At 38.3% G+C, this 136,804-nt stretch overlaps 3 protein-coding genes across 6 annotated transcripts; 1 reads left to right on the top strand and 2 right to left on the bottom strand.

Annotated features, from left to right (window-relative positions):
- Nucleotides 1–45,764: 45,764 nt before the first annotated feature.
- On the bottom strand, nt 45,765–104,493 carry CDKL3 (cyclin dependent kinase like 3). Of its 2 annotated transcripts, XM_072728588.1 has the most exons (13): nt 104,405–104,493; nt 100,303–100,485; nt 94,553–94,747; nt 80,943–81,121; nt 67,853–67,965; nt 65,943–66,082; nt 59,000–59,088; nt 56,058–56,211; nt 55,422–55,753; nt 53,889–53,982; nt 51,776–51,938; nt 50,889–50,986; nt 45,765–48,200 (listed from the first exon to the last, which is right to left on the bottom strand). In XM_072728588.1, the coding sequence occupies exons 1-13, from the start codon at nt 104,405–104,407 to the stop codon at nt 48,141–48,143; spliced, it is 1,803 nt and encodes a 600-aa protein (XP_072584689.1). In that variant the 5' UTR covers nt 104,408–104,493; the 3' UTR covers nt 45,765–48,140. The 2 variants fall into 2 exon arrangements, with proteins under 2 accessions (XP_072584689.1, XP_025850686.1); XM_025994901.2 differs by lacking the exon at nt 104,405–104,493 and having other exon boundaries at nt 100,303–101,127.
- Nucleotides 103,374–119,944, top strand: UBE2B (ubiquitin conjugating enzyme E2 B). 2 transcript variants are annotated; one of them, XM_025994900.2, is made up of 6 exons: nt 103,374–103,576; nt 105,612–105,692; nt 107,593–107,618; nt 112,103–112,192; nt 116,846–116,934; nt 118,601–119,944. In XM_025994900.2, the coding sequence occupies exons 1-6, from the start codon at nt 103,533–103,535 to the stop codon at nt 118,727–118,729; spliced, it is 459 nt and encodes a 152-aa protein (XP_025850685.1). In that variant the 5' UTR covers nt 103,374–103,532; the 3' UTR covers nt 118,730–119,944. The 2 variants fall into 2 exon arrangements, with proteins under 2 accessions (XP_025850685.1, XP_072584690.1); XM_072728589.1 differs by lacking the exon at nt 112,103–112,192 and having other exon boundaries at nt 103,377–103,576.
- An 8,471-nt stretch (nt 119,945–128,415) lies between these two features.
- On the bottom strand, nt 128,416–135,706 carry CDKN2AIPNL (CDKN2A interacting protein N-terminal like). 2 transcript variants are annotated; one of them, XM_025994858.2, is made up of 3 exons: nt 135,403–135,702; nt 133,797–133,896; nt 128,416–128,783 (listed from the first exon to the last, which is right to left on the bottom strand). In XM_025994858.2, the coding sequence occupies exons 1-3, from the start codon at nt 135,639–135,641 to the stop codon at nt 128,772–128,774; spliced, it is 351 nt and encodes a 116-aa protein (XP_025850643.2). In that variant the 5' UTR covers nt 135,642–135,702; the 3' UTR covers nt 128,416–128,771. The 2 variants fall into 2 exon arrangements, with proteins under 2 accessions (XP_025850643.2, XP_072584691.1); XM_072728590.1 differs by lacking the exon at nt 133,797–133,896 and having other exon boundaries at nt 135,403–135,706.
- Between the last annotated feature and the right edge of the window lie 1,098 nt (nt 135,707–136,804).

Raw genomic sequence — 136,804 nt, 5'->3', positions numbered from 1 at the left:
ATAAAATTATTTCTGGTTGTAAAAGAGTGATCACTGCAGAAAATCTGTGAACTACTGACAAGTTTGAGGAAGAAACAATCACAATATCCAGAAATGAGAGCTATGATCATTTTGATGTATAGTCTTCTCAACTTTTCTTGATTGACATATGTATACTGTGGGAAATAAAAAACGAAGTTCATGTTGTATGTCTGTTCTGTAATCTGTTTTTTTTCTGTAATCTGTTTTATTCAACTTATATATTATAACCTTTTCCTCATACAGTTAAATACTCTTAGAAAATATTTTTAAAAGATTAGCTTGTTTTCAAGTATATCAATGTAACCCAATTTATGTAATTAATCCTTTAGTTCGGTAATTAGATTGTTCCTTCTTTTTTAAAAAGATTTTATTTATTTATTCATGAGACAGAGAGAGGCAGAGACATAGGCCAAGGGAGAAGCAGGCTTCCTGTGGGGAGCCTGATGCAGGACTCAATCCCAGGACCCTGGGGTCATGCCCTGAGTCAAAGGCCGACACTCAACCACTGAGCCACCCAGGCGTCTCTGTTTTATTTTATTTTTTTTTTAACTGACAGGCATATAGAATTGGATTAACCATAATCCTTTTTTCTGATACTCTCAAAATTGGTATGGATGTCCTGATTTTGTTAATTTAGGTAATAAATTCATTAATTTTACTAATGTAGTCAGTATCTGTCAATCCACAACCCAAAAGTTAGGACCTCAAAAATAACCAATATTGAAGCATAAGGCTTTACATCCCATCCTATCCAAGGGAACCATTCCAAATCATATGTTCATTTCCTTTTCTTTGTGTAGGATTTTGCTGTATCTTTATATATTCCTAAAAAGTAATTTCTTAGAACTGTCCTTAGCTTTATAAAAATGACATTAAGCTGTAGGTAATGTTTGGGGACTTGTTTTTTTCTATTTACTGTGCTAAAACTCATCCACATCATTGCATTCCACTGTAGTCATTTTGCCTGGTATAAAAAAATCCCCCAATGTGTAAACATACCATGGTTTATCATCCACTCTCCCACTGATGGGCAAGTACATTGTTTCTAGGATTTAGCTCTTACTCACACTGCTGCTATGAACATTATACTGTAAATGTTCCTGTTGTGTATGTACAAGAATTTGTCTAGGGAATCAATTTGCACTCCCACCAGCTATAAATGAGAGAGCTTCTGGATCCACATTCTCTGGTATACTGTGGATCTGTGTCCTCAGGTTGTTCTCCAGGTGGCTAGCTCAGTCTACCTCCCTCCAGCAGAATGCCAATTTCTAGAAATGCTTTCCAACCCTAGGGATCTTTTTTTTTTTTTTTTTTTTTTTTTTGCCATTTGACAAGGAAAAGATACATCTCCCTTCTGTGTAACTTTGTTGCAAGGTACTGACTCCTCTAAAAGCCAAGAGAGAAAGGGTTTGTCTCAGAGAATTTTTCCAGTCTGATAATTTCAGTTACATTTCTGGGACTTACTCCCCAGTAGCTCAGCTGCTTTCCCATGTCCTAAAAGAGGTGATATGGTTGGAAGGCGGGAATGAGGGCAGCCAAGATGGGAAAGAAGCCCAGCTCACCACAGTGGAAGCTTGTTTCCTGGTCCCAGCCCCTGCCAGTGTCAGATCACTCCTTCTTGATGAAGCAGGCATTATCTCTTCCCTACCCCCAACCCGAGAAAAGCCAGTATAATGCTAGCCTTTGTTATTTGAATTGATAAATTTAAACCTCTTTCCCTGTTCTACAGTAAAAGAACTTTCTATTTTGGGCTCAGTGACATAGCCCAAACCAAGCAGAGAGCAGCAGGCTGCAGCATGAGTTAATAGTCTTTCTTCAAAGGGAAGAGAACCTACAGGCAAACAGAAGGACCTTCCAAAGTACATCATCTGCATAGCAACGTGCAGCCCATTTGCTTGTCTTTCTGCTGACAGATACATTTCAAAGTGCAAAATTGAACAATCCCTAATTTTTTAATAGTAAACTGACGAGTAAATCCTGAACAATTTCTGAAATCAGTTCACCAGGAAATTCATGGATGTCCACTTGTGTACCTATCGCTGGACTACATATTGTCAGAAAAGAGAATTCTATCTTCAAGGGGAATTCTTGCCACTCAAAATTATACTGATTTGAGGAGTGCCTAAAACATTTGCCTAAGAATATGCTTTCCCTAGTCCTTTTCTCCTCCTGAAATCTCACATTGCTTTAGGGTCCTGGGTCTCAAGAAGCCTCCAGGAGTACACAGAGGTCATGCTTGTATGAGGAGCAATCTATTTAAACCATTGGAACCTGTTAGCACATTAACCACAGCCTGGAAGAATGGGACAGAGGACAAGTAAGTTCCTCCTACCCTCACTTTGGCAAACTTTTTCTTTTTATTTTTTTGGCAAACTTTTTCTTATGAGAAGTTTCAAATATGCACAAAAGTAGACATCATACCTGTTACCTGGCTTTGAAAATTATTAAAATATGGCAATCTTATCTGTACCCCAATTCTTCCCTCATTTCCATTTTAAGTCCAATTTAAAGCAAATTAGATATTTTCATAAATACTTCTGTAGGTATCTAACAAATAAGGACTCTTTTTCAATAACCACTTTAATCACATATTTAAAATTAACAGTAATTCTTTAATATTATCTAGTATACAGTCAGAGGTCAAATTGCTCTCATTTTCTTAAGTGTCTTTCTTTAATGGTTTATTCTCATCAGGAGTCAAACACTGTCATTTGTATTTGTTGATATAGCTCATCTATATATATGATTTAAAATTTTTAAAGCAGTTTATAACTCTTTAATTTTTAAATTTTAAATTATAACAGTTTCTTCTCCTTTTTTATTGCTCTTCTCAGTGTTACTGAGGATAATGGGTCTTTTAGTTACTCTTGGTCTGTAACATAAAACAGGCACCAATTTATTGTGCTATGGATTTCATGTGTCAGAAATTCAGAAAGGCCACAGTTGGGATAGCTTCTCTCTGCTTCAAGCTATCTGGGGCCTCAGCTGGGGAGATTCAGAATCTGGTGACGACTTCATAAAGGGGAGCTAGAAGCATCTAAGGTTTGTTTACTCACATATCTGGCATCTGAACCTGGAGCACTCAAAACCCAGGACTGCTGACCAGAGCACTTACAGCCTCACCATGTGGCATGACTTCCTTACAGCTTGGTAGTCTGAGGATAGTCAGACTTCTTACAGGGTAGCTTAGGGCTCCAAGTCCAAAAGCTCACCCAGACTCAAAAAGAGTAGAATCAGACTCCACTCCACCTTTACAGAGGCAAGGGGGCAAAGTTGCAGAAGAGCATGGTAGGATGGAGATGTTACTGTGCTACTTGGGGATAGGATGGTCAATCAAGCCTGCCTTTCTGACACCAACCAGAAAAATGTTGCAAATCATGGAAACCTGGCGGAAGAGAGAAAAGTAGGGGAGCTTATTTGTTTGCAGGGCCACATCCTACAGTTGTGTAGATAATACCCTTCATAACCAAGGAGGTGACTGGGCTGAGACTTCAACTCCATTTGCTATATGTGTGCCTGACTCTGGGACTGTGTCACCATGAAGAAGAGGCACCTACTGTAAAACATGTAAGATACCGTAGGGGAGGAGGTGTCCTTGGATGGATAGTAAAAGGTCATTCAGTCTAACTTACACTTATTAGATACCTATTAAACACATGCTACTTTGAAGAATATTATGTCTTTTTATTTTTATTTTTGTTTTTTGGTTTAAGCAGCACAGAGTTGACCAAGAAATATCCCAAAAATGGTACTGGATTTACTCATGTGTTTGTTAAATGGTGCAAGTTTCTACCTATCAGGTACTTTTTGATTACATTGTTCTAGAACATTCCAGATGTATCTTGAAAGAAGCTTACATACTGTGTCCCAATAAACCCAATCTGGTCCACCTGCTGCAAGCCTTGGCTGAATGCAAGTTGATACAGGATGTAGAGGAAACCAGGGCTTTCTTTTCTTCTTTGCAGTCCCTATTCTTCATTAACATCGCTTTTATAGTTTGATTAAATCCCCCAGGGAAGTAAATGCTTTCATTTCTGTTTATGGCTTATCAAGAAAATAAAATAATATAAAGGCAAGGTAAATTCAAAGGATTTTATGGACCAGGATAGCAGTAGCCTCCCTGAGTTTGATAAAGACAGGTATGTTACAAGGAAGCTCACAGAAGTCCAGACAGAAGTGTCTGTTGATGAGATTATTAAAAAGCTGTGACCATGTTGATCTAGCCATGCTGCTGGTCAACAGCTGCATTGAGGAAAGCCTCATATGGCAAGGCCCAGGGCACCTTAAAAAAAACAACAACAACTTTGGCCTCAAGTGTCAAGTGTTAAGTTAATCACACTTTCCAGTTCAGGGCACATTATCTTAGTCGGTGCATACAAGGCAACTCTTTTAAGTATGTATGCTTGTATTTTCTCTTCTTGCTCCTCACTCCTTCCCCCCTGCAAGCAACCATTCTAATCCACTTAATTCTGTTTTTTTGGCTTGTATGTGTTCATGTAGTTGTGTGTTACTGTCTCATTTGCATGTATTTTAATTTACACAATAGCATTGTGTTACAGATCTCACTCTGTGTTTTACTGTTTCCACTCCATACTTTAAGACCTATCCACGTTGCTATGCACACATCCAGGCCATCATTCCTGACTGCTGCAGAATACTCCAGTAATGGGGACCCCCAGTGCCTCAGACTTCTCACCACCCAAAACAAAATGCTGCCACGAGCAGCAGCCTCATATGTCACCAATTTGGGACCTGTATATCAACCTCCTAAGACAACATCTCACCCATAGGTGTCCTTAAGTGCATTAGAAAAGACACCTCTTCCTCTTGGAGAAAACTGCCCAGAGTAAAATACAAGGCTTGGCAAGGTGAGGCTCAGGCTGGGTTTCTTTTTTTTTTTTTTTTTTTTCAGGCTGGGTTTCAGCCCCAACTCATCCCCTCAGTTGGAGTCTTGTTCAGGGTACAACTGTAGGAGGTGGCCCTGCCAACAAACATTCCCCAGTTCTTACTTCTACTAGGTTTCAACTGTTTTGCAACATCACTCCTGGTTGGTACATGGGAGGGTGTCACTTGACCACAGAAATCTCATTATAGGATCTGTGTATACTTAATTTGATCAAGCAGGGCTATATTCCTTGGGGACTTTATACTTGGGTTGATATAGTGTATGGGAGCACCATGGCTAGTTTATGAGCTCTATAGGAACTGGGGAATCAAGCATGGCTACATACATACACAGGGGTAGTGCAGATACACCTGCCTGAGGACAAGGCAAAAGGCCCAAGTACTTCACTCCCTCACTGTCTTGGAGATGGCAGAGAAACATCTCTCTTAATACTGTTGTCACAGGACATAGGTGAAGTGGTTGGCCTCATGTTCACAAGGCAGCTTTGCTACAAATGGTGGACATCTGGCCCTGAGCCATCCTGCCTTTGCCCCTTGGTGAATATCCTGTGGCCTACACAAATAAGAACTGATGGTCCTTAGGTCCCTACTCAAGGTCACCTTGACAAGCCAGAATTAAACCATCCAGGACAACTCCTTTAAATAGGTCAGATTTCAAGTCCCTCAGAAGTTCTTAGTGACCATTCAGATATATCTAAATCTTCTTAAAATAACTGTGTGGAGGTCAATGAAACACCTAAGTTATACAAAAAGCTGTCATTTTCATGCTGTTTTTTTCAGCTGTCAAATGAAGATAAACACAATGAGAACTTCTAGAAGACAGAAGTCTTAATTTACAATTTTTAAGGAAAGAATCATGGGAATTTTCAGATTTCTGGAAGAAAAGCAACCCCCAAAATCAAACTAATTACTCTATTTCTGAATTATGCTTGTGAATTTAGAACTATGCTTCAGTATTAATAAGAAGCCTGGGGACACCTGGGTAGCTCAGGGGTTAAACATCTGCCTTCAGCCCAGGTCGTGATCCCAGAGTTCCAGAATGGAGTCTCACATCGGGCTCCCTGTAGGGAGCCTGCTTCTCTCTCTGCCTATGTCTCTGACTCTCTCTCTCTGTGTCTCATGAATAAATAAATAAAATATTTTTTTTTAAAAAGCCTGGATAACAGTCAATCATGCAAGGATGTGAGTCACACTGAATACCACGGGCATTACTGTTACTGTATGCAGTTGTTAATAGCAAGAGGTGGGCTCTGAAACAATGCAAAAGAACAAAAGTATAAAACAGTTGTATGGATTAACAAACATTAGGGTCTGGAAAATACTGATCACTAAGTGGGCCTGTGACAGAAAAAAATGTAATAGAAGCTTCACATTTAAAAAGAGCAGCACAGGTTAAAACTTAGAGATGGCTGCCATGAGACAAGAAAGATCCAGAGATTCACAACTGGCCTGGCTGCTTCACACAAGACAAGGCATCCACCATCCACAGAGACCAGACTTACCCTTCTCAAATGGTTCTAGCATAACTTCATCCCTTTCCGTACCTCGCACCAGAAATACATGGCCCTGTCAGGGTCCTAGAGCTTACCTGTACCCACAGGATCTCTTGGTTAGATCCCATCCTTATATTCTGGAGTCACTAACTGACATCATTGGCTTGTTAATGTTTTAGGACCTTTAAAAAGGTCTGGGGTGCCTTCTACACCATATGAATCCAAAGTCAACATTTTTCCCTGCATTGTCAGCCTTGGCCCCTGCTTTTTATCATTAAGAACGACAGACAGAGGCACATGGGTGTCTCAGTCAGTTAAGCATCTGCCTTCAGCTCAGGTCATGATCCCAGGGCCCTGGGATCAAGCCCTGCATTGGGCTCCCTGCAGTGGCAAATCTGCTTCTCCCTCTCCCTTTGCCTCCCCCCTGCTTGTGCTGTCAAATAAATAAATAAAATCTTAAAAAAAAAAAAATGACAGAGACTACAGGTAGATTTCAGATGCTCTCACCACAAAAAGAAATGGTAAATATGTGCTGTGGTGCAGGTATTAGCTAAAGCTGTAGTGGTTATTTTGTAATATAGAAGTGTATCAAATAACACATTGTACACCTGAAACTTAAACAACTTTCTATGTCAACTGTATCTCAGGAAAGCTGAAAAAGGAAGGAGGGAAGGAGGGAAGGAGGGAAGGAAGGAAGGAAGGAAGGAAGGAAGGAAGGAAGGAAGGAAGGAAGGAAAAAATGGAGATCAGAGATGGCTCCTGGTAGCTCACCACAAGGTCTCAGATTGGATTTGGATTCTGAGGCTTCCTTTGCCACCCTCTCCTATTTAGTTCCGAGTCTAAGATATGCCATATTAGTTTATTTATAATTTGTTTATTGTATTTAAAAGTGTCTTTCTTCTGGGTGGGAGGATGAATGAAATAGGTCATGTGGGTAAAGGAGTGTGCTTGCTGTGATGAGCACTGGGTGATGTGAGAAGTGTTGAAGCACTATATTGTACACCTGAAACTAATACAACACTGTATGTTAACTAACTGGAATTTAAATAAAAACTTAAAAAAACAAATAAAAATATCTTTATTCTGAGAAGCTCAAGATCATAAGCAAATTTTAAAAAGGATGTTTGGCTGGATCAGTTGATGGATCATATGACTCTTGATCTTGGGGTCTTGAGTTCGAGCCCCATATTGGGCATAAAGATTACTTAATAAAAAATAAATAACAAATAACCTTTTAAAACAATTTCAAGGAATAGCAGCTTTTTTTTTTTTTTGGAATAGCAGCTTAATAAAGATCAAGAAATTATTGTGTCACGAGATGATTAATCAAAAAGAAATGAGCCCATGGGCGCCTGGGTGGCTCAGCCGGTTAAGTGTCTGCCTTTCACTCAGGTCATGATTCTGGGGTCCTGGGATCAAGTCCAATATTGGGCTCCTTGGTCACCAGAAAGCCTGCTGCTCCCCCTACTTGTACTCTCTCACTCTCTCTCGTTCTGTCAAGTCAATAAAATGTTTTTTAAAAAGTAGAAGAAGAAATGAGCCCAAATTAAAGCAAAGGAATCTGAGTTGGTTCCTGATGAATCATTGGACAAGAGAGGAAAATCCAGGCTGGAGTAGGCCACGGGCAGGAGGATGGGACTCTATCTCATTCCACAGCCCTTCAAGGAACAGAGCAGGAGACTTTACATAGGTCTGGACTCAAGGTATGTCTGCTTGCAAGCAGGAAAAGGCCAAAGTTCTTTATAGATCTGGTAACACTTCAGAAGAATGACTAGAATGTTTTATTCCTAACAACTGAACAAGAACTTATTTCTAGAGGAAAAAAGAGTGCTGAGAGCCTAAGATTCCAAGAGATAACCTTCTATGTCTGCCCTCCCCAGCCCCTGGAGAATGGATGTGTTCACTACTGATTTTCTAAACCACTTTTAAGAAGCCAAGGGAAGGGGAATCTTAAATGTTAATGTCCATTTTGTGGGCAGCCTGAGTGGCTCAGCGGTTTAGCACCACCTTCAGCCCGGGGCGTGATCCTGGAAACCCAGGATCCAGTCCACATTGGGCTCCCTACATGGAGCCTGCTTCTCCCTCTGCCTGTGTCTTTGCCTCTGTGTGTGTGTGTGTGTGTGTGTGTGTGTGTGTGTGTGTCTCATGAATGAATAAATAAAATCTTTTAAAAAAATAATGTCCATTTTGTGGCCGAAACTTTCAAATAATCACATAAATCTTACCCGTTATATCAAAGCTACATTTGGCTATTACCCATGCAGAAGTAGGATAAAAGATTTCTCCTAAAGCAAACTTCCTGGAGGAATTGAGCAATGCCAGAGAAGGCATGAGATTGCTGCAATTCCCAGGGAGCTCCTCAGAGCACACAGGTGAATGGGTCCATTCCAAACAGCTGGCAGCTCCCTGGCTCTTCTCAGTTGGGGCCTAGCATGTGCATGAGAAAGTTTCCCTCTGTTGCCTCAACCAACAGCTAGAGAATCAAGAATTCTAGGTTAGCATACCAGGCTACTTAGGCAATGACGAATCTGCTTTACTTCCTCCTTTGTTTCCTAACCGAGAGTGTATTCCAGTTTCAGTGTGGAGGCCAGAGACGGCTGACGACATCACCACTTCCCCACAGTGGTTCACTCATTCATCTCTGCAGGTAAGCCTACACTTCCCTTTGATGGCCAAACTAGAGATTACAGTTTCTAAACAAGGCACTCAACATATCTCTTGATCCTAACAACAGACTAAAATTTTCAGAACACACCTCCAGGAGGTAGAGAATTGGCCAATAGTACGAAGACCTGGTTTGTGCTCTGGACCCTGCTGCCTAATTGTATGATGTGGTTCGAGTCTGTGCACATTCAGGGCCTTTGGAAAACCTCTAAAGTGATGCTTTGATCTTTCCCAGCAATAAGACTTTTTACAACTCTCGGCTAAAAGAAGAAAAAGGGAGCACCTGGGTAGCTCAGTGGTTGAGCATCTGCCTTTGGCTCAGGTCCTGATCCCAGGGTCATGGGATCATGGCATCAAGTCCCACCATCAGGCTTCCCACAGGGGGCCTGCTTCTCCCTCTGTGTCTCTGCCTCTCTCTCTGTGTCTCTCCTGAATAAATACAATCTTTTAAAAAATAAATAAAAGAGGAAAAGGGGCTGCAGTCACTGCAGAAGACTTCTAGTGATAATTTCACCTACCTGGAAGAATAAGAGCCATGTTAGAGCCACACCAGTAAGACACAGGCCCAGGGATGCGAGCATAGCCACCCGGGGACAAGTGCATGTTCCCTACCATTTGGGAGTGAATTTTGAAATAACCATGGCTACCATTCTCACCTGTATCCTTCCTTTATCCCTCCTTTCTTTTTGCTACCCTGAGGCCAGATTCTCATTTACAAGAAGAAAAAGTATGATGTGTTCCCCTAGCTTTAGGGAGAATCAGTGTTGTTACTGAATTGAACTCATGTTCCTGACACATATACTGACATTTAGATAATCACCATCCCCTGTTGCAAACCTTTTGAAAAATACTGGCTTACACTATTTGATCTACTCTCTTATCTTTAACATTTTATTTTATCATCCTTGAAAAATCAGAGTACTGCACGGATGAAGAGCTGGTTACATGGAAAGTCTTTCCATGATGAGATAACTGATCTAATGGAAGAGACAAGCCAGAGGAGAAACAAGCATGGGTCAAGGCATAGGAAACTAATCACAGCTCTACAGAGTTAATGAAATCTTGGAGACAGGGAACAAACTGACTTGTATACTATGTACTGAGAAGAGAAATGACTGGACATGCAATGTTTTTCTAGAAACAATTCATTAATATTTCTTTTCCATTGCAGTACTTGGCCCAAAATCTAAAGGGTGATCATTTAAAATTTATGTATAATTTCAAACATACACATGAGTAGAACTTTTGTAAAGATAATTATTATTCACTAAATTAATATACTGAGTATTTTAATGATCCCCCATGCACTCATTATCCAGCCTCAGCAATCACCAACTCGTACCCATTATACTCATTAATATTTTATCTGCACCCCCACCAACTTCCTCCATCCAGTGTTATTTTGAGGCAACTCCTAGGCATCATAACATTTCATGAATAAGTATTCAACATGTATCTCTAAAAATATAAAAACTCATTGTAAACTTAATCACTCCCACACTTGAAATTAATAATTCTGTAATATCCAGGTGATTATGTTTTAGTCAGCATATAAAAAGTGTTGACTAGTGGAGAGGCGTGAAATATTGCTATTCCTACACACTGTACAATAAAATGGGACATATTCCTAGATTTGCCTATAAAACCTCAAAAGGTGGGTGATAAATTCTCATAGTCAATCCAATACTTATTGTCTATTCCGCACTTCAGGGTGGAGAATCATGGGATGGAGTCCCCCTGAAGGGAAAATTAGAGAGCCTGCCTCCTCGTGAGCAACTCCCTTCGAACAAGAGGAGACTCCGTGTAATTAGGCAATGTCATGGTGTCACATGTTGCCTCAGAGCTATACACATAACTCGGGCATGTGAGCGAGCTCCGTGGGCAAGGGAATCACTTGTATATCCAGAGCACAGTCCAGAAGCAACAGTCTATGAGGGTTTTCCAATGCCTAATTCTACTAATTTGTTTCTTTGGAAATATTTTAGGAATGTATTGGACCTGTAATAACATTTAGTGTCATTCACAAGGGTTAGAAGAGAAAGTAGAGTCATGTAAAAAAAAAAAAAAAAGAGGGGGGTGGTTGTAAGGGATATATAATATTCCCTATATTTCTTTGTACTAATCAACAAATTTTCCTTTAAGAATGTTACATAAACACAAAGGTTAGTTCATGCAGTTCCCAAAGATTTATGTACAAAATATTCTCTATGTCAAATCCTATTTTTAAAGTTTTCAAATAGAGCATATTTTATAAGGCCAATTCATGTTCTCTAATTCATATTGTTTGTGAGACTAGATTTTTGAACATTTTCTTAAAATAAAACAATCCCAGTGAGGCTTGCAGGAGGAAATCACATACTCTTGGGGCTGTGCAGGCCTTTTCACTCCTGCACCATTACTGCAATAGCCACCAAACTGGTTTGTATGCCTCTGTTCCTCCCCTCTCACACTGAGTTGTCTTCCTAAAGCACTTATCTAGTCCTGTGACTTCACTAATATGCATTTAATGTTTCTATTACCTTCCAAAAATCCCTAATTCTTTAGGATAGCATTCCAAGTACTGAGATTTGTCCCTGACTTACTGGAACAACCTTATTCCTCATTGCTTTGTACTCTCCACATTCCTTATTCTCCAGCCACATCAACTAGTAAATGTTTTCAGAACATAGGCCATATTTTATCAAACAATGAGACACTTAATTCACTTCTTACAATAAGGGACAGTATAGTCCAGTGTTCAAGGGCATAACCACCTTCATGTCACACTGGTTTGGATTCTGGCTCTGTCACCTACCAGCTGTGTGATTTTGATAAAATCAGTTAATCTGTCTGAGCCACAAGTTTCTTCAACTCTAAAATGGGAATGATGAAACTACCTTTCCCATAGAATTGCTGGGAAGATTTGGTTGGATTAAGCAGGCAAAATACTTAGCACACTGCCTGGCACATAGTAAACAGCCAATAGATAACAGCTCTTATGTTAGTCTATTAAGGTCCATCTATCTGTCATGAGACGCCACTCCTTAAAGTCTTTCTGATTTCCCCAGCTGACAGTCACATCTCCTCTAGGATCCTACAAATCACTCATACCTCTTTCTCAGCACTACTTTCTGCCTTGTGTTATTATTATTCTGATACACATCTTTTCTGTTCAATTTCGCTGAATCCCTGCCATGTACTAAGTGCCACAGGGAATAAAAGATGAAGAACACTTGGCTCTTTGCCATGCAAGTAGTGCTTAGAATATAGTTAGCAAACAGACATGGGCAATTCAAATACAACTTACCAATGTTTGTTTAATAAAGTTGTGGATCGTTGTCATTATTATGATATTGTATGAGCTAGATTTTAATACAGGGACCATTTCCCTACTAAACAGAATTTACCTCTGGAAAGCAAATGCAGTAAAATACAATTGACCATAGCTGAGTTTAGGGAACTGTCAAGGGCAAACTATTATCAGTGATGTTTTGAGACTGAAATGATAAAATCAAACTAATGACTTCCTCTGCTCCTAAAGCTTTTGCCAAAATAAATACACAAAGTGTTAGACCTAAAATGTGGCACAGAGCTAGAAACACTTCTAGCCACCTTCTCCTGGGGATGCAACTGTGAGGTACATTCTTGGTGTATCTGTAATTCAAGGGAAGAGGAGATGGTGAAGGCTGCACAACTATACTGCATTGTCTAACTCTGCCTGTAGATAGTCAAAACCATGAGATCAGTGACTACAACTGGGTCTCAGCTGCAGAAAACCAGCAGTCCTAATTGCTGAACAAGTCCTCTACCTTGTACTAAATAATGTTTTAAGTCAGCACCAAGTTCTCAATGTCAACAAGACTTCAAGTGAGACTGCTCAGGTTCCTGCCTCACCCAAATACCAGAAGATGACACCTACAATGCCTATTAAAACTGGAAACAATGCAGCTGGACAGCATAGTTTGACCATGTGACTGGGCATATGTCATCAAGATGGCTCCTCATGAAATAATTGCTCTGGGCTGCTAATGAAAAGAGGAATGGTTTATTCTCCTAGATAGAGCTCACCACTCCCTTTCTCCTGCTGCCCTCCACTGCAGGCTGGCTGAGCAGTACAACCTTATGGCAGAGCTAGGCTGGTTTCCTCAGTCTATCTCCGTAATTCTAGTTCTGTGGGTACCCGTGAGATAGGAAACGTTACTCGACTCTGGGCAGTTTTGTGTTTCTAAAAACAGATCCAAATGTCAAATGTATGATCAAATAACGGGTTAAGGACCATTCTTGCCAGAAAGCTAAACACATTATAAAATCCTTAATTATATCTTGTATTTTAATTATAGTATTAAATAATACATTTCCAGCATTGGTAGATATTTATACTTTCTTTCCCCCTTTTCTTCATAACTGAATATGTCATCTGGCATGTGACTAAGAGGCCAGATGGGACTAAAGATTTATGCTTTTGTACCGCTCAGGAGCTCATCTTTGTCTTAATGGTATCAAATTCGGAAAGTGATGTTTCTAATCACTATTATCAGTAGCCTCATGTTTCCATTCCTAATAATTTCTATTTTTACCTCCCCAAACATTCAAATTGTCACATAAGAACCACTGTGCCAACAATTAGACTTCATGATGGATGTGGCAGAGGATGCCAGACTACATCAGCATGGATGGATGGATGAGAGTCTGATGTTACATCGATGGACTGAGGCAAAGCTGTAAGGACTGTGAATACAGAAGTAAAACGTGAGAGATGATGCTGTTCATTGTGTTAAAACTACCTTTGTATAACACCTCATGGGTTATAATTTACTTCCACGTATATTACATTTGGTCATCACCTCACTCTTTCATCTCATGCCACACCCTTCTTCAGTTTCAAGAAAGAACCAAAATGGTAAGATGACAAAATCAGCATTTGCTTAGCATGAATTAGTAGTAAACAAAGAAGTATTATGTTTCTATCTTACTTGATGCTAAATATTGAGTAATCACACAACCATCTGATGAAGTGTTAAGAATAAAGATATGTCACAAGCGTTCTTTACACAGGCTCTACAAATTGACCAAAAACAACATTATCACAGAGTTACATGATTACCAGTGATGTACAAACCAAGTATCTGCGGAAATGGCTGCCAGTTTCCACAAACCACCTGAAGAAGTCTAGATTCTCAGCCCAACAATGGAGTGAACTGCCCTCCACTCAGTGGGTTCTTCAGCCCAACACATGTTCAATAGAACTTCTCTCAATGCCTTGTGCAGAGCAGCCCATCAGGAATTTAAAAAAAAATTAAAACAGAGGCTTGACTCAAACAGAATGCAAAAATATGAGAAATATGGAAATTTGAACACTGAATAGTTGATATTAACCAAGTGTTAATAACTGTTATAAAAAATAACTGTTATAAAGACCTATAATTATGTCTTTCTAAGAAGTCCTAGCTTTGAGAGAGAGATATTGAAATGTGTAGGAGAGAATTATACGATATCGTGAATTTGCTCCAGAATCATGTAAGAGGGGAGGAAATGAGTGGGGAAACAGATGAAACCAAACTGACCACATCTTAATAACTGTTAAATCTCGATGATGAGTACATGGGGGACCATTATGATTCTCTGCCTATCCTTGCATATATTTCAAACTTTCCATAACAAAAAGTTTTTTTTTATTTTGAAGCATTATAAACACAAATTAAAACTGGATACAAAGAATCCTGCCAGGAGTACCTGTCTTGCTCAGTTGGTAGACTTTGCAACTACTGATCTCAGGATCATTCATTTGAGACCTACACTGGGTGTAGAGATTACTTGAATACATAAACTTAAAAAAAAAAAAAAAGAATCCCACCATATATCAACATGGATCAACAAAAAAAGGTTGGGGGAAAACTGTTGCAGAAGAATATGTCTTATATAATGCCATTTAAGGACGCCTGGGTGTCTCAGCGGTTGAGCATCTGCCTTTGGCGCAGGGTGTGATCCTGGAGTCCTGGGATCAAGTCCCACATTGGACTCCCTGCAAGGAGCCTGCTTCTCCCTCTGCTTGTGTCTCTGCCTCTCTCTGTGTGTCTCTCATGAATTAGTAAATAAAATCTTTTAAAAAAATAATAAATGTGCCATTTATATAAAATGCCAAACATGTCAAGCAATACAATACAAACTCTCAAGGATATATGAATAAAATTAGGAAGACAAGTATGAGAATAACAAATATAAACTTCAGAACCATGGTTATTGGGGTGCAGGAAGAGGAATGTAATTGGGGAGGGTTACATGGGGGCTTCAACTATCTTTGTGACATTTTACATAAGGTCATAAACACATATGTGATTAGTCTATTATCCTCTATGTGCTTTTGTACTTGTAAAATATTCCACAATAAAAGGACACATATAAATTAAAATTAAAAAATGAAACAGAAAGTGGATAATCACCTGTGGGAATGTTCTGGAAGAGTCCTGCACTTCTTGTATTGATTTCTAAGAACAATACCCATTGGCACCCCAACCCTCAACTTGTAAGAACTGCTTCTTTTTCTGTTAAAATGTTTTATTATTACTAAAAAATCATACTGACAAAAATATAATTAACATACTTTAATAATAGTAATAGAACAAACTCCCTTGAACTATGACTCAAAAAATCTGACAGCACTAGTATCACTGAAGTTCCTTGGTATACTCTCTCTGTTCACATTCACAGTAGATAGAGCTGCTATCCTGAATTTTGTGTTTATTATTATAATTTAATGATACTTTATTTAAGATAGAGTTTTGCATATTTTTAACTTGTACATGTGGAATCATACCTTGACTTGCCTTTTTCATGAGAGATATTACGAGATTCATTGCTGTTGATGCGTGTGTTGCAGCTCACTCTTTTTCACTGTGTGTGTATTAAATTACTATTTATTTATCCAATTCTATTGCTGACGGACTTTTGGGTTGTTTCCAGTTTTTTTTTTTCCAGTTTTTGCTATAACAAACAATAACACCCCAATAACCATGGTTCTGAAGTTTATATTTGTCATTCTCCTACTTGTCTTCCTAACTTTATTCATATATCCTTGAGAGTTTGTATTGTATTACTTGAACTTTACTAGAGAATAACAGATTTCCCACAGTCATTTGCCTCAATGTACACTCCCACCAGCAGTATATGAGAGATCCCAGTGCTCTGTATCCTTACCAACACTTGGTACTGACAGTTTTGCCTAATGAGTGAGAATGAGAACTGGAATCTGAGGTTTTAATTTCCATTTCCCTGCTTATTAATGAAGCTGAGGCTCTTGCCATGTTAGTGTTCATTCACCTTCCTGCTTTTGTGAATATCTGATTCTGTCTGTCGCTCATTTGGGGGGTAGGAATGTTGTCTTTCTCATATTGATTTTTAGAGGAATTTGCTATACATTTTAGATATAATAATGCAAGTTATGTAATTTCCCAATTCTGACCTGCCTTGACTTGTCTAAAATAAACATGTTCCTCCAAACCTCTTTAATCTGTTAGAGTGGAGACTACAGTAATAGATTTCCCAATCAATCTTGTATTCTGAGACAAATACAACTTTGTTGTCATACAAATATCACTTTTCTATATTCTGAATTTTGCTTGCTAATATTGTGTTTAGGATTTTCACAGCTGTATGTAAATGATAATGGTCAGCTATCATCTTTGTTTTATTGAACTTCCCTGGTTTTAGTTTCAAGATTATTCCATATGTTCATTCACTGATCAAAAATTTTTTGAATTGGGATGCCTGGGTGGCTCATTGGTTGAGCATCTGCCTTCAGCTCAGGGTGTGATCTCAGGGTCCTGGGAGTGAGTCCTGCATCAGGCACCCCATAGGGAGCCTGCTTCTTCCTCTGCCTATGTCTCTGCCTCTCTCTGTGTCTCTCATAAATAAATACAATCTTTAAAAAAATTTTTTGAATGCCCACTATACACAAGGCACTACTCTAGGCACTTGGACATATCATGAACAAAAGAGAAAAATATCTCTATCTTGGTGGAGATTACATTCTAGCCTCATAGGATGAGTTGGGCTATGTCCCCCTTTTTCTATTCTCTGGAGGAGCTGTACAATTTGGGAATTATCTCATCCTTAAATGTTTGAAGAACGTACTTTATTGTTTTTTGGTTTTGTTAATTTTCAAGCCCTGTGTCCAACATGGGTTTGAACTTAGGACCCTTAGACAAAGAGTAGCATGCTCTACTGAAAGAACACATTTTTTTTTAAACACTCTGGGCCTGGTGTTTTAACAATTGGTTATTTTTCTTGATTGGTTATAGGATCATTTAGGCTTTCTATTTTTTAGTCTTATTTATTTATTTATTATTTTGTTTATTTATTCATGAGAGACAGAGAGAGAGAGAGAGAGAGAGAGAGAGAGGCAGAGACACAGGCAGAGGGAGAAGCAGGCTCCATGCAGGGAACTCGATCCGGGGACTCTGGGCTCACATCCTGAGCCAACAGCAGACAACCAACCGCTGAGCCACCCAGGCATCCCTCACCTTCACGTTTCTTACCTTACCTGCCTCTTCTCCATTTTCTTGAACCATTTCACGACAGGCTTGTCAATTTTACTAATCTTATAAAAAGATTATAAAAAATCAACTTGTGGCTTTGTTCTCTATTGTATTATATTCTCTATTATTTCTCTATTTTTTCATTTCATTAATTTCTGTTATCTCATTATCTCATTCCTTTTATTTTGGTTTTGTTTTGTTCTTTAAAAAATTTCTTCAGGGATCTCTGGGTGGCGCAGCGGTTTGGCGCCTGCCTTTGGCCCAGGGCGCGATCCTGGAGACCTGGGATCGAATCCCACGTCGGGTTCCCGGTGCATGGAGCCTGCTTCTCCCTCTGCCTGTGTCTCTGCCTCTCTCTCTCTCTCTCTGTGACTATCTTAAATAAAAAAAAATAATAATAATAATAAATAAAAAAAATAAAAAATTTCTTCAGATCAGGGTGCCTGGGTGGTTGAGCGTCTGCCTTTGGCTCAGGCCATGATTCCAGGGTCCTGGGATTGAGTCCCAGATGGGGCTCCCTGCAGGGAGCCTGCTTCTCCCTCTGCCTGTGTTTCTGCCTCTCTCTGTGTGTCGCTCATGAATAAATAAAATCTTTTAAAAAAACATAATGCACATACAAAAATGCACAAATCTTAAGAGTTCTATGATTCATCACAAAGTGAAGAGAACACATGTGACTCCTATGCAAGTCAAGAAATAGAACAGTACTATACATTTGAAGCCTCTAGTGCCTCTCCCAGTTATAGTCTCCTGCTTTCTGGGAGGTAACCACCATCATGATATCTGTCACTATAGATCAGTTTTACCTGCTTTGAACTTTATGAAAACAGAATATAGAATGTATTTTTTTTATATTTGGCTTCATTTGTCCAATATTATGAGATATGTATAAGTTGTTGCACATGGCTATACTTTGTTCATTTTGTTGCTTTATATAATATTTTACCATAAGAATATACTAGAATTCATTTATCCATTGTACTGTTGATGAACATTTGTGCGGTTTCCAGTTTGGGGCTAATGCAAATAATGCTGATGTGAACATTGTTTTCTTTTGAAATAATTTCAAACTTGTAAACAAAGTCACAAAAATCGTACAAAGAACATTTTTTCCTGAGCCATTTGAGACTAAATTGCTGGTATGATGCCCCAAATAACTTAGAATTTATATGTAAAAAAAAAAAAAAGTAAAAAAAAAAAAAAAAAAAAAAAAAAAAGAATTTATATGTAATTGCTGTGAACGATAGTATTGTCTTACTTAACCCCAATACAACAATCAAAAGCAGGTAATTAAAATTAATACATTATTATCATTGAATCCACACATTTCATTCAGGTTATTCCAATTGTCCCAGTATGTCTTTCATAGCAAAACACTCCAGTCAGAGATCACGTGTTTTATTTGGCTTTCAGATGTCTTTCTCTTTCAGTTTAGAGCAGTTCTTCAGTCTTTCCTTGACTTTAAAGGCCTTGACTCTTTTGAATATTACAGACCAGTTGTTTTGTATAGTGCCCCAAATTTTAGTTTTTCTGATATTTCCTCATGTTTAGATTCAGGTCATGTGTTTTTGGTAGGAATATCAGGGAAATACTGTTATTTTCATTGCATCCTGTCAGGTGGCAAATAGGTCAATTTGTCCCATTACTAAGAATATTCACTTTGACCAATTTACTAAGGTGTTTTCTAACAAGTTTCTCCTCTGCAAAATTACTCTTTTCCCTTTGTAATTAATAAATATCCTGTGAGAGACACTTTAACACTATGCAAATATCCTATTTAGTTTTAGCATCCATGAATGATTCTTGTCTGCAATAATTATTAGTGTGATGACAAATTATTTTTTCCATCATTTCTTTTACATTCATTAAATGGAATTCTGCTATAAGAAAGAGCTGTGTCTTCTCTCCTTACTTTCTAATTTTTTTTCAATTATTTGTTTATATATATATGGACTCCCACTCATTTTTATTTATATGTTATACTCCATTGCTATGATGGTTTGTTTTCTTGCTCCCATTGTTTCACAGTTGACCATTAAAAACTCCATCTAGCTGGTATCTGTGTCCTTTCAAAAATATTTTTAAAGGACTTCCTTATATTCTGGCACAACAATGTGCCAGATATTCCAAGGCTCATCATTTATTTTCCCTATCCCAGCCCTGGAATCAGCCCTTTCTCTGAGGAGCTTAGTCATCTTTTACTGAAGAATAATATTTAGAAGTCAAGATCTAGGCACTAGATGCACTCATTGCTAGAGATGTGTCAGCAGGAAAAACTAAGAAAAATACAAAAGTATATAGCTATAAACACATATATACATCTCTATCTCATAAAAACCATGAGTTCATTTCACAATATACTTATTTGCTCAACCCCAGAAAATACATAAAATACATAAAAGTTTCAGAATTGCTAACACATGCTTCTGTGAAACATGAATTTACTAACAAGAGTATGACATTTATATATATTGTTTTTCTCCTTTTACTTTACAGTATATAGACAAAATACTCTTTTCTAAAGTTACTTAGGTTAGTTCTTTTTTTTTTTTTTGATTTATGATAGTCACAGAGAGAGAGAGAGAGAGAGAGAGAGGCAGAGACACAGGCAGAGGGAGAAGCAGGCTCCATGCACCGGGAGCCCGACGTGGGACTCGATCCCGGGTCTCCAGGATCGCGCCCCGGGGCAAAGGCGGGCGCCAAACCGCTGCACCACCCAGGGATCCCTCATTTGTTACTATTTGTATTCAATTTTGGGTTCCATCCCCAACACACACACACACACACACACACACACACACACACACACAGGTTTTTTTGTTTTTGTTTTTGTTTTTTACTACACACAGGTTTCAAATCAGTTAAATGGGTGAGGAGAGGAAAAGTATTTATTTTTATTTTATTATTATTATTTTTGAATTTTTAAAAAGATTTTATTTATTCATGAGAGACACAGAGAGAGAGAGACAGGCAGAGGGAGAAGCAGACTCCACGCAGGGAGCCTGACACGGAACTCGATCCCAAGACTCCAGGACCACGCCCCGGGCCAAGGGCAGGCACTAAACTTGAGCCACCCAGGGATGCCCCAAGAAACAGTATCTTTGAATTTACATCAACATTAGACCAGATGGATATAACATATATCAGGAAAAGCAGTTCTAAGAGGAAAATATATAGTAACAAGGTCCTATCTCAAGGAACAAGAAAAAAAGCTCAAATAAGCAATTTAACCTTACATCTAAGGGAACTAGAAAAAGGAGAACAAAGCCCAAGAAAGGGAGGAAATAATAATGGCCAGACCAGAAATAAATGACTAAAACAGAGACTAAAAATAAATAAGTAGATATAAAAAATAATTAATGAAACCAAGAGTTGTATCTTCGAAAAGATAAACAAAATTAGTCTTTAGCCAGATTCATCAAGAACAAAAGAAAAAACCCAAATAAACAGTGACATCACAGAAATACAAAGGATTATAAGATAACACTACAAAAAAAATTATATGCCAGTAAACTGAACCTAGAAGAAGTGGATAAATTCCTATAAACATACAATCTTCCAAAATGGAATCAGGAAGAACTAGAAAATCTGAACAGACCAATTACTAGTAACAGAATGGAATCAGTAATCAAATAACTATCCAAAAAATATGGGGTGCCTGGGTGGCTCAGTTGGTTGACCATCTGCCTTCAGCTCAGGTCATGACCTCAGGGTCCTGGAATTGAGCCCAAAGTTGGGCTCCCTGATCAGCGGAGCCCTGCTCTGCTTCTCCCTCTGCCCCTCATCCCCGTTTATGCTTTCTCTCTTTCTCTCTATCTCAAATAAATAAAATTTTAAATATAAAAATAACTATAAAAAAACACCCCCAAACCAGATAAAGTCACAGGTGAATTCTACCAAAAATTTTTTTTTAATTTTTAAGAGCTGATGTGGAGACCACATTCTCTCTCTTTTTTTTTTTAATTTTTTATTTATTTATGATAGGCACACAGTGAGAGAGAGAGAGGCAGAGACACAGGCAGAGGGAGAAGCAGGCTCCATGCACCGGGAGCCCGACGTGGGATTCGATCCCGGATCTCCAGATCGCGCCCTGGGCCAAAGGCAGGCACTAAACCACTGAGCCACCGAGGGATCCCCTAGACTAGTTTTAACACCATATTCAAAAACTCAAAATGGATGAAAGACCTAAAAATGAGTCCTGAAACCATAACAATCCTAGAAGAGAATGCAGGCAATAATTTCTTGGACATCGGTTGCAGCAACATTTTTCTCCTTATGTCTACTGAGGCAAGGGAAACAAAAACAAAAATAAACTATTGGGATTACATCAAAATAAAAAGCTTTCTCACAGTGAAGAAAGCCATCAACAAAGCAAAACAGCAATCTACCAAAAGGGAGAAGATATTTGCAAATGTTATATCCGATAAAGGATTCAATATGCAAAATACTACACAACTCAACACTAAAACAACAAACCAATCCAAATAAAAAAAGGGCAGAGGACCTCAAAAGACATTTTTCCAGAGAAGACATACTGATGTCCAACAGACACATGAAAAAATGCTCAACATCACTCATCATCAGAGAAATGCAAATCAAAACCATAATGAATTATCACCTTATACCTGTCAGAATGGCTAAAATAAAAATAAGAAATAACAAGTGTTGACAAAAATGTGGAGAAAAGGAAAGCTTGTGCACTGTTCGTGGGAATGTAAACTGGTACGACCACTGTGGAAAAGAGTATGGAGTTTCCTCAAAAAATTAAAAATAAAAATATCATGTGATTCAATCATTCCGCTACTGGGTATTTACCCAAAGAAAACTAAAACATTAATTTCAAAAAATATCTGTACCACTATGTTTACTGCAGTATTATTTACAATAGCCAAGGTATGGAAGCAGCCTCAGGGTTCTCCAAGTGGATAAAAAGTTGTGGTATATATATATATATACACACACACATATATACACAAACACAGTAGAGTATTATGCAACCATATTATTACAGTGAGATCATGTCATTTGCGACAACATGGATGAAGCTAGAGGATATTATGGTAAGTAAAGTAAGTCAGACCGAAAAACACAAGTACCATGTGATTTCACTCATATGTGGAATCTAAGAAAAAAAAAAGCAGAATCAGACCTGTAGATACAGAGAACAAACTACTGATTGCCAGAGGGTGGTGAAGGGGAGTAGAAAACACAGTCTTCCAGTTATGGACTGATTAAGTCACAGGAATAAAAGGCACAGCATAAGGAATATATTCAGTGCCTTTGTAATAGTGATGGTGACAGATGGTAGCTATACTTGTGAATGAAACATAATGTAGAAACTTGTCAAATCACTATGATGTACCTCAAACTAATGTAACACTGTGTGTCAATTATACTCAAATAAAAAATGTTTTTAAAAAATCTGTGAGCAGGGTGCCTGAGTGGCTCAGTCAGTTAAGCATCCACCTTTGGCTTAGGTCATGATTCTGGGTCCTGGAATTGAGCCCATCAGGCTCTCTGCTCAGTGGGAGTCTCCTTTCCCCTCTCCCTCTGCTCTTCCCTCACCCCGCTCATGCTCGCTTCCTCACTCTCTCAAATAAATATTTTTAAATTAAAATTAAAAAATCTGTAAGCAGTCCAAATTGTATCAATGGAGAATGGATAAAGAAGTTACCCATGTGAAGGATGGATAAAGAAACATATTGGAACACCTGGCTGGATCAGTTGGTAGAACATGTGACTCAGGGTCCTGAGTTCAAGCCCCATGTTGGGTATAGAGCTTACTTAAGTAAATAATAGTTTGGGGTGCTTGACTGGTTTAGTGGGTAGAGTGTGTGACTTTTGATCTTGGGGTCATGAGTTTGAGCCCCATGTTGGGCAGAGATTATCTTAAAAAAAAAGTAACTGTGGCATAGTCATACAAGAGACTACTATTCAGCAATTAAAAAGGACTGAACTACTTTAAATGGACAAATTTTAAGATATATTAGATATATCTCAGTAAGGTTATAAAAAAAGAAAGAATTGAATATACATGTACAATTTTGATGAATCTCAAAAACACTGTCAAAAAAAGTACAAAAGAATATATGCTATATGGTTCATTTACATATATACTATATGATTCCATTTATACAATGTTCAAACATGAATAATACTAATCTGTGGTAACAGAAGTCAGATAGTGGTTGCCTCTGATAGGAGGTATTAACTGAAAAAAGGATACGGTGGGATATAATTGTTCTATATTTTGTTTTGAGTTGTTGTTACATAAGTGTATTTGTCACAATGTATAAAGCTAAACACAATCTGTGCATTTTATTTTATGTAAACTATACCTTAAAAAGAAGATATCATTAAGAAAACGAATAGACATATCACACATTGGGAAATAATATTTATAATGCATATGTGTGACAAAAGACTTATATCCAGAATATATCAAGACCTCTAAAAACTATCAATAGAAAAGCAAACATTCCAATTAATAATGTGCAAAAAATGTGCAGAATATTTGAACAATTAACAAAAAAGATAGGATGTCCAACAAGCATGTGAAAAGATGTTTAACATCATTATTTACTAGGGAAATGTAAATTAAAACCTCAATGAGATACTATTATACATCCACTAAAATGGATAAAATGAAAATGACTTATAATATCAAAAGTTTATAAGATGTGCTACAACTGGAACTCTCATCCATTGCTGGTGGGTGTGTAAACAGTTCTCTCATTTTAGAGAATTGTTTGGTAGTTTCTTAAAATTTTAAATATATACCTACCTACCCTATGACCCAGGAATTCCACTTCTAAGTATTTTCCCAGGAAAAATGGAGGTTTATTTTTTTAAAGATTTTGTTCATTTATTTGACACAGAGAAAGTACAAGCAAAGGGAGTGGTAGGCAGAGTGAGAGGAAGAAGCAGCACTCCCCTCCTCCCCAAGCAGGAAGCCTGATGCAGGGCTCAATATCAGGACCAGGGGATCATGAACCAAGCTAAAGGCAGATGCCCAACCAAATGAGCCACTCAAAACGGAGGTTTTTATCTACAAAAAAAAAAAAAAAAAAAAGGCTTGTACAAGAAAACTCATAGCATCCTTAATCATCATCATCATTAAAACAACTCAAATATGCATCAACAGGAGAATGGATAAAGAAATTGTTTTATATCCATACACTAGAACACTACATAGCCATAAAAAGTAACAAATAACTGACACCTGCAAACCATGAATGAATCTCAAAAACATCACACCAAAGTATATATACTGTATTCTATTTATATGATTCAAATTTCATGAAGTCTAAAGATGGGCAAAACTAATCTATGGTGTTAGAACTGCCTGCTTCTCCCTCTGCCTATGTCTCTGCCCCTCTCTGTCTCTCATGAATAAATATTTTTCTAAAAAATCCAAAATTCATTCAACTGAAGTCTTAAAATCAACTCAAAAAGCCCTAAAATAAAGATGAAATACAGATACTTTCAGAAAAACATAAATATGTGGATTTATCACCAACAGGTCTGTGCTAAAGGAAATATGAAAGGGTAGTTTTCAAGCAGAGAAAAATGATCCCAGATGTAAGCCTGGAGATTCAGGGAGGAAAATAGCAAAAAAATATTAAGTATTGACCATCTAAAATAGTAATAGTAAAAAAAAAAAATAGTAATAGTATAGGGGCATCTGGGCTGCTGACTCTTAATTTTGGCTCAGGTCATTATCTCAGGGTTGTGGGATCCAGCCTCACTTTGGGCTCCTCACTCAGCGCAGAGTCTGCTTGGGATTCTCTCTCACCCTGTGCCTCCACCCACCCTCCATTTGCACTAGCTCTCTGTCTCTAAAATAAATAAATATTTTTAAAAATAAAAAATTAAACAGTAGTGAACTAAAATATACAAAACTAAAATACGTGACAAAAATGGCACATAAGTTAGGAGAGAAGTAAAAGGAGTTAAAATATTTTCAGGTCCTTTCATTGACCAAAAAAAAGTAAAAGTACTAATTTTATTATTAAACTCTAGTAAGTCAAAGGTGCATGCAGTAATCTACAGAGATTTGTGAAAGAATATATAATTATTAACAAATGAATAAAGGGGAAATACTAAATAATAAAAAACTCAATAAATCCAAAGAAAGCAATAAAAGGAAGAAAAATAAAAAGAATAAATGGAAAGTAAATAGTAAGCTAATAAATTTAAAACCAAACATATCAATAACTACATTAAATATAAATGGCTCCAAATAAAATGTTTCAAATAAAAGATATAAACAGTCAAACTAGATTAAGAACAATTAAGCTCAACCATATACTGCCTGTAAAAGAACCATTTAGGTCAAATATAAATATATAGGAATATTCAAAGTCAAAAAAAATTAAAATGTACCACATAAAATCTAAAAAGAAAAAGCTGGTATATAGAAATACTTCATAATGAACAAACACAATATTTCATAATTAAAAAAGGTATAACTCAGCAGGAAAATGTAATAAATCTGTATTTTATGCACCTAAAAACACAGCGTTAAATGTACATTTAAAAAAAAGCTGATAGAATTACAAGGAGAAATAGACAACTCCATAATCTTAGTCAGAAATTTTAACACATACCATCAAAAAAAAAAAAAAAAACCACATACCATCAATACCTGTTAGAAGAGGCACAGGCCAAAGAATCAGAAATGATTTATTTTTTTTATTTATTTATGATAGAGAGAGAGGCAGAGACACAGGCAGAGGGAGAAGCAGGCTCCATGCACCGGGAGCCCGACGTGGGATTCGATCCCGGGTCTCCAGGATCGCACCCTGGGCCAAAGGCAGGCGCCAAACCGCTGTGCCACCCAGGGATCTCCCTCAGAAATGATTTAAAGATCTGAATAACACAATTCACACTCTTGAGCTGATGCCTGTGACACTGTACCCAACAACTAGAGAATACACAATATTTTAAAGTTCAAAAATGTACTATATACTGGCACATAAAACAAATCAATACATTTCAAAGGACTGAAATAACACAGACTGTATTCTCTGATCACACTCTAATTAAACTAAATATCAATTTCAAAGATTTTCACGTTTGTATACTAAGAATGTCTCGGTAGCTTATGGGTCAAAACAGATATTACAAGAGAAATTAGAAAATATCTTTTACTGAAAAATAATGAAAATACTACATATAGAAACTTGTGTGACACAGTTAAAGTGGTGTTTAGAGATAAATATATAGCTTTAAAATGCTTATTATAAAAAGAACAATGGCTGATAACAATTTAAGTTAGAAAATGAACACAGAATTTATGCCAAGATAGAAGGAAAAAAAATAACAAGGATAAAAGTGGACCTTAATGACATAGAAAGCAAACAGAGAAAGGATCAACTTCATTGAAAACTTTGAAACTGATAAGCCTCTGTCAAAACTCACCAGGAAAAATTGAGAGAAAATAGAAATTACCACCAGCAAAAATGAAAAAGAGGACTTCATTACAAATCCCACAGACTTTTATAAGATAATGAGAATATTATGAACAATTTTATCCCAATAAATTAAAAAATTTAGGTGAAATGGACAAATTCCTTAAAAAAAAACATAGCAAACAAGCAGCAGCAGCAGAAAAAAGAAAATCTTAATAGGCTCTAACATTCAAATAAAATGAGATCATCATTTAAAACTTTCCCACACATTGCTGCTGTTGTCAACATCATACAGCCTCTTGGATTCTAATGAAGTCAGGTGACACTCTGGAATGAGAGACAAGCCAATTTAAGGGAAATGTGGATCCAGCCTTATCTATAATTATCATTAAATATTTAATAACAAGAAACCCATCTAGATGCAGAACGTATATATCTTTTTAAGATTTTTAAATTTATTTATTCATGAGAGACACAGAGAGAGAGGCCGAGACATAGGCAGAGGGAGAAGCAGGCTCCCTATGGGAAGCCCAATGCAGAACTCGATCCCAGGATCCCAGATCATACCCTGAGCTGAAGGCAGACACTCAACCACTGAGCCACCCAGGAGTCCCCAGATGCAGGATATCTTGATGCATTTTGCCAATGTGAGAAGGATAGCAGTGCCTGGGGAATGATGAACTCATGGAGAAGAGTTCTAGATTTTCATTTTAGAAAATCTAGCATAGTACCATAGCACAAGACCTCTAGCCTGTACCAAATAACTACATCCTCAGTACAAGCCCAATGTAAACCCCAACCTTTCTTTTTTTAAGATTTTATCTATTATTTATTCATGATAGACATAGAGAGAGAGAGAGAGAGAGAGAGAGAGGCAGAGACACAGGCAGAAGGAGAAACAGGCTCCATGCAGGGAGCCAGACGTGGAACTCGATCCTGGGACTCCAGGATTGCGCCCTGGGCCAAAGGCAGGCACCAAACTGCCGAGCCACCCAGGGATCCCCCCAACCTTTTTTTTTTTTAAGATTTTATTTGTTTATTCATTTTTTTTTAATTTTTTTTTTTTTTTTTTTATGATAGTCACAGAGAGAGAGAGAGAAAGGCAGAGACACAGGCAGAGGGAGAAGCAGGCTCCATGCACCGGGAGCCCGACGTGGGACTCGATCCCGGGTCTCCAGGATCGCACCCTGGGCCAAAGGCAGGCGCTAAACTGCTGCGCCACCCAGGGATCCCTTGTTTATTCATTTTTAAAAGATTTTATATATTTATTCATGAAAGACACAGAGAGAGAGGCAGAGACATAGGAAGAGAAAGAAGCAGGGTCCATGCAGGGAGCCCGATGTGGGACTCAATCCTGGGACTCCAAGATCATGCCCTGGGCTGAAGGCAGGTGCTCAACCGCTGAGCCATCCAGGCATCCCAAGATCTGATTTATTTATTTGAAGGAGAGAGCACAAGCTGGGTGGAGGGGCACAGGGAGATCCCCAACACAGGGCTCAATCCTAGGACCCTGAGAACATGACGAGAGCCGAAGGGAGACACTTAGTCAACTGAGTGCCCCCTAACCCAGGCACCCTATAAACCTCATCTTTTTATTGAAGTACATTACTGATGTTTAGCTTTGCACCAATCACACATTCAGATTTGTCCTCTACAATTTAGGCTGATCTCTCAGCCATGTGACCACACTATTTCCTCCTCCCTCTTCTTCCTAATATGATTCACAGTCCCCTAGATACTCCAAAAATCGTGCACAAATAAGTAGGGCTATAGTAATAGTGATGCTGTTGTGTTATTGCCATTGAAGAGTCATATGGTGTATGTGGATTACAGTTTTTTTTATCTGACATAAGTTTGTGTGATACCAGCACAACCTGTAGAAAGAGTACATAATGGACTTAAAAAAAAATCTATAGACAAGTAGGGCAGCTGGCTGGCTCAGTCAGTAGAGCACATGACTCTTGATCTTGGAGTTGTAAGTTCAAGCCCCACAATGGGCGTAGAGCCTATTCAAAAAAAAAAAAAATCAGAGCTCCTAGGTGGCACACTTAAGTGGCTAACTCTTGGTTTTGGCTCAGGTTGTGAACTTGGCCTCTGCGCTCAGCTCAGTCGGCTAGGTATTCTCTGACCCTCTCCTAATGTCCCTCCCACTCATGCTCTCTCCCTCTCTCTCTCAAATAAAAATAAATTTACAAAAAAATCTACTGACAAGTTTCTTTAATAACAAAAAAGTTAAATAGCTAATTCAAAGTCCAGATAGTAATTTGTTCAAATGTATGAATGCTTCCTTATAAAACAAAACCATGAAAACAAAATGAAAGAAAAGAGCCCGAGGAGAGGGCTGAGGGAAGGAGATTAGGAAGATACTCCCACGAAGAGAACTTCAGGCCCAGATGGCTTCACTGATAAATTTTTTCATGTTAATAAGAAAAAAATCTAATCTTATACAAAATCTTTCAGAAAATAGTTAAATTTTGTTCTCTAACCCTGTAGAAACAAATAATCCCTAAGTCTCAGTGGCGCAAAACAAAAGAGGTTTCTTTCTCATGATACATGTCAGATGTGAATTTGCTACAGCTCTCTTCCAAGCTGTGGGGATACTATGGTGTTCATCCCTGTGTCTTTTTTGTTCAGGATCCACGTTGAAGGAACAACCGTATTTGGGACTGACTGTTCTCATCAACTAATGTCAGAAGATAAAGAGCAAGAGCTGGCACAAAGACTTAATGGCTCCTATCAGACATGGTGTATGGCCTATCAATTTAAATGCCATTTGCCAAAGCAAGTCACATGTTCAATCTCTATTTCATGGGTCAAGAAATATACTTCTTTCATAGGAGGCACCACTATAAACCACATAGTAGTAAGCAAGGATGTATAATCTTTTTAGAGAAAAGGGGAGTGAATATTTGAAGAGCAATACATAGCACACTTTCCAACCAGTTTTATTAAATCAGCATGACTTGATCCAAAATCTGACAAACACATTTTAAGAAAGGAAAAATTATAGTTCAGCTTTACTCATGACATAGATGTGGAAGTCCTAAACAAAATACTAGCATACTGACTTTGGCAATATGCAAAAGTATGAGAAAGCTTTTAATAACCTATTTTTTGTCTGTGTAGTTTCTCTGTTCCAGACATTTCATATGAATGGAATCAAATAATATGTGGACTTTTGTGACTGGCTCCTTTCACTGAGCAAAATATTCACAAGGGTCATCCATGATGTACCATGCATTGTACTTTATTCTTTTGGTGACCATAAAATATTCCACTGTATGGAAATGCCACATTTAGTTTATCCATTCACCAGTTGATGGACATTTGGGTTGTTTCCACTTTTTGACTATTGTTAATAATGCTATTATTATAAACATTTGTGTACAAATTCCAGTGTGTAGAAATATGTTTTCACTTCTCTTGGGTACATACCTGGGAATAGAATTGCTGGGTCATAAGGTAATTCTATGTTTAGTTATTTGAGAAACTGCCAGACTATTCTTCCAGAGTCTCTGCACCATTTTATATTTCCAGTACCTGAAATGAAGGTAACAGTTTTTCCGTATCCTCACCAACATTTGCTATTATCAGACTTTTGGATTCTAATTATCCTAATGGATGTGGAGTGGTATGTCCCTGGGGGTTTCATTTGCATATTACTGATGATTAATGATGTTAAGCATATTTTCAAGTGCTTATATGGGCCATTTTCTATAGTCCTTGGAGCAGATCCTGTCTTAGCTCAGGCTACCAAAATAAAATCCACAGACGGGGTGGCTTAAACAATAGAAATTTATTTTCTCACAATTCTGGAGGCTGGAAGTCCAAGATCAGGGCATCAGCATGGTTGGGCTGTACTGAAGTCTCTCTTTCTGGCTTAAGACCCCACCTTCTCACTGTGCCCTTACAAGGCCTTTCTTCAGGGCATGCACATGAGGGTTGGAAGAAATGGAAAGAGAAAGAGAGATAGATCTCTGGTGTCTCTTGTAAAAAGGACACTCGTTTATTAAGTCATGACTCAACCTTTATGATCTTATTAACCTTATTTCTATAAAGGCCCTATCTCCAATACAGTCACAGTGGGTGTTAGGACTTCAACATATGAATTCTGTGGGAGAACACAATTCAGTCTATAGCAGGTCCTTTGCCTATCCCAAACTTTGGGTTGACTTAGGGCACTTAGGGCACCATGGTGGCCCAGTTGGTTAAATGTCTAATTCTTAATTTCAGCTCAGGTAATGATCTCGAGGTCATAGGATTGAGCACCGAATTGGGCTCCACACTCATCGAGGAAACTGCTTGAAATTCTCTCCCTCTCCCTCTGCACCTCCCCCTGCTCACCACCCCCTAAATAAATAAATAAATAAATAAATAAATAAATAAATAAATAAATAAAATCTTTTAAAAAATTGGGTTGGCTTGTATTAAGGAGTTTTAAGAGTTCTTTATATATCATAGATACTAGTACCTTATCACATATGTGATTTGCAAATATTTTTTGCCATTCTGTGGATTGTGTTCCTCTGCTTTTAAGTTTTCTCCATATCCTTGCATATTAATCATATATTTTTACTTTCTGTATTTTTGATGCTTTGTCATCTTGAGATCTTGCTGACCCTGGAGGAACCTCCCCTCCTAAGGCTAGCCAATTCACAGAGAAAGTAAAGAACTCCGCTGTAAGCATGCCTTTTATATGCACTATCTCCCCTGACTACCCTCTTCATGAGACTGTTACACTATAGGTCACCACCATTCCTTTGCTCTCATCACCTCAGGGCCCGGTACAAGACAATTATGGACAGCTTCTCCACCCCAGAACCTGCTGAAATTGTTCAAATTAGCCAATCTTAAAACTGCTTACCCTGACTTATATATTCCTTCCCATAGAAACCAAAATAAAGGCTCTTCCTCATTCCCTCTGCCTCCTGACCAACATTGCTGATTCCCCTGTGGCGTGAAGTGATCCCTTTCCTCTTGAAATCTATGAATATAGCAAACTTATGTTTTCACTGGGAGTCTCCTGATCTGTTCACCTCACCCTATCTGAATAGTTTATAAACCTTTGGGTTTTTTTTTTTAAGATTTTATTTACTTATTCATGAGAGACAAATAGAGGGAGAAGCAGCTCCACGCACGGAGCCCAACGTGGGACTCAATCCCAGTCTCTAAGATCATGCCCTGGGCCGAAGGCAGCGCTAAACCACTGAGCCACCCAGGCTGCCCTAAACCTCTGTTTTAATACATCCTGGTTTTTTAGCAATTTATTATGTGCCTTGCTGGAATTTTCTTTGTATTTATCCCGTTTGGGGTTCATTGACCTACCTGGATCTAAGGATTTATAGCTTTTATCACATTTGGGGAAAAAAAATTTCAGCTCCTCTTTTTTCAAATATCTTTTCTGCCCTTTCTTCCCTCTCCTCTGTTTCTGAGAATACATATGTTAGAAGAACTAATATTGTCCCACAGTCATTTTGGTTTTATTTCAGTTTTGTCTCATTTTATTTCAATTTTCCTCTATGTTTCAATTTGGATGGTTTCTATAGTTATAGTTAACAGTGATGTTAATAGCAGTGATTAATCTATTATTTATCTCTTTTTATTGGCTAATTTTTAATTTTCATTATGGGTCACTGTGTTCTGGGTTGTTTTAAAATCTAGTAATTTTAGTTTGAATGGCAAGCATTATGACCATGAAGAGATGATTAGGATTTTTTTGTGTTAATTTTCTTTAAAGCATTTAAGTTTATTTTGACAGGTAATTGAGTTACTTGAAGATCAGCTTGGTCCAAGAGAACTCGTTTCTAAGCTTTTAAGAGCAGATCTAAATTGGCCTTTATCCTAAGGCTAGCTTAACTCTACTGCTAAGGTATAATCCTTCTGAGGGGATCCCTGGGTGGCGCAGCGGTTTGGCGCCTGCCTTTGGCCCAGGGCGCGATCCTGGAGACCCGGGATCGAATCCCATGTCGGGCTCCCGGTGCGTGGAGCCTGTGTCTCTACCTCTCTCTCTCGCTCTCTATGACTATCATGAATAAATAAAATCTTAAAAAATAATAATAATAATCCTTCTGAGATCTCTACTGAATGCCCCAGCTATCCAACAAGATCCTTCCACAGTGGCTGTCAGAAATCTGAGTCTTTTCCTAGCGCTATGTGATCTCTAAGAATTATTCAGCTCAGGCAGATGATCTTTGATTGGTCATGTAAATTTCACTCTACACATGCCTTGTCAGCTTGGATATTCCAAAAAGCAGATGACAAGAAGGGAATTGACATGAAGTAAGTGCCTATAAAGAAAAATGGGAGGGAGCCAGGTGTAGCTAAGAGAGTCATAAGATTGCAATACAGTTGTGATCTTCAGATAGAGAGGAATGAAAGACTGGGTGTAAGACATCTAGATAGCACCATAGATCTAAGGAAGTTTGAGAAGCTAATGGGGAATCTTCGCAACAAAGTCTCCCATCAAGGTCTTCCTCCTGCATTTCTCAGGAACAGGCCTGCCTCTATCCCTGATGAACTCAGTCATTAGCAAGGATTAACATGTGGGAAGTGTGGCTTTACTGTAAATATCGTGCCAACTGTCAGGCTGCAGCAACTGGGGCCACTACTCAACTATGCTCTCCAAAGTCAGAGATCCAAGAGGTACAATTTTGTTGCCACCAGAGGTTCACTCATTGCACCACACAGAAAGACTTCTCAGAATTTTATTTTTTTTCAAAGATTTTATTTATTTATTCATGAGAGACACACAGAGAAAGGCAGAGACATAGGTAGAGAGAGAAGCAGGCTCCCCAAGGGGAGCCTAATGTGGGACTTGATCCCAGGACCCCACAATCATGATCTGAGCCAAAGGCAGATGCTCAACCACTGAGCCACCCAGGTGCCCCTCCTCATAATTTAGAGAAAGACTCCTCCATGATTCCTATTATCCTTTATTCCTGAGAGGAAGCTCAGAAATTTGAAAATAATGAGACAAATTACAGCCTTCATAAGTGCAATTGATCTCAGGGCTACAACTGTACTCATTCTCTTCAATGATTCTTTCTGAATTCTCCTCACCTGACCTATCATTTTGGCAGGACTTGGTGGCTCGCCTGGTAGTGTGAGCCAAATCTAGGAAGCCTGAAACTTTGGTAATACACCCTTCTCAGTCAGAAGTGGCTACATGTGTCCATTCATGGTTACAAAGTGTAAGGAAGTACCAGGAGGGCGCTCAAATGGATAGCTGGGTTTAACACATATCTCTACCCTCTTCATGTAACAGCAGGCCTACCTCCCCCTGCTGATCCAGACCTTACCTCTAAGAATATGGTGACTCTTCTTTTTCACCACCAGTCCCTAGGCACAAGGAATCCAAAATTCCAGTGGCAAGTATAACTTTTAGTTCAGTAGCATTCTTGCTGTGGCCTCTAGCAAGAATATGCCCCTTTTGAAGACCAGGAACTCCAATTCCACCAACCCCCAAGGCTGCAAGGATGAGAAGTACAAATTCCCAAAGTAGGTCATTGGAAGTGATAGGAGCCTTTCCTCCTTCAATGCCTTGGTTCCCAGATCCATGGAAATACAGCATCCTATTACATCTACTGGGATATAGCACTCTATAAATATCTGATTTAATATACATTCTGTACCCTAAAGAATGGCACATCATCCTTTTATAAGATTGAGCTGCCACTTCCATGGTTATGGGACCACTAATACGTTTCCTTCAATGTGAAACAGTTAGATGCTACACTTTGTCTATTTACATATGGATCAGGTATTCTGAAGCCCCAGGCTACTGAGAATCTTCAGGCAGGAAAGTATAGCCATATTCAGAATAGGTATCCTCTGTGAAAATGAAACCCTAGACCATCAAGAATGGAACAATTCTGATATACTGGACTAAGTAGCCAGTTGATCTTCCCAAAGAATAACAATATGTCAGGAGCTTAACCTTAGTCTCTGTTGCTGCAATTTTCAGTGTACAAGCCTTGCACCTTCTTTCACCAGGGCCTTAGTGAATAATGTGTCCACTGGGTCCTCCCATAGAACATCATTCTCTGGTTGGTTTTCTGATCTTACATGATTTATTCTGCCCACTTCAATTAGCCTTTTCATTTCATCTCTAAGGGCAACTCAGGTATTTCTACATTCCTGACTGTTTGCCATAGCATTTTCTATGCCACTCCAGCAGTGATTTTGCTACATCCCCTGACGTTCTTGTGATGGTGTTAAATCTCATGTTTTGAGATGGTGCTCCCAAGTCACTGAGTTCTTCCATGTCTAAACTTATATTTCAGTCCCCTTGATCAAATACCCTAAAAATCTAATCCCAGGGATATTTCCCTGGCTTCTGCTGGTAGTTAATTCTTACACTTTTGATATCAGGTCAATTATATTGTCTGCATTTGGAGCTCTAAGAGATGCATTTTCATGGCCGCCACACATCCACAGATTAGTATTCAAAGATTGGAAGGGAACCTATTTCTAAGTTCCTTTTCTCTTCTCTAGTATGCTGCCTTGCAAACTGTAGCCACCGCCTCTCTAAGCTTATATTCATCCCTACCTCATCAACTCAACAAAATTGACAGGCTCTCCTTGGATCACCCCCTCGTGTTGTGATCCAGAAATTGTGGGAAGCTGGTGTGATCATAGCAACCACCTAATTCATCTTCCTTTTATCAAGGATCATAGTTCTGGGCTGCCTGTTGTCCAACAGCAAAGACTGTTGTTCTGTATTTTTTCTATTATCTTAGCAATTGCCTAAAATAAAGCAAACCTTTTGACTTGTTAGACTTTAACATAAATTACTATCTTCACTACTCCTCTGATAATGCTAACTGTAAGGAAGGCTAGGAAAAGTAGTTTTTATTCTAGGCATTCATGGTTCAGTTAAAAATCATAAATTTTATTACAAAAGCAGCAGCAAAGAATAGATGTTGAAAGACGATGATTAATCTGCCTCAGTATTCCAGAGTTATAGCTATTTTTTCTTGGTCCTTGGAAGATATTATTCCAACCATTTTATGATTTCCATTGTGCTTTTGAGAAGTCAGCTGTCATTCTATCTGCCATTCATTTACAGGGCTTGGCCTTTTTCTTTGACTGTTTTCAATATTTTCACTTCTTTGGTGTTGTGTACTTTAAGGATGATGTGTCTGAGAGTAGGTTTCATTTTCATCTTTCTTAGGATTCACTGGGATTCCTGAATCTGAGAATTCTTATCAATTCTGGAAAATTATCAGCTACCATTTATTATTGCCCTCTTTCTATGTCTTCCTTTCAGAGTTCTAATTAGTCATATGTTGGACTTTCACACATTTCATCCAAGTCTCTTAACTTCCACTTTATCTTTTCCACTTCTTATTTCTCTAGCCTGTAATCTGAGTAATTTCTTTATATCCATTTCTCAGTTCACTAATTCTCTCTTCAGTTCTAATTTACTAATTAACTTATATTTGGACTAATCCACTAGGATTCTAATTTTAATTATTATATTTTTATTTCTAGATGTTCTACTTTGTTCTTCTTCTAAACCTGCCTGATTATTTTTGATAGTCTCTTGCTTTTCAAGCCTACAGTCAATATCTTTATTTCTTTATATATATTAAATAAACCTTTGCCTGTTACATATATGACAAGTTTAAGTTAAAAAGTCTTCGAAGATTTGATTCTGTTTACTGTTTCTGGAAACTTCCATTCATGTTGGGTTTTTTTTTAATATTTTATTTATTTATTCATGATAGAGAGAGAGAGAGAGAGAGAGAGAGAGGCAGAGACACAGGCAGAGGGAGAAGGAGGCTCCATGCTGGGAGCCCCACACCAGACCCTATCCCAGGACTCCAGGATCGCGCCCCAGGCCAAAGGCAAGCACTAAACCGCTAAGCCACCCAGGGATCCCCTGTGTTTTTTATTTTTAATAGTGAGCTCATGTTCACATCTGTGAAAATTCTTTAAGATCCTAGTTTAATGTGCATTCTTCCAGAGAGGATTTGTTTTTGCTTCTGCCAGCCACCTGGTTTCGTCACTAATCCATGAGAACTTGAAGCTACATTCTAATCTTCGGTTTCTGGGATAACACATGCAGTACAAATTCTGACACCAAACCTGTATGAAGGATGGTTATGAATTCTCAATGGAAAGTTTGTTGGTTGTTTTGTTTGTTTTACCATCCACAACCAAGGGCAAGACAAACTTCTTTACAATCTCTCTTTAAGGAATAGATTTTGTCTTACTCACCCTTTACTAAGCATATCACTTTTAAGGACTCAGCTTTATGTGCAGTTTCCAAACAACTTCCCACCTTGTATAGGCCCAGACTTTATCTCATTTCATCTGAGTGATCTGCTAAAACCATTCTCTAAACCACCAGTACTTTTTGGCCTTTGATAAGAGGTTATTATAATTGGAATTTTTAGGATATCCAGCACACATCTTGTCAGATAAGCTAGTAAGCATACTGGTGGAGATGGAAAAGTAGATTTGCTTTTCATCTAAGAAGTCTGAAACTTCAGGAAAGCTTCTTTTACCTTCCTAAAGGCAAACAGAATTGGGAGTGCTCTGAAGTTTTAACAAGGAACTTCAGCTTGACACTACTAACTCCTGTCTCAATATTTCTTCTAAGAACCATGCCTCAGATTCTTACTGATCATTTTTAAGATCATTCATTGATTTTTTAGTAAGTCTCCAAACTACCAAGGTTGTTCTGAGTTCAAGTTATTTGTTTCATATGTATTAAGGTATTTAATTATATAAAAGCACTTGGGTGGAGTGATAAAGTTACAAAGATATAATTAAGAGGTAACTAGCATCACAAAGCAGGATGTGAAACATGTATTTGTTTAGATATAGTACAAGCAATGAAAAATGGGAATCTAGAGGAAAAATAGAGTCCCAATCATACAAAGAGGCTCATAATGTTAAGCGTGAAAACTTAATACAAGTAGGAGGATCAAATGAGAATGAATGAATCAGATAGACCTGACACCCTAATGGCTATCAGATACATGGAAAATGAATTTAAAAAGTCAAGTTGATGCCAAGTTTCAAGCCAAGTAAACCATGCTACCACTTTAGAAACAAGTAAATCCAGGAGGGAAAGGAAAGCTAGTTTGGGGAAAATTAATCTAATTCAGATATGGTAAATTTGAAGAAACAGCAAAATAATAAAGTAGAAATATTAGCAAAATGTGGAAACTGGGGCTTCAGATAAATGTCAGTTCAGGGAAAGTATATTCTCAAATACCAACTGTGGTGATAGTCAAGATAGAAGAACACACATTTCTCAAGAAACAGGGATAAGAAGAAAGCTTAAGAAATGAACTTCAGAGAATGCCAACAGGGAAGAGGGTAGGAAGATAAATTATCAGTAGAGCAGAAAAGTGTTTGGAGGTGAGAAGAAAACAAAAGATGTGACAAAAAAAGATGAGCGCATTTCAAGAAGGAAAAGATGATTCATGGTATCAAATGTGACAGAAAATCAGGGAAAATAAGGACTTAAAGAAAGCCACTGAATTTGACAATTAGGAAATAACTGGTGCCAACAAAAGCAAGGTTTTAATACTGTGGTAAAAACAGAAGCCAGACTCAATATGTAATGAATCAAATTTTAATTTTATTCTTCAAGGTGTTAAGGTGCTTCCCTATCCCTCCAACTATATTCTGTGTTCCTTCTTCCAAATGAAAGGAAATGAATGCCACACAGCAGCAACCTACTGAGCTATGAGTTGTAGCTCCTTCCACTTATAACAACTCCACTTGGTCAAAGACTGGAATCAGTACTTCCAATTATCACATGGATATCTACCCAAAAGATTTCAAAATTTGACCTTGTTGATTGCCAATTCAGCTGCCACTGCCTTTGCCATCACCTATTTCTCTCCATGACTTTTGGTAGCCATCGACAACCAAGTAATGGCAATCCCTATAGCAGGAGTATTTTTGCCAAAAAGCCATTTAGACCTCTCCCTTGAATAGGCTTCTTCCAAGGCCATGAGAATAGCCCTAGCAATTTTGGGGGTGCTTGGGTGGCTCAGTCAGTTAAGCATCTACCTTCAGCTCAGGTCATGATCCTGGGGTCCTGGGATCAAACTCTGCACTGGGTTCCCTGCTCAGTGGGGAGTCTTAATTCTCCCGCTGCCACTTCCCTTGCTGGTACTCTCCATTTCTCTCTCAAATAAATAAATAAAATTTTAAAAAATAGCCCTAGCAATTTTTAAATTGAAATTTTGTGTTTTTTCTCCAAAAAGGGTTCTGAAATAGGAAAGCTTCAGGCTCCATAATACGTGGATCTCCGTATGTTAACCAGTAATTCATCCTTTCAACACTCTAATGTAGTCATGTTTGTAACATCATCTTACCTGGTCTACTAACATACAGAGTCTGAGAAAATCCAATGTAGCCTCAAAATATGAAAGTTGGGAACTTCTGGTCTACACTAGTTTTTCCCAGGATGGAAGAGAACTATAATACAAGTATCTCCCATTTAGCATAGCACAACTCTAGAAAGAGATAATTAATCTGCAGAGATTTATTTTTTCCTAACTACCAAAGGACCTATGTTATACAGTTCTTTTTTAAAGCTCTAAATGCCATGTTTGTTCTTGTATTTAATGGAACATTTATACACAAAGAGTAGATAGTTGATATATTTGTCACTGTGGCCAACTTATCTAAACAAGTGGAGAACAAGGCACAGATAGCATTCAATAAGAGTAGAGAATTTCCACAGGTAGCATGCAATAAGAGTAGAGAGCATCTCTAGACCAAATATTCTATCAAAGGGAATGAAGTCAGGATAAATTCAGACAGCTTGGACAACAGAACTAAAATTAAAGATCATAATTCTGCATCTCTGAAGGAGATTCCAAGGTCCCTGTGAACAACTAACACTGGAAAAAAGCATTTTTTTTTTTTAGAGAAAGAGAGAGTGCATACATTAGGGGATGGGGGAGGGCGGAGAGGTAGAGGAAGAGGGAGAGAGAGAATCTTAAGCAGGTTCCACATCTATCATGGAGCCTGGCAGGGGGCTCTATCCCAGGACCCCGAGATCATGACCTGAGTGAAAGGCAAATACTTAACCGATCGAGCTACCTAGATGCCCCATATGCTTTAAAGATTTTGATAATACTGTCCAATGTAATAATTAGCCATAAACAAATTAGTCAGAGAAGCCCAAGAGATGTTGCCTGAAATGTATAATAAATAATTTGTCTTGGTTTGAAATGTCCTCAGACTTTGGAGTCTTTCATGTGAAACAAACTAATTACTAGCATGCATTTTTACAGTATCTCTCATCTAGGGAGCAAAAAAATTGATTAGAGTAAAAAATATTGCTGTGTTACCCCATCTTCACATACTAGAGTTCAATCCAACAGAGGACTGAATGGTTTGTCCTCTGTTTAACCAGGGCAGAGACTGGTTCTAGAGCCTGAAATGCTGGACCTTGGGCTCCCTCTGGAGGAGGTTAGGACTATCTGATTTCAAAGAGAAGTTGAAAATTGTTTTTGCTCTTGGAGTACAGGGGTACATAGACTATGTAATAACCACTGGACACCTACAATCTACATAAGGCTACCCACTAAATGAAAGCTACTTATGAAAAGAAAGAATCTTAACCCAAAGTCAGTGTGAAAGTCAATCAAAGGCAAAATGCATTTTACTGCTTTGAGTATACATTTCACAGGATCATTTATTCTTTCAATGCCATATGTATCCATACATTTAGGCAAAGAAATCAGGAACTCTTGGAGCAGAGATTTAGTGTATTGTTCATTGTTGTACTCCTCACATCTAGAAAGGTACCTGGAATATTTTTAGTGGAGGAAGACCATTAATAAACAAAACAAGTAAAGTTATGTAGCTTCTCAGGTAGAGAAATGCTATACCAAAAAGCTAAAAAGGGAATAGGAATGGTAAAAGTTGTGATTTTAAGTAAAGTGGTAGAAGAGGCTTCATATATGAGTAAAAACCAGTAAGGAAGTTTTCCTGAACAATGGGCAAGAAATGTTATGCATAGTAATAGAAGAGTAAAAAGTACTCAAATTCTGGAAATTCTTTGAGGGTACAGCTGAAAGAATATAGGGTATGAGAGAAAAGGAAGTCAAGAATTACTCCAAGATGTTTCTCCTGAGCAAATGGAAGAATGTAGTTGCCCTTAACTAAAATGGGAGAAATACTGAAAAGCAGGGGTAAGGAAGAGATCAGGACCTTAATTCTGGACATGCTGAATTTAAGATATCTATTATATATTTCAGTGGAGCTGTTGAATAGGCAACTGGAAATAAGAGTCTGGAGTTTAGGGCAGCCCGGGTGGCTCAGTGGTTTAGCACTGCCTTCAGCCTAGGGCCTGATCCTGGAGTCCTGGGATCAAGTCCCATGTTGGGCTCCCTGCATGGAGCCTGCTTCTCCCTCTGCCTGTGTCTCTGCCTCTCTCTGTGTGTGTCTCTCATGAATAAATAAATAAAATCTTTTTAAAAAAAAAAAAAAAAAAAAAGAATCTGGAGTTTAGGAGTCAAGTCCAGGCGGGAGAGAAAGAACTGAGAGTCATCAGTATGTAGATGATATTTAAGGCCAGGAATCTGGATGAGCTTACTAAGGGAGTATAGACAAAAAAGAAAAGGCCTAAGAACTGAGTCCAAATGCTTTTTGATTATTTAAACTACAAACCATTATATCTCCTGCTTTCCCTTTGTTTATAGGGCTCACTAAGAGAAACTAATCAGATAAAATAAATTCATGATGATTATTATCTGTTATTCCTTCAGATAGCTATAAATCAACTGGTGATTTTTCTTGGGTCTTCAGATTTCAAAATTAAAGTAAATAAATCTGTTATATCTCTCTCTCTTTTTTTTTCTCTCTCTCTCTTTTAAATGATATTTCATTTTTAAGAGAGAGAGAGAGAGAGCACGTAGGGGAGGGAGAGAGGGAGAGGGAGAATCTTCAAGCAGACTCCCACTAAATGTGAAGACCAACATGAGACTCTATCTCATGACCTGTAAGATCATGACCTGAACCAAGAGTCAGATGCTTAACCAACTGAGCTACCCAGACACCTCTGCCAATGACATTTTAAACAAGGTTGCTAACATTTGTCTGCCTTCTGAGAGATCTCCCAAATAATCACTTATAACTAATCTATAGCAACTATTTCTCAGCAATCCTAGGATGAATGAGGGTATATTAGACAAGACTGAATACACCACAGCTTTAAGTAGTTTTGTCCTCTTCTCTTTTCGTTTGGCTTTCAACCCACTCATCATTAAATACATACTTCTGGTTATCTGACTTCAGGATTTTTTCAGAAAAGAAGAAAAATCATTATAATTTTCTGCCATCAGTTATCATCTTTTCCTAATACTGTAGAGGGGGAAGGTAGGCAGTTGGGAGGCTAGCAGGATAGTAGGATATTTTATTTTGTTTCTATATTTTTGTTTTTAAAGACTTTATTTATTCATAGACAGAGAGAGAGAGAGAGAGAGAGAGAGAGAGAGAGAGGTTGAGACACAGGCAGAGGGAGAAGCAGGCTCCATGCAGGAAGCCCGATATGGGACTCTATCCAAAGGCAAATGCTCAACCACTGAGCCACCCAGGTATCCCTATATTTTTGCTTTTTATTAAAATGGAAAGAATACCTTCTTGTCTTGTATCATCTTGTACTTATGGTTTGTACATCACTTAAAATTTCTTGATCATTTCCCTATGCAATTCTGCTAGTAGTTTCATTAACATGGGCCAATTTCCATTTAAGGCCCTTTTATACTTTGAGCAGCTGTACAATTCTGTATTAAGCTAACTTCTCCTCTTCTTGGCATTCCTGTGTATTTGTTTTAGTTTTTCCTGTTCACAGAACTATGAGTTAAAAAATCTGACTTTCCTAACTTGAATTTCATGAAAATGTCAACTCTGCATCAGCAGTCTACCACATTTGGGGCCTTGGTAGGCACTGAAACTACTTTGTAAACTACGATCACTCAGGCCCTAGAAATCCAACTACTCTGGGAGAGTTGATAAAAGGGTTGTAGGAATGGAAAAGAAATAATTTAAACATAGAAATTAGGACTATTTCTTCTTTCAAAGATTGTCCAAGCTCCATCCTAATGTCATCATGTTCTAGCCACCAAGGAACATTTTCAGTTTTGATGTAAGCAACTCATTGCTTCAACAATTTGCTTTAAAAATGCTTTGTAACAAATATTTATAAGACAGAGTCATATATGGAAATGAAAACAGACCAGAAATACAACTGAAACACACTTGGCCTAATACCTTTTGACAAGTATTATCAACCAATTAACTATCCATTCTACCAACTATGTCCACTGCTAAAGTTTCATTTCATACTTTCATGCTGCAAGCTTTCATGCCATTGGCAAAGAGTTCACAGAATAAATTATCATTCCAATAACCAGAATAAGGACAACAATAACAAAAGGTATAGGCCCCTATTTACACGTAGGGGAACAAATTTCTCCCCACATATCCATATCCTTAGGGATGGTCTTAAACTGAAACAAGGAAAATCAAGCAGGGACATTTTATAAAAGGCTGTGACTTTTAGCAATGATTGAAGCTTCTTTAAAATTCTTAAGATAAATAACGTATGTTATTCAATAGATCTCTCTTATTCACAATATTGACTAGATCTCCACTACCAGAACTTGTGTGTGTGTGTGTGTGTGTGTGTGTGTGTGTGTGTGTGAGAGAGAGAGAGAGAGAGAGAATGCATCTGTGAGCATGGGATTGGTGGGGACAGAGGGAAAGAAAGAGAGATAATTTTAAGGAGGCTCCATACACAGCACAGAGCCTGACGCAAGGCTGGACCTCATGACCCCAAGATCATGACCTTAGTCAAAATCAAGAGTTGGACACTTAACCAATTGAGCCTCCCTGACACACCCCTCTACTATCAGAACTCAAACTGAACCTCTAGTTCTAGCCATAATGGAGTAGCAGGTATTGGTCTTACCTTAAATAATAAAACCAGACAAAACATATAGAACAACTGTTTTCAGATACTGGACAGCAGATAAGGTCAATTTCATCAGAAATATAAAGGCCCTAAATATATATGCACCTAGTAACAGAGCTTTAAAAAGCAACTACTAAAAGAATGGAAAGGAGAAACAGACAAATCTACAAATATAGGTGAAGATTTCAATATTTCCCAATGAGCAACTGATAAAACAAGTAGACTAAAAAACAGTAAAGATATGAGGCCTAAATATACTATTAACCAACTTGACCTAATTGTCATTTATAAAACACTACACCCAACACTTCAGCAAAATATATATATATTTTCAAGAATAATTCTTTTTAAGGGAACCAACTGATCCACCCAGGGGTCCCTCAAACAACACATAAGGGAAATTGGGAAATATTTTTAACTGATTGTAATAATACCACTTAAATTTGTGGCTTGCAGTTAAAAGGGAAATGTAAAGCTTTAAATGATATTAGAAAAGATGAAAAGTCTCAGGTCATTGACCTCAGCTTCACCTTCAGGAGCTAGAAAAATAAGAGCAAATGGAAAAACTTCTTCCTCTATTCATAACATTTCTAACACTAGCAGGACTTAACTCACAGGTTAAGGACTCAGCCTAAGACTATCCCCCTCTTCAGACTCCAGTCACAAGTTTGGACCTCCTCTTGTCACCAAACTGGCTGTAAAGCAGGAGCTCCCACAACTTCCTTCTTGGGTCTTATAATTTGCTAGAATGGCTCACAGAACTCAGGCAAGTGCTTTGCTTGCTATTATCAGTTTTTATATAGGATATAATGCAGAGAAAGCCAAATGAAAGAAATGCATAGAGCAAAGTATGTGGGAAGGAGAGCAGAGTTCCCATGCTTTCTCTGGGTGCATCATCTTCCCAAGATCTCAATGTATTCACAACTAGAAAGCTCTCCAAACCAATTGTTCAGGGTTTTCATGGAGGTTGCATGATACAGACACGATCGATTAAATCACTGGCCACTGGTGATGAACTCTATCTCTAGCCCTTCTCCTCTTCCAAGAGGTCAGAGCTGAAAATTCTAATCCTCCTGTCACACAGACAGTTCCTCTGGGAACCAGCCCCCTTCCTCTAAGAGTCACACCTCATTAACATAAACTCAGGTGTAGCTGAAAGGGACTTCATTATCATAAACTTAGGTATGGTGGCACCTGGCTGGTTCAATCCATAGAGCATGAGACTCCTAATCTTGGAGTTATAAATTTGAGCTCCTACATTAGGTGTAGAGATTACTTAAAAATAAATAAGTAAATAAATAAACTCAAGTATGGTTGTAAGGAACTTATTAGGAATAACAAAAGATGCTCTTCTCATCCCCATTAGTTAGGAAATTATAAGGGTTTTGGGAACTATGTGCCAGGAACAGGTGATGAAGACCAAATATACATATTTCTTGTATCACAATGTCACAATTGAACAGAGGAAAAAAAAAACCAACAAAGATCAATAAATCATAAATCAATAGAAAAGGAAAAAAAACAATAGAAATAATCAATGAAACCCAAAGCTAGTTCTTTGAAAAAAATATTAAAATTGATAAACCTATATATAGCTAGAGTTACCAAGAAAAAAAAGAAAACACAAATCACCAATACAAGAAATGATAAAGATGACATCACCATAGATCTTCCCAACTGTAAAATAACCACAGAAAAATGATAATCCACGTTATGCCAAAAAAATCAGCAACTTTGATGAAATGAACAAATCCTTTGAAAAAGCCAAATTATCAAAACTGATATAAAGAGAAATAACAGATGTGGGTATCTCCATATTTATTAAATAAATTAAGGAAATTGAATTTGTACATTACAATATTTCCACAAAGAAAATTCCAGGCCTCATTGGCTTCTGTGGAGATTTCTAACAAACATTTAAGGAGAATTTAAAATCAGTCCTTCACAAATTCTTTCAGAAATAGGATGAAGGAACACTTCCTAACTCATTTATAAAGCAACTCATTTATAAAACCAAACAAAGACAATATAAGAAAAAAAAATGAACTAAAATCCTTCATTAACGTAAGTGCAGGGACACCTGGGTGGCTTAGCGGTTGAGTGGCTGCCTTTGGCTCAGGGTATGATCCCGTGGGTCCGGGTTAGAGTCCTGCATCGGAGTCCTTGCAGGGAGTCTGCTTCTTCCTCTGCCTGTGTCTCTGTGTCTCTCATGAATAAATAAATAAAATCTTTAAAAAAAAACACACATAAGTGCCAAAATACATAATAAAACATTAACCAATCAAATCCAATACAAAACATAAAAAGGATCAAGTGAAATTTAATCCTAGGAATGTAGGATTGATTTAACATTCAAATTATCAGTATAATTCACATTAACAGAATAAAGGAGGAAAATCATATGAACATCTCAGTTGATGTGGGGAAAATCGTTTAACAAAATTTAACATCTGTTCATGGTAAGGACACTGAGCAAAGAGAAACAGAAAGAACCTTCCTCAATGTTATAAAGGTCATCTACAACTCACATCATACTTAATGGGAAAAAACGGAATGTTTTCTCTCTACTATAGGAAAAACGTCATGGATGTCCACTCTCACTACTTCTGTTCAACTTTATCACATGTCCTAGTCAGTACAAGTCAAGAAAAAGTAATAAAAGGCATAAACATTGGGAAGGAAGAAGTAAAACTATTTTTATCTGCAGATGTTATGATTACTTATGTGGGAAATCCTAAGGAACATGCAAAAAAGGAAGGAAGAAAGGAATGAAAAAACAAGGGAAGAAAACCTACTAGAACCAATAAGTGAATTTTTGCAAAGTCTCAGAATACAAAATCAATATGGAAAAACAAATTGTACTTCTGTGTATTAGCAAAACTAGCTGGAAGATGATATTAAAAAACAATACCATTTATAATGCATCAAAAAACAAAACACATGGAAATAAATTTAATGACTACTGTATGACTGCTACAAAATATTATAGACAGAAGTTAAAGAAGATCCAAATAAATAGGGAGTTTACACCATGCTCATGTATTGGGAGATTTAATATTATCAAGATACCAATTTTCCTCAAATTGATGTAGACATTTAACACAACCCCAATTAAAATCCAAGTAGGCATTTTTGAGAAATTGAATCCTTTGATATTGATGTAGGATCAACAAATATATAAATGCAATAGGTAAAAGGCAGACATACCAGTCGAATCTACCACAAGGATCAACTTTTCAGTTCCTTGGAGGAGATTAGTTGCTAAAAGTAACCGGAATTCTGTTAGAAAGGTATATTATGTATAAAAACCTCAGGTATGAATTCCAATCAGCCTTAAAAAGGGATGAAAAGAGCCTACAATATTGTAATAAAGAAATTATGTTTTCCCTTGTTCTTCATGTTTATTTAGTAAATACAAATCAGGTACATCCCCGGTAAAACACCAGATAATCCCATTTTATTGTGTGTTGTGTTTTTGTTTTGTTTATTTTTAGAATAGGACAATCAAGAATTTTGGTAGTGTGCCTCCTCTGGGTTGTATACAATCTATTTTGTGGAACAGAAAAAGTCTGTACCACATAAAAGCCACTATCAGAACCAGGAACTTGGAAGAGTGCTGGGAGTTGTTTAAAAGAATAAAAGAATTCTCAACTAAATGGAATTTAATAAAAATAAAACAAAACAGAAAGAATAAAAGAATTTAACATTTAAATAACATAACTTTCACATATTTTATAAATACTATAAATGATGTTATAGCTGAGAACATATTTTTAATCATCTAAGGGTAAGAACAGGCTTTAAAGCAACCGATCAGATATTTCATTAAGAACTCACTTCAGGAAGCCTGAGCGTTCCAGGAAATAAAAGACACTAAAGGTTATGTGACCAGCAGAGGGCAGAGATCAGTATAAGTACAGTGTGTGTCATATGACAGTATGTGTTACCTACTCAGTAATCATGGCAAGTAAAGAAGTAGCAGAGACAGGAGATGACTCCACAATTCTAAACCAACAGAATTCTTAGAAGAAAAAAGTGAATGGTTTGCTAACAAAACAAAGTTAGAAGATGCTAATGCAAGGCGCATGGCTGTCTTGATAGCCCGTTACATTTCTATTGTATATAAAATAAAAGAAGACTTGACAATTTGTATTTTTAAGATTTAAAAGAAAAGACACTACCAGAAAAAAAATCTGTTCCTCTTCAAATTCTTCCCCTTAAAATGGCCATCTCCACCCTAAAATCAGAAACCAAGCCAGTAAGAACCAGCAATAAGAACATATGCTGCCAAAACCTTGACTGTAATAATGTTAAATCATATGTAACAATATATTCTATGTAAACTACTAATTGATAAACATGCTGCTCAAGCCAAAAGATTTGCTTCAATGCTTTCCTCCATTTCTGTCCTTTTAAACGACCTTCATGATATGTTTAAATGTTGTTTTAGAATGTTCTGCGTGGAACCAAGTCTGTATATCATGCTTATCAAGTATAATTGTTTGTTCAGAAATGTTTGGTGTTCCCAAACATTGGGATCTCACTTTATTACACAATTAGAAACTTTTCCTTCTATAAAGTTCTAAACCAAAGCTAAGAATGACCATTTATCATACATGACTAAGAAAATAGATCATCAAATAAAATTATATGATTTAATGTAAGCTGCAGTTTTATTTTGATGTACCAGTCAGACAATTTTTGTCAATTAGTGTTCAAATTAAGAAAACATGAATAATTTAAATATTAATAAATTTAAAATCAAATAGGTAAATATACACATAACTACAAAGTATTTTTGATGTATCTGTAGAATTCTCTAGTCAGCATTTTTTGTGTATGTAATATTAATAAAAAGGATTTTTTTAACCATACAATGATTCTGGGATTCCCTGAATTTTCAGATGCTGCATTTTCTACTCTACATCTGGCAGGTTCTTCTTCCTTTCAGTTTGTGCATTTCCTGTATTCTAAAAAGTAAATAGAAGCAGGACCTTAATTGAGGAAATGGTGAGTCTTTGGCTAAGGAAATATAGCCACAGATAAGCACTTGTACTTTGCACCTGGGGTTTATTTTATATGGGAGACTATTTAGTAAAGTATTCCTCACGATCATCATGAAACAGATTTGAAGGTGGCTCTTGCATGGACTCTTTCCTCTCTTGCCTAACTTCATCAGCAGTAATTTAGGGTTTCTCTTAGATCATATTGTCCATTCAATGTGCGTATACACTAATTGAGCATACATTTAAGATGCCTGAAAGAGTTGAAGATACAACTCGAACGAAACACTTGGATCTGAGTAGGTAATTCAAAAACAACTCAGTGGCACAGCCAATAGAACAAAAAAGTTGCTATTTCCTATCTCACACTTTTAAAAACATGTCATGTTCCCTTGTGCTCAAAAATAACAAACTACCAACTCAAAATTTAGGACATTTTCTTAATTCTGACACTGATGTACTAAAAATGTCTGGACCAGCCTTACATGCAATTTCACCAGCTTGTCAGAACTGCATATGAATAGGCAACACGAAGAATCTATGGCTATCTTTGATGACTACTACTCTCATAGCCTTATTTCAAGGTCACTTTAAAAAGGTCATCTTTTAAGCAGTTCTACACCACATGAGCAAGACAGGATTTTCCCTTCCAATTTATTTATGTAGGTTGTTTAATGAAAAAAAACTGTCTGGAGAGCTCCTTTCTTCCTGCATTGAAATATATAAATTTAGCTCCAGAAGCTCTCAGATGACAGTAAGATAAACACATGCAAGCACATACTAGGAGCTTAATACACAGATTAGGAGCCTCAATGAGTCAATCACTCAAAATATGTGCAAAGGGTGTGCTGTTCAACATGCTGGGACATCAGTAAGTTGCTTAAGTTTAAAAATTTAAAGCGACCTTATTATTTTCTATAATGAACTAAAAGTTGACCATTAATGACTTTCTTGTTCTGTCTAGAAAATATTTCTTTCCTACAAAGTGGCCTGTGGAGTTCTTAACAAGTTCTAAGCCATAAGCTCTAAGGCATTAAGCATCACTATGCTAATCTTGCTATCTGGTATATGCTAGTTAGCATACCAGATATGCTAATGGTATCTGCTAACTCTTTAATCCAATGACATAGAGATGGAATAGACTTAGTGAAAATGCCTTTTTATATGGTTTTAAAGTTTCTCTATTTTTTCTAATTTCTCCAAATTTCCTTAATAAGCATGTTCTAATTTTATTATGAATAAAAATATAATTAATTTTATTTATAAAATAAGAAACTGATATAATGAAATTGATGTGTAGATGTGTATTCTACAGATGTGTAGAATAGAAGGCCATCTATATGCTTTAGTTAAGTGGGAGCTGAGCACAATCCCCTTTCCTTAAAAGAAGGTCTTTAGAAAGTATGCATTTGGATACTGAGATTTCCAAGTATTTCCAATAAAATTCAAGACTCTGGTTGGTGGGGGTTGGGACATTCCAACACAGTTTTCTGACAGATGGCTGAAAACAAATCTTTGTGAAGATAGAACAGTAGGTGGACAGCAGAGATAAACTGAAAACAGGAAGAAAGGGGCTAAAGATAAATACCTATGGTCTTGTGGACAGCATAACTCTCTGTTCACACCATTATTTGTTTCCTCTGCCCAATCCTATGTAATACACATAATATTTTCCCTGGGTACTATATACTCTAATCATTCAACATTCAAATGAGGGCTGGTATTAACTGCTCTCCAAAAAATAACTTTTAAAAACTCTTACTAATATGCCGTTTTAAGAGAAAACAGGTGTTTCTCATGTTCAAAGACTACATCACTTTGTATTTTTATATAACTTTCCAATAGTGATAACTAAATTTACACACCAAGTCAAGGGTTCCAAATTGCACTCCATAGTAAAACTATAAACAAAAAAGTTTTACCTCTTGTTTTTCTTGATTTTGATCCACATTAAGTAAAGTTGGTATTTTAGATGAATCTGTTTTCCTTGATTCCCTCTTCAGCACTTTTATCTGTTTAACTTTTACAAAAATATATACAACAACAACAACTTGTTATTCCTACCTTGAAATTTTACTTTCCTTTTCAAGAGGTTCAAATAGAAATTCTGATATCCACTAAAGTCAGTTTCTCAGTTTATTATAAAGGAACTGAATAAATCATTATTTGTAATGTAAAATATGCCAATCATAAATGATCTGTTTTATAACTTTATAAATAGTCTACCAGGTATTAAAAGAAGATATTTATTTTTTTTAATTCTGCATATAACTGGTAAGTGGATCAGATAATTCCTCTTGAACTGTACAAGTACTATTTTCTTGCTATTATATTAACTTTTCACAAGGTGTCACTGTTCTTCAAAGAAACAAAACATTTACTCAGCAAAAAAAGAAGTTTCATTTTAAGAGCTCAGTACATGTTATAAAGCTTAATCTACTACATCTTTGGATACCTGAAGCGCATACATCATTCTTGCTATTATCTGGGCAAAAATCATAGGGAAACAAAAGAAATTGATTTACTCCAGGTCATACACCAAACCAAAACCACTTTCCGCAAACACTGTTCTAACACTTCAACAATAATGAGCTAATAAAAAAATCCGCCTTTTAAAGTTTCCTTAATAATTCTTTAAAAACTCTCTCCTTCAATTCTCCTTATTTGACTATGAGGGAAAAATTCTCCTCAGCTGAAAATATTTTTCAAAGCAATTTGCTATCTTCTATCTAAATCATACCATAAATCTAAGTTGTCCTATTAAAAAAAAGATCTTGTAAATTTGTAAAGCTTGCCAACAAATATGTACCTTCCATTCCTTTCACCTCCTTGGGCTGTATTGTGAAAGGCAGTTCTGGGAAATGGAATTCCTTCCTGTCAGATCTGGAAAAATTCAGCTTTCTTTTGTGTCCATTTGCCATTTGGTCACTTTGACCTGTTCGCTCATTAAATACACTTTTCTCCATTTGGCTCTAAACAAACAAACAAGAGTTAATATGAAAAAATATGTGTAACTTATTTGAATGACAAGCCCAAAACTGCTAGCCATTTGGGAGGTAATAAGACAGGCACAAAACATCTATCTTTGCAGAGTTATTTTAGTAATTAAGAAATAGAATACCATTTAAACACATAAACATCAAATTCCAATAAAAGTTTCATGAAGCAAACTTTTAAAAACATGTTGGATATTCTGAGAATAATAGTGTTGATCAGGAAAACCACAATCTTAACTTTTAATACGTAATCCTATTTATTGTACCCCGATTTTGGACAAATTGCTTCAGTTCATTTTATTTTTCTATTTACAAAACCATGTATTCTGGACACAAGGAGAATCCAGCATTCTAGAATACCTTTAGTATTACCTATTTTTTTTAAAGATTTTATTTATTTATTCATGAGAGACAAAAAGAGAGAGACAGAAGCAGAGACACCGGTAGAGAGAGAACAGGCTCCATGCAGGGAGCCTAATGTGGGACTGGATCCCTGGTCTCCAGGATCACACCCTGGGCTGAAGGTGGCGCTAAACCACTGAGCCACCCGGGCTGCCCATGTTACCTATTTTTTACCTATTTTTGGTCATTTGGTAACAGATAATGAAAATTCTCCTAAATTAATAAACATTCTGCTACAATGCAATGTGTAAGTATCCCTCTATGTGGATATATATTAATGTGCTTAATAAGTCACTTGCTCTTAGATATATTTATATTGTTCTCAATTTTTATTATTATAAATAACATTATGTATCAATTTTGAATAAGCTACTTCCCTATGTAAAAAATGAGAGAATGAACGACACTGACTACATTTTTCTAGTGAAAAGTTTGATGTATCAATTGCCTTTAATCTATAAAATAAGATATTAAAAACATTTTTGGGGGAGTGAAAGACCCAAAAGTCTTCTGACTTTTTTTAAGATTCTATTCATTTTTTTTTAAGTAATCTCTATATCCAACATATAGCTCAAACTCACAATCCTGAGATCAAGAGTTGCATGTTCTTCTGACTGAGCCAGCCAGGTGCCCCAAGTTTTATAACTTTTAAAGGTTAAAATATTAACTTTTTAAAAAGATTTTATTTATTTAATTATGTATTTATGTATTCATGAGAGACAGAGAGAGAGAGAGAAGCATAGACATAAGCAGAGGGAAAAGTAGGTTCCATGCAGGAAGCCCAATGTGAGACTTGATCCTGGCACTCTGGGATCATGCCCTGAGCCAAAGGCACGCGCTCAACCGCTAAGCCACCCAGGTGTCCCGAAAATCTTAACTTTTTTGGTGCAAGTCAGACATTAAATCCAGAAATCAAATTATAAGAAGTTAACTAAAATTGTGAAAGCACTAAGGAAACAATGGCCTATTTTCACCTCAGGAAAAACAAAAATGCTAAAAGCACATTAAAAACATTTTTTAAAATTTTATTTTAGAGAGAGTGAGAGCAGGGAGGGGGGTAGGGACAGAAAAAGAGAGAAAGAATCTCAAACAGGCTTCACACTCAGTGCAGAGCCCCATGCAGGGCTTGGTATTATGACCCTGAGATCATGACCTGAGCTGAAATCAAGAGTCGAACACTTAATCAATTGAGCCACCTAGGCACTCCTAAAAGCACATTTAAAAAAAATTTTTTTTAAGATTTTATTTATTTATTCACGAGAGACACACACACAGAGGCAGAGACACAGGCAGAGGGAGAAGCAGGCTCCGTGCAGGGAGCCCGACATGGGACTCGATCCTGGGTCTCCAGGATCACATCCTGGGCCAAAGGCAGGCGCTAAACCACTGAGCCACCCAGGGATCCCAAAGCACATTTTTTTAAAATGCAGAAGCCCCAAAGATAGAAAGAAGGATTTGGTGGGGGAAGGAGTCAAGGATAATGTTGAGGGAAGCCATGTTTTAATGACTAGCTTCTTGCCTTACTTGAATGGGACCTGCATCCTCTTGCCTGTAATTAGACATAAACTGTCCAATAGATTGTGAAGAGGTACGTCTCTTTTTTGCTCTTTCAGTCAACCTATTATTTAAAAATTAACACAAAGTTATTAGAACTCCCTCAGAAGTATTTCCGTTTGGGCTTCAATAATGAGGAAGCTGTATCATGGTAGTCTAAAGTTTGAACAGTGAGTGCCAAAATGCAATTGTGAGTGTGTAACTGCTAATTGCTCTAAGTAGGCAAAAACAGAGCAAAGAACAACTTGCTTATGCTAGCTGTCCTACTCGGGCCCTTGTCTCTATTCTAAATCTGTATCTATCCCACTCTCTCTTTCTCTCTCTAATTTCTTATTTTATTTTATTTATTTATTCATGAGAGACACAGAGAGAGAGAGGCAGAGACACAGGCAGAGGGAGAAGCAGGCCCCATGCAGGGAGCCTCATGTGGGATTGAATCCCGGGACTCCAGAACCATGCCCTGAGCCCAACAGCTGAGCCACTCAGGTGTCCCTCTAATTTTTTAAGTAGTCTCCACATCCAATATGGGGCTTGAATTCACAGCCCTGAGATTAAGAGTAGTATGCTCTACCAACTGAGCCAGCCAGGTGCCTCTAAATCTGGCTCTCCTAAATATTGGGTTTCTGAATTTCTGAGCTTGCTGTCCAAGGCCGTTGACAACCATGGTTATTGCAACCATGGTGTTGGAATCATCTCAAAAACAAATGGGTTCTTGCTGTCTGTAATCTGCTGTACCTCTGAACTAACAGAAATGTCTACTTGCGCATCTCTGCAGGCCTCTCAGCTTCACAACTTATAGCCCAAATCAGTGTGCTATAAGTATTAGTTTAGTATTAGTTTGGGATACTGAACACAGTCTCCTTCCTCATCTAGATTCACAGTAGTTTCCCTAAATTTAGGACTGGCCGTGATGCCTTGCTAGATAGACCTTTGCTATATAACACACTGCCCTTGATTAAGCAGACTTGTGGTAACAGTCTTCCAATCTGTATCAGTAGCTAAAACTACAACTGGCCCAATATGTTGTTTTACCCCCCAAATATTTGATTTTTAAAAGCTACTTGAGTATAAAAGATTATTTTCAACTATTCTTTCTCCATTTAGAAAATTTGCTGATACAGACAAAATGCTTACTTTGTTATACTAAGGCACATCAATGCCAGAACTTAGGTCATATCACCTTTTTCCTCTTCAGATGGGAAGAAATTATTCCGAGAGTCTTTTCTTTCTATGAGGTTTTTCCAAAAGGCATTAGTGAAAAATTAAACATTCTTCTGTAGCATTCTTAAGAAACAGTTCTTAAGCATTAAGAAACAGGATTAAGAAATGCTTCTTGTGTAGCATTTTTAAGAAACAGTAATGGCCCATTATATGATTATAATTTCAATATATCTTCAAATCCAGTTTATATCAGACACTATGAACTTGATTCTTTGAAATGCCATTATATGGGAGCATTGTATAACTTGGGTCTATTTCCTTCTATTTTCTGTTATAACTCACCTTGAATTTGGATGGGAAAGATTTGAATTGGGATTTGAAGCCATCAAATTACTGCTAGTTAGATTGATGGGTGGCATCATCATACTACCTCCAGCATGTGGATCATCTTTCATGCCATTAGAATTAGTGCTAGGATTGACAGGGCTTGGTAGTGATTCACTGATTACAGGTTTTGTATCTTGAGACATAGAATGAGCATTTTCAATGGCATCCTGTTGACAATGTCCACCTTCACACTCTATCTTGTTTGGTTCTAAGATATCTCCTTTTCCTCCTTTGACTTTAATAACTCTGACTTTGATCTCCTTGGGCTTTTTCTCTCTCTCCATTTCCTGGAATAGAAACATCCAAAATTTGAGTCAGAAGGATAGTCATTTTGGGCAGCCCAGGTAGCACAGCGGTTTAGCACTGCCTTCAGCCCAGGGCATGATCCTGGAGACCCAGGATCCAGTCCCACAATGGGCTCCCTGCATGGAGCCTGTTTCTCCCTCTGCCTGTGTCTTTGCCTCTCTCTGTGTGTGTGTCTCTCATGAATAAATAAAATCTTTAAAAAAAAAAAAAAAAGGATAGTCATTTTTATCATTACAGTGCTAACTAAAATAACGTTATACTGGCTAAAAAGAAAACAGTTTTTACCTTTCCCAAAACTGGAGTACTTAGCAGTGTATTGGTATAAGTTGTTTTTCTTTCATCTTTCATAAGCTCGTTCTCTTTAGAATTCTCTTTTGGCTTTATGAATGAATTGACTTTTGCTTCTTGCAGTAACTTAGCTCTCAGTTCTGGTATGAATCTGATAAAACAATATCAACCAATATTCTTTTTTATTTATGTAAAGTATTTTATTTTTAAAGGATCATTTAATCAATTAATTTACATATCAGCTAAACATAAATTCTCAATAATGCATGTCAAGAAATGGTACAATACTTAATACAGATTGCTTACTGGTAAAGACACAGCTTCCAAAAACTTTGCCACGGGAATTTACTAGATAAAAATTTTACAAAATAGGTTTATATGAATTACATTCCTCTTGTAATGCAAACTTTACTTAGTAAAAGTATTATTTTTAACTTTGATAAATATGTTATTCTTTCAAGGAAAACTCAGGCCATTTTGTCCTTTTTGTGTTTTTTTTTAAAGTAGTAATACTTAAAAGATGAACCAATTAGTTTCTGAAATTTATTCTAGAGAAATATTTTTAGTATAAAATGTAAAAGAATGCATCAATATTGAAGGGAGATTGTTTTGGTTTTGGTTTGAATTGTTTTAAGTTATTTATTTTTTAATAGAAAATTCATTCACATGGCTCAAAATTCAAAAGGCTGTATTGAAAAGTCTCCTTCCCACCCTGCTCCTGACTTGCACAGTTCCCTTTCCTGAAATAGATATAATTATCCATTTGGGGAAATTTTATCATATCGTATTGTATTGTATTGTACTCTATTGTATGTAAGCTCTACACCCAGTATGGGGCTTGAATTCACCATCCTGAGATTAAGAGTCACATGCTCTACTGACCAATACAGCCAGGTGTCCCCTAGTTTGCGGAAATTTTAAAATATCATTACACGAGTGAATTCTTCCCCAGTTTAGCCCAATCTTGCCAGAGCTGTGCAGGGCACATGTCAAAGTGAAGTGTAGTGTGAAGAGATGAAGAAAATAACCAGTGTGATTTATCTGGCTGAATGAGAACCTATCATAATTCTGTCAAAACTCCCTTGTATTGCAGAAGGTTCTGTGAAAGAGAGAGGCCTCTTATCAAAGGAAAAGGTCTTCCCCCAAACAATTTCTGAGGATTCAATCACTGTAATTCAAGAACTTTCACCCCAACATACTAAAATCCTAGTACCTAAGTACCCAAAAGAAATCAATTTGGTCTACATAGAACTGATATAAGCAACTTTTTAATTCAATAACTGGCATTTTTTTCATCAATGGCACTTTCAATATATCTTTTCATCTTTTTTTCATATCAAAATTATTTTGTCTTATATTAAAATTCTTAAAGTGACTGGAGTTCTAAGTACTTTAAAGGATTCTCTTTTCTGTGTATTTTTCTATTTTAGTCTGTCTTCAACGATTGTTCCGGAACTTTTCTGTGCCTAATCTTAAGTCCATCACATTTTTATTGGCAAACTGAATTTAAATATTTAAATTTAAATATTTTTTTGAAAAGTCCATCACATTTTATTTTATTTTTTTTTAATTTTTACTTATTTATGATAGTCACACAGAGAGAGAGAGAGAGAGGCAGAGACACAGGCAGAGGGAGAAGCAGGCTCCATGCACCGGGAGCCCAATGTGGGACTCGATCCCGGGTCTCCAGGATCGCGCCCTGGGCCAAAGGAAGGCGCTAAACCACTGCGCCACCCAGGGATCCCCAGTCCATCACATTTTAAATGATGTCCATCTTTTCTGACCTCACATTCAAAGCCCAACTGAATGACTCTGCAATTAAAGAAAACTCTTTTCTATTTCTTTCAAAGCCCAAATAGAAAATGGTGTTTTTTAGAAATATAGCTGATTTTAGGCAAAATACATTAAAAGCCCTGATGTCCATCAATGGATAAATGGATAAAGATGATGTGGTATATATTTAATGGAATATTACTCAGCCATCAAAAAGAATGAAATATTGCCATTTGCAACAACGTAGGTGAAACTAAAGGTTATTATCCTAAGCGAAATAGGTCAGTCAGAGAAAGACAAATACCATATGATTTCACTTATATGTGGAATTTAAGAAAATAGATGAACATAGGAGAAAGGAAGGAAAAATAAAATAAGATAAAAACAGAGAGGCAAACCACAAGAGATTCTTAACTCTAGGAAACAAAATGAGGGTTGCTGGAGGGAAGTGAGGGGAATGGACTAAATGGGTGATGGGCATTAAGGAAGGCACTTATGATGAGCACTGAGTGTAAAATGCAACTGATGAATCACTAAATTCTACCCTTGAAACTAATAATATACCATATGTGAACTAAGTTGAATTTAAATAAAAATTTTTTTAAAATACAACTGATTTCTATATCTTCACTGTCATTATATATTATACATATAATGTAAAACACAGAAGTGCTAGAGGCATGGTCCCTCTCTTCAGGGAACTTTCACTTTGGTAGGGAAAATATGACAACAAACACTACAACAGAGAGTAAACAAAGCAGAGAAAAAAATCATTTGGGAAATAAATGCCAATTATAACATATAGATCAGAGATGCTATCAGAAAAGGAAAATCTAGACTATTCAGAGGTCCAAATGGAAATAAAGCTAAAAAGTACTGATTGTTTATTTACTATCTTCAGGTTTATGATTACCATTGAAAATGTGTATAAAAAGCTTAGCACACCACGTAGGACATTGTAACTGTAATGAATGTTAACTACTATTATTTTTATTAGTAGAATTTTCATTAGGACACCTGTAAGTCTACCATAGACCTAGTTAATAGAGGAACTCAGTAAAATTCTTGCTTAAATGGATTTTTTTGGGTGTGTAACATTAACAATTCTCATGCTAGTAGAATTCCGTAACATAAAACACTAAGAAGTCCACACTTCACTTGCTTACTTTTCAATAAATCCATCTCTAGTAAAATACTCATGATGCAAAAGATCAGTAGATGATGTCCTCTCAGCAGGATCAATTTGTAAACAAGCCTAGAAAATGAAAAAAAATTCATTTGACATATGTAGAAGTAAATAATCACCCAGAGTTTAAAAATGATCTTGAAAAGAAGGCTTTAGACCTTAGGAATTTCTGAAAGTGAGTTCTGACCATTTATTTCCCTAAGAAATTTGTACTGGGTAAAGCATTATTATAGTTCAAATGTCCTATGATTCTAGCCAAAACAGAAGTCAGTCTGTTTCTGTTGGAATTAGCAGAAATTAATTAGTTCATTTTGATCCTCGTATCAGCATTGTAAAGTGGAAAGTTCATGGATTATTACTTCCATTCTATAGAGCTAGAAGCATAATCAGTGATTTACTATATGAGAATCTTAACTCATTGTCTGAATCTTAATCAGTGCCTTTTCTTTTTTTTTTTTCCTTAAAGATTTTATTTATCCACGCGAGACACACAGAGAGAGAGAAAGAGAGAGAGAGGCAGAGACACAGGCAGAGGGAGAAGCAGGCTCCATGCAGGGAGCCAGACTGGGACTCAATCCTGGGTCTCCAGGATCACACTCTGGGCCGAAGGTGGCGCTAAACTGCGGAGCCACCTGGGCTGCCTGCCCATCAGTGCCTTTTCTATGGCATAACGCAACTTCACAAACATTCAAACCCCCGAATCTTTCAATAAACCATTATGAGAACAGCTTTTTGTTTCCCTATCTTGGGAATACTTCAACTGAATAGAGAAACAAACAAACCTACAAAACAAAAACAGATGATGGAAGGATGAGTTTTGAAAATAAGTCAAATATCATAAATTTATATATAATCAAATAACTAGTTGTAAATAGAAGATATTTTTAACCAAAATATTAAAGACAGTATTTGAATAAAAGCTATAGTTTTCATTTCTTCCCTTAGAAAAAGGCAAAACATTAAAAAAGGCAAAACATAATAATAATAGGTAAATTTTATTGATGATTACTATGTGCCACATAACACTCTACCTAGACCTTTCCTTTTTTTTTTTTTTATCCTTTTCCTATTACTTGATGCCAACAACAACCCTACAAGGTAGGTATTATTATTATTCCCATTGTACAGGTAAGGAGATTGATGCCCAGAGAAATGAAGTTATTTGTCTAGATCTAACAAATAGAAGAGTAGAATTAAAATCCAGAAAATCAATGGTAATTTAATATAATATTACATTTTTGCTTATTTAAAAATGTATATGCTCAAACTGACCCATGAAAAAACTTGCAAAGATCTGCTATACAAAAAAAAAGAATATAGCTAATAGTACTGTGCTACACATTTTAAAATTTGGTAAGAGGGTAGATTCATGTTATGTTTTTTACCACAATAATAATACATTGACTCACAAAGCAAAACTGAATGTATTATCTACTTTATGATGGAGGAATACCCTGACTGTTAAAACTGCAACTAACTAAATATATGTGCTTATTTTAGAATATGATAGTAATCCATCAGTAAAACTTACTAATAAAAATGTCTTAAAAATCTGCTCAAGTCATAGCCTATTAGAGGCAGAGAAATGAGTCTTTCTCTGAATAAAATAATTTTAAATTTTAAATCTGAGGCTCCGGGGTGGCTCAGCTGGTTAAGCGTCTGCCTTCAGCTTGGGTCATGATCCTGGTGTCCTAGGATCAAGCCCCACATCAGCTCCCTGCTCAGTGGGGAGCCAGCTTCTCCCCCTCTCCACACCCTACGTCCACTTGTGCTTGCTCTTGCTACCTTTCTGTCTCTCAAATAAATAGTCTTTTTTTTAAAAAAGAAAATTTATATTCATGCCCTAGTTTGGAAAATGTAAAATATGATACTTTGAGAAACAGACTGGCAGTTTCTTTAAAAATTAAATATACACATAGCTTAAACCCACCATTCCACTCTTACTTACTCAGAAGGATAAAAATATACACCTACAAACACTTGTACATGAATGTTCATAGCACTTGTTTGTAACAGACAAAAATAGAAAATAACCCAAAACAGGGAATGGATTAATAAAAATTGTATACATCTGTACAATGGAGTACTATTCAGCAATAAAAAGGAATTCACTATGAAACACACAAAAACATGAATAAATCTCTAAACCATAATGCTGTATCAAAGAGTATATACTATGTAATTCCATATATATATGTATATATATACATATACATATCCTAGAAAATGTAAACTAATTTATAGTGATAAAAAGCAACTTAGAGGTTGTCTGGGAACAGAAATGGAGGAAAAGATGGATTGCAAAAGGATAATAGGACATTCTGGGGGCAGCCCGGGTGGCTCCGTGGTTTAGCACTGCCTTCAGCCCAGGGCCTGACCCTGGAGACCCAGGATCGAGTCCCACATGAGGCTCCCTGCATGGAGCCTGCTTCTTCCTCTGCCTGTGTCTCTGCCTTTCTCTCTCTCTCTCTCTCTCTCTGTCTCTCATGAATAAAATCTATAAAAAAGAAAAAAAAAAAAAAGGACATTTTGGAGGGTGATGGAAATGTTAGATATCTTGACTGCGATGGTGGTTTCATAGGTGTATACATCTATCAAAACTCATCAAATTATACATTTTAAGTATGTGTAGTTTAATGTACATAATTACATCACAATAAAGTTATTTAGAGAATTTAAATCTAGGAAATGATACATGCTTTGCCCCAGATATTAAGATGTATTTTAAAGTTACAATAATCAAACTGATGTTTATACTAGAAAAAAAGAAACCAATGAAAAAGAAACAGACCCAAGCGTATATAAGCATTTTGTGTATGCTAAATGTGGCATTCTAAGTCACTGGATTATTCAAGGTGAAGAAAAATATTTACAATACACATGACAAAAGACTAATATGCCTATTATTTTACAAATCTATATGAAAAGAGATAGTCTGAGAAATAGTTTAATGATTTTTTAAAGATTTTGTTTATTTATTCATGAGAGACACAGAGAGAAGGCAGAGACATAGAGAGGGAGAAGCAGGCTCCTCACAGAGAGGCCTACATGGGACTCAATCCTGGAACCCTGGGATCACGCTATGAACCAAAGGCAGACACTCAACCACTGAGCCACCCAGGTGTCCCCAGTTTAATGACTCTTAAAATAAGAAATACAAATGGCCAATTAATATTAGTAAAATGTTCAACCTTTCCTGTGATGATATAAGTGCAACTAAAAAAAAGAATGCTATTTTAAGCTTCTTAAATTGGCAAATATTTTGAAGCGCCTAGGTGGCTCAATTGGTAGAGTATGGTGACTCTTTTTTTTTTGAGTATGGTGACTCTTGATCTTGGGGTCGTGAGTTTGAGCTCCACGTTGGATATAGAGATTACTTTAAAAAATTAGAAAATGGGCAGCCCCGGTGGCACAGCGGTTTCGTGCCGCCTGCAGCTCAGGGTGTGATCCTGGAGACCCTGGATCGAGTCCCATGTCAGGCTCTCTGTATGATGCCTGCTTATCCTCCCTCTGCCTGTGTCTCTGTCTCTCTCTCTCTCTCTCTCTCTCTGTCTCTATGAATAAATAAAATCTTTTTAAAAAATTGGAAAATATGTTTAAAATTATAGTATCCAATGTTAGATTGAGAGTGGGAATTTATATCCAGTGTTATTTGAGAGTACTTGAACATAAATCAGTAAAATCTTTCTGGAGGAAAAAATAGCAAAATAGATTTAAAAATTCTGAAAAAGTATAAACACTGTGGCCCACTAATCACAATTCTAGGAATTTATCCTAAACAAATAATAAAACAAGTTCAAAAAGACTTATTTTAAAAATGTTCACTAAAGCATCTTTACCAAAAGAGAGAAAACCTGAAAACAAATGTTCAAAATTATAAATCAGTTAAACTATGGAACAGTCAGGCTATATGATACTATGCAACCATTGAAAATTATGATGTAGTTCCATATTCACTGACATGGTTACATAACATAAACAGGTCACATAACTATGTGAAGTATGATATCTTTTAAAAGCATAAATTTCAGGGGGTGGGGAGGAAAAAAAAGCTTAAATTTCTATGCACATATTTGGTTCACAAAAGTCTAGAAGTATATAAATCAAAATGTCAAAAGTAATTTTTCCCAGAGTGTAGGAGTTGGGAAAAATCTTAACTTCTTTTTATCATGCATTCTCTACTTTTTCTATAATCATTATGTATTCTTTGTATAATTAAAACTATGATATAAAAAATAAATTCAAATGAAAATGTAGTAAACAAATTTGATTCTTCTACTTTTTTAAAAGATTTTATTTATTTGAGAGAGAGAATGAGAGCGTGAGAAGCAAAACCTTCCCCTAGGGGGAAGGAGACGTACAAGTAGACTCTACATTGAGTGCAGAGCTGGCTGTGGAGCTCAATCTCAGTACCCTGAGATCATGACCTGAGCCAAAACCAGAGTCAGAAACTCAACCAACACAGCTACCCAGGAGCCCCCCAATTCTTTTTTTAAGATTTATTTTATTTTGTTTTGTTGGGGGAAATTTTTTAAAATATCCAAAATTTATTCTCCAACAGAACAGCATCAGCAGGTAAAAATACAGGGGCTTTTCCACAGATCATACATTCACATAGGCATTATTTGCTTAATAGTAAGAAAGGCTCCAGTGTATTCTCTGTAACAATGTCCACTTCACAGTGTAAACAGTTACTGAACTTTGGGTTCAACTTACAATTCTAGGAAGAAAGGCACAACGTGGCCACAAAATTTGGGGGGATCCTAAAGTCAGGTGCAATATAACAGACAAAATTTTGATAACAGTCTTGATCTACTTTTCTACAAAGAAGGAGACATCTCCACTCAGAAATTAGAGTCTTTCTTTCTCCTTCCTTGTTCAACCATTAGAGCATGTTTCATCATTACATATACAAAAAAGGCGGGAGTTTTTTTAAAAAAAAAGAATAATATCTTAAGTGAAAATATCTTAAGTGTCCGGCGGCTCCCACCACACATCAACTCAGGTTTTAAGACAGGGTGTCAGAACACCTCAGCAGTCATAAAATTGGAAAATGGACACTATGGCTACAAAAATAAAAAATAAATGAGGTACATAAATAAAGGGGCACCTGGGTGGCCAGTCAATTAAGCATCTGCCTTAGGCTCAGGTCATGATCTCAGAGTCCTGGGATCAAGCCCCAAGTCAGGCTCTCCGCTCAGTGGGGAGCCTGCTTCTCCCTCTGCCCCTCTCCCCCTACTCATGCACTCTCTCTCTCTCAAACAAATAAATAAAATCTTTAAAAAACAAAAAAGAAATTGTAAAGTTTCCTACCATGTGAATGTTTCATTAAATTCATTCATTAAAATAATATATTTATTTGAGTGAGAGAGAGCAAGAGTGAGCATGAGTGGGAGGGGCAGAGGGAGAGGGAGAGAGAATCTCAAGCAGATTCCTCACTGAGTGCAGAGCCCAGCTCTGGGTTTGATCTCACAATCATGAGTTCAATGATCTGAGCCAAAATCAATCGTCAGATACTTACCCAACTGAACTATCCAAGTGCCTCCAGAGAGAGAGAATCTTAAGTAGACTCCCTGTTGAGGGTGGAGGCCATGATGGGGCTCAGTCTCACAACCTTGAGATCATGACCTGAGCCAAAAACAAGAGTCAGACACTCAATTGTGTGAGCTACCTGGGACCCCGACAAATCAGATTATTAATAAACTCTAGTTTTCTCTAGATAACAATGAAATAATTTTCCCCATTAAGAATGGTCTTTAGAGGGACACCTGGGTGGCTCAGTGGTTGAGCAGATTCTGCCTTTGGCTCAGGTCATGATCCCAGGGTCCTGGGATCAAGTCCTACATCAGGCTCCCCACAGGGTGCCTGCTTCTCTCTCTGCCTATGTCTCTGCCTCTCTCTGTGTATCTCTTATGAGTAAATAAATAAAATCTTAAAAAAAGAAAGAATAGTCTTTAGATGCTACATATTATATGTTTAACAAGTTTACCTAAACAATAACAGCAACAATTAAAATTGACAAAACTTGTCAACAGCTTAATCAAGGCCCTGTGCTCAGAACATTTTCACCATTACTTCATTTAATCCTCCAGCCCCCCAAAATAAAGACTGTTAATGTTGTTTTATAGCCCAGTAATCTGGGTCACAGAGATTAAGTGACTTTCCCAAGGTTACAGAGCTAATTAGTGACAGAGCTGAGTTTTAGTCTATGTGATTCCAGAGCTCCTTCCTATAAACACTACACCATACTTGCTTTGAAATTTAGGTAACCACTTTTTTTAAAGAGCTATACATCAGAAATAAGATACTTCAGTTGACCTTGGGAAAGGAAATTAGCTAGATAGACAAAATAAATAGAAACACATTACTTTCCACAGTAAATTCTCTTACTTTTTGAATTTTGCACTAAGTATATTACTATCTTTATTACCTAGTTCAAAAAGAAATTTACATTTAAAAATAATTAGCAAGTATTATATATAGTATAATGTTTTTGTTTTCTCCAAATTCAAGGTAAATTTTGGCATTGGTATACCTCAAACAACATTAAAACTGCAGCTGTCAATGCCTAGTAGATCTCTCAGGATACAAGTACATAAGGAACTTGGGTAGACTGGCTATTAAAAGGTGGTGATAAACATGGTTAAGTCCTTCAAAATTTTCCAATTTATCCCTAATGATCATTAAAATTGGGATAAACTAAAAATAATGGACAGGATCATCCTAGGGAGTTTTCAGTTCTAACAATCTACGAATTTTAATTTTTCTGGACTAAAGACAGAAAGTAGAAATACAGTAACTTTTAAGAGATAATATGAATGAATGTTATTGAATCCTTTTAGAATTTCATTAAAATAATAACTTAAAACTATATTATAATTTATGCAAATTTCCCAGGAATAAGTCCTTAATTCTTAACGTACGTCAACTATATCTGCCAACAATCCATTTAGTTTTGGGTATTTTTTTCTTGCATTTTTGGTGTGTTGAACTTGAGGAAGAACCACCCCAGCAAAAATGGGACTCGTGGAAAAGATATTCTGTAAGTGAGGTGTCAAATTGCCTGAAAAAAGAAAAAAAATATGAATATAAGAAAACAGGGAAATTAATCTACAATCAAAATAAACAAGTTACTATGTGGTCTGCATTAAATTACTAAAAAGAAAAAAATTACTAAAAAGAGAGTAACAATTATGTTCTTTTATATATTTTTTTAAGATTTTGTGTATTTATTCATGAGAGACACAGAGAGAGAGAGGCAGAGACATATGCAGAAGGAGAAGCAGGTTCCATGCAGGGAGCCCATGCAGGACTCAATCCCAGGACTCCAGTATCATGCTGAACCAAAGGCAGAGTATCAACCACTAAGCCACTCAGGCGTCCCATGTTCTTTTAATTTTTAAGGTTGAATAAGAAACTATCTGAATATAGCAAAAAAATTGGAAATTTCCCCAGTAATCTCTTGATAGCATGTAGGCAGTAGAAAATTTAAAACCACCAGGTTCATTTTCATTTCCCCAAATATAAGACATATAATGTTATCAGGAAAAGCACAAACTCTTACACATTTCTATATGGGTATCTAAATGGTCTAACAAGTGTTTATCAGCAAAGCCTTACTCAAACAGCTTCAAAGCCTTATTCAAACATTATTTAGAAATAGAAATATTACAAAGAAACAAGGCTATAGAGTAGAGGTAGAATAGAAAGAATTGTAAATAGGAATGGAGAGAACTAAGTCCCAGTGCCAGTTTTGCTACAACCAGTTCTGTGACCCTGGGCAAATTCCTTCCCTCTGTATGCTTCTTCTCTAAGTTTCCTTACCTGGAAAGTGACAGAATTAGTCCCACCTCTAGCATTTTTTCTAACATTACTCTCATAATTAGAACTTTAAACATAACCAAAAAGGTGTGATGCTTTAAGACTTCAAACTGTATCTTTAATTAATGTTTATCCATACTTCATGATTTTTATAGTCACGTACAGTATCCTCCTCATGATCCTGTAATTACATATTTATGTATAGCTTCTCTACCACAAAAGGGGCTCCTCAAGCTCATCATTCAGAAATATGTAAAAAAAAATATTGAAACTCCATGATCAAGGTTATCCAGCAAAATGTTTGGGTAGTCAAAGCAGATCATCAAATAAGTAAAACTGCTCATCAAATGTATTTTTGGATAAGTTATTTAGCTACCTGGATATCCACTGTGGTTTTTAAAAAAAGTTTTCTCAATAAGTAACTTTCTATCTCTAAGTGCTTACAAAAAATCTAGATCAACTCTATTTTTTAAAAGTACTCTTTGAAGGGTGCCTGGGTTTGCTCAGTTGATTAAGTGCCTGCCTTCAGCTCAGGTCATGATCTCAAAGTCCTGGGATCCAGGCCCACATCAGGCTCCCTGCTCAGCAGGGGGTCTGCTTATCCCTCTCTCTCTCTCAAATAAATGAATAAATCAAATCTTTTTAAAAATAAAATAAAATAAATAAAAAATAAAATAAAAGTCCTCTTTGAGAGACGCAAATACTTGTAGAAACCAAAATTTCAAAACAACTTTTAGACAAATTGAAGTGGGTTCCTATGGCACCATTTTTCTTAGTATCAGCCATTATCAAATGACTTAGCTATTTGCAACCTGGCAAAGAAAATATTTACAAAAACGGAGATGAATTTTCTACCTTCTTTATCAGCACAAGGTGAACACTTCCTGCCATCTATCAAAACAATGTGCTTCCCTGTTCATATAAAGAAAAAACTCTGAAACTGAAAATCAAGCACAACTGATATAGCAATATTTACTTTAGGTATGTAACAGTGTATTTCAGTAGTACCTACCTACTTTTAAAACAATTTTATGAAGTAAATCCAAATCAGAACTGCTAGGAAGATAGGGATTTCCAGTGGCCATCTCAATGATCATACAACCCAAAGCCCAGATATCTACAGGTCTGAAACAAACAAGAGTAAATACTTTTTTCATAGAGAAATATATAAAATATCTCTTCTAAAAATTTTTAAAGATTTTATTTATTCATTCATGAGAGAGACGGAAAGAGAGAGGCAGAGACATAGCCAGAGGGAGAAGCAGGCTCCACGCAGGGAGCTCAATGTGGGACTCGATCCCAGGAACCCAGGATCATGCCCGGAGCCAAAGACAGACACTCAATCACTGAACCACCCAGGTGCCCCTAAATTTTTTTAAAATAAAGTCCCCCCCCAAAAAATTTTTTTTTAAAAAAGTTCCAGCCAAAGAAAAAAGAACAGTTAGGTAGTCTCATTTATAAATTTTCACTTTAATATCATATGCCAACTTTAGAATATATATATTAAACATTATCATCACATTTTACTAATAAAATTAGCTTGTATTTAAATCACATGAGAAGCCATGTAGTAGTCCAGATGAAAAGTAACTATAATTCTAAAATTGTTTCAGAAAATAAATGAAAATGAAAACACAACTGTCCAAAACATTTGGGATGAAGCAAAGGCTATCCTAAGAGAAAAGTATACAGCAATACAAGCCTTTCTAAAGGAATAAGAAAGATCTCAAATACACAACCTAACCTTACATCTAAAGGAGCTGGACAAAGAATAGCAAATAAAACCTAAACTAAGCAGAAGAAGATAATAAAGATTAGAGCAGATATCAATAAAATAGAGACCAAAAGAACAATAGAACAGATCAATGAAACCAGGACCTGGTTCTTTGAAAGAATAATAAGATATGGGTACCTGGGTGGCTCAATGGTTAAGCATCTGCCTTTGGCTCAGCTTGTGATCCCAAGGTCCCGGGATGGAGTCTCACATCAGGCTCCCCAGAGGGAGCCTGCCTCCCCCTCTGCCTATGTCTCTGCCTCTCTCTCTCTCTCTCTCATGAATAAATAAAAATCTTAAAAAAAAAAAAAAGGATTAATAAGATAAATAACCCCCCTGGCCAGACTTATCAAAAAGTAAAGAGAAAGAACCTACATAAATAAAATCATGAATAAAAGAGGAAAGATCGGGATCCCTGGGTGGTGCAGCGGTTCGGCGCCTGCCTTTGGCCCAGGGCGCGATCCTGGAGACCCGGGATCGAGTCCCACGTCGGGCTCCTGGTGCATGGAGCCTGCTTCTCCCTCTGCCTATGTCTCTGCCTGTCTCTCTCTCTCTCTGTGTGACTATCACAAATAAAAAAATAAAATAAAAAAACATTAAAAAAAAAGAGGAAAGATCACAACCAACTCCAAAGAAATACAAATAATTATAAGAATACATTATGAGCAACGATATGCCAAAAATTAGGGAATTTGGAAGAAATGGATGCATTCCTAGAGACATATGAACTACCAAAACTGAAACAGGAAGTAATAGAAAACCTGAACAGACTCATACCCAGCAAGGAAATCAAAGCAGTAATCAAAAATTTCCCAACAAGAGTCCAGGTCCAGATGGCTTCCCAGGGGAATTCTACCAAACATTAAAAGAAGAATTAATACCTATTCTTCTGAAGCTATTTCAAATTATAGAAATGGAAGGAAAACATCCAAACTCTCTCTATGAGGCCAGCATTACCTTGATTCCAAAATCAAAGACCCCACCAAAAAGAAGAATTATAGACCAATATTCCTGATGAACATTAATATAAAAATTCTCATCAAGATACTAGCCAACAGGAATCCAATAGGACATTAAAAGGATTATTCACCACAATCAAGTCGGATTTATTCCTGGGATGCAAGAGTGGTTCAACATCCACAAATCAATCAATATGATACACTACATTAATAAAAGAAAGGACAAGAATCATATGATCCTCTCAATAGATGCAGAAAAAGTATTTGATAAAGTACAACATCCTTTCTTGATTAAAACTCTTCACAGTGTAGAGATAAAGGAAACATAACAGTATCATAAGGCCACCTACAAAAAGTCCATAACAAATATCACCTTCAATAAGGAAACAAATATCATCTTCAATAAGGAAAAACTGAGAGCTTTCCCCCTAAGGCCAGGAACACATCAGGGATGTCCACTATCACTACCACTGTTCAACACAGTACTAGAAGTCCTAGCCTCAGCAATCAGACAATAAAAAGAAATAAAAGGCAGCCAAATCAGCAAAGAAGTCAAACTCTCACTCTTCGTGGATGACATGATACTAGACGTGGAAAACCCAAAAGATTCCACCTCAAAATTCCTAGAACTCATACAGGAATTTAGCAACGTGGCAGGATATATAATCAATGCATAGAAATTAGTTGCATTTCTACACACTAACAATGAGACAGAAGAGAAATTAAGGAGTCAGTCCCATTTACAACTGCATCAAAAACCATATGACACCTAGGAAAAAACCTAACCAAAGAGGCAAAGGATCTGTACTTAGAAAACTATAGAAGACTCATGAAGGAAAGTGAGGAAGCTAAATTTAAAAATTAAAAAAAAAAGCGGGGGTGGGGGGTAGTGCCTGGGTGGCTCAGCGGTTGAGCATCTGCTGTCCTGGGATTGAGTTCTGCATTGGGCTTCTTGCTCAGCAGGGAGACTGCTTCTCCCTCTGCTTGCTGCTCCACTTCCTTGTGCTCTCTGACAAATAAACCAATAAAATCTTTTTTTTAAGATTTTACTGATTTATTCATGAGACAGAGAGAGAGAGAGTGAGAGAGAGAGGCAGAGACACAGGCAGAGGGCAAAGCAGGCTCCATGCAGGGAGCCTCATGTGGGACTTGATCCCGGGTCTCCAGGATCATGCCCTGGGCTGAAGGCAGCGCTAAACCACTGAGCCACTGGGGCTGCCCTAAAATCTTTAAAACAATAAAAGAAAATAAATAAAAAGTAAAAATTTAAAATCTTAAATTTTTTACCACTTACATTTATTTTTTTAATTACTTTATTTAAAGTAGGCTCCATGCTTAATGTGGGGCTTAAACTCATGACCGTAAGATCAAAAGTCACATGCTCTGAGCCAGCCAGGCACCCATATTTATTTAAGGTACTGTGAGTCTTCCATAATTCCGACTTTTTTCCCCCCACATAATCAGTTTTTTAAAAGATAGTTTAAATTACTAGGACTTTTAAAGATTTTATTTTGGGGGGATGCTTGGGTGGATCAGTGGTTGAATGTCTGTCTTCAGTACAGGTCGTGATCCCAGGCTCCTGGAATCGAGCTCCACATTGGGTTCCCCATGTGGAGCCTGCCTCTCCCTCTGCCTGTGTCTCTCTCTCTTTCTGTGTCTCTCGTGAGTAAATAAAGATTTTATTTTTTTAAAGTAACTTCTACACCCAACATAGAGCTCAAACTTAACAACCCCGAGATCAAGCATCACATGCTCCAATGACTAAGCCAGCCAGGCACCCACTAGGACTTTTTAAAAAGATTAATTTATCTGAGACAGTGAGTGGACTAGAGTGGGGAGAGGGAGAGGAATAGAGAATCTCAAAGAGACTCTGCACTGAGCAGAGAGCCTGACACAGGGCTCAATCCCAGGACCCCAAGAACACAACCTGAGCCAAAGCCAAGAGTCAGATGCTCAATTCACTAAGCCACCCAGGCACCACCCCAGTAGGAATTTTATACAGATAAAAAGTAGCCCAATCTCACATGCAGAAGAAATATAAATATTACAATGAGATAGATCGTTCAATAATGCAACTGATAAAAACTGTAAGAATCAATAACTGCTATAGTGGTGAAGCCATGGAAAATGAACACTCGTGTACCATCCTGGGAGTGTAAATCACAAAACTACTTTGAAGGGAAAACTGGCAAAAGCTACCAAAATTAAAAGTGTACCTACTTTTGGCCAAACAACTTTATTCCTAGAAATTTATCCAAAGATCTACTAACATGCACAAAAATAAATGATATGACAATTTCACTGAAGCACTGTTTGTGGTAGAAAATAATTGGAAACAACCTAAATATCCATCAATATGAGAATGGCTATGTAATATTTTGTACAATCAATGAAATATTATTCAGGTATTAAAAAAGAAGGTATATGCCAATGTAAATTTATCTCCAAGGTGAATCCTCAAGTGAAAAAAGTAAAATTCACTGAACAATTCCAAGAAAATGTATATAAATAGAGAGATATTGCATGTTCATGAATAGGAAGACTCAATATTGTCAAAATGTCCGCTCTTTCCAACTTGATCTATAGATTCAATGCAAACCCAATCAAAATACAATTTGGATATCAACAAATTGATTCTAAAGTTTATATTGTTAAAAAAGAGACCATAGGCCCAAAATGGAGTCACTTGTGCTAAGCCCACATCACCAAACTGAGACTTAATACTTAATTTAGGGGTGCTTGGGTGGCTCAGTCCATCAACTAACTCTTGATTTTGGCTTGGATCATGATCTCTGGGTCATGTAATTGAGACCCACTTCTGGCTCTGTATTCAGTACAGTCTGCTTAAAATTCTCTCTCTCAGGGTGCCTGGGAGGCTCAGTTGGTTAAGCATCTGATTCTTGATTTTGGCTCAGGTAATAATCTCAGGGTTGTGGGATGGAGCCCCACTTCAGGCTCCTCATTAAGCAGGGAGTCTGCTTGAGATTCTCTTCCTCTCCTCCTGCTCCTATTCTCTCTCTCAAATAAATAAATCTTTAAAAAAAAGAAAAAAAAAAAAAAGGAAAAGAGGAATGCCTGGCTGGCTCAGTGGTTGAGCATCTGCCTTCAGCTCAGGGAGTGATCCTGGGGTCCAGGGATTAAGTCCCACATCAGGCTCCCAGAGAGAAGCCTGCTTCTCCCTCTGCCTATGACTCTGCCTCTGTGTGTCTCTCATAAATAAATAAAATCTTAAAAAAAAAAAAAAGAGGGGTGCCTGGGTGGCTCAGTGGTTGAGTCTGCCTTCAGCTCAGGTCATGATTCTGGGGTCCTGGTATCAAGTCCCACATCAGGCTCCCCACAGGGAGCCTGCTTCTTCCTCTGCCTATGTCTCTGCCTCTCTCTGTGTCTCTCATGAATAAATAAATAAAATCTTAAAAAAAAAAAAAGAAAAAGAAAAAAAGAAAAATTCTCTCTCTGCCCCTCCCCCAGCTCATGCACATGCTCCCTCTCAAATAAGTAAATAAATAAATTCTTTAAAAAAAATACTTAATCAGTTTCAACTTCTTCCAGAAGTGGACTCTTATACCAGTCAATCTGGAATTACATGATCAGCACTAGTGAGGTAAACTGACAGAACCCTGCCATCCCCTAAAGGAAGGTGACCTTGCCACAATCTACTCTTTACTAGTAACTTCCTTGTTCTGTCCCACTCTGCCTATATAAATCTAATTTGTATAGCCCTTTGGTGTGCCTTTCTGTCTGCTAGATGGAATGTTGCCTGATTCACAAATCATTGAATAAAAGTATTTAGATCTTTAAATTTTACTCAGCTGAAATTTGGTTTTAACAATATGGAAAAGTAATAGACCCAGAATACATTGTTGAAGAACAAAATCAGAGGAAAGATACTCCCTGACTTCAAGACATATTATAAAGCTACAGTAATCAAGATAGTTTGGTATTGGTGAAAGAACAAACAGATCAAGAGAACAGAATACAGAATCTAGAAAGAGACTCATAAAAATATATTCAAATAAACTTTGACAAAGAAGAAAAGACAATTCAACACAGAATAGAAAGTCTTTTCAACTGGAACAACTGGACATCCATATGTAAAGAAATAAAAAGAACCTAGACATAGATCTTACAATTTTCACATAAATTAACTCAGAATGGACAACAGATATAATATACAACACTATAAAACTTCTAGACAATAATATAGGAAAAAATCTAGATGATCTTAGGTGATGAGTTTTTATATACAACACCGAAAGCATAATCCACAAAAGAAAAAAAGTTGATAAGTGGTACATCATTAAATTTTTTAAGATTTTATTTATTTGTCAGAGAGAGAGAACACAAGCAGGGGGATTGGCAGGCAGAGGGAGAGGGAGAAGAAGGCTCCCCACTGAGCAGGGAGCCCACTGCGGGACTTGATTTCAGGACCTTGGGATCATGTTATGAGCTGAAGGCAGACCTTAATCGACTGAGCCACCTGGGAGCTCTGGTACATCATTAAAATTTTTAAATTCTGTTCTATGAAAGACACTGATAAGAGGATGAAAAAAGAAACCACAGAGTTGGAAAAAATATCTGCAAAACAAATATTCAATAAATAATTTGTGTCTAAAATATATAAAGTACACCTAAAACTCAACAATAAGAAAATAAACAATCAAGTTAAAAATACGAGGTGATAGCTCACCAAAAAAGATATACAAATGGCAAATACACATATGAAAAGATGCTCAACATCATATGTCATCAGGGACTTATAAATTGAAGCAATAAGATAAATACCATAAATACACACCTATTATTAGGAAGACTAAAATCCAAAATAGTGACAATAGTAAATGCTTGTGAGGATATGGAGCAAAGGAACTCTCATTCCATGGGAATGCAAAATGATACAGCCACTTTGTAAGACAGTTTGACAGTTTCCAATAAAACTAAACATAGTGTTACCACACAACCTAGCAATACTAGCATGCCTCAGGGGTGCCTGGGTGGCTCAGTTGGTTGAGCATCTGAGCATTCAACTTTGGTTTTGGCTAAATCATATCAGAGTCCTGAGATTGAGCCCCAAGTAGGGCTCCGCGCTTAGCGTATAGCCTGCTTGTCCCTCTCCCTTTGCTCCTCCCCTCACTGTCTCGCTCCCCCCTCTTTCTCTAATAAATAATCTTTAAAAATAATTGCACTAATTGGTACTTACCCAAATGAGTTGAAAAACTTATATCCTTAAAAAAAACCTGCACATGAATGTTTACAACAGCTTTATTCGTAACTGCCAAAACTTGAGAGCAAGCAAGAAGCCCTTCATTAGATAAATGGATAAACTGTCATATATACACATACAATGGAGTACTACTTAGTGATTAAAAAATGACCTATCAAGACACAAAGCAAAGCAAAACCAAAAAATGGGGGAACCTTAAATATACATTGGTAAGTGGAAGAAGCCAGTCTGAAAAGGCTAAATAACATATGACCCCACACACATGACATTCTGGAAAAGGCAAGAGTATAGAGACAGTAAAAAAATCAGTGAATGCCAGAAGTTCAGGGAGAGGGAGGAAAGGATGAAAAGATAGAAACACACACACACACACACAAAAAAGAAAAGACAGAACACAGAGGATTTTTAGGGCTGTTAAACTATTCTGTACAATACTGTAATAGTGAATACATGACATTACACATTTGTCAAAATCCACAGGAAATCCAACACAAAGAATGAACCTTAATATAAAGTGATAGACTATAATGATAATGTGTGAATATTGTTTTGTTGATCTTTTTCTAAGGTTTGTTTTTTTAAGTAATCTCTAACCCAACATGGGGCTCAAACTCACAACACAAAGATCAAGAATCACCAGGTGCCCTTCACTTCTTTTTGACTTTGTGCTGGAGGTTCTGGCTAGAGAAATTAGGGAGAATGAGAGAAAAAATTTTAAAATGTATTATCTGGTAAGGATTTGAATCTAGAATATACAAAGAATTCTTACAACTCAATAATAAAAAGCCAATACAATTTAAAAATGGGCAAAAGGGATCCCGGGGTGGCGCAGCGGTTTGGCGCCTGCCTTTGGCCCAGGGTGCGATCCTGGAGACCCAGGATCGAGTCCCACGTCGGGCTCCCGGTGCATGGAGCCTGCTTCTCCCTCTGCCTGTGTCTCTGCCTCTCTCTCTCTCTGTGACTATCATAAATAAATAAAATTTTTTAAAAAATGGGCAAAGGATCTGAACAGACATTTCTCTAAGGAAGATATATAAATAGCCAATAGGCACATGAAAAGATGCTCATCATTAGTCATCAAGGAAATGCAAATCAAACCACAATGAGATACCACTTCACACCCAAGAGGATGACTAGAATCCATCTCAGATAATAACAATGTTGATGAAGATATCAGAGAAACTGTAACTCTCACACTCTGCTGGTGGGATTTTAAAATGATGCAGACACTGGGAAAACAGCTGGGCGTGTCTCAAATGATTAAACATAAGATTACCACAAAACCTATTAATTCTACTCCGAGGGAAATTAAAACATGTCTGCATAAAAACTGGTACATAAATATGTAGAGCAGCATTATTCATAATAGCCAAAAAGTGAATACAACTCAAATGTCCATCAATGGACAAATGGATAAACAAAAGTTATCTATCGGGGTACCTGGAAGGCTCAGAGGTTGAGTGTCTGCCTTCAGCTCAGGTCGTGATCCCAGCGTCCTGGGATCGAGTCCTGCATCAGGCTCCCTGCAGGGAGCCTGCTTCTCCCTCTGCCTAGGTCTCTGCCTGTCCCTTATGAATAAATAAATAAAATCTTTTTTAAAAAAAGTGATCTATCCAAATAATGGGGAAATAATTGGGCTATAAAAAAGGGAAAGGAAGGGGTTGCCTGTCTGGCTCCGTCAGAAGAGCATGTGACTCTTAGTCTTGGAATTGTGAGTTCAAGCCCCCTCTACACTGGGTGTAGAGATTACTTAAAAATAAAATCTTGAAAAAAGAAAAAAAGGAAAGGAAGTACTAATATGTGCCACAACTAGGGTGAACTTTGAAATCATTATGCCAAGTAAAAAAGCCAATCACAAAAGACTACATATTATATAATTCCATCCATATGAAATCCAGAATAGGGAAATCTATAAAGCCGGAAAGTAGGTTAGTGGTTGATCAGGGCTAGAACAAAAGGGGTGGGGGTATGGGAAAGTAATAGCTAAAGGATACAGGGTTTCTTTTAGATGATGAAAATGTTCAAAAATTATGGTGATGTTGCATATTTCTGTATATACTAAAAACCATTGAATTGTATATCTTAAATTAATTGTATTGTGTATGAATTTTATCTCAACAAAGTTTTTTTTTTCTTTTTTGAAGATTTTATTTATTCATGAGAGACACACAGAGAGAGAGAGAGAGGCAGAGGGAGAAGCAGGCTCCTTGTGGGGACCCCAATGTGGGACTTGATCCCGGGTCTTCAGAATCATGCCCTGGGCCAAAGGCAGGCGTTAAACTGCTGAGCCACCCAGGGATCCCTCCACAAAGCTTTTTTTTTTTTAAAAAAAAAAAAAGAAAAAAAGAACAAGGACAGCCCAGGTGGCTCAGGGGTTTAGTGTCACCTTCAGTTCAGGGTGTGATCCTGAAGACCCAGAATCAAATCCCAAGTCAGGCTTCCTGCATGGAGCCTGTTTCTCCCTCTGCCTGTGTCTCGGCCTCTCTCTCTCTGTCTTTCATGAATAAATAAAATCTTAAAAAAAAAAAAAAAAAAAACAAGTAGGGGGGCACCTGGATGGCTCAGTGGTTGAGTGTCTGCCTTTGGCTAGGGTCATGATCCTGAGGTCCTGGGATTGACTCTCGCATCAGGCTCCTCATGGGGAGCTTGTTTCTCCCTCTGCCTAAGTCTCTGCCTCTCTGTCTCTCTCTGTGTCTCTCATGAATAAATAAAAAAATTTAAAAATTAAAAAAAAAATTCAGCCTTAGAAACTCAATGATCTGGGTTCTCCAACAGGTTAAGTTGTAAGAAAAATAAAGGGATAGAGGAAATTTAAAAAACATAGCAGATCTTAAATAAAAAAGCAAAACTAGTTTTAACAAATATACCACAGTAATGTAAGATTATGATGTTGGGTAAAGCAGAAATTAGGTGAGGGCTGTATGGTAATTCTCTGTACTATCTTTGCAACTTTTCTATAAATGTAAAATTAATCCAAAATAAAAAGCGTATTTTAAAAAGGATGCCTGGGGGGTGGAGGAGAAAATCTAGGGTGGCCATAAAAAATGGTAACAATAAGTGTTGGCAAGGATATGAAAAAATCATAGTCCCTACATTCTGCTGGCAGGAATATGAAACAATCCAGACACTGTGGAAACCAGTCTGGCAGCTCCTCAAAAGATCAAACATAGAGCTACCACAAGACCCATAATTCCAGCTCCCAGAGATGCACCCAAAAGAAATGAAGACACATGTCCACACTAAAACATGTACACAAAGGGATCCCTGGGTGGCTCAGTAACCAGTCTGCCTTCAGCTCAGGTCGTGATCCTGGGGTCCTGGGATCGAGTCCCACATCACATTCCCCGCAGGGAGGCTGCTCCTCCCTCTGCCTATGTTTCTGCCTCTCTCGTGTCTCTCATGAATAAATAAATAAAATCTATAAAAAAAACAGATATGTTTACACATGTTCTCAACATTTTTTTTAAAGTTTTATTTATTTATGATAGTCACAGAGAGAGAGAGAGAGGCAGAGACATAGGCAGAGGGAGATGCAGGCTCCATGCACCAGGAGCCTGATGTGGGATTCGATCCCGGGTCTCCAGGATCACGCCCGGAGCCAAAGGCAGGCGCCAAACCGCTGCGCCACCCAGGGATCCCCACATGTTCTCAACATTAATCATCAAAGCCAAAAAGCAGAAATAATCAAGATGTCTATCAACTAATGAATAAATAAATAAAATGTGGTATAATCCATAGGGTGAATATTATTCAGCCATAAAAAGAAATGAAGTACTGATACATGCAACAACATGGATGAACCCCCAAAAACAATATTCAAAGTGAGAGAAGTTGGTCCCCCAAAACAGATTTTGCGTAATCTCATTTATATGAAGTGTCCAGAATAGGCAAAACCATAGAGAATAAAAGTAGACTGGTGATTGCCTCAGCCTGGAAGGCTTGGCAGGAAAGGGAAAGTAACTGCTAACAGACATAGGGTTTCTTTTGGGGTGATAAAAATGTTTTAAAATTTAATATAGTGATGATTGTGCAACTTTGTGAATATACTAAAAACAAGTGAATTGTACAATTTAAATGGGTGAATTTTATGGTATGTGAATCATATCTCAAAAAAAGCTGTCATTAAAAAAAGGCTAAACTAAGTACATGTAGATAAGTAGATAAAACTATTAAGAAATGCAAGGAACTGAATATAATAAAAGTCAACATCATGGTTACTTTTGGGATAGGGAGTGATATAATTGGAATAGGGTACATGGAGGGTTTTCAGAGAGGCAGAAAAATTCTTTTTTTTTTTTTTAATGATATTTTATTTTATTTTTTTTAATTTTATTTATTTATGATAGTCACAGAGAGAGAGAGAGAGGCAGAGACATAGGCAGAGGGAGAAGCAGGCTCCATGCACCAGGAGCCCGATGTGGGATTCGATCCCAGGTCTCCAGGATCGCGCCCTAGGCCAAAGGCAGGCGCCAAACCACTGCGCCACCCAGGGATCCCCCAAAATTCTATTTTTTTAATGCAAGTATAATTTATATAAAATGCTGTATTAGTTTCAAGCATATGATTAGAGAATTCTATGCACTATTCATTGCTCATCATGATAAATGTTTCTTAATCCCCTTCACCTATTTCACCCATCCCTCTGCCCCAAAATTCTTTTTTTATCTCATAGTGAAGCTATATACATTTGTTGTATGATCTTTTTTTCTGGGTGTTGTTTTTCAATAAAAGGATTTTTTAAAATATGCACCACAGGGGCAGCACGGGTGGCTCAGCGGTTTAGTGCTGCCTTCAGCCCAGGGCGTGATCCTGGGGACCCGGGATTGAGTTCCATGTCGGGCTCCCTGCATGGAGCCTGCTTCTCCCTCTGCCTGTGTCTCTCCCTCTCTCTCTCTGTCTCTCATGAATAAATAAAATCTTTAAAAATAAATAAATAAACACACACCACAAATTTATTTCAAAAATAATGTGAAATCTTATAGAATCCAAATTTACCATGTACAAGTCACCAATTTTGGCTCTGTGGACTACAAGAGATTATGTCTATTCTCAAATAATTTACCTTTAATTAGGAAGTATTTTTGTTATTTTGTGGGTTTTTTAAAGATTTTATTTATTTATTTATGAGAGACACAGAGAGAGAGAGAAGCAGAGACATAGGCAGAGGGAGAAGCAGGCTCCATGCAGGGAGCCCAATGCAGGACTCGATCCAAGGACTCCAGGATCACACCCTGGGCTGAAAGCACGTGCTAAACCAGTGAGCCACCCAGGGATCCCCTTGCTATTTTTTTAAAGATTATTTATTTCTTCATTTCCCAGAGAGAGAGAGAGAACACACGCACAAGCAGGGGTAGTAGCAGGAGGAGAGGGAAAAGCAAGCTCTCCACTGAGCAGGGAGCCCAATGCCAGGCTCAATTCCAGGACCCCAGGATCATGATCTGAGTCAAAGGCAAATGCTTAATGACAACTGAGTCACACAGGTGCCCCAAAGTTAGATACCATTGTCAAAACAGAATAATGGTTTCTAAGAAAAGTGTGTGAAAATTATTCACTTATTTCTCTTATTTATTGTAATAATTTCAATCATTTAGTCCCTTTATGTACTTCAAGATTTGTTATTCGTATATTAGATTGCGATTTCATATACTGTTTCTACTGTTTCACAATAGACTGAGGCCATGATACTTTTTTAAGGCATCCAGAACAGTACACTTTAAAAATTATTTACCAGATTTTGTAAAGAGGGTACCATATTCCAGAAAATAAGAAACGTGGCAGTTCCTATGGTAACAGTGGCAGAGTGAGGTAAATGGTTTTTAAATCTTTTCAGAATGTAGAGGCTAAAGATAAGCAGAGGAGGCAACTCTGCCAAGGGTGGGGCACAGTTTAAAGCAAGCTTGGATATAACTTGAGGGATGTCTGCATAGATCACCGGGGGTTGGGGCCACTCAATGGTACAGAGCAAGTGTGGTAACATCATTATCTGGCATGGCAGGTGCCTACAGGGTCCCTTGTTTTTTAGACATGTCCCTTTCTTATCCCTAATCCACAAACAGAAGGCAGAGGGTTGGTAGAAGGGGTGACAGATACACAAAGGGAAAAAAAGGATGACCAAGAAAGGTCAGACAGGACCCCAAAATATACATACTTTCCATAAGAAGTATCTTTTAATACTAATTCTGGAGCTCTATACCAGCGTGTGGCCACATAGTCCGTATAAATGTCCCCAGGAGCTGCTAGAGTTCGTGCAAAACCAAAATCACAGAGCTTAGTAATTCCTGACTGGGATACTAAAATATTCTCAGGTTTTATATCTCGATGAATGATCTAAAAAACAAACAGAGGATGCAATACATTAAAATGAAGTTTCATTATCTAGAGGATCATTCAAAAATTATATAGAGAAAAATCTAACTAATTAAGCCAGTAAAGCTTTTTTCTTACTACATGCAAACGATTAACTACACAATGCAAAAGCTAAACAGTTTCAATTCTTGCCCCATCCATCGTCTCAAAATGAAATGAAGCCAGGAGCTCCTGGGTGGCTCAGTTGGTTTGAACCTCCAACTCTTGATTTTGGCTCAGGTCACCATCTCAAGGTGGTGGGATTGAGCCCTGCATTGGGCTCCATGCTCAGCGCAGAGTCCACTTGTCCCCGTCTCTCCACTCTGCCCCTCCCTCTCCCTTCCCCTATCTCCCACTGTGCTTTCTTGCTTGCTCTCTGTTTCTCTCTCAAGTAAATAAAATATTTTTTTTAAAATGAAATGCAAAAATAATAATAATAATAATAAAAAATGAAATGCAGCCAAGAAAACAAACATAAAACTAAAAAGGTAAACTTACCACATTCTCAAAAAGTAATCAAAAGAACTTAATGAAAAACAGGTTAACTTTCCTTTAACCCCACGTCATTCTAACTGCCCTCTCAAACCTTCACAGCTAAACCTCTTGAAGACATTCTCTCTACCAAGTCTTTTCTTTCTCACCACTCTCACTCAGTCCTTAAATATAATCTGTCTTTTGCTTCTACTTTCTATTAGACCACCCTAACCAGAATCATCATGAACTTCATTGTTGCTACATCCACTATACACCCCTCAATACACAACTTACTTGATATCCTAGTGTAAAAATGTTGCCAACTACTCCTCCCTTCCTGATTTCTGGGGCCTAGAATTCTCCCAGTCCCTCTTATTTCTGTGGCATTTCCTCTTTCTCTATGTATCTCTTAAAAGTAGGATTCTGGCCTCAGCCTTTCTTTTCTCATACATCATGTTCTTTGGGCAATCATATATACTCATTTGTTTTTTTGACCACTTTCTTCACTTGTTATGGGGAAACCATACTCTCTCGGTTTTCTTCTCACCTAATGGCTGCTATATCTCAATCTCATCTACTCTTCTACCTTTAGTAACTAACAATATACTGATGATTTCCAAATTTCTATCTGTAACCAAGATCTCTCTCCTGATTTCCACAAGGAGTGGAAGTCCGCAAGAAGTCCAGCAATGCTGACTCACATTCCCCTCAAACTTAGCAAATCCAAAACTGATTGCATCTTCTCCCCCAAACCTATTTGTTCTCAACAGTCCTTTAGCTCAGTGGATGGAACAAACATTGGCCCCATAGCTCAAGCCAGAAACCAAGATATCTTTCTCCTTCAGCTCCCATATATACTTTTCTCCCTTGTTCAAGTCTCCTCAACTCTCTCACCAAAATTACTACATTGCCAACTGGTCTCCCTGAATTCATTCTGATGCCCTCCAATCCACTGTTGACAAAAGGCAGTCACGATACTATTTTAAAATCACACGTGTGTGGCACCCAGTTGGCTCAGGAGGAAGAGCATGTGACTGTTGATCTCAGGGTCATGAGTTTGAGCCCTATACTGTGTGTAGTGATTACTAAAAAAAATTTAAAGTTAAAAAAAATCACGTGTGATCATGTCACTTCTCTGCTTAACATCCTTTAAGGATTCCCCATTCCGCAGGACAAATTTGAAACTCCTGAAAATGGCTTTTAAGGCCTTGTAGAATTTGGCCCTTGTTCACTTCCTCAGCCTTCCTTCCCTAACCTATAGGATATGTCCCAATTTTCCACAGTTAGTCTCACCTCTTGAGATTTTGCCAATGCTGTTCCAACTACCCAGAACACTTTGGCTGGCCAACTATTTTCTTAAGTCTTAGCTTAGATATTTATATTGGATGTTCCTTGTATATAGTCTCACATCATTTTGCTCTTCCCTCATCGCATTATTTGTCATGCCATATTACTAATTGCCTGTTTCCTTGTCTATAACTCCCACTAGACTGTGAGGTCCACAAGGGCAAGATGTATGTCTGTCTTGTTCAAGCTATATCTCCAGTGGCCAATACAGTGCCTAAAACAAAGAAAGCATTTAAAAATTTTATGAAATGAATGAAGCATCACTAACAAAGTGTCAGAGCACAGGTGAAAATGTCTCAGGGACAGAAATCTAAGATCTTTCCTTGCTTATACAGCTTACTCCTATAAGTCTTTGGGATTGGCTCTTATTCTGCCTCAGTCTTACTCTATAAATGGTCAATAATCTAACTTGAGGGTAATGAGCCACCTTAAATGTGCCATCTACAACTTTTTTTATTTCTGTAAGCTTTATTAGATGACTACTATATGCCAGGCACCATACCAAGACCTAAGAATATGACCAAAAACTGACATAGAAAAGCACATCAAGACACCACACTTCACATATTCTGCTCACTACACATTCATCACCCTCCTCCACAGTCCTTTAAACACAGGGCAGAAAGATCCACCTGGTTGATAGCCTAATATTCTCCTTCTTTTCCACAACTAACACCATGACTATATGTGGAACTTTGTGATCCTTGAGGACTAAGCACTCTCCAAATCCCAATTTCTAAAACTCTTTGTTTGACTACATCCTCCTTGGTCTTCCACTATTATGCTACGACCTCCATAAATAGGGGATTTCTATTTGTTTAGGTATTCTTTAATTTCTCTTAATGTGTAGTAGTTTTCAGTTTGTAGGTTTTATATATCTTTTATCAGATTCTCCCCATTTCTTATATTTGAAGCTGTTTAATTACTTTTTTAAAAAGACTTTATTTTTGGCCCGCCTGTGTGACTCAGTCAGTTAAGTGTCCCACTCTTGGTTTTGGCTCAGATCATGATCTCAGGGTCATGAGGTGAGCCCTCACATCGGGCTTTGTATTCAGTGCAGAGTCTGCTTGAGAATCTATCTCTCTTCCTCTCTCTGCCTCTATCTTCCCAATGCACTCTCTCTTGTGCTCTCTCTAAAATAAATAAATGTTTAAAAAAAAAGGAAGATTTTATTTTTAAATAATCTTTTCACCCAACCTGGGACTTGAACTCAGAACCCTGAGATCAAGAGTCACAGGCTCTCCTGACTAAGCCAGTTACTCCTGTTTAATGGTATTTTTTATTTTAATTTCTGATTGCTGATTGCCAATACATAATATAATTAATTTTGTTATATAGAGCTTATATCCCACAACCTTGATAAACTTTACAAATTAGTTCTGTTAATTTTGTTGCAGATTCCACAGGCTTTTCTATATAGATGATCATATCATCTATAAATACAGTTTTACTTCTCAAAAAAAAAAAAGGTACCATTTCACACCCACTAGAATAGTTACAACCAAAATGACAATAAACAAATATTGGGGAGGAAGTGGAAAACTGGAATGCATTGATAGTGGGAATGTAAAATGATACAGCCACTCTGGAAAATAGTTTGACAGTTTCTTTAAAAAGTTAAAACATAAATCACATAACTCATATGGTTTATTTTTCTTTTAATGTAAACCCTACAACCAACATGAGGCTTGAACTCATGAACCCCAAGATCAAGAGTCACATGCTCTACTGATGAAACCAGTCACTCCTACCCATGTAGTATTTTTATTTTTTTAAGATTTATTCATTATTTATTTGAGAGAGAGTATGCACACGAGAGTGCATGAGTGGAGGGAGGGGCAAAGGGAGAGAATCTTCAAGCAGGCTCCTCACTGAACTCTGAGCCCAATGAGGGTGGGGGTGGGTATCTTGATTTCATGACCCATGAGATCATGGTCTAAGCCCAAACCAAGACCTGGATGCTTAATTGACTGAATCACTCCCCCATATAGTATTCTTGATTGCCTTATTTTATTTCCTTCTCCCTCGCTCCTGGGAGCTTTGTAAATCAACAGTCCCCAAAATCATGGTGAAAACCAGTAGCCTAGCAGCCATCAGAGAAAGTAAAATGGGTGGTATCTCCTCCAAAGCTCCATTCCCAGGTAATTGTCATTGGCCTTTGGACAAGTCACTGGAAAATCCCACCAGAAGCCTTCCCTTTATTTGACCTAAGGCAGAGCTTGCCTTCAAACAGCCTTCTTCCTGAGGCCTTGGTCAGAAATAATCAGCAGCCACTTTATAACATGATAGCCACCTGAGGTGGCTATAACAATTAGGACAAACAACAAGTTGACCAAAATACTTAAAAAGAAGGGTTGGGACTAAGATGTCCATAAAGGGTTTAAAAAGCTTCAACATATTCCTGAGAATGCAAAAGGCCACATGCAGAGCTGTGCACATGTCCAGGAAAGATTTGAGATGGTATGGAAGCTCTTACCTGTGGACAACCTTGAGGTTCTGAGCAAGCAAGGTGAGGCTAAGTTAGAGCCAAACTGCCTGCCTGAACATCGAGGGCATGTCCCAACACACTGAAAGAGCCCCTCGGTAAAAAAGGCTGAGAGATTTCTTGGTTTCAGGCATTTAAGGAAACTTCTGTCCAACCATTAGCTAACCACTAAGCCAAATGAGCAGAGATTTCTGTCACACATGAGGAAGAATACATATTTGGCAGAATTAGTCCAGTAAAGTGACTAAACAAACAGCCACAACAACAAACTCTGAGAGATGGGAAACTGATTTCCAGAGTTTCCACATTATACTATTTTTAATTCACTTTTCAACAAAAAAAATTTATAAATTTCAAAAAATTTTCCCCCTAAAAAAGATATGCAAAGAAAAGTATGGCCCATTAATGGAAAGAAAAGCAGTCACTAAGAAATCTTCCCTGGTGTGCCTGGGTGGGTCAGCTGGTTGTGTGCCTTGGTTTCTGTGCAGGTCATGATCTCATGGGTTGTGAGATTGAGCATCCCATTGGGCTCCACGCCCAGAGGGAGACTCTGCTTTAAGACTCTCTCTCTCTCTGTCCCTCCCCTCATTCACTCTCACTTTAAATAGATAAAATTTGGGTGCCTGGGTAACTCAGTAAGTTAAACGTCGCCTTAGGCTCAGGTCATGATCCCAGGGTCCTGGGATCGAGGCCCACATCAGGCTCCCTGCTCAGAGGGGAGCCTGCTTCTCCTTCTCCCTCTGCTGCTCCCCCTGCTTGTGCTCTCCTCCTCTATCTGTCAAATAGAGTCTTTAAAAAATTAAAAATAAAGAATATCCATAGAGATAAAAATTGTTAAAAAGAACTAAATACAGAAGAACACTATCAAGAGAGCAAAAAGACAATCCACAGAAGAAAATATTTGTAAATCCTATACCTTATAGGTATCTAATACCCAAAATATATAAAAATATAATTCAACAATAAAAAAACAAATCACCCAGTTTAAAAATAAGCAAAGGACTCAAATAGACATTTCTTCAAAGAATATATACAAATATGAATTTGACAGTTCTGAAGTTTTCATTTTAATGGAATTTATACTGTGTGGTCTTTTACATCTGAAGTTTTTTAAGGTTCTATTTATTTATTTGGGAGAGAGCATGCGTAAGAGACTAAGAGAGAGAAAACAGGTAGGGGAAGGGACAGAGAGAGAGAAGGAGAAGCAGATTCCCTGCCAAGTAGGGAGTTTAATGCAGGGCTGGATCCCAGGACCCAGGATCACGCCTGAGTTGAAGGCAGACACTTAACCTACTGAGCCACCCAGGTGCCCCTACATCTGAATTTCTTCATTTAACATGATTTTTTCCAGGTTCATTCATGGTGTAGCAGGTATCAGTACTTCATTCCTTTTACAGCTGAATACATTTCATTGTATGTATATACCTTATTTGTTTATCCATTCATCTGGCTGATATATATTTGAGTTATTTTCACTTTATGGTTATTACAAATAATGCTGCTATGAATATTCTTGTGCAAGTTTTTATGTGAACATGTTTTCAATTCTCTTGTATAGATACCTATAACTAGAATTGCTATGTCATATGGTAACTCTATATTTAACTTTTTGAGGAACTGCCAAACTGTTTTCCATACCATCTGCACCATTTTACTGTACCACCAGCAGTGTACAAAGGTTCCAATTTCTCTACTTCCTCGCCAATATTTGTCATTGTCTGCTTTTTAAATTACAGCCAGCCTGGTGGGCGTGAAGTGACTTCTCATTGTAACTTTGATTTGTATTTTCATAATGACTAATGATATTGAGTATCATTTCATATGCTACCAGCCATTTATATATCTTGTTTGGAGAAATGTCTATTCAAGTCCTTTGCCCCTATTTAAATTGGCTTGTCTTTTTACTCTTGAGTTGTATTTTACATATCCAGGATACTTATCAGATATATGATTTGCAAATATTTTCTCCCATTTTGTAAAATTTTTAACTTTTTTTTTAAGATTGTATTTATTTATTCATGAGAGACACAGAGTAAGAGGCAGAGACACAGGCAGTGGGAGAAGCAGGCTCCAGCCCGCTGTAGGACTCGATCCCGGGACTCTGGGATCACACCCTGAGCCAAAGGCAGACTTTCAACCACTGAGCCACCCAGGCATCCCAACTTGTTACTTTCTTAATAGTGTCCTTTGAGGGACGCCTGGCTGGCTCAGCAGTTGAGCATCTGCTTTCCATTCAGGGTGAGATCCCTGGTCCGGGGATTGAGTTTTTCATCAGGCTCCCTGTGAGGAGCCTGCTTCTCCCTCTATGTCTCTGTCTCTCTGTCTCTGTGTCTCCCATGAATAAATAAATAAATAAAACCTTAAAAAAAAAAAGTGGCCTTTGAATCACAAACATTTTTAATTTTGACAAAGTCCAATTTGTTCATTTATTTCTTTGATTGCTCTTGCTTTTGATGCTATATCTAAAGAACTATTGCCTAGGGATGCCTGGCTGGTTCAGTCAGCAGAGCATGCAGCTCTTGATCAGGTTTGTAGGTTCAAGCCCCACGCTGGGTGTAGAGATTACTTAACAATAAAATCCATTTAAAAAAGGAACTAATACCCAATAAATGGCTCACACAGTTTTTCATCTACATTTTCGTCTAAGAGTTTTATAGTTTTAGCTCTTATATTTATGTCCTCGATTCATTTTGAGTTAATTTTTGTATATAGGGTGAACTAGCAGGCCTAGGATTCAAAGAGTTTGCTTCTCCTTTACTTTGTAGTGGAATGCTCCAGAACTATGTAAAACTCCATGTCGAAATCTGATTTTTCAACTGAAACTAATATGACACTGTATGTTAACTAACTTGAATTTAAATAAATTAAAAAATACATTTAAAATTTTTTTTAAAAATCTGACTTATAACACCTCTGCTTATGCAGCCCTATGTACTTGAATATAAGTCACTTGAGGAGAGAGCTTAAATTTCCATATCATCTAACAGTCTTAGAGAACCTGATTCTAAATCACCTAGAACTTCAATTTGATAAACTTTCCAGTTGGAAAGTTATACAATTGAATGCTAATGTGTATGTGAAAAAATAAGCCAATAAATTCCAGAAAGAGACTAAATAAGGATGTATGAGGTAGACCAAAAAACTAGGAATTCCCTGTTTGCCCTAAAAACCAAATGGAAAATGTAGGCCTTGATTGGATCCTGATTTTTTTTTTTTTTTGGATCCTGATCTTAATAAATCATTTGTAAAAGACATTTAGGAGCAACTGGGTACATTTTAGTATAAATTTGGTATTACATGACATTAAGGAATTATTGCTTATTGTGCAGATGTAATCACAACTCTGAGTTACACAGAAAAATGTTTTTATAAAGAGATACATAGTGATATGTATAGGGATAAAACATTAGGTATCTTAGGTATCTTAGGGATAAAACATACCTAAAAGATACCTAAAACCTTAGGTATCTTAGGTATCTTAGGGATAAAACATACCTAAAAGATACCTAAAACATTAGGTATCTTAGGTATCTTAGGGATAAAACATTAAGGTATCTATAATTTAAAACACCTCAGAAGACAAAATAGATGAAGCACATATAGCAAAATACTAATATATTAAAATATATTATTTTTTAAGATTTATCTATTTGAGAGTGTGTGTTCACATGTGTGCACAAACGGTGGAGGCAGGGAGGGAAGAATCTCAAGCAGAATCCATGCTGAGTGCATAGCCCAATTTGGGACTCTATCTCATGACCCTGAGATCATGACCTGAGCCAAAACCAAGAGTGGGCCACTGAAATGACTGAGCCACCCAGGCACCCCAAAACATACTAAATAATAGTAAAATGTTGACAATAACATTATTCAAATAACAACAATTTCTTATTTGGAAGGCTATGAGTTTAAAATTCAAAGCAGAGTTAAGGAATTATGGAAAAGTGGCCTAAATTTAGGGAGTACAGGCTTTATACAGTAGGAAGTGGGGTGGAAAAAAAAAGGAGGTGGGTGGGGTAAGAAAGATCAACAATCCTTAGATATTAGAATAATTCACAATTCATAAAGATTACTGAAAGCTGAATAAAATTTAGGAAGCTCCAGAAGGGTAGGAACAAGTCTTTTATTAGGCTGCATCCTCAGCTCCTACTACAATCAATGGCTGTTACCAGAAGATGCTCAATGAATAGTTATTGGATAAATGAATGAGGGAATGAATAACTATTTCTTCCCCATAAGTAATCAAATACTTGCATTTAAAATTTGCTTCCAAAATGGTTTCAAAGAAGCTTATAATATTCTTTTTGTCAGGATTCACAAAACTTTATCCATTTAGAATTAACAAGCTGTTTACCTATCACTTAGGTAAGTTTCACAAGCTTATAGGACTTGGACTATCTTTGAAGAATTATTTTGATTTGTATGAAGTTCAAAACTTTGTGTACAGTATGTTATTTTCTCTGTAAGTAAACAATAAGCAGTCTGAATTATCACAGGAATTCCAAAACTGAGTATTTTTTAATAATTAGCATGGTAAGATTTATTATTTACACAGTTTTGTTTTGTTTTTTAAGATTTTATTTATTTACTCATGAGAGACAGGAGAGAGAGAGAGAGAAGGACATAGGCTGAGGGAGAAGCAGGCTCCATGCAGGGAGCCCGACGCGGGACTCAATCCCGGGTCTCCAGGATCAGGCCCTGGGCTGAAGGAGGCGCTAAACCGCTGAGCCAGCCGGGCTGCCCTATTTACACACTTTTAATCTGTCAAACCCATTAGCGCTAAAATAATGAACTAAAATTACATGACATCTCACTTGCTAAAGCCAAACACAGTCAACTCTCACTTGCATGTTTGAAAGTGGGAGACCAGCAGTGCATGTCAGCAGAAACAGCATGTAATCTTATGCTACATGGTTTCAATAATTTATAAAATATCTTTTAAATTTTTTTATTGAGGGATGCCTGGGTGGCTCAATGGTTGAGCATCTGCCTTCAGCTCAGGAGGTGATCCCAGGGCAGCCCGGGTGGCTCAGCAGTTTAGTGCCGCCTTCAGCCCAGGGTGTGATCCTGGAGACCCAGGATCAAGTCCCACATCAGGCTCCCTGCATGGAGCCTGCTTCTCCCTCTGCCTGTGTCTGTGCCCCGCCCCCCCCCCCCCCCCCCCAGTCTCTCATGAAAAAATAAAGTCCTTAAAAAAAAAAAAAAAAAAAGGACGTGATCCCAGAGTCCCGGGATCGAGTCCCACTTTGGGCTCCCCACAGGGTGCCTGCTTCTCCTCCCTCTGCCTATGTCTCTGCCTGTCTCTCCCTCTCTCTCTCTCTCTCTCTCCTCTCTCTCTCTCTGTCTCTTGTGAATAAATAAAATCTTTAAAAAATTTTTTTATTGTAGTTGGCAAACAATGTTACATTTGTTTCAGGTGTAAGAGGCTTATGCTATTAACCAGCTCAAAATTTTAAATTTTATTTTTTTTAAAAAGATTTGATTTATTTATTTGAGAGAGAGAGAGAGAGAGCTAGAGGGAGGGAGAGAGACTAAGCAGGGAGAACAGGAGCAGGAAAGGGAGAAGCAGACTCCCTGATGAGCAGGAAGCCCAATGCAGGACGTGATCCCAGGACCCTGGGATCATGACCTGAGACAAAGGCAGATATGTAACCGATTGAGCCATTCAGGCACATCAAAATTTTAAAGTTTAAAAAATGACCAGAATGAGGGCACCTGGGTAGCTCAATGGTTGACCATCTGCCTTTTGGCTCAGGTCGTGATCCTAGAGTCCTGGGAACGAGTCCCACATCGGGCTCCCCACAGGGAGCCTGCTTCTCCCTCAGCCTATGTCTGTCTCTCTGTCTCTCATGAAAAAACAAATAAAATCTTAAAAACAAAACAACCAGAATGAAAAAGATAAACTAAATTCCTGTTAAACTAAACTAAACTAAACTAAACTAGTTACTGTAACTGAATAGTAAATTTTTATTTGAGCTGCCTCGAAACCTATATAGGAGATATATTTTCATTATTAAATAAAAGAAGGTAGACAAATACTTCTGGAGATTAAAAGCTTTTTCAGGTACTGGGCCATATCTGAATTCAAAAATTCTTATGAGAAGTAACATAGGAGTATCCATGGTAGACACTATCTCTGACATTTCAGTTACATAAAAACATTCATCTGAAATTTGAAGATATTAGGAAAATAAAGTTTTACATTCTTGATTTTTATCAGTGTGAAGGTAACCTTAAATCATCAAGGCTAGAACCCAGATATCCAGACAATAGGCCTAATAATATTCAAACGAGCCACTTCACTCATGGCTGCCTTAATTCTCAGGAGTAACTAACTTGACAATATTCTGTCAGGTGAAGGGACAGGGATAGTTTTACCTTAGGCCCTAGGTGAGACCAAGAGAATAAAAGAATTGATGAGGTTCTACTGTCTAGGCCTTTTTTGCTGCTGCCTCCACAATCCCATGGATATTCTTCCATATTTGGTGCTTAGAACTACCTTTTACTTTTCTTTTTTTTCCTTGGAGAATAATGCACCCTCACCTCTTCAACCAGAGTCTCTAAGAGGAATATTCCCCAAACTGTATATCCAGTTCTGGCAAATTCCTAGGAAGGCCATGTTAAATAATAAGTCAACCACTATTTTGACTTAGAAATTCTCTCTTAAAATATATCAGTATTTCTAAAAGCAATCTCCCTCGTAAAACCAGTTACTGCCAATGGCACCATAATTCTCCTACACTCAAATCAAACATCTTGTAATTATCTTTGATTTCTCACTTTGCTCACATCCCTTTCCTAGATAACATCCTTAGTCCCCATATCCTATTCTCTTTTGAAGTCTTTCCATCCTCTCCCTTTGCCATCCTTCCTCTTCCTATTTCAAACCCTTACCACTTTATAGCTGGACTGTCACAATAGCCTCTTACCTGATCTGTTTTTGCCCATATTTATCCTCTACGCTTGCCAAAATAAACTTAGGTTTTGTTGTAATCCTGTTAACAGCCAAGTTCAAAACCATCCCGTGGTTTTCCAGTATCATCAGGAAAAAGTCTAAACTCTTCAGCATTTATTTCAAGACTCTGGAAACTTCTCAGGGAATCTGTGCAATCTTATCACCCTTGACTCAGTCTCTGTAAAGCTTACTTACCACCACTCTCTGAAGTCCCCTGCTCAGGCCTGCCGCTATTCTCATGGTGGGACCCCAACTGAATTTATTTCCTTTACTATTCCAGTGAAATTCTAGCTACAGGGCAGCTCAGGTGGCTCAGTGGTTTAGCACCGTCTTCAGCCCAGGGCATGATCCTGAAGACTCAGGATCAAGTCCCACATTGGACTCCCTGCATGGAGCCTGCTTCTCCCTCTGCCTGTGTCTCTGCCTCTCTCTGAGGCTCTCATGAATAAATATAAAATCTTAAAAAAAAGAAAAAGAAAGAAGAAAGAAAGAAAGAAAGAAAGAAAGAAAGAAAGAAAGAAAGAGAAATCCTAGCTACAATTCCAATTTCTACTTACTTTAGTTTTACTTCCTCTTTGAAATCCTCTACTCTGAGTAGAGGCAGTACTGGTGTCTCCCTTGATTCAAGAAATACTTTCAAATACTTAAGGCACTATAGGGATACGAATAACACAACTATTCCTGGCTCCCTACCAGCACTACTTATTAAGCACTTAAAATATGCTTGACATGGCACTAAAAACTTTATACCTACCACCTAATTTGATCTTTACAGAAATTCTGTGAAGTACTACATGATTTTACAGATGAGGACAATGAGGCTCAGAGAGGTTAGGTAACTTTCCTGGGACCAGAGGTAATGGGTCTGCTGCCTATCATTGTGCACTATTGCAGTGAGCCATGAACTGCACAGTTGTGTGATTATCCAGAGAAAAGCTGGTGGGTGAAAACATAGGATAGTCATAGTCCACAGACTATGCTCTTAACTGTTATACTGCCTCCCCATGGATCCAGCCAGCAAGGAAATGACAATCTGAATTTCAGTCACTTTCACAACCTCATTTTTCAAAACCACAAAATGAGATGCACTATTAGCAAAATAGAAAATTTAAAAGCAAGGTATCTTAAAAAGCTTAGGACATGTGGACGTTATACCTATGTTATTTACTAATAAATTTTTTGAGGCTCTTCCTGTTATTTCCTGAATATATATCTAACTTTCCAGAAAGTAGAGCTGGGAATGAAATTCCTCCATAAAAGCCTGCTGAGCCTTACTTCACTTACTAGGCAATGTCAAAGGAAACACTAAAAATCAGAACAGTTGATCTTTACTGTCTTGATTTTTTCATCTTAAACAAGACTCTATACTTCTTAGCTACTTAATTTCTGCTTTCTTTTCCTAAAGACATCCACATTAATTTGCTGTTTCCCTGTCCTAATTTCCAGTTCCCACCTCCAAACTTCCCCTCATTCCCACCCACAAACATTTTGCTGTACTTTCCCCGCAATAAAAGGTGCCCCAATTGACTGCTGATTCCTCCTTACCAAATTACCATACCTCCTTTAGCATCCCATACTTGGTCTGCCCTATTGTTAGAGTTACAGCTTTATCACTATGTACTTAACATGTTTTGCAATTTTGCAACTATAGCATAGTGACCCCAGTTTCAGGGTGTCAATAATGACTACACAGGAAAATACTTTTAAAACCTTCATTAAGGGCACCTGGCTGGCTCAGGTCATGATCCCCAAGTACCAGGACTGAGCCCCAAGTCAGGCTCCCCCTGCACAGCTGGGAGTCGTCTTCTCCCTCTGCCTCCTCCCCCACCCCCCAACTCATGCTCTCACTCTCTCAAATAAATAAGATCTTAATAAAAATAAAAAATAGGGATCCCTGGGTGGCGCAGCGGTTTAGCGCCTGCCTTTGGCCCAGGGCGCGATCCTGGAGACCCGGGATCGAATCCCACGTCGGGCTCCCGGTGCATGGAGCCTGCTTCTCCCTCTGCCTATGTCTCTGCCTCTCTCTCTCTCTCTCTGTGTGACTATCATAAATAAATTTTAAAAATTTAAAAAAATAAAAAATAAAACCTTCATTAAAGGGCACTTATGATTCATACACATTCTATACTTTGGCTTACTCTGAAGCACTCACGTTATTATTGTGAAGATATTCAATTGCTCGAAGGATCTGGAAGAGGTATTTTCTAAGTCGTTTACTCTCTAGTCCATGACAATAATGTTGTAACTCATCTAATATTGTGTGGTCAATAAATTCAAACACCAAATGAATTTTCTTTTTCTGTCTAAAAACTTCAATCAGATTGACCAGGTTTTCATGACGAAATTGCTATTGGTAAAAGAAACAGATTTATAATAAGTTATTTTGTGAACAGTAATTTGTACATATAATACCTCTACAATTTTTAAAAGCAGAAATACCCTCAGCCTATTTTACTCCATGCATTTCAATAGAAAACTTTCGACTTATTTGTTTACATTCCTATCTTTTAAAATGCTAAACTAGGGGTGCCTGGCTGGCTCAGTCAGAAGAGCATACAACCCTTGACCTTGCAGTCATGAGTTTGAGTCTCACGTTGGGTAGAGATTACTAAAAAAAAATAATAAACTTAAAAATGGTAAAATATTTCATAATTAATATGTATAGAACAAGGGGAGATGTGTTGCCTTACTTCAAGTTGCCATTTGATTGTTTATTAAAATAATTTGTGGAGTTAACATACTATAATGCAACTTGGTATGCTGTTAAGACATCTTTTTTTTTTTTTTTTTTCTTTATTTGAAAGAGAGAAAGAGAAAATGCACAAGCAGGAGGGACAGGGGCAGCCCTGGTGGCGCAGCGGTTTACCACGGTTTAGCGCCGCCTGCAACCCAGGGTGTGATCCTGGAGACCTGGAATCGAGTCCCACGTCGGGCTCCCTGCATGGAGCCTGTTTCTCCCTCTGCCTGTGTCTCTGCCTCTGTCTCTCTCTGTGTATCTCTCAGAGATGAATAAAAAAAAAAAAAAAAGCAGGAGGGACAGAAGGAGAGGGAAAGAGCAAATCCCAAGCAGGCTCGGCACTGAGCATGGAGCTCCATGTGGAGCTCAATCTCACAACTCTGAGATCAACCTGAGCCAAGAACACCAAGAGTGAGACCCCTAACTGACTGCATAACTCAGGTGCCCCCAAAGACATATCTTTCTATCCTTTAACTCGGTTTATACTTAAATTTAACATTTGAAATTTAAGATGTTCTTGAGATGCCTAAGTGGCTCAGTAGTTGAGCATCTATCTTCAGCTCAGGGCGTGATCCTGGGGTCCTGGGATCAAGTCCCACATCGGGCTCCTCACAGGGAGCCTGCTTCTCCCTCTGCCTGTCTCTGCCTCTCTCTGTGTGTCTCTCATGAATAAATAAATAGAATCTTAAAAAAAAAAAGCTTCAAAAGATCAAAATAGAATTTATCAGCTTAGAAAACAAATGAGATTCAGTATTTTATTCTGCCCACTTTATTTTTTAACACACTAATTTAATTTTTACCAATCTCAAATATTTAACATTTTCAAATTACCAAAAATGTTTATTCATTTGACTAAATATTGAGATATATTTTTAATGTTAGATTCATTACAAAATTATACTTTTTATGAAAAAAATATTTGTCTGTATTCTAACAGCAAAACATCCATTTTTCTGTTTATCTGTACTAACACATAGATCAAAGTTCTTAAAATATGACTAAAAGAAAAACATGCCAGAATATAATGCCAGATTCCTTTCCTATTTTTGCTCCCAATTTCTCTGGTTGGCAAGATGCCAGCATGCTGCAGTGACACCATGCTAGCTGCAGCAAAAAACAACTGACTGCTTTTGGACACTACACTACTAATCCTTCAAATAAGGAAAATTACTGGTTCCCTGTCCAGTCTTTTTTAAATTTTTTCCAGTCTTTATTTTAAAGGTTAAAGCAAAGAAGAGTTAACGTGAGTTAGTAAGGATTACAGAAGATCCCCCAAAGTAAGGCATCAGGTACTTCCTCAGATTAACCATGAAGGTCCTAGAAATCCTCCATTGCTCCAAACGTTGTTTACTTTTGTTTTCCTTCATTACCAGACTTTTCCACAGATATTTTCACTACTCTAACTGTAATCTATTTAATAGAACTCTAGCAGATGAAAATTTAATACAAATGAAGTCATTATGGCAACCTTTTTAGACTAAAAAAAAAACATTAGGAATCTATTAAAGGTCCCCCTTAGTAACATGTTTATGGATCTATGTCCTCAGGCAAGGGAAACAAAAGCAAAACATAAATTATTGGGACTACACCAAAGTAAAAAGCTTTTGCAAAGCAAAGGAAACCATCAACAAAACAAAAAGGCAACCTACTGAATGGGAAAAGATACTTTAAAATGATGTATCAGCTAAGGGGTTAATATCCAACATATATGAAAAATTTACACAATTCAGCACTAAAAATGATAAACACTATTTAAAAAAATGGGTCAAGAACCTGGATACACATTTTTCCAAAGAAGATATACAGATGGCAAACAGATACATAAAAGATGCTCAACATCACTAATCATCAGGGAAATGCAAATCAAAACCACAATGAGATATCACCTCACACCAATCAGAATGGCTAGTACTAAAAAGACAAGAAAAGGGACGCTTGGGTGGCTCAGCAGTTGAGCATCAGCTTTTGGCTCTGGATGTGATCACAGAGTTCTGAGATTGAGTCCCACATCAGGTTCCCTGCAAAGAGCCTGGTTCTCCCTCTGTCTCTGTCTCTGTCTCTGTGTCTCTCATGAATAAATAAAAACAATCTTAAAAACAAAAAAAAGACAGAAAAATCACAAGTGTTGGCAAAGATGTGGAGGAAAGGGTACCCTGTCAGGGGAGGGGACTATAAATTAGAGCAGTCACTATGGAAAACAGTATGAGGATTGCTGAAAAAAATTAGAAGGAGGGATGCCTGGATAGCTCAGTGGCTGAGCGTCTGCCTTTGGCGCAGGGCGTGATCCCAGGGTCCGGGATAAAGTCCGACATAAGGCTCCCCAGAGGGAGCCTATGTTTCCCTCTGCCTGTATCTCTGCCTCTCTCTGTGTCTCTCATGAATGGATAAATAGAAATCTTAAAAAAAAAAAATTAGAAGGAGAAATACCATATGATCTAGTCATTCTATTATTGGGTATTTGCCCAGAGAAAGTGAAAACACTAATTCAAAAAGATACATGCACTCTTACATTTACTGCAGTGTTATCTGCATAGCCAATATACAGAAGCAACCTAAGTATCCATCCACAATGAGCAAAGAAAATTTGGTATGTGTATATATACATACACACACACACACATACACAATGGAATATTACTCAACCATAAAAAAAGGATGAGTTATTTTTTTGCCCAATGTATTTTAAACCGAACGTGGGGCTCAAACAACCCTGAGGTCAGGAGTTGCATGCTCTACTGACTGAGCCAGTCAGGTGCCCCCAAAAGAATGAGATCTTAACATCTGAGACAACATGGATTGACTTAGAAAGTAGTACACTGTGAAATAAGTCAAAGAAAGACAAATATCATATGATTTCACTTACATGTGGAATCCAAAAAACATAAATGAACATATAAAAATCAAACAGACTCTTAAATACAGAAAACAAACTGGAGGTTGCCAGAGGGGAGGAGAGGGATGGCAGTGGGTAGGTGAAATCGATAAAAGGGATAAAGAGGTACAAACTTCCAGTGATAAAACTAAAAAGTCACAGAGATGAAAAGTACAGCACAGGGAATATGGTCAATAACATTGTATGGTGACAGATGACCACTACACTCATCATGATGAGCACTCAGTAATGTATAGAAATGTCAAATCATTACTTTGTATACCTGAAATTAATATAACATTGTATTTTAATTCTTCTTCAATTATAAAGAGGTGAATATTACTTTTGTATCAGATAAAAATGAAAGAGTATTTGTTTTCTTCACCATGTAAAACATCTAGCCTATGTTGTCAAAATCATAAACCTTAAAGCATGTAGATAAATTCTAATAAATAAAATATGTAGATTTAAGTATTTACTTAATCACTAGTTTTGTACCCCAAGGAATGTTAATGCTTCTTTCTTCACACTCCTGAGTTCTTTCCCAAGTTGACGTGTCATACCTACACAATATTCTATTTTCCTCCCCATCTCTAAAAGTATACTAGTTAGCTTCACTTAAATGTGTTCTTGCCATCTGAAATTCAGCATTTCTAAAACTGAAGTAATTCCCTGACCATTCCTTGTTTGGGTCTCTCATATTTCCATCAGTGAGAACAGTCACTGAACTTCACTAATTCTTTTGTCTCCCTCTGTCTCCTTCTACATTCTTTCATGTCTTCTTTTGCAATATATTCTATTTTAACTTTGCTTTCCTAACTTTAAATTCAAATTGCTGCAATCCAGCAAGGGCTCTCATTATTTACCAGGATTCTTTTTTTTTTTTCTTTTAAGATTTTATTTATTTATTCATGAAAGACACAGAGGAGAGAGAGAGGCAGAGACAAGGCAGAGGGAGAAGCAGGCTCCATGCAGGGAGCCCGATGTGGGCCTCAATCCCAGGACTCCAGGATCATGCCCTGGGCCAAAGGCAGGCGCTAAACCACTGAGTCACCCAGGGATTCCCAGTCACCCAGGTATTACCTACCAGGATTCTTGAATTAAACTTACAAGAGACCTCTCTATTTTTACTGTGTTCCAATCTTTTTTTTTTTTTTTCCAGTGTTCCAATCTTTTCCAAAAGGTAGTTCTAGATTAATATGCATACTTGCTTTATTTTGAATTTAAAATCTTCCATGTCTTACAAAATCAAATTTTGTCCCTTTAAGACAAGACTTTAAGCCCTAAACCTAGAGGCACCTGGATGGCTCAGTGGTTGAATGTCGGCTTTTGGCTCAGGTTGTGATCTTGGGGTCCTGGGATCGAGTCCCGCATTGGGCTCCCCACAGGGAGCCTGCCTCTCCCTCTGCCTAGATCACTGCCTCTTTCTGTGTGTCTCTTATGAATAAATAAATAAAATCTTTTACAAAAAAAATAAAACCTAACTCTACTTTACTTCTCTAATCTCACCTCTTTCTACTTCTGTACAAAAACTCTACAGCCCAATGTCTCTGCTCTCTGTCCTCTGTCCTGCTTGAGCATCTCTAAGTTTATATTGTTCCTCTAACTTAGAATACAATAGTTTTTCTCTCCTACCTAAATTGTGCACATCCTTTAAGGCCAAATGCATGTCCCACTTCCTCCAAGAAAATTTCTCTACCCAACTGGACTTTGTTAATCACTTGGCATTTATTATGAGTCACTTTTTATTCAATATTGTTGTCATGTGCCCTCCCATCTTTCTTTTGCCACACTATAATCTCAGCATCTGGCAAAATGCCTTACATGAAGCAAGTATTTTTATTAATAACTATACCTGGATATTTATGAATAAATATTTCATAATATTTGGCAAAGCTTTTGTTACATTAGATATAAGCATAAACATCTTATATCACTATAAAATTCCAAAATATAGACAATAAGATAGGGTACTACACTTTTTCCCCCCTATTCTGTGTCTTGATACATGTTACCTAAAAGATTCCTCATATAATTTTCTGTTTCAGAGATCCCTAGGTGGCTCAGCGGTTTAGCGCCTGCCGTTGGCCCGGGGAGAGATCCTGGAGACCCGGGATCGAGTCCCACGTCGGGCTCCCTGCATGGGGCCTGCTTCTCCCTGTGCCTCTGTCTCTGCCTCTCTCTCTGTGTCTTTCATGAATGAATAAATAAAATCTTTAAAGGAAAAAAAAAAATTCTGTTCCATTAACAATTCCTCTTTTGACTTACACCAACGAAGGTAAAAGAAGCAAACCTTTAAAAACTTTATTTCTCTTGTTGCAATTTTGTTGACAGATTTCTCCGGTTTCTCGTAAAATATCTTAATGGCCACTATCTGCCCAGTATCCTTATGTTTACACTTCATGACTGTTCCATAACTTCCCTCTCCCACTTTTCCGAGAGTTTCATACATCTCCATTTTCAAGCCCGGATTCTTCTTCATAAAAAGAAAGGGGGGAAAAAGAAGTTAGACATTTGTAAGTTCATGCATACAAGCTGGCCAATGCATCTCCACAATAAACCCGTATTTTGACATTCGTGAACGCGAAAACTGTTCTTTTTCCACAGACGGTTGCTCTGCTCGTCTTGAGGAACTCCGCCAACGAGGCAGGAGGGTGTCTGTGTGGGGCTGCACACCTCACAGCCACGAGGGGGCTTCCTGTTGCCTCAGGCATCCCCGTCCACACGAAGGCTTCAGAGCCCCTCACTACGTGCCACCTAGCCATCAGGAGCGTGGTCCGCACACCTCCTGCCATACCCCCGTCAAAAGCACGGTTTCCGAAAGACGGAAGTCACCTACAGCTCTGGCCCCCGGACCCAAGAAAACCTCAGCCCCACCGGCTCCTCAAACCCGACGTCTTATGGTCCCGGACCAGTGTTGCGCTGCGCCCCTTCCCCCGCAGTCGACCTCGTCCGGTCAAGCCGCAGACTTCTCAGCCCATTTTGTAGCCCCGCCGGCCTGGCTCCGCGCAGACCCGGCGGAACAACCGGACACCGAGGCTTCTGAGCCGGCGAGCCCGGCTAGCTTCCGGCAGCCCGCTACCATGGCAACGGCGCCGCAGACCCCGCGCTCGGGACCTACTGCGCAAGACAGGAACATCCGCCCGGCCCGGCCCGGCCCGACCCGGAAGAGAAAATCATAAAGGGTTGAAAACGAGTTGCCGGTGGGCTTAGGCTCAGGGAAAGCTTTCTGGGGGGTCAGGGTGGGGATTATATGGGTTGAGACCAACTCACAAGGTTGGTTTTGAGTTTTGAGCAGAGGTGAGGGGAGGATCCACATTTTACTGCCCCGAGAGTCTGTCTCCTAGAGAAGGGTGGAAGCTTGCCCCCAGGCCAAAGAACAATATGCCACAGGTGCTGGGTCCTAAAAGGATGGTTTGAGTCGTGAAATAGAGATACACTGTAAAACAAGTCTTCCAAGGAAGTCTTGTGTAATTACGGTCGTCTAAGTTACCTATTTATATTAATATTCCATAGACCTGAGTTCGACCACAGGGGTCGGCATTCATCCTTAAGACGGGGTTAAGACGGTTCTTAATGTTTCTTGAACACTTGCTATATGCTTAGAAATTTTTTCGAACTCGTAGTACTCCTTTTTAAAAACGCCCTCCTTGAGGAAAAAAAAAAAACGACATAAAAGGACACAGCAAAGGGGGGATAAACATTATCTAATTGCTTAAAAACTAGACATGGGGTTCTGCTGGCCTGACAGCCTCCATACACTGTGAGATTCCAGAACAATTATACATTGCTAGCTAATGACCCGATAGGGATATTTTTTGAAGATTTTCTTTGGCATTTTACTGCATACATACTGACCCGTATGTCTTCATCCTTAGCTATGGTGAGAATTAGGATCGCTACTGGGGGAGGCAAAAGATGAGAATATTCAGCTTTTAACTTACAGAATTTCATTTGTGGATGCATCGCAGAACCTATCAAGAGTTAGGCTTGGCTTACTTGATCACCAATGAAGTTATAAAAGCAAAAGACAGAATTCAGGGTTTTGAGAAAAAGAGGTAGCAAGAAAGTGAGGGAAATTAACGCTTTCAGTTTCCAGGAAACTATGGGCAACTTGGTGCAACGCTCCCACTATGCCTTGGGTTGAAGAATTACCCAGAAGGATATAAGGTGTTCAGAGTCCTCCAGACCAGCAAAGCCCTGAAGCCAGGAATCAAAGGCAATGGAAGGAGGGAACTCAACACCTCTGAGCAACCTGGTGGACATCTCAGACCCATCTGCACCTTACTTGCTGGTGTAGGAAACCTGAAATGAGTTATCCAGGTTAGCTATATAACTCCCACCCACGTCTGCAAAATCTCTTCCCCACATCCAAGTTTTTAGGCTTTCGTGACATCCAGCCACCCTTCTAAATGCTTTGCGATCTCATCTCCATGTACCCTATCTTAGCCAGTCATGGACTTTGACACATTTTGACACCAATCCTAAAATGAGGCTTATGTTAAAATAAAATTCTGTAATTCCATAGAGATAGTCAACAAACCTTAAGACAATCTCTATACCATTTTTTTTTTTTTTTTTTGTCTCCGGAATTTCCAACCCTGCAAACCCCATTGTGATGCGCATACAGGCTCTTTGGTGGCCTCATGGAAGCATTTCGGGGAATTTTAGTTGGTGTGGGCCTCAACATTTCAATGCTGGGCTACTTATAAAAAACAGAGGTTCCCTCACTCTGCCCCATGTACCAGATTTGATAAGCCACTGAATCAACCAGAAAAGATTTTAAGTCCGTATTACTTTGAGCTGTTTTTAAAACTTAAGCAAAACAAGCTTTTGCTTCCGCCACGACCGCCGACCCTTTTCATGAAACAAACTGGAGGGAAAACTTAGTAAAGACCCATACGCGCCCTCAACCCCATAAACTTAACTACCCGGTGCTCCATAGACCTGAGACTCAGATTCAGACGACACTTTCACGTGATCCGTTCCAACCTCGTCATAGGAACACGTGGTTCTAGATACTTCGTCCCCTCCCCCTCAGGGGTGGATTGTTGACAACGCCGCCGGCGGTCACGTGACCTTACGTCATCCCACCTCCTTTCCCTGAAATCTCTGGCCCCGGATGCGGCTCTCTGTCCCCACCCGGTCGAGTTTAAACTACTAAAAGGGGGAGGCATAGGATGGTGTTTCGGTTTCGGGGTCTCTTAATCCACAACTTCCAATCCTAGAACAGAGAGGACTAATTTATCCATTAGATTAGGAAGCCAAGATTGATAGAGCCCTGCCGCAGAGCTCCTAAAACGCGTCCAGACGCCCCGTGCCCTTCTCCCCCAACCCCCTCCCCCCGTGGTACTGGCGGAGGGCGGAGGGATCTGGAGGCGGCGGAGGGAGACGTCATTGCAGGGTTGTTTGTGCAGCCTCGGCGGCGGCGGTGACCCACAGTGATTCGGCCGCCGCGCCGGGGGGTGGGGGGGCTGCGCGGGACTCTTTTCTTTCAGACTGACCGCGGGGCAGCTGGGGAGCATGTCGACTCCGGCCCGGAGGAGGCTCATGCGGGATTTCAAGCGGTAAGGGCGCTCACCTCCGCCTGGATGACGGCTCCTCCCCACAGCTATGGGGCTGCAGGGCGGGGATCCGGGACACCTTCCTCTCCTAACCCTAAGAGGGCCTCCTCTGCGCTCAGGGGTCCCGAAGGAAGCCCAGCCCTAGTCCCGGTTCGCACTCCTTCATCCTTGCTCACTCTGCCGACGTAAGAAATTTCGGTACCCCCTCCCCCAAAAGTAAAAAGATGGCTATGGTTTGTCCTAGGGTTCCCCGCTGCCCACTTGGGTCAGCCCCCCGACGTCTAGTCCTAGAGCTCAAGCTTCATTTCCCCTTCCTCTGTCCCCCAAAAGCAAACCCTTGCAGAATCCTATTCCCTGTTTGCTGCACCAGTTTTGCTGGATGGCCCTGCGGTCTTAGCTGAGGGGCAGGGTTGGGATGAAAAGCTCCCCCCCCCCCCCTTCTCATTCTCTCTGCAGCGAGGGTGGGGTCTGCAGCGCGAGGTCCGGAGGTTGTTAACCCATCCTCGGAAACCCGACTCTCCCTCGCCGCCCGAAAGGACCTTGAGAACTGGCTTAGAGAGCTGGGTCTCGGGCTGGGAGCCCGGGCTGGGCTGCCAGGGCCTTCTGGAACTCAGCTCTGTGGCCTGGTGTCTAAAGCCCTATCTATAGCCTCCAAAGTCTGGAAAAATGCCTTCCTTGAGACTGGCGCTAACCTGATACTCGCTCGGCCTCCTTTTGTAAAATAGGGTTTTGTTAGGAGGTGTTGGGGTTAGTAAGGAGGAAGTGACCTTTTTTTCAGTTTACCTTTGGATACTTGGAAGTACGGAGGCGGAAAAAAATAAGAAAACTTACCATTACGATCCACTGCACGTTTTGTGGGGGTTTTGTTGCTTTCCTCGGGAGACCTGCTCTGACAAAATATAGAAACTTGGGTTAGCTGCCCAGGAAGCAACCTTTTAACTTCGCCATTATAAAGCCATAGGTGAGGCATTTGGAAGCCATTGTTTTAGGCTTTGGGCAGTTTATCATTGAATATATTCCTAATGTACCTTCAGTGGGCTAGAAGCAGAATAAATCCATTAAGGCTTCTGGTCATCGAGGCTTGATGTGTTTGAGGTTGACTGGAGAGAACTATTTTTATGTAGACTAATTTCAAAGTATCTTATTATGTGACAATCACTACATATTGATATCTGTATATAAAATGCTGTATTTGTTTTAAAAGTTTGTCTTCTGAAGATTAAAGTCAAATCAAAGCTTAGCTCCGAAGAGTGAAATCCAAATAATAAAACTTGCAGTTCGTGTCCATTGTTACTCTGGTTTCTTACTGCCTTTCTCTGTTAATTCTGAATTGAACACAGGGCACCTTTGGTAGTTTTCCAAGGGGCTTCAGGTTACAAAAATTTGATTATGACAAGTGTTGGAAGGTAGCTTTGTATCGAGTCTCTTGATAAAAGAGGTAGATTTAGCTTGTAGCGCAGATCTTTAAAATAGCGACTGATGAAAAAAACCTAACTGAAGCTTGATTACTTTAAAAGCTACTGCTAATTGAAGCAAATAAGAGAAGGCTACTCTCCTAAAACTAGTTTCCTAATTAAATTGAATATAAGTGTTTTCAGTCATTTAGTGTTTGCCTTGAGGATCCTTTTTTTGGTTTTGGTGGGGGTGGTCATGTTGCACAGGTAGCTGTGGTTTGGAATCAGACCGTCTTTGCATCTTTAGAGCACGAAAAAAGGTGGTCTGTGAAAATCGGACTTGGGGCCTTTAATTTTTGTTGTTGATGGCATTCTGTGTGTATCACTTCTCAAAGGTACATCTTAAGCTTGATATTAAAAAAAGGATGAGTCCAAAGGCCTTTGGAATTTTAGTCAATTTGGAGAGGTGTTTAAGAAGTATATATGTGGTTGATTTCTTTTTTTTTTAAGTCATATTATTTTCCCCCTAAGCACAAGAACAAGGAAATGGTGTTAAAGTAGGTAGAATAGTCCATAAGGGTTCTCTTTGGCCTTCATAGCGACCTTAATGTTCAACTTTGAAAATTACTACTCTGGATTTCTAGATTGCAAGAGGACCCACCTGTGGGTGTCAGTGGCGCACCATCTGAAAACAACATTATGCAGTGGAATGCAGTTATATTTGGGTGAGTGGAAAGATATAACAAATGATAGGTGTAGTAATTCTTTAAGAAAAGTGAATGTAGCAAGTAGGCAAAGAGGCTGAGGTGGAATTGAGGGCTCTTACAGAAACTGCAAAGTAAATTAGAAAAGAAATTCTGTTAAGTGTTTCTGCAGTTAACTAAAATTTGTGTTGTATTATTTATGATTTTACAATCACTTTGGGTTTTATCTGATAAAAATTAAACAAGAAAAGGTAAATTATTGTACAGAATAAAATGTACCAAGCAAATGTTTATGCTTGCATTCTTTTGGAACTGTAAAAAGACTAAAAACTAAAAAATACCCAGAGCTTCCAGTGTGGCAAGAATTCATGAGAAATGTATCACGTGTTATATATATAACACTTTTTTTTTTTTTTTTTTAATAGAGGTAGGAGTAGAGGGGGGAGAGAGAGAGAAAATCTCAAGCAGACTCCACACCAAGTGCCAAGCCCAACACAGGGCTCCATATCACAACCCTGAGATCATGACCTGAGCCCAAATCAACCACTGAGCTATATGGGTGCCCTGTATATATGCCTCTTAATTTAAAATTTCCTTATGCCTTTTATTTTTCTGGACTTGATCTCTTTTTCTTTCACACTTTTTAAAACCAGGGGTTTGTACTAAAACCTTAAAGGAACACCTTCATAAACAGTTCTGAGTAGCCATTGAATTAGTTATGAAACTATATTAAATACTAGTGGAAAAATGAGTGTATTCTTCTAAAGAGATTATATTTGGGGTACCTGGGTGGCTCAGCGGTTGAGCATCTGCCTTTGGCTCAGGTCTTAGAGTCTTAGAATGGAGTCCTGCATCAAGCAGGAACCACCCCCCCCCCACCACCACCCCTGCCAATGGAGCCTGCTTCTCCCTCTGCCTATGTCTCTGCCCGTCTCTCTCTCTCTCTCTTTCGTGAATGAATAATAAAATCTTTTTAAAAATAGATTACGTTAAATTCAGGCTAACATGCTTTGAGGTCCTGAATGTGCCTTGCAAGAAGAAATAACGCTTGATGGTGCTGCTTAGGAAAGATCAAATTGGGGTATGGAGGCAGGGAAAAGGTTTGAGCAAAAGAAAGTGGCTTTCTTGGTTACATCAGTTCTCTCTAGCTGTTTTGAACAAGAAGTGTTGCTTTGTTGGGAAGCAGGATGCTTGGTTTGGTGTTATATAATTATTTTGCAGGGGCATTTCCATCTTATTGATGTGAATTGAAAATATGATTTTTTTCTCTTAAGAATATATACATTTACAAAGTGACTGGTTGGTATTTATGAACTGAATTGTTTTGGTGCTAAAACTATGAGGCTTGTCTTTGTAAATCCCCCCTAAAATGAAAACATAGAATAGTTATCCTTTATGCCTATCTCTATAAAAATCTAGAGCTAAGATGGTACTAAACTAACAGTATCTTTAAAACTCCACCAATCATTAGAATAAGCCCCCTCTTTCTCTGTGTGTTTATCCTTTTGACTCTTAAAAATCAAGAAAAAGAGGGGTGCCTGGGTGGCTTGTATGGGCAACTGATTCATCATCTCACCTCAGGTTTTAAAAAGTTTTTCTTTTTTTTTAATTTTTATTTATTTATGATAGTCCCACAGAGAGAGAGAGAGAGAGGCAGAGACATAGGCAGAGGGAGAAGCAGCCTCCATGCACCGGGAGCCCGACGTGGGATTCGATCCCGGGTCTCCAGGATCGCGCCCTGGGCCAAGGGCAGGCGCTAAACAGCTGTGCCACCCAGGGATCCCTCACCTCAGGTTTTAGATCTCTGGAGTTAGGCACTGTATTGGGTTCTGCATTGGGCCTGGACCCTACTTTAAAAAAAAAAAAAATCAAGAAAAGGCAGAATGAAACATCTTTTAATCAGAAATCTTCTTGTTTTCAGACCAGAAGGGACACCCTTTGAAGATGGTAAGTCATTCTCAATTATGTTTTCTGTAATATTAGGATGCTGCGTTTCAGTACATAATTGTTAACACCAACATACTTAAAACTATTTTCTGTATCAGCTTGACCACCTCCATTGCCAGTTCTTTGTGTTACTTTGGTATTTGGCTGTAGAACTGAAGGCCTAGATAGTAGGTTAATGGTGGATAATCGTGCTTTTTTAATATTGTTATCTATGTTGATAAGGTGTCAAGCTGAAATTGTTCTTAAACTTTCATAGCTGAGGCATCTGGCTGGCTCATTCAGTAGAGCACGTGACTCTGTCTCAGGGTTGTAAGGTCGAGCCAGCCTCACATTTGGTGCAGAGATTACTTAAAAATAAAATAACTGAAATCTTAAAGTAAGAAAGACCTGCCAGTAGCTTCACATACAGCTGGCTTTTGACACCTGTAAGTAGCATTCTGTGTAATCTTTTACTTCTTAAATTTAGTATTTCCACCAAAAGCCAGGAAAATGGGAAACTGGTCCTGATACGTATTTATAATTGCACTTTTCAAATTGATTGTAATCGAAAAAAAAATTAAAAAAAAAATTGATTGTAATCGGGTTCTTAGATTTTCTCTAATTACAGCATAGATTTTTAAGAATTATTGAACAGATTTGTTTTAATTATCAAAATGTCTCCAGAATTAACCCATTGAAGATATTTGAACAAAGATACTATTTTTTAAGGAGATAACCTGAATGCTTAATAGGGGAAAATGGTTAAGCAAATTATGAGGTATCTATATTATGGAATATTATGTACTTATTGAAGAATAGTAAGGCAAATCTGGACATATGTCTCGAGACAAAGTTTTAGAATAACGTATATTTTTACTAAACACATATATTCAAGTGTGTGGGTATTAAAGGGTTACAAACCACACCATTATCAGTGGTTTCTTCTAAGTGGGGATAAGGAATTGAAGAGAAGTAGCTCTAAGGACTTCAACTTTTTGCACTGTACCAGGGGTTCTCAGGTGGTCCATAAACCCCCTTCAAGTCCCTGAGACTTTCATGGGTTCCTTATAATTAAAACTGTCTTTATAATTTGAGGCATTTGTCTTTTTTGCTCTATCAGCGTTTGCAGTGATGGTACAAAAACATTAGTGGCTAAACTTGGACCTATGCAGTTTAGCATCTTGGTACAAATTAAGACTGTCTCTAAACGTACAAATAGTCATGGTATTCTTTGCTTTTTTTTTTTTTTTTTTCTTTTTTTTTTTTTTTTTTTTTTTTTAAGATTTTATGTATTAGAGAAAGGGCATAAATAGTGGGAGGAGCAGAGGTAGAGGGAGAAGCAGGCTTCCCACTGAGCAGGGAGCCCATTGGGCTCAATCCCAGGACCCTGAGATCTTGACCTGAGCCACCTAGGCACCCCTATTCTTTGCATTTTATTTGTTGGTTTCAGTTTTGGTTTTTTAAGATTTTATTTATTCATGAGAGACACCGAAAGAGAGGCAGAGACACAGGCAGAGGGAGAAGAAATAAGCTCCATGCAAGGAGCCTGATGTGGGACTCTATCCCAGGAATCCAGGATCACACCTGAGCCAAAGGCAGATGCTCAACCGCTGAGCCACCCAGGCGTCCCTGGTTTTTGTTTTGTTTTGTTTTGTTTTGTTTTGTTTTGAAGTCATCTCTACATCCAACATGTGGGGCTTGAACCCACACCCCTAGATCAAGAGCCTGACTGAGCCAGCCTAGTGACCCATATTCTTTGCATTTTTAAAAAACTTGTCATTTTCACTTAAAAATGTCTTGATAGCAAAGGAAATTCATCTTGATGAAAAAAGTAGATATTATTAATTGTTGACCTTTGAGTATGCATTTTTAAAATAATCTGTGTGATTAAGTGGGAAATATACATAAAACACTTCTCTTATGATTTTCTGGAGGCAAAAGCACTTTTGCAGTTGTTTTGAGTTGCAACTTACACTTTTTTTCATGGAACATTTTTACTTGAATGAGAGACAAACTGATAATTTAGACTCAACTGTTTAGACTCATAAGTGACTGAAATGAGCTGTTAGATCAAGGAAAGTAACTGACAGTATTGTTGCTGCTGATAAAATAATGGTTTCCCAGTACTTCAAGACTTCTCTGATAAACATCAGTAGGCAGTATTACCTAGTTGTTATATGTTTATGGATAGTGTGTAATGAAATGTGGCAACATTTACAAGATTTGTATAATTCATTGAACCAATATTTTCTGAATGACCAGTGTATCATGTTAGTAGATTATGGATGGATAAAACATTTATGCAATGAGTAACAGATTTTAGTTTAACGGATGCAAAAAGTTTATATGATTTCAGTCTACATTGCAGCTAACCTTTAAAAGCTTACCACTTCCTTAGTATAGTAACCAAAAAAGAGTATCTACAGTTATCTGAGAAAACTATGAAAATATTTTTTCATTTATGTATTTTTGTGAGGCCTTATTTTCTTCTGTATCTCATCCCAAAACAACATACTGCAACAAATCGAATGCAGAGGCAGCTGAGGGAATCCAGCTGTCTTGTATTAAGTCAATCATTTGAGATTTGCAAAAATGTAAAACAGTGCTAAGCTTTTTACTAACTTTGTGGGGAAATATATTACTTCTCATTAAATGTTACTCAGGTTATTTTGTAGTGAGTTTACAGTAATTAGTGAATTTTTTAAATTTTTCTGAGTTAGAGGTGCCTGATTGGATCAGTTGGTAGAGCATGTGATTCTTGATCTTGGGGTCATGAGTTACAGCCTCACATTGAAAATAGAAATTACTTTTTAAGGAAATTCATAAGTTAAATACTGTCTAATACAGGAAATACTAATAGTTACATCCAGTAGCACTGGAGGCAGTTTGTACGAGTTCGTGAGAACAGATTGTTAAAAATTGGGGGAATTTCTGCAGGCTATTTATTAAAGAACCAATATTTAAAAGTGAAATGATTTTTCATCTTTGGAAATACATAAAATGGTATGCTGTCCCATGTATCTCTTTCCAGCTTCACATTCAGTTGACTTCCCATTGGAAGCTTGGTGTTGGTTGGGAATAGGAGTATAAGGGGGTCCTGAGACTCCATAAAGTGGAAGGAAAAAAACTTGAAAATGGCTGTTCCATATTTTGTAGGCTGAAATTCTTAAAATTACATTTTTTTAATTAAAATTCAAACCTTCAAAATACAGGTTAGATACAAGGCTGTCTTCACTATTTAACTGTATGTTTCATAATAATCTGATATATTTGGAATATAAAATAGATAACAAATTTTGCTTGTATCTTTGGCTTCCCTCATGCCAAATTTCCAAAGGGCAAAAAAATGTAAAAAGGTAGAGGTTGGGACACCTGGGTGGCTCAGCAGTTAAGCGTCTGCCTCTGGTTCAGGGTGTGATCCTGCGGTCCCAGGATCAGGTCCCAAATCGGGCTTCCTGCATGAAAGCCTGCTTTTCTCCCTCTCACTGTGTCTCTGCCTCTCGCTCTGTGTCTTTCATGAATAAATAAATAAAAATCTTTAAAAATAATAGTAATAATAATTTTAAAAGATTAAAAGGTAGCGGTTGTATACCAAATACATAAAGATAAAATATCAGATAAAATAATTAGAGAAGATTGTTTAGTTTTTCTAAAACTACATTGATGAAATAAGGGAAGAACCTTGTAGGGACATCTGGAATGTCTTTTATTGAGTTCATTAGGAAAAAGTCTCAATTTACCAAGTATGTTTAAGGGCCTGTAGTTAAAATACCTCTCCAACCTTCAGGTGGATTTCCTCAAAATAAAAGAACTCTAAATAATGAATAAATAGAAGTCTAAAAGACCTACCAAACCAGTAATAATGGTCATTTCTGCAAAACAGATTTGGAATTGGGAGTTGAGAGTTCTACTTTGTACCCTGTGAACAGATTGACTTTGTTAGAGATGTGTAATTTTTTTAAAAGCCTGTGTCTGTACTGACCATAAAATACTGCTTTGCAGAATGTACCACATTGGTCTATAGGCAGTTACACTAATACTTACTGGGTTTTGGCATATTTAAGTGGAAGGATTCATGTGTGGACAGAAGAGACCTTTTAGATTAATGTCCATGCCTCCAATCTAAGTCCTTTGTCATGTGGTCGTTAGCCCCTCTTGAAATCTTTTACATACCCTCTTCTAAGCTATAATAAACTAGCTGTAGTTCCCCAAATGTGCATTTTAAATTTCAGTAGCTAGGGCCAAATTGCTTTCCAAAAGTATGGCAGTTTCACATTCCCACCAATAGCACATGAAAGTGTGTTCCCAAGTGCTTGCCAATGCTGCATGTTACCAGTCTAATGTAAATCAAAGTATATTTAGTATGTTTTATGTGCTAAGCCAGAAGTGACTTTAATTTTTGTATGGTTGTGCAAAAATTAGTATGGGTTGGGAATTCATTGATGAAGAGATTAAAAATTAATGCTTGTCTTTACCATAATTATTTTGGTTTGTTTTCTATCTAGGTACTTTTAAACTAGTAATAGAATTTTCTGAAGAGTATCCAAATAAACCACCAACTGTTAGGTTTTTATCCAAAATGTTTCATCCAAATGGTAAGTAACATTTTATTAAAATTCACAAATGATGGGGGGGTAGTTTTTTCCTTCCTTTTAAGAGTTGACCCATACTTCTCACTGCTAGGGGCCACTATTCTAGATGTTGCTTCCATGTCAGTATTAGCTACATTTTTGTACCCTAGAATCTTTAGAAGGTTCCAAATTTCAGGTGAGGTTTTAATACTTTTTATTTTAAGATTTTATATATTTATTCACGAGAGACCCACAGAGAGGAGCAGAGACATAGGCAGAGGGAGAAGCAAGCTCCCTGGTAGGAAGCCGGAAGCAAGACTCAATCCCAAGACCCTGGGATCATGACCTGAGCTCAGATGCTCCTATACTTTTGATTTTAAAATACTATCCATGTGTAGAAATGTGAAGGATACCAAAAAGAACTTGTCACTTAAAATTTAGCTTTTAAAAAACACAAAAAAGGGTGCCTGGGTGGCTCAGTCACTTAAGCATCTGCCTTCAGCTTGGGTCATGATCCCAGGGTGCTGGGATTGAGCTCCACATCAGGCTCCCTGCTCAGCGGAGAGTCTGCTTCTCCCTCCTCTCCTCCCAACTTGTGCTCTCTCACTATCTCTGTCTCTCTCTCTCAGATAAATATTTTTTAAAAAACACAAATTAATGCTTATACAAAATTGAGGTCATGTATATAAAATGACTTATTTTAATATATTGAACATCTTTCCTTGTTAAATATCCTTTGCATCATTTTTTTTTCTTTTGCATCATTCTTAATGGCTACAAAATGTTCTCTGCGATTATCATAATTAATGATGTCCAGTTGTTGGTGATTTTCAGGTTTTTTTTTTTTTAAGACTTTTTATTTTGAGAGAGTGCGAGCGTGAGGTGGGAGAGGGAGAAAGAATTTTTTTTTTTAATAAATTAATTTTTATTGGTGTTCAATTTACCAACATACAGAAAAACACCCAGTGCTCATCCCGTCAAGTGTCCCCCTCAGTGCCCGTCACCCATTCCCTCCCACCCCCCGCCCTCCTCCCCTTCCACCACCCCTAGTTCGTTTCCCAGAGTTAGGAGTCTTTATGTTCAGGGAGAAAGAATCTTAAGTAGGCTCCACACTCAGCAGAGCCTGCCTTGGGGCTCTGTCCCATGACCCTGAGATCAAGACCTGAGCCAAAATCAAGAGTCAGTTGCTTAACCAACTGAGCCACCCAGGTACCCCAAGTTTTTTGTAATTTTATTTAAAGATTTTATTTATTCATTTATGAGAGAGACACAGAGAGAGAGAGGCAGAGACATAGGCAGAAGGAAAAGCAGGCTCCCTGTAGGGAACCTGATAAGGGACTCGATCCCAGGACCCTGGGATCACAACCTGAGCCAAAGGCTCAACCACTGAATCACCCAGATGCCCCTGTTTGTAATTTTAAACAGCACTTTGAACATTCCTGAAAATTTTTCCCAAATACCTGTGAGAGTATTACAGAATAAATTTTTAGAAGTGGTATTATTGGGTAAAAAATTCATACATTGAGACGCCTGGGTGGTTAAGTGGTTGAGCATCTGCCTTTGGCTCAAGGTGTGATCCTGGAGTCCCAGGATTGAGTCCCAAATCGGGCTCTTGCAGAGAACCTGTTTCTCCCTCTGCCTGTGTCTCTTTCTGTCTCTCTCTCTGTCTCTCATGAATAAATAAATAAGATCTTTTTTTTTTTTAAGTTCATATGTTTTTAAGGCTTTTTAAAATACAGTTTTCCATTTTTTTCTCTCATTTCTATTTTCATTTGGAGAAATTTTTTTTATTCCTATTTTCCATAAATGCTGAGTGACTCTATGTAATTGATATGCTCTTCCGTAACTTCTTGTTCACTTCTAATGCATGTATATATCTGGATTACAAATTACAAAAGTTATTTTCCAAAATATTTAAGCTTCCCATTTTGTAGCCTTTGCTCATTTAAATATGGACTTCTCCATCAGTTAACTTAGTTTTAGAAGGAGTCACTTTACATTTATTCCACTTTAGTTTTGTCTGACTTAGACTTGTTATTGAATTGACCCACAATATAGTAAGGTTTTGTAAATCAAGGTGGGAAAGACTGTAGAATGTGCAGAGGGGATCTGTGTATAGGTGTAGTATTTTCATCCTTAGGGAAACAATGTATTAGATTATTTTTCATCTCTTTGTATTAACAATGGTTTATAACAATGTTATATATACATTGTATTATATACAATTTAACAATGTATTATAACAATGGTTTCTCTTGTCTTTTATCAGTACTTTTATTAACTTTCTGGTCTACCTTTTAAACATCTTTACTTGAAATATAATTCACGTATCATGCTGTTCATTCATTTAAATTTTACAACTCAGGGAGTTTTGGTACACGGAGTTGTGCAACCATCACCCTATCAATTTTAGAACATTTTCATCTCCAAAAAAATCCCATGACAGTTGGCACTCACTCCCTTTTCTCCCAGCACCCTAGCCCTAGGCAGTTGTAGTTTCTTTATAGATTTGCCTGTTAGGGGGGTGCTGGGGTGGCTTAGTTGGTTAAGCATCTGCCTTCGCTCAGGTCATGATCTCAGCGTCCTAGGATAGAGCCTGGATTGGCCTCCCACATTCAGTGGCAAGCCTACTTCTCCCTCTCCCTCTGCCCTTCCTCCTGCCCATGTTGTCTCTCTCTATTTGAAATAAAATCTTAAAAAAAAAAAAAGAAAAAAAGGATTGCCTGTTATGGACATTTCATTAAAATGAAATCCTATAATAAATATAGTCTTTTGTCTCTACTTCTTTCAGCTGGGATAGTTTTTCAGGATTCATCCATGTTGTAACTGTATTTATTCCATTTCCTTTTATTGCTGAAATTTCGTTTTATGGGTATATATTATATTTTGTTTACTCATTTGTTAGTTGATGTTTATTTCTTGTTTGCTTTTGGATTACTTCTTAGAAGTAGTTACTAGTTCAGAATTTTAAAATCATTTTGTACTTTTATGGATTTTACAGGGGTGATCATTGTTCTTTAGGCTTGCCAAGTTTGATGTTCATGCGGGATAAATACTAGACAGTTGACTGGGCTGCTTTAAAGTGGAGATTTAAATCTGCTCTAAAGCTAGTAAGTCGGGCAGCCCTGGGTGTCTCAGCAGTTTAGCGCCGCCTTCAGCCCAGGGTGTGGTCCTAGGGTCCAGGGATCGGGTCCCACGTTGTCAGGCTCCCTGCATGGAGCCTGCTTCTCCCTCTACCTGTATCTCTGCCCCCCCCCCCGCCCCCGCTGTGTGTCTGTCATGAATAAATAAAATCTTAAAAAAAACAAAACAAAAAACTAGTAAGTGGAAGTAGCTAGCACATGAATGGTGATTGAGGCCATGAGAGTGAATAACTATGCCCAGAAAGTATATATACAGGAGGGCAAGGAGGAAGAGGATAGAGGATAGAGCCCTGAGAAATGACAGTATTTAGATATAATTTGCCTCCTCTTCCTCCCAAAAGCCTTACTTAGTTGTGTCTTTATGTAGAGGATCTGGCTTGCTCCATGAAACTTTCCAAAGTTTGAAAGTATAACATTTAAATGCATTTATTCTTTGTCAACACAGCAGTTACGGAAATTTGTCATATAGACAAGAGTCTCACAAGCAGGTAAAAAAATTTATTCAGTTTCAGAGGGAGGAGAACCGTCCAGATATTAAAGACTTAAAACCTATTAATCAGGGCAGCCCCGGTGGTGCAGCAGTTTAGCACGGCCTGCAGCCAGGGCGTGATCCTGGAGACCCTGGATCGAGACCCACATTGGGCTCCCTGCATGGAGCCTGTTTCTCCCTCTGCCTGTGTTTCTGCCTCTCTCTTTCTCTGTCTCTATGAATAAATAAATAAAATCTTTAAAAAAAAAAAACTATTAATCCCTTGATTTTTAGTTTGTTTTTTGAGTATGAAAGGAATGCATATTCGTAAAAACAAATCATGAAATACAAGAATCCTTTTATTTACAGAGAGCCAGTACTTATATTTTGGCATTTAGTCTTACAGATGTTTTGTGACTACACAGAATGTCAAAATAGTTACGTGGTTCAAGTGAAAATATTTAAATATTTTGTAAAAAAAAAAAATGACATCCTCTAAAAATGGAATCTTAGGTGTAACGCATTGTGGAGGTCTTTCTGCATTAGTTAACAGAAGGTAGATATGTATCATTTCTCTTGGCTACATTGCTGTTGGTTATGTGATATGAATGTACTATTATTTAGCCAGTCACTTCTTTATGAATCACAGGTGGTTTCTAATTTTATACTCTTATAAACAGTATTATAGTGAACTTCCTATAAATAAAACTTCATATGTTTACACTTATTTCTTTTAGATGTAATTTCTGGGAATGTAATTATGATGTTAAAAAATATTTTTTTTTCCGGAGCTTTATTTAAGGAATTTAGAAATAGGGGATTTAAAAAGATTGGATAGAAGATGGGTATTTGAAAAAATTTAACTGTGACAAAGCCTCCTGACAAAAAGATGCAAAATAAGAGACCTTAGTTATAACAGTGGTTTTTCTGTGAGACAAGAGGGTTTGGTAAATAATGTTCAGAACTTCTGACTGGGCCAAGCATTCTGTTTGTGGCAAAGATTTCTCTTTAACTGTTAAATATGATAAAGTCAATATGTAACCAATTTTAGTATTGTCTTTACAGTGTATGCTGATGGTAGCATATGTTTAGATATCCTTCAGAATCGATGGAGTCCAACATATGATGTATCTTCTATCTTAACATCAATTCAGGTAAGTGTATGTTAGGTTGCATCATGAATTTTCAAAATTCTGTGGGATAGTCAGCTTCTTTAGGAGCAGTCTAAAGACCACATGAGGAAACTTTGCTTCCTAGCACCCATGTAACCAATAGCACAGCTTGGATAATCCCATGATTTTCAGACAGCTGGTCTGCTTTTCTGTCTCTTTCTCTCTCTCTCTCTCTCTCTCTCTCTTTTTTTTTTTTTTTTTTTTTTTTTTCAGGGTTTTATTTATTCATGAGAAATAGAGAGAGAGAGGCAGAGGGAGAAGCAGGGTCCATACAGGGAACCCGATGCGGGACTCGATCCTGGAACCCCAGGATCATGCCCCGAGCCAAAGGTGGATTGCTCAACCACTGAGCCACCCAGCATCCCTGGCCTACCTTTCTCTTAGTGATCACATTGGATCAAACCTACAGTCATTTTCCTGGTCCTTGTGTAAATCAAGTGTTCTCACAGGTCAAGTATTATTTATGACCATCAAGGATAGCCAGAGGATGTGGAGAAGGAAAACTCTTCTTGGAAATAAAGATGATTGCTTAGAAAAACCATAGTGACCTCAGGAAACTGCCAAGTGCAGAGAAGCATTAAGTATGTTACCCCATCCAAGAAATCCTTTTTTAAAAACAGATAGTGTAAAAAAAAAAGAAAGAAAAGATAGTGTAACCATTTGCCAAACCAGTCTGGCAGATTATTTCAGAGTTGATCCTGAATGACAGTTTTAGAAGTAAAGTGAGGGATGTTTTAGTTTATGTGGGTGTAAAAGGAGCAGAAGTCAAATTTTGGTTTGTGATATTTTTAAAACTTTTTCTCTTTCATTTCTGCTTTAATTCAAGTCATTTTATAAACATTTTGAACTTCTCTATTTCATTCCCTTGCTGCTAGGTGTATATATTTTCTATATTAAAGGAAACAAGATTCCCCACCCAGCTTACTATCAGACATTTGCAAAGTAAACCATAAAAATAAAGTTTAACTTTGGAAAATGTTAGTTGCTATGCTATTATTTCCAAGTATTGTATATTATTATACAATAACTAATATTATACAGCTAACTTATGTTAGTTGCTGTGCTATTTCCAAATATTGTATATTAACCAAATCAAGCTGTTTATTTCCTGGCTAATGCTTAAGTATGTTAAAGAAGAATATTCTGAGGCATCCTGGGTGGCTCAGCAGTTTAGCACCACCTTCTGCCCAGGGTGTGATTCTGGATACCCGGGATTGAGTCGCACGTCGGGCTCTCTCCATGCAGCCTGCTTCTCCCTCTGCCTGTCTCTCTCTCTCTCTCTCTCTCTTTCTGTGTCTCTCATGAATAAATAAATCTTAAAACAAAACAAATATATATATATATATATATACACACACACACACACACACATACATATATACTTTTCTAATTTCCTTGAAATTAGAGGTCTGCAGTTGAGTACTGTGTTTTGGAAACGTCAGTTCTCTAGCAGCAGGAAATTATTAAATTGATCAAGCCATTTCTGAAAGTATTTAAGACCTAAAAATACAGAAGATAATACTAATATCTGCCATTTCTTTCCTGAGTAATTTGTTCTTTTATACAACCTCTCTGCTCCATATCTGACCCATGTTAATGTAAAGAGCAATTCAACTAATCCTTTTTTCCCTTTTCTCTTTCCTTTCAGTCTCTGCTGGATGAACCGAATCCAAACAGTCCAGCCAATAGCCAGGCAGCACAGCTTTATCAGGAAAACAAACGAGAATATGAGAAAAGAGTTTCGGCCATTGTTGAACAAAGCTGGAATGATTCATAATAGACAACTGGTCTGTTAATTTTTTTCATCATTGTTGTGTATAATTTACCTCTCAGTAGAAAGGCTAACAAATTTTAAGTGCCACAGGTTTTAAGGATTCTGCAGAAAAAAAAAGTCCTTCAGTTTAGAACCTACAAAAGCTTGTGTATCTTGATTAATGTACTTTTTATTGCATGGTGTGAACTAAGTTATTGCTTACATAAATTTGTAATATATCCTGTTTGTATTTTTTTCCAAGTGTATAATGTTGGTGTGGAGTTTTCATGACAGAATAATACACATTTTGTAAATCTGTACTTTTTTCAAATATTGAATGCCTTATTTTTGAATTCTTTAGATTTTTAAATTGGAGAAAAGCACTTAAAGTTTTTTATATATGAATATTACATGTAAAGCTGTTAAAATACATAACTTCAGTGCAAGAGACTTTGTCACTTATTTCCTTATCTGTTTAGGAGGGGTTAATAAGTCTCTAGCTCTCCATCAATTGATAGTAGTTTCATTTCCAATTTCAAAAGAACAGATTTATATTTTATCAAGAAATTCTTCAAATTTGATTCTAACCACCAATTATAATTTTCAAACTTTATTTTGAATGTTTGAATGAAACTATTTCCATTTCACTTGAGCAATTATAGACATAACTGGTTTGATTCTGTCCAACTCTGTATTTAGGCCACTTGTTACTGTTTCTTCATGCACTACTTACTGTTAAACTGTACCTTTTGCAATTTCACAGTTTGTACCTCTGCCATGAGGAATTGGCACCTCTACGGGAATAGAGAGCTAATGCAACTTACTTTGCTGCTTGATAGCACTTTAAAAGGTTTTTGATAATGAAGAAAGTAAAACAGTAAACATTTATTAAAATTCACGCCCCACTATTAACACTGAGTAAGAATTGGTTGCATTGGTTTAGTAAGGCAGATACTTGGAAGGATTCTTGGTGTAACTTAAAATATTTGAAAACTGCCTTTTAATGCAATTGCATATCTGTTTATTCTGGAAAAATGTTTTAATATCAGGGCCTGCTGAGTTGCTTTCTCTTGTGGAGATTTTTTTTTTTTAATCTCCTAAGTTGTATAAAAGTTGTACTGCATCTTAGTTTACTGGATAAATTTAAAACACAGTATTGTAGAAAGCTTATACAAAGCTATCCTATGCCTTCAAATAGTACAGAAAATGGAAAATATACAAGTAAATTCTGTTGAACCACCTGTGTAGTCTTTCTAGTAGTTAAAAACAGCTATTTGAGTAACCCCAATAGTTTCTTGTCCTGTTCTTACTAGTTTAGTAAGCTAACAGTTTCTCTGTTGGAAGACTGCAGGATGGCAGTGTCTACAGCTTCTATTTATTAAGCCAAGTTTGACACTGGAAGACTAAATGTTGATGTTTCCCTTTAAAAGTTATTACTTGGCAAATTTGGGAGTAATTGTATGGTCTTAGAAAGCTTTTCATACAAATGAGAGTCCATTCACTGGAATTAATGGCCAAAAAAAAAAAAAAGATGCTTACAGTTACTTTTTTGGTCATAGTAAATGTGATGCTTTCATATTCAGCTCTGAGACAAAGTGTAGCTTCTGGAGACATTTACTCCAATGACTGACTCTTAATATACAGTAGGTATACGAGAGTCTCCCCTCTTATTTTATTAAATGCTGTTTGTACTGCTTCAGAATCTATTTTTATCCTAATCTCTTTTCCTTTCCCTATGTAAAATTGAAATATTTCAAGTATTGATACTTAGAAGGGGGTTACATCTCACTTTGCAGGAAGTCTCTGAGCTCTAGGTCTTAAATTCAACACCTAAAACCACCGAGTTCACATTCCCATTGGAGAAAATTCTTAGGAATATTCCTCTCCCAATTACTCCTCCATTTTTTTCTTCAGCTTTGGAACAGATTCCTGTTTCTTTAGTTAAGTACTAGATGTAAACCTTCAATTTACAAGGTTATACCGTACTAAAAAGGTTTAATTTTAAACTAGGGAAATCTTCTAAATGTGTGGCATAGCAGGAGGCTAGAACTAAGTTAATAACTTATTTTGTTATGAAGTTGGATTCATGCTAAAGTTTAAATGCATTTGTGGTGCATTTTCTCTGCAGTAGTACTAACATAGAATGCTCTGAGCACATAGCACTATTTGAAGCACTTTAACATATATGACCACATTTCAGACACACGGTAATCCTGTGAGGTTGGTACAATTATATTACAGATGAGTATAGTGTACAGATTAAGTGACTTGCTCAAGATCAGCAAGCTAGCAAGTGATAGAGCTGGGATTTGTATCTGGGCAATCTGGTCTTTTAGCCAAGAAGTAGACTATTCCTTAAGAGATATTAAGGGATTGAGTTCTATTTTAGAAAATCTATTAGACTTTAATATGTCCTCCTGTTTTTAAAAATACTAATCTATTAGTCTAATTATTTAAAGTCTAATAGACTTTAAAATGCCCTCCCATTTTTAAAAATACTTGAGTTTAGACTTGGGTACAGACTGGTATCTACCCAGTGAAGTACATTTTCTCGACCACCATTTTCTCCCTCTTCATTTTTGTTTTGCATATAGGAACACTTTCTAGTCTCTGATATAAAAGACCTATGACTTTTTTATAGATCACATTTTTTTCCCCTTCATCCTTCAGCCAGTACCAGTCCCCACACCAATAAAAGTTCCACGAATAACTTCTAAAACTGATCTAAAAAGTCTTATTCCTGTAGGTGGAAGATAGTGGGGGGGAAATCTATTAAAGGTGCCTTATTTAATAACTGTATTTTCTGCTCAGTAAACAAAGCTACCTGTCTACTTCATCGATTCACTTAGTACTCCTAAGAAAGAACCCTGGGACTCATAAAGTACAATTTAGAGTGATGTCTAAGATATTTTGAGCTCTAAGTTCTCCCAGGTTTTAAGAGATAGGGATCAACTTTTTAGGTCTCCATGGTATTTATTACAATTCCTTTCTTCTTGCATTTAGTGTAATGCAGAGTCCCAAGGGAATCTCAGTTATGTGGGGATTATTATGTAAATGGAAAAGTCAGTAGTTGGAAAGCTATTAAAGGTAAATGAAATTGTCCAAAGAGCAAGGGCCTTGTGCCAAGGGTAGCCCTGTTACTTCAGTTCCCATCTAGTTAGGAAAAAAACAGCGTCTGTCCGATAGGAATAAAAAGATTAGTTATCTTTAGTTCAAGTGTATGACAGAGAAAAGAGATTAGAAACAAAATTTTATTGTTTACTTCTCTATCTTTGAAAAAGAAGATAGAAGTGTGTGTGCCATTCCTCTTTCAGTAATTTTCCTACCTCTCCCTTCCCCCAGCTGCATTGGTTTAAAACGGTTTTAATAATGTCTTGAGGTTTTTACATCTCCTATTCATAGCATAGGCTAGGACTTTTTTTTAGTTGGGCCAGGAAGACCAAATGAGCTGTGCCTTGCACAAACCTTTTTGAGTATATGACTCACCTCAGGCTCAGCAACGTGAGCTCCTTGCCAGTTGAAATCAAGAACCCTGGAAAGAAGGGCTCCAAGCTTCCTCGTTGGCATATGGAGGATTCAGGCTGGGTGAAAAGCCTGTGTGGGCTGACTTTCAGGAACTGCCACTGAGTTGAGTGGTAAAGCTTGGCCACATGATGCTTTTATCAGTCACTTGTAGAATAATATGTTTGAAAAGACTAGAGAGAATGTACTCTGCTGACAAAGCAAGTAACTTTTTAGCTGGTTAGAGAAGTCTTTATATGGTGACAGTCTTGGTTTACAAGTATGATGCTTCTGCAGTGTTTTGCAGAAAGGTTAGCCATCTAAATAAAGTCTTACCTGGAAGACTGGGATCCTTAAAGCTGCTGGGTTGGGTACTTGTCTAGAGAGGATCAGAGCTTATCTCTAAAAGGATCTCCTCAGGGTCCATCATCCTTTACCATTTAGTTGTCAGTCTTCTGGGATGCAGGAGGGTTTCTGTGGTATCTTGAAGGCTGCCAAAATGCAAACATTAGGAGCACTTAAGGCAGACCTCTTAATGCTGCTTCCTGTCTACAGCCGAAGGTGTAAGTTGCCTTTCCCTTCCCCCTTTACGAACCATGCCTTTGGCCAAGAATTGCACAGCCCACCAACTGAATTGGATTGGCTGCACTCCTGAATAAGAGAATGTCAAATGCAGAGAGGTTTATACCTCTTTGGCCTCTGTATAGTCATTTTACAAAACTGAGTTGGGAGATTTTATGTTACTGTGGTAGTTGTGAGTATAAAGACCACAAGAAACTGGAAGCTTCTTGTCCTGGTAATATCCTGGGCAGAGAATAAGAAAAGAAATCAGATTCCAGCCCATGTCAGCTAAGGCCAAAGGCTCAGAATATCACCTCCAAATAAAAGCTGGATTAGTAATCTTGCTGTTTTAGTGGGCTGTGGTTATAAGCCTGTACCGGCACAAGCACCTGAATCTGGTTTCAGGTCGAGACTCCTCAGAACAGTTGGAAGGTTGCCTTTAGAATGAAGACAGTGTCGATCCCAGGGATGAGTACAAGGGATCTTTTGCAAGCTAGCAAGAGGTTGATGAACCCATCTGTCCAGGGAGACAATTCCCCTCCCTGGCTTTTATTAGCCCTTACACATTGGTTCTTTGATGAGCTACATATTCCTTTGCACAGAGCAGCTCGAGAATAGCACAGTCCTCAGGGCACTCTCTCAAGACCAAGTGTGACAGATCAGGTTATAAGAGCAACAATACGGGATCCCTGGGTGGCGCAGCGGTTCGGCGCTTGCCTTTGGCCCAGGGCGCAATCCTGGAGACCCTGGATCGAATCCCACATCGGGCTCCCGGTGCATGGAGCCTGCTTCTCCTTCTGCCCGTGTCTCTGCCTCTCTCTCTCTCTGTGTGTGACTATCATAAATAAATAATAAAAAATTAAAAAAAAAAAAAAGAGCAACAATACAAGTACAGTTCCAAAGATCGGAATATAAATCCAAATAAAAGGAACCTCCTTTTCAGGTAGCCTCTGGAAATCCTTGCACAGGCCTGGGCAGGAGGCCAGTAGGACAGCAGAGGAAGGACATCCAGGGTCCTAGCTCCAAATCCTCTGGAGACACTGATTAGCAGGTTTCTGGGTTTTGTTATAAAAGGAGAAATGTAATCATAAAAAATAATTTGGTAAACACAAAGGTAGAAGGAAGCATGAGTCATTGTCTTGCCACCTGAGAAGTTGAAAACAACTGGTTTAAGGGGAAGTGGGACAGTAGGTGATAGTCCAAGCCCAAGTGTTCCCAGTCATCTGGGGCCCACAACTCACACCAAGTGGTACAGTCTCATCGATTTACGCGGTGAGACTTGGGCAATCTGCAGTGCAGCCAGTTCTAGGGCAAAGGCCATGTTCATGGAAAAAGGAGCATATCCTCTGCCTTTGCAAGCCCCAGACCCTAGATACAGGTGGTACAGGGGTTCCAAGGTGCCTAGTGTTAGAGGAGAACTGCGGTGGACCTGTAAGCTCTGGCCATCTGCTGACCCTCTCTCCTCATCCCACCAGAGGTTCTGCTTCTACCTCCCTCTCCAGGACTGCCAGGCATTTGATTGAGGCTACGTCGTTCAGGGCCTGCTGGCATTCATTTTGTCAGCATAACTACATAGTACTTAATGGGTGCCAATCCATGTTCGGCCCTACTCCACAACTGGAACTGAAGTGGTCTGCCCTTCTGCAGCCCTGGGGATGGAGCCTGGTCTTGTGGGGCTTATTGTGGCTGCTCATTTTTCTTTTGTGTAAGTTTGTTATTTAAAACATGTGTTTTCCCCACTTGGCCTCAAAGGGAGAGAAGGGTTAGAATGAAGCAGGGACAGCTCACTAAATGCCAGGTACTTAAAAAGGAAATTTTCCACTGAATTCTCCAATAAAGATCAAAATTAAAAGGATCAGGGCAGCCCTGGTGGCTCAGCGGTTTAGCGCCTAGCCCAGGGTGTGATCCTGGAGTCCCGGGATCGAGTCCCATGTCGGGCTCCCTGCATGGAGCCTGCTTCTCCCTCTGCCTGTGTCTCTGCCTCTCTCTCTCTCTCTCTCTGTGTGTCTCTCATGAATAAATAAATAAAATCTTAAAAAAAAAAAAGTTAAAAGGATCATCCCCCCCACTTTGAAGATCCTTACACTGAGGTGAAGTAAATCAGGAAGAAGAAATTATCTACCAGTTCACATCTAGGTTCAGTTAGATATTCTTAATATGAGAAGATGTCAAAGAGAAAGGAAATGCAGCCTAAGCAGTGAGATTCTGGTCCTAGGATTCACAGCAAAGCGCAAAGTCTTTAGTAATCAACAGGCCTAAGAGTGCAAGGTTGAACTGTTAATTGCCCTTTCACTAAACCAGGAAGACCAAGACCTGCCTCAAGATGCCCTAGGCAGCCCGGGTGGCTCAGCGGTTTAGCACCGCCTTCAGTCCAGGGCGTGATCCTGGAGACCCAGTATTCCAGTCCCACATGAGGCTCCCCGCATGGAGCCTGCTTCCACTTGGATTATTTCTAAAGAGCCACCCATCCTTCCTTGACAGTACTGTCAAGGAAGAAAGTTCTGGTTCACATGCCTATGTCTAGGATATGTTAAGCTAATTTATAGTTCCTTGTAAAGGGAACTTAATAGTCTCAATCTTTCTTTCTTGATTCCTAAGGGAGTCTGTTCAGATGATATATTTTGTGTGTGTGTGTGTGTGTGTGTGTGTGTGTGTGTGTGTGTTTTAAGATTTTATTTATTCATGAGAGACACAGAGAGGCAGAGATATAGGCAGAGGAAGAAGCAGGCTCCATGCAGGAAACCCAATGTGGAACTCGATCCCAGGACCCTGGGACCATGACCTGAACCGAAGGTAGACACTAAACCACTGAGCCACCCAGGTGTCCCTCAGATGATATATTTTGTTACTCCCACTTCTTCAGCTGGTCCTCCTGTCTGTGGGCAAGGCTTCAGGCCGACCGACCTCCCTGACAAGAGCACATATGCAAAGAACTCTGTCCCTACTGCTGGCATCGTGAGAAAAACAACCAAAATGAGAAAAGGTAGCCAACACACTGCCACCCCTAGACCTGGAAGTCCTAACTTGGAAGGGACAGAGTAAACTTTGGGGAAGAAACAGAATCTTGTCTGGCTTGCTTTTCACTTAATCAGTAGGCTCTTTAACGTGCTTGCTCTGTATTTATTTTTTTTAATTTTTTTTTTTAATTTTTATTTATTTATGATAGTCACAGAGAGATAGAGAGAGAGGCAGAGACACAGGCAGAGGGAGAAGCAGGCTCCATGCACCGGGAGCCCGACGTGGGATTCGATCCCGGGTCTCCAGGATCGCGCCCTGGGCCAAAGGCAGGCGCCAAACCGCTGCGCCACCCAGGGATCCCTCTGTATTTATTTTAATGAAAAGCCCAGAGAGATTTTTTTCTTCCCCCAGAGTTTATGTAACATATAATTTTTACATAATATATATTATGTATATGTAATATATATTTTGTAACATTTATTTATATAAATATGTGTGTATACACACACACACACACACACATATATATATCTATAATCTCCATGAGGGCAGTTTTCTTATTGTGCATTTAGCATTCATTAAAGGAAGCAATTTCTATGACTGTTTAAGTTCTCAAACTCTTGCCTCTTAAAGATCTGTGTTTAGTCCTACAGAACCAAAAGGTGTCCCTGAACTAGTCAACGATGAGAGCCATGACTAGATGATATACTTAGACCATAGTCTTCAGACTCCAGAAGTTGACAGGCTCTTTCCAGACAAGAATACCCAGCAGAGACTTTAGAGCCGAAGAACAGAGAAACACAGAATTACCTGACATTTAGAATAGTATAAATCTCATTTCAGATGTGACAATGTATTTTCAGTGCCGTTTACTACAAATAGCAAAGCCTCAGGATGGGCAGGGGAAAATCTGTGCCTCTGCAAAGGCACAGAACTCATCAGGTGGGCTATAGACTCTAATGAATATTGTAAAAAAAAAAAAAAAATTCTGGGTAACAAAAGGATATCATGGTTAACTGAGCACCCTAAACTGTACTGTTAGTACTTGCTTCTTACAAGGTCTTGAGACTTAAGTCTTGAACAGAAAAGATGCTCTCACACCCCCACTCTTGTATTTCCCAACTTGTAATATGGTTTTTAAGCCTCACAAATTTGTATAGGTGACCAAAAGAGAAAGAGGCTAGGGTGCATGTGAGGAAGAGTCTCAGGCTCACTGAGCACTGGCATAGCCCTGCAACATCATTGTCTTTGCCACAGCTCTTTGTGCTAGGTATTTCTATGATCTCCATTTCCCAGGTAAAGCTAGGGAAAGAAGTCACTTGTCCAAGGTTATATCAGAAACCTTGACCTCACTTGGTCCACTCCAGTGATCACTACAGATTACAGCTGCAGAGATGTGGCCCATCCAAGGTGTGATGCCTGGCCTTAGGCTTGAGAGATGGGTGAGTCATGCCACTCATCTGTTCTCAGGCAACATGCTCCCACAGCCAGCTCTCCTTGTCAGGATTTCTGGTTTGTTTTTGTTTTTGTTTTTTTTAAAGATTTTTTTTTATTTATTTATTCTTGAGAGATAGAAGGAGAGACAGAGCCAGAGACACAGGCAGAGGGAGGAGCAGGCTCCATGCACCGGGAGCCCGACGTGGGATTCGATCCCGGGTCTCCAGGATCGCGCCCTGGGCCAAAGGCAGGCGCCAAACCGCTGCGCCACCCAGGGATCCCGATTTCTGGTTTTTTAATTATCTCGGTTTACTGTTGGTTAAGCTAAGACTGGGGCACTGTCTTATTCACTATTATCCCCAATACCAAGCTCAGTGATGAGTGAATCCTGCTGTGATTGTTATATTGCTGACCCCAAATGAAGTCCCTCTCTCAGTAATTATGCCTGGAGGTAATTTCTTTTCTTTTTTTTTTTTTTTCTCCTGGAGGTAAGTTCTTAATGGTGAGTATTAAATAAGAAATAGAGGGCTCCTGGCTAGCTCAGTTGGTAAAGCATGGCAACTCTTGATCTCAAGGCTGTAAGTCTGAGCCCCAACTTGGGTGAAGAGATTACTTAAAAATCTTAAAAAATAATGAATGTGAGTGGAAGAGGAGGGATAAAGAGCAAATTAACTAAAAGGGGAAAATTACTGTGAGAATTTCAGAGCAAAATAACATTGTACTAAACAGGTATTTCTTCAGGGGCTATATGCAAGTCTAGAAGATCTCAAGTCTAGAAGACCAAATCTTCAGGCTCCCTCCATAAAAAGAGAATGTGGGCTTTACTCAGCTGCCTGGGAGACCTCTAGAGATTCTATAAATCAGCTGGCTGCCTGGACTAAGCTGTGGCTTCTGGTGTCCATTTTTTTTTTTAAGATTTTATTTATTTATTTATTCATGAGAGACACACACAGAGACACAGGCAGAGGGAGAAGCAGGCTCCATGCAGGGAGCCTGATGTAGGACTCCAGGATCATGCCCTGGGCTACAAGCAGTGCTGAACCGCTGAGCCATCTGGGCTGCCCTCTGGTGTCCATTTTAAAATATGGCCAGATGCCTTTTCAAAACTGCCTCTCCCCATGAGCTGGTAGGTACCTGAGGCCTATGACTTGATTCTTACTCATCTCTTGAAAAAAGATGGGATAAACTTCAGAAAGGAATATAATAAGAGCCGGTTTGCTTCAGTGCAAGGGGAAAAAGACCATAAAACAGAATCAGACTTGAAGATACATTATTAAAAAAATCCAAATTATAAAATTCATTACCTGCAGTTATTACAACATAAAAAAATAGGCATTTTTAACAAAAAGTTTGACATTCAAAAATTTTTTAAAAAGGGCATGATTTATAAATACATAAATATCCATGCACACTTTTACAATGATAGCTACTGGAAGCATGAGACCTTTTAAAACTACAATCTAGACAAGATTGTCATTCCAACTGCCTTTTTCCTACATGCTGGAAATATCAGGGATCTTATGAGAGCTCCTGTGGTCAATGTCACATTCATCCCCGCCTCCTTCCTGAGCCTGTAGCTGATGTTGAAAAATGTGATGAATCTTCTGCCTTAACTTTGATGCTGGGGAAAAAAGAGAAAAGGTTATTTTGCCATGTAGTCCAGCAAATCAAATTTATAAATTAAAACACAGCAGTGATATAATATTTATGTACTACTCAGATGGAAAGTAAACTCAGAAATCATTTTATTACATACAGAAAATTCAACAAAACATTGAACATACTATCCATTTGGATGCTAGAGCCTAATTTTTGTTGACACCTGTGATCTATAAATGTTCACAATTTAAAGTGATAACAGAAATACCTAAAATATAACTTTCTTCATGGCATGCTCTTCAGTGAAGGGTTCTAAAAGCAGAATCACACAAACACTTACTGTTCTAAATTAAAATCAGTTGAATCCAGGTAGTAATTCACAAGATTTCACACTGACTCAGGATATTTAGGAGATGTGAAGGTTATGTATTTCTGGATTTCACACTATTAGAAACTGTAAACGCATGTCTTCAAATAGTGGCGAACTGAAACAGATATATTCTTTCTGGGTGCTCTCTAGCACCTTTGGTAAATTTAAACTTGGCTTTAGACAACTTCTAAGCTGGGTGTGAAGAAATCATGGTTGGCTGTCACCTTGTATTTGAATGGATTTCCTTAACATTTAGCAGTGGAAGTGAATCAATCTGAGAGTCTTTTTAGTAATCAGAGTTTTCAAGGTATGACCTATTTCCTAGCTAAGCCTGTCACTCCAGTCTTTTTGAGCAATGAAAAAGCAAAATTCCTCAGGAAAAACAAAATGTAAAATGTCCTTCCCCTTTTAGGAGAATGCAGTATCACCTAAGGAAACCATCATTACTCCAAAGGAAAAGAAAATCCCCTAAGACATCTTTCAGATTTCCCATAGGACAGACTAAGACTACAGCAGCACAGAAGCTGCCACAGCTTTGGCTGCTCCAAGTATGGTCTTTGACACAAGGTGTTGGCATGTGACTTACTCATCCTGGGCACCAGGTAACAGACTGCATATGGGGTCAGATACAGCTTTTCTAGCTTTTTCTCTTTCTAGTGGATAAAGGGAAAAGGTAGCTCCACTAATCTGACAGGCTATATTTGTTTTAATACTCACAAATACTGCTGCCTTAAAATCACATCATCTTTCACCAAGGGAGTGGCTATTCCATTACCTTAGACCTTGCCAAGACTGGACACAGTGCACAGAAAAGAACTTCTTGAAATGCAAGTATGCTTGTTTTCCTACCTTCTCATTCACATTTCATATTCAGTCACTTTCCATACTGCCATTTTTCTTGTTGGATAAAAATGTTCTCAGGAAAAATGGGCCAAGAAAGTAAGTTAACAAATTCTTTCTGTGAGCCAATAATGATAGCTTTCTAGTTAATCATTCCTCTTTTTCTCCTTAAGACAACAATGGCTTGGAAATATTAACTCTGACAGTCCTAGTAATGACACCCTTCCTGAGTGAGCTGCTGCTGTTACTGTTTGCTAGTGGGTAAAGCTGGTCCACCACAAAGGCTCCTCGTAGGTGTCTAGGGATGACTGAGATAGATAACTGAGATTGTTTGCTCAATGAATTTGAATCCATAGAAAAATCATACACTGCAACTGTTTGATAAATACCACCTGTCAGAGAACAATGCTCATTTCTTTTCTCAGATCAAAAAAATAAGAGTTGGATAGACTACAAAGATTTACTTGCCTCAAAACTACAGAATATACACACACACACACACACTTTTTTTTTTAATTTACTTTGAAGAAATTATGTCCTAAGTTACCTTCACTGTCCAGTCTCAAGATGCTAACGATACCAGGTGACTCATTTCTACTTGCTAGCTAGCATTAAGACCCACCTAAACTCTAATTTTAGAGCTGGGGATCTATTCCAGGCAGAACTACGACAGACACTTTCAGGTGCATGGCTCACTATCAAGGTTTTTTTTCTTTTTTTTTTTTTTCTTGGTATGAGGGCTGGCAATGTTGCTTAATGTTCGCCAGCCTCTATTACATGCAAAAACTTCAGGCAAGAAACAAAAGAACTGCTGGGAAGTTCCCATGAGTCTTTCCAGTGGCCTCCCAGGGTGGCCTTCAATGAAGAAGGGACAGCCTTCCACACCACACAAGTCTGTCATGGCACATGCGTCAGAAGATTCCTTCTCAGGACTGAAGTATCTAGAAATCTAGAAGTCTTAAAAACTGGCAAAGTTACAAAATTAATTTACAATTAACAGATTAGAGAAACACCCTGGCCCAACTTTCATACATATATTTTCTTCACATTGGTCTATGGAAATGCCTATCAATTACAAAGTCTTAGTCTCCCCTGGTCTGCGATTCAAACACCATGAAGGGTTCTGATCTCTAGTATTCCAGCATAACTAGAAAGACTACAGCTATTTACAAGACAGAAGTACAGGGGTGCCTGGGTGGCTCAGTCGATTAGGTGTCTGCCTTTGGCTCAGGTCATGATCCCAGGATCTTTGGATCAAGCCCCACATTGGGCTCCTTGCTCAGGGGGGAATCTGTCTCTCTCTCTCTCCCTCTGGCCCTCCCTCCCAGTCATTCTCTCTCTCTCAAATAAAATCTTTAAAAAAGAGAAGTACAACAAAAAAATTGATTTGAAAAAACAAGTTTTGGGAATGCTTGGGTGGCTCAGCGGTTGAGCATCTGCCTTCAGCTCAGTGTATGATCCCGGAGTCCTGGGGATGGAGCCTGCTTCTCCTCCCTTTGCCTATGTCTCTGCCTCTCTATGTCTCTCATGAATAAATAAATAAAATCTTTAAAAAAAAAAAAAAAGAAAGAAAAAAGTTTTAAGGAGGTCAAAATACCTCTTGGGAGTAAAAAGCAAAGAAAGAATCTGCCACAAGCAGTTAGGAAGTAAAAGCTCATTCTTCTCCTGCCTACCCCTCCCTGTGGGGTGCACTCAGGTAGCCAGCAACTATCTAGTGGTGACGGAGCCCTAAGGAACCTCACCACTATGGGACACTGATGAACTGCCCAGATATTTTTTTAAAGTATTACATGAGATAACCCAAAGAGTCATAAACTTCCAATTCCTGACCCCAAATCCAGATTTTTATTTTTATTTTTTTAAAGATTTTACTTATTCATGAGAGATACAGAGAGAGAGGCAAAGACATAGGCAGAGGGAGAAGCAGGCTCCCCAGGAGGAGCCCGATGTGGGACTCAATCCCAGGACTCCGGGATCACGCCCTGAGCCAAAGGCAGACACTCAACCACTGAGCCACCCAGGCATCCCCCAAATCCAGATTTTAAATAGTACTTTCTTTAGCAAAACTATCTGAAATCAAATGGGGTGTACTATTTGAGACTGAAGTACTTTCTGGGAAGCTAAGGCTTTGATTAGTTCCTTGATATCCATACAGAAGGGAACCTCTTTATACACCCTACCTAAACAAGATCCAACAGGAGTGAGGAAAGGATTTACCTATGTTTCTGAGGACAGAAATAAAACAAGGGGCCTGCAACCTTTCACTCTCTTGTTCTGGTCAATTTTGTAAACATTTTCTGAGCTGCTCTTAGATAAGTCTACACTAGGTTTTAGAGACATGATTAAAACTTTAGGCAACCTTTCAAAAGAGCTTTTTCAAAAAAGCTTACAACCTTTCAAAAGAGGCCTAGGTAGAGTACAAAAGAAACAAACTTTGGGGGAGAGGAAGCAATTAATTCTGCCTGAAAAGGCCCAGGCAAATGAGAAAAAACATGTCTAGGGGTACCTGGGTGGCTCAGTCGGTTAAGTGTCAGACTTTGGCTCAGGTCTTGATCTCAGGGTCCTGGGTCGGAGCCCTCCATCTGGCTCTGCACTGAATAGGGAGTCTGTTGGAGACTCATCTCCCTCTTTCTCTGCCCTCCCCGCCCCCCTATTGCTCATGCTTGCTCTAAAATAAAAATCTTAAAAAAAAAAAAAAAAAAAAAAAAAAAAAAAAAAGCAGGTCTTAGGGGATTTTGAAAAGCCATTGGGATGCCCAGCCCATAATCTGAGCTGCTTTCTACCACACTCTCCAATGCTCTAGCACCAGAACCCAGATACAAGGCTCCACAGGCAATAAACTCACCATGTAAAGTCCTCAATCTCAGATCAGACTAAGTCCTACAGAACAGGGAACAGCTGTATGTGGGCATTATTCCATCTACATTCCCATCAACAAGTCAGATGGGCCAAACAGGTCTTATTAGGCCCTTACCCATTGGGGTAAAGATGAATTAATGTTACCAACAAGATTTTTTAGTAAGTGGAAACTGTAGCACTCTCACCACAAATTAAAAATTAAGCAAAAAGCTCAAAACAATGTTCATAAAGGAAACTTAGAGGCTGAATTTATCTATTACTCCACTAACAATGTATAATTTAGTTATCTAGCTATGAAAAGGTTTATACCATTTACAGAGAAATAAAAGTGAAAAGGCACCTAAGTGTCCACAGATAAATGAACGGATAAAGAAAATGTGCTGCTATACATATGTATATATAATGGAATACAACTTGGCAATGGAAGATCTTGATATTTACAACAACATGGGTGGGTCTAGAGTGCATTACGCTAAATGAAGACCAATGAAGACAAATACTGTATGATTTCACTTACATGTGGAATCTAAAAAACAAAAAACACCCCAAATGAACAAACAAAACAAATTCATAGATACAGGAAACTGTTGGGTTACTAGATTGGGTGGGCGGGGCACAGAGGTGAAGGAGATTAGGACCTACAAACTTCCAATCAAAATAAATCAAGTCATGAGGAAATGATGTATAGCAGAGGATCCAGTCAGTAATACTGTAACAGCTTTGTATGGTGACAGATGGGTAACTAGACAATAAGTAGAGATTATTTTGTAATGTATAAAAACGCTAGAATGTACATCTGAAATGAATAGAATATTGCATATCAATTATACTTCAGGAAATTTTTTTTTTAATTTAATAAAAGGACTTAGATCCTTGAGCAGTAAACAATATGCTCTAACACATCAACATAAAAGCAGAGGCCATTAACTCTATATCATTTCAAATGCACTTAGAAATCCTGTTTACCTTTTTCATTAATTCACTTCGGGTAGTAAACTGTGGCAGGTCTTCTACTTCAATCCCATCAGCCATTTCCATCACTTTGTCTAAAAGGTCTTTGTTGTAACTGCACAATAAAAAGTAGTTAGATAAAAACCTTGAAGGAGGGATGCCTGGGTAGCTCAGTGGTTGAGCATATGCCTTTGGCTCAGGGCATGATCCCGGAATTCCAGGATCGAGTCCCACATCGGGCTCCCTGCATGGAGCCTGCTTCTCCCTCTGCCTGTGTCTCTCCCTCTCAATGTGTGTGTGTCTCTCATGAATAAATAAAATCTTAAAAAAAAAAATCAAAAACCCTGGAGGAATTACTTGTCTCTGTGGGCTAACAAGAAATTGGAGCTATTCCAACTCTCAGAGTTCTGATGTGATACTACAGGGGAAACGGCCACATGTTCAGCAGCAGTTGGAAACCATTTTTTCTGGCTTGTGGATTCAGAAGTGACTGTAGGAATGCCAATAGAGCAGGTGTTTCAAGATTTACAAAACAAAAAAGATTTACAAAAATAGAGGTAACTATACATCTGGCAGTACATATTAGTGGATACGGTATGAAGGCCAAAATTTTTTATTTTTTAAACACGGAATTTTGGTCTAATGTAAACAACATCATTTCTTCATTTTGTCCAATCTCGGACACCTTCCTAATCTTGGAACCCATTAACTATGATTTCCCAGGGGCACCCAGAAAAATAGAGAAAAAGCCTTTGGCACTGCTTCTCCAAATCCTGTTCTATTGATGCCAACATCTGACAACAAAACCAAGTGGCTAAGAGTTGGAGGGAGCAGGTGACTAGAGTCAGCTGGTCATAAGGGGCAGAGAAATCAGGACGAAGACAAATCATCTTATTATCCTAACAGAATTCCGGGACACTCAAACAGAAGATTGTGGGAGCCTCAAGATTTGACACCTTCATTTGAGGGGGCACTTTCAGAAACAGTACTTTGAAGGCATCTGTTATTTTCATAACAGGAAAAGCAGAGAGGCAAAGGCTGGCTCTTACTAAGAGTCCAGCAGACTGGGGAGTGGGGAGAAAAAGCCAAAGGCCACATATTACATGCTGCCATAAATGGTAAAATCCACAATCCTGCCAGAAGACCTCCTCTCTCAGCTTCTTCGTATGGACGTGGAAGGAATCTCGGTTTCTGTCTCTGCACGTTTGCCACGTGGGAGGAAGGAGCAAAGACACTTACAATGGAGTTCACAAAGGTGATGGTTTAAGCTAAAAATACTACAAATAACAATGGCATTTTAGTGCCCACCATAAACTGAGCTCTTGCTAAACAGCAGCCTGTACTAGATGCCCTTTTTTTTTTTTTTTTTTTTACTCTTTAATATTGTAGCCATCACAACTCATTTTCCAAAGGCGGAAACTGAGGCTCGGAGAGGTTAATCGTCTTTCCCAAGAGCACGCGAATCTGCCATCGGCCGGGCCGGTGCGGCTGGAGGCTGGGGGCTGGGGGCTGGGGGCTGGGGGCTGGGGGCGGGGTCAGCCCTGGGCAGCAGGCAGCCCCAGGGGAGGGCTGCGGGTCTGCAGGCGGAGGACGGGGTCAGCCCTCCCGCAGGGGTTCGCACCTGCAACCCAGGAAGAGGTGGTTGGCCCACACCATGGAGAGGGACAGCAGCTGGTCCAGGCGGCCACCGCCATCGGGAGGGTCGCGGAAGTCGGGCAAGTGGCGCAGGATGAATTCCATGCGAGCCTTCCATTGCTTCTCGCTCTCCGAGTAGGAGCGGAACTGCTCGGCGAAGTCCGCAGCCTGCCGCACTCCCGAAACGAGCTCCTCTACCGCGGCGGCTGCCTCGCCACCCACCATGGCGCCCGCCGCCGCCGAGGGCCGCACCCGCCCGCCGCCTTCCCGACTCGCACCGCGCCGCCTCCGCGCCGCTAGAGGGACCCCGGCGGCGCGCGACTGCTCCGGAGGACCGGCCTGGAGCGCCCTCCGCGGGACCGGCGGCCTCGCCGGCTCCTGCCCGCTCAGACCTCCCCAGCCTGCGGCGCCTGGCGTGCATCTTCTGCGGTAGAGGCAGGCCGGTTCTCAGTCGACCCTGCGGGGAACCGGTAGGGAAATGAGGTCCCGCGGCGCAAAGACGGAGCGCCCCTCTCCCACGTGGCAGCTAGGTGCCAGCCAGAGTTGTGCTGTGTCCTTGCCCTGGTGGCTCCCCGGGCACCCGGCCCGCTCGGAGGGCTTCTACGTGTAGCTTGCTTGCTCGGGGGTCTTTGATGAATTCCCAGAGGTCTAGACACCCTTTCAGGTGGTGGCCCGCCCCGCTGGAGCGAGCCATCCTTCCAACTGAATACCTGCCAGGCCTCTTTGCTAGATGCTGGGAATGCAAGAGAGCGAGCTCAGATCCCTACCCTAATGAACTTTGCTTCTACTGGGGGAGACAGTGAATTGCTTGAGTGAAGAATTTCAGCGTTGGCAGATGTTAGTAAGGGGAGGCCCAGAGTGTTGGCATGAATAAGCAAGGGACCTGATTCAGACTTGGGGATCAGGGAAATGATGCTGGAGGGTGGAGGGATGAACAAAAGTTAACCACATAGGGGCACTGGGGTGGCTCAGTGGTTGAGCATCTGCCTTTGGCTCGGGTCGAGATCCCAGGGTTCTGGGATCGAGTCCTGATTCGGGCTAGGAAGCTCTCCCTCTGCCTCTGTCTCTGCCTCTGTCTGTGTGTCTCTCATGAATAAATAAATTTAAAAAAAAAAATAGAAGTTAACCACTAAAGACTCTTGGGCCATGGGAAGACACAGACTGGCCTAGGAAGAGAATGCCAGAATCTGTATGACAGGGTCCTAGAGTGGAGGACAGTGGAGGAGATGAGGCTGCAAAGATCAGCAAGGATACTAGGCCATGGTAGGGGCTGTAGTCTAGATCCTAAGAGGAATGGGAGCCTCTGAAGGACATTAACCAGAGCAATGACACCTCTGTTTCCAAAAGATGTTGGAAAGAGCCAGAATAGATATGTTCACAAGAGATGA

Source organism: Vulpes vulpes, chromosome 12 (assembly GCF_048418805.1).
Source record: "Vulpes vulpes isolate BD-2025 chromosome 12, VulVul3, whole genome shotgun sequence".
Taxonomy (NCBI): Eukaryota; Metazoa; Chordata; class Mammalia; order Carnivora; family Canidae; genus Vulpes; species Vulpes vulpes.
This window is presented reverse-complemented; position numbering and strand designations above follow the sequence as displayed.

Bases quoted from the DNA above. Each gene is read 5' to 3' on its own strand.
- UBE2B (XM_025994900.2), top strand. From the start codon at position 103,533: ATGTCGACTCCGGCCCGGAGGAGGCTCATGCGGGATTTCAAGCG. The intron at 105,693-107,592 runs GTGAGTGGAAAG...TCTTGTTTTCAG, and splicing joins TGGAATGCAGTTATATTTGG to ACCAGAAGGGACACCCTTTG. The intron at 116,935-118,600 runs GTAAGTGTATGT...CTTTCCTTTCAG, and splicing joins CTATCTTAACATCAATTCAG to TCTCTGCTGGATGAACCGAA.
- CDKN2AIPNL (XM_025994858.2), bottom strand. From the start codon at position 135,641: ATGGTGGGTGGCGAGGCAGCCGCCGCGGTAGAGGAGCTCGTTTCGGGA. The intron at 133,897-135,402 runs GTGCGAACCCCT...TTTATTGTGCAG, and splicing joins CACCTCTTCCTGGGTTGCAG to TTACAACAAAGACCTTTTAG.
- CDKL3 (XM_025994901.2), bottom strand. From the start codon at position 100,491: ATGAAGAAGAATCCGGGCTTGAAAATGGAGATGTATGAAACTCTCGGA. The intron at 81,122-94,552 runs GTGAGTGCTTCA...TTTGTTTTTTAG, and splicing joins AATATCTTCACAATAATAAC to ATCATTCATCGAGATATAAA. The intron at 48,201-50,888 runs GTAAAACTTTTT...TTCTGATTTTAG, and splicing joins AAAATCAAGAAAAACAAGAG to GGTGGAGATGGCCATTTTAA.